The 144,179-nt window shown below is 37.3% G+C and overlaps 2 protein-coding genes and 1 long non-coding RNA gene across 23 annotated transcripts; 1 reads left to right on the forward strand and 2 right to left on the reverse strand.

Moving 5' to 3' along the window:
- The first annotated feature begins 21,377 nt into the window (after positions 1-21,377).
- LOC105420614 (uncharacterized) lies at positions 21,378-23,883 on the forward strand. The gene is made up of 3 exons (XR_966658.3): positions 21,378-21,550; positions 21,730-21,810; positions 23,520-23,883. It is a non-coding gene; the product is annotated as an uncharacterized LOC105420614 (long non-coding RNA).
- A 1,345-nt stretch (positions 23,884-25,228) lies between these two features.
- LOC148779067 (DExH-box ATP-dependent RNA helicase DExH7, chloroplastic-like) lies at positions 25,229-28,140 on the reverse strand. The gene is made up of 4 exons (XM_088855408.1): positions 27,780-28,140; positions 26,389-26,604; positions 25,506-25,568; positions 25,229-25,247 (listed from the first exon to the last, which is right to left on the reverse strand). The coding sequence occupies exons 1-4, from the start codon at positions 27,915-27,917 to the stop codon at positions 25,245-25,247; spliced, it is 420 nt and encodes a 139-aa protein (XP_088711534.1). The 5' UTR covers positions 27,918-28,140; the 3' UTR covers positions 25,229-25,244.
- A 34,915-nt stretch (positions 28,141-63,055) lies between these two features.
- On the reverse strand, positions 63,056-115,907 carry ORC4 (origin recognition complex subunit 4). Of its 21 annotated transcripts, none has more exons than XR_016047266.1 (19): positions 115,573-115,907; positions 115,371-115,461; positions 115,112-115,168; positions 114,647-114,694; positions 113,720-113,770; positions 113,554-113,597; positions 113,286-113,349; positions 112,977-113,063; positions 104,704-104,795; positions 104,474-104,558; positions 103,722-103,807; positions 103,504-103,613; positions 79,191-79,283; positions 79,045-79,109; positions 65,073-65,203; positions 64,563-64,690; positions 63,992-64,447; positions 63,468-63,614; positions 63,056-63,253 (listed from the first exon to the last, which is right to left on the reverse strand). XR_016047266.1 is itself a non-coding variant. In XM_020667029.2 (16 exons), exons 1-16 carry the CDS (start codon positions 115,674-115,676, stop codon positions 63,200-63,202), a joined length of 1,266 nt encoding a protein of 421 aa, XP_020522688.1. In that variant the 5' UTR covers positions 115,677-115,907; the 3' UTR covers positions 63,056-63,199. The 21 variants fall into 21 exon arrangements, 12 of the variants coding, with proteins under 12 accessions (XP_020522688.1, XP_006843984.1, XP_088711535.1 ...); XR_016047265.1 differs by having other exon boundaries at positions 64,034-64,447; positions 64,563-64,693; XR_016047267.1 differs by having other exon boundaries at positions 64,034-64,447; positions 64,563-65,203; positions 79,057-79,109.
- Positions 115,908-144,179: the final 28,272 nt, after the last annotated feature.

Here is a 144,179-nt window from a genome sequence, read left to right on the forward strand (position 1 = left end):
AGATATCCAATTTCTAATAAAAAAGATTTATTAGACAGACTTGTCAATGCAGTCATCTTTTTAAAATTTGATATGAAATAAGGTTTTTGGCAAATACAAATTAAAGAAGAAGATAAATATAAAACAGCATTTAATGTACCATTTGGCCAATTTGAATGGAATGTCATGCCTTTTGGTTTAAAAAATGCTCCATCTGAATTTCAAAAAATAATGAATGATGTATTCAATCCTTATCATAAATTTATGATAGTCTACATTGATGATGTCTTAATATTCTCTGATTCTATTGATCAATATTTTAAACATCTTAACACTTTTATCAATGCAGTAAACATGCTGGATTAGTAGTTTCTACTAAAAAAAATTAATTTTTTCTTAACAAAAATAAGATTTTTAGGACATAATATTAACCAAGGCACTATCATTCCCATTGATCGATCTATTCTATTCGCTGACAAATTTCCTGATAAAATCCTAGATAAAACCGAACTTCAACGATTTCTAGGATGTTTAAACTATATTAGTGATTTTTATAAAAATCTTGCTCTTGATGCTAAACCTTTATATGATAGACTCAAAAAGAAACCTCCACCTTGGACGGATCTTCATACTAAGGCAGTTCAACAACTCATACTAAAAGCAAAAGAATTACCTTGTTGAACTTTACCTAATCCTACTGCGTTAAAAATAATTGAATGTGATGCCTCTGAACTCGGTTTAGGAGGAATATTAAAACAACAAATTGATTCTCAAGAATAACTTATTCGCTTTACTTTTAAAGCTTGAAATTCTACTCAAGAGAATAGTAAGACATCATCAATGTAGACTATCATAAATTTATGATAAGGATTGAAAACATCATTCATTATTTTTTGAAATTCAGATGGAGCATTTTTTAGACAAAAAGGCATGACATTCCATTCAAATTGGCCAAATGGTACATTAAATGTTGTTTTATATTTATCTTCTTCTTTAATTTGTATTTGCCAAAAACCTGATTTCATATCAAATTTAGAAAAGATGACTGCATTGACAAGTCTGTCTAATAAATCTTTTTTATTAAGAATTATTTTGTTCAATTATATGAGGAAGTAAGTCAAATCTTGTGACATCTGAAGTAGTTAATTTATATGGGGTTGCTGTTGTTTCATATACAATTATTTGGGTAGAAGTACTTGATTCCTCTGTATCTTTTTCGGAGAGTTGTTTACTAACTCCTTTAATTGTTAGACTTTGTTCTGGAGGATGGATACAAGTGATTTCTTTGCCACTAGTAGTATTGAATTTTGTTAATTGAGAATCAAGAGTATTGACTTCAAAGTCAGGTATTTCAATATTTTTATCGCTACATATATTTCTTAACCAATCAAAGAAACATATTATTGTTTTCTCCTTTTCAATAAATTTATTAAAATTTTTATGGAATATTTCTACTAATTTAGGTTCGAATGTATTTAGATACCATTTACGTATAAGTAAATTTAAGGATGTAGTATCGTCTTCCTTGATTTTGACTCCTGAAGATTCAGGTTTATTTCTAAGATTATAAGTATGGACTAAATTATCAAATTCAATATCATCATTTTCAATTGCTGCATCTGAAACGTTATTTTGTAATTCTAGAATTTGTATCCTATTTTTTAATTGGGATACTTCAATTTTAATATTATTCACTTCTGCTTTGAGTTCAACAATAGTGGGTTCTTTATTAATAGCTTCATGTTGACTGATTTTTTTCATTATAGTAGAGAAGTTATATTCATCTGGAGGTTTGATCAACATAACTGGTTTAGGTTTTTTTTTAGTTAAATTAATAAATTGTGTGATAACCTGTCTTTTGTCATCGGGATCAGATATTTTTTCTATCAGATCTACAATAAAGTTATCTTCTTTTGTCAAGGTAAAGTTGGAATTTTACCAGAACAAGTTGGAGTTTTGCCAGAGCATTGTTTGCATAGATCATTATCAGATTCATTTGATGTGTCTGACCAAATAAGATTTTCATCTTGTATATTTCCTAGTAATGATATATTGCTACTGGATTGAGAATCCGTATCAGAACTAGTAGAGGAATTATATATTTGTACTAGGTCAAATAGATTATTTCTTAACGATTCATCTAATATAAGAGTTTCGATTTTCTTTTGATTTTTACATTGGCTTTTATAATGGCCAATTTTTCCAAATTTATAACTGACGGGTAATTTTCTTTTGCCTTTTTCTTAAAGGCAGAATATTTGGGAGCGAATCTTTTGATAAATTTATCTCTTTTTTCTCTATGTTTGTATTTCTTAGAATGATCTTTTTCTTTTTGGTTAGATCTATGCATTTTTTTATGACATTTATCTTTTCTATATGGTAACCAAATTGTTCACAAAAATCTCATAATTCTTTTCTACTAGTCATTTTTTGTTCATCAAGTTGTTTCTTTAGTTTCGGAAGATAAAGGGGAGCTAATTTATGTAGGTCAATATGAATGTGTTTGTCATCTATGGTAATATCAGCTAGGAAAGCATTATCTATGTAAAAAGATTTGGACACTGAGGAGGTTTGCTTATTTGGGTTTTGGGCTAGAGACAAAGCAGGACTTGGTGTATTATGTTTTGGACTTTATATAAAATATTCTGGGACATTGGTGGATCTTAGTGGAGACATTGGTTGTATTTGTAAAAAGGGTTGGCTGAGCATAGGAGACTCAGATGAATTAAAAGGAACTAAGTCCATTGGGGTTTTTTGTTTTGATTTGTGAGATGTATTAGTATTCTAGTGATTTTTATAAAGATCTTGCTCTTGATGCTAAACTTTTATATGATAGACTCAAAAATAATCCTCCACCTTGGACGGATCTTCATACTAAGGCAGTTCAACAACTCAAACTAAAAGCTAAAGAATTACCTTGTTTAACTTTACCTAATCCTACTGCGTTCAAAATAATTGAATGCGATGCCTCTGAACTCGGTTTTGGAGGAATATTAAAAGAACAAATTGATTCTCAAGAATAACTTATTCGCTTTACTTCTAAAGCTTGGAATCCTACTCAAAATAAAATTGAAGTATCCCAATTAAAAAATAGGATACAAATTCTAGAATTACAAAATAACCTTTCGGATGCAGCAATTTAAAATGATGATCTTGAATTTAATAATTTAGTCCATACTTATAATCTTAGAAATAAACCTAAATCTTCAGGAGTCAAAATCAAGGACGACGATACTACATCCTTAAATTTACTTAATAAAGTAATTACTCAAAAATGGTTTGTATTAGTTAAAATTGTAGTCAATAATGAGTATGACTTCCAATCTTTAGGCTTAATAGACTCTGGAGTAGATTTAAACTGTCTAAATGAAGGATTAGTACCTACTAAATATTTTGATAAAACAACCCAAATTTTAAACACTGCTGATGGAAGTAGATTATATATTAAATATAAATTATCAAATACTATGATCTGTAATAATGGGCATTGTTTTCCAACCCCTTTTATCATGGTTAAAGGATTAAGTCAAGCTGTTATCCTTGGTGTACCCTTTCTAACTTTATTTTATCCCATGACAATTACTCATACAGGAATAGAAACACAAATACACGGTACTACCATCCAATTTGAGTTCTTAGATAAACCTAAAATCAAAGAAATCAATACTGTCAAAACAATTATTAAACAAAAGGAACATTTTTTATGTTCTTTACAGACAGAAATCAAACATAAAATAATATGTGAAAAATTACAAAATTCTAAATTAATACAGAAAATACAATTCCTTAAAACATTAATTGAAAAGGAAATATGTAACGATTTACCTAATGCATTCTGGAATAAAAAACAACATATTATTAATTTATTAAGGATAAAACATTTAATATATTAGGATCTGTTAAAAACACAGAATAATTAGGGAAACAATTAAAATATATTGGTCCACTACAAAGACTGGATTCCACCATTCCAAGTAATGAATCAAAAAACCTATTGTGTCTTGTATCTCTTCGACATACAAGAACAGAATTGTTAAGTCCTAATCTTGTTAATGGTTTAATTGTTATTTGTATTAACCCAATATGTAGATATTTATAATTTTTATTTTTATGTTCTTGCAATATTTTATTCGATAAAAGTTGAAAGTCTTCCTAGTTACTAACAACAGACAAGGTCTGTTCTACAGGTTTTATAGCATAACCTATTTTTAATTTGAATGTTCCTTTTCTATATATATTAGATATAGGTACTTTTGGTATGTTCCAATTTTGTATTTGGTTTTCAATATCACTTATAATTATTTCTTTTTTATTCTTAATCCTTAGAGTATTATTAGTATGTCCAACAGCTTTATCAGTAAGATTTCTAATAAAATTTTCCATTAGTAAGTTGCAAATCAGTGTTATCTGGACAGTCCTCCTTGACTACCTCTTATGTCCGTTTCAACCTCAGCGGCTCTACTGGCCTAAACGGTCTTTTAGACTAGGTATCTGAGCGTCTCTAAACTCAACTCTCGGGCCAACTTTCTTTAATGGATAATTTTCTTAGATTTCTTATGATGAAGTTGTTTTTGAAACTAGTGATTCTCTACGACGATAGTGAACAGGTGTGAACAGAGTTGGCTCTGATACCATAAACGCGCCAAGATCTACCCTAATTAAATCTTATTATTATTATCTTAAAAACATGAATAAAGCATAATTATAGTCAATTAATTGTCGTAAAATTGCGATATAATAGAAGAATAAAAATATTATGAAGACAGTAGAAATAAAAGAAACTTCTAAGATAATCCAAGAGGTATGAGTTTAATTTCTAATTTTAATACTGAAAACTAATTTCAACTGCATTTCATAATTATAACATCAATACAAACATCAACACAATGGAATAGTAATGTTTACATGAAACTTACTGCTGACATATACAGTAGCTATTAAACAACTTCCATTCTGATGGACAGTAAGAAGGGAGAAAAGAGAAATTACAATCACACATGAAGAAAAGTAAGAATAAAAGTTACCGACTTTGTAGTAGACGGTGTATACAGGACTGTGAGAAAGCTAATCTACTGTAGTAGAAAAGAAAGAGAGAATAGCAGAGGAAAATAAGAGAGGAATGAAGAAGGACTTCTGATGTAGCTGTGAGGTTTCCCTGCTCTGCCTTTCAATGTTCGCGGAGATGGGGTTTTATAGACGGAGACGAATGTCGATGGTTGCCAGGTGGACGAAGATGCGCCTCTGAGAGGATGGTGATATGATGGAAGATGCCTTGTAGATAAGGAGGACTGTGTTTGTGGCTGAGGAATGTCGGTGATGAAGGCTTGGTAGAATGGGGTGCCATGTGTCAATAAAATAGCATCAGAACCGTAGCGGTCATGGAAGATTCTTGCTTTTTGTAAAACGACAACTATGGTACTATTTATACGACAACTATGATACTATTTATGAGGACACGTGGATGCTTTGGTGTTCGTCAAAGAAGGAAGTGATTTGACTAATACTTAGTCACACCAGAAAAAGGAATCTAATTACTGTGCTTGGAGTCACTTCAGCATGCTTTATACTGTGTAGGAGTGTTATCAAGTGAAGGAATCTGCTTTTTACTATTCAAAGGGTCATATCAGGTCTACTATATGGATAAGGAGAATCTTTTTACTATTCAAAGGGTCATATCAGGTCTGCTTATGGATAAGGAGAATATGTTTCTTGGATTTGATGGGCCTGGGCCTAAGAGTCGGATTTTTGACTGAAATCCTCCAGTAAGGGATTACCGGATTGGACCGTTTCTTCTGATGTCGTCGGTACTGTAGAAGGTTCAGCAAATATTCCAAAGAGTTGTTGTTTTAATTCAGCAAGAGTAGCATGAGGATAGGCTTGTTTCTTTTGCTTAATATAAGAAGAGAAAGTATGTAGGTCAACAGTATTGGGTGCAATATTATGAGCAGAAGTATTATATATCTCAGAGGATGGAGGAATCCTTTTGAGAGGAAACGAACGTGGGTCCGTACTAAATATATCCCACTATTTGATTTTAATAGATTTCTCAAGACGGGGAATATATGTATAATTATGAGAATTATTTTCGAAAATAGCATACTCCCATTTGCAGATCCAGGGTATTTGATATATAGACATGAAATAAAGATGGTACTCTATCAAATCTGTACATGTATTATGTTCAGAGAATTTATTTTGGAAGGCTTGAAAAGTGTCTGGTAGTATTTGGGTAGAAGATCCCCAAATAAAGAACCAATGGCGAAACCAGCTAGGAAATCTTTCAAGTATAGGCATTTTGAACTGTATATACCAGGAATGAGTATTATTAGGATTCTGGTATAAAAAGCCTGTATGTCAGGTTTCAATATATTCAGCATATCGAAAATATTTATATTGGTATTCAGTATTTAATAATTTTTTTCCTTGAGTAGTGTTGTTACCCCAATCCTCATAGGTAAGTAATTTTTTGATCTGTAGCTTAGAGTAAGCATACAGATTTGTATTTCCTTGAAAAAAGTGAACAATAGAGACTGATCATGTTTCCATCAAAACTGATTCATACCATTCACGGGTTTTGATACCTTTGATCGGGTTTAAATGGTTTTGAAGATAAAGGGGAGCTAATTTATATGGGTCAATATGAATGTATTTGTCATATATGGTAATATCAGCAAGGAAAGCATTATCTATGTAAACAGATTTGGACACTGAGGAGATTTGCTTATTTGGGTTTTGGGCTGGAGACAAAGCAGGACTTGGTGTATTATGTTTTGGACTTTGAATAAAATATTCTGGGACATTGGTGAATCTTAGTGGAGACATTGGTTGTATTTGTAAAAAGGGTTGGCTGAGCATAGGAGGCTCAGATGAATTAAAAGGAACTAAGTCCATTAGGGTTTTTTGTTTTGATTTGTGAGATGTATTAGTATTCATATTCATATTGAGATGAAAAAGTTGTAATCCGTAAGGGAGTGGCTCTTCAGGTGGAAGAGGTGGTAATGTACGGCCCGCCCTGTAAAAATTCACGGGTAAAAAAATCTGGTAAGGAGTTAGAGGTACTGTGAATATGTTCAATAGAAAAGTCAAAAGCAGATAAGATGGCTTGCCAGGGAGCAAAAATTTGTTTAGAAACAAGATTATGAACATCCTTTTGCAGAATATCTTTTGCAGCTTTGCAATCAGTGCATATTAAAAAATGTTGATTAAGAATATCACTTTGAAATTTAGTTACACAATATATAATAGCTAATAATTCTTTTTTGACAGTGGAATAATTCTTTTGAGTAGAATTCCAAGCTTTAGAAGTGAAGCGAATAAGTTGTTCTTTAGAATCAATTTGTTGTTTTAATATTCCTCCTAAATCGAGTTTAGAGGCATCGCATTCAATTATTTTGAACGTAGTAGGATTAGGTAAAGTTAAACAAGGTAATTCTTTTGCTTTTAGTTTGAGTTGTTGAACTGCCTTAGTATGAAGATCCGTTCAAGGTGGAGGATTCTTTTTTAGTGTATCATATAAGGTTTTAGCATCCAGAACAAGATCTCTATAAAAATCACTAATATAGTTTAAACATCCTAGAAATCCTTGAAGTTCGGTTTTATCTAGGATTTTATCAGGGAATTTGTCAGCGAATAGAATAGATCGATCAAGGGGAATGATAGTGCCTTGGTTAATATTATGTCCTAAAAATATTATTTTTGTTTGAAATAAATTAATTTTTTTAGCAGAAACTACTAACCCAAGTGAAGATCCGTCCAAGGTGGAGGATTCTTTTTGAGTCTATCATATAAAGGTTTAGCATCCAGAGCAAGATCTTTATAAAAATCACTAATATAGTTTAAATATCCTAGAAATCGTTGAAGTTCGATTTTATCTAGGATTTTATCAGGGAATTTGTCAGCGAATAGAATAGATCGATCAAGGGGAATGATAGTGCCTTGGTTAATATTATGCCCTAAAAATCTTATTTTTGTTTGAAATAAATTAATTTTTTTAGCAGAAACTACTAACCCAGCATGTTTTACTGTATTGATAAAAGTGTTAAGATGTTTAAAATGTTGATCAATAGAATCAAAGAATATTAAGACATCATCAATGTAGACTATCATAAATTTATGATAAGGATTGAATACATCATTCATTATTTTTTGAAATTCAGATGGAGTATTTTTTAGACCAAAGGCATGACATTCCATTCAAATTGGCTAAATGGTATATTAAATGTTGTTTTATATTTATCTTCTTCTTTAATTTGTATTTGCCAAAAACCTGATTTTATATAAAATTTAGAAAAGATAATTGCATTGACAAGTCTGTCTAATAAATCTTTTTTATTAGAAATTGGATAACTAATCCATTGTAAAATTTTATTAAGAGGTTTATAATTTATAACTAGTAGAGGAACTCCTCTTTCTTTTTCAGCATTCTTATTTACATAAGACACTGAGCAACTCCAAGGGGATTGACTAGGTCTTATTACTTGTTTCTGGATTAAGTCGTCTATTTCAGCTTTGCATGTTTGTAGTAATTCACTGTTCATTTGAATTGGTTAAGCTTTTGTGGGTATTTTCTTTTTATCAAAATCAGGCTCATAGGGTAAATTAATAATATGTTGTTTCCTATTCTAGAATGCATTAGGTAAATCGTTACATATTTCCTTTTCAATTAATGTTTTAAGAGATTTTTTTCTGTATTAATTCAGATATTCGTAATTTTTCACATATTATTTTATGTTTGATTTCTGTCTGTAAAGAACATAAAAAATGTTCCTTTTGTTTAATAATTGTTTTGACAGTATTGATTTCTTTGATTTTAGGTTTATCTAAGAATTCAAATTGGATTGTAGTACCGTGTATTTGTGTTTTTATTCCTGTATGAGTAATTGTCATGGGATAAAGTAAAGTTAGAAAGGGTACACCAAGGATAACAGCTTGACTTAATCCTTTAACCATGATAAAAGAGGTTGGAAAACAATGCCCATTATTGCAGATCATAGTATTTGATAATTTATATTTAATATATAATCTACTTCCATCAGCAGTGTTTAAAATTTGGGTTGTTTTATTAAAATATTTAGTAGGTACTAATCCTTCATTTAAACAGTTTAAATCTGCTCCAGAGTCTATTAAGACTAAAGATTGGAAGTCATACTCATTATTGACTACAATTTTGACTAATACAAACCATTTTTGAGTAATTACTTTATTAAGTAAATTTAAGGATGTAGTTTCGTCTTCCTTGATTTTGACTCCTGAAGATTCAAGTTTATTTTTAGGATTATAAGAATGGACTAAATTATCAAATTCAATATCATCATTTTCAAATGCTACATTTGAAACGTTATTTTGTAATTGTAGAATTTGTATCTAATTTTTTAATTGGAATACTTCAATTTTAATATTATTCACTTCTGTTTTGAGTTCAGCAATAGTGGGTTCTTTATGAATAGCTTCATGTTGACTGATTTTTTTCATTATAATAGAGAAATTATATTCATCTAGAGGTTTGATCAACGTAACTAGTTTAGGCTTTTCTTTAGTTAAATTAATAAATTGTGTGATAACCTGTCTTTTGTCATCGGGATCAGATATTTTTTCTCTCAGATCTAAAATAAAATTATCTTCTTTTGTCAGGGTATGAAGACTATAAGTTAGAATTTTACCAGAACAAGTTGGAGTTTTGCCAAAGCGTTGTTTGCATAGATCATTATCAGATTCATCTGATGTATCTGACCAAATAAGATTTTCATCTTGTATTTTTCCTAGTAATGACATATCGCTACTGGATTGAGAATCCGTATCAGAACTAGTAGAGGAATTATATATTTGTACTAGGTCAAATAGATTATTTCTTAAAGATTCATCTAATATAAGAGTTTCGATTTTCTTTTTGTTTTTATATTGGCTTTTATAATGGCCAATTTTACCACATTTATAACAGACGGGTAATTTTCTTTTGCCCTTTTTCTTAAAGACAGAATATTTGGAAGCGAATCTTTTGATAAATTTATCTCTTTTTTCTCTATGTTTGTATTTCTTAGAATGATATTTTTCTTTTTGGTTAGATCTATGCATTTTTTTATGAGATTTATGAATTTTATCTTTTTCTATATGGTCACCAAATTGTTCACAAAAATCTCCTAATTCTTTTCTACCGGTCATTTTTTGTTTATCAAGTTGTTTCTTTAGTTTCATATCTGTGCATAATGTTAATCCTTCAGCACATATTTTAGCAGATAATTCTCCTAACATATATTTAGAATAATTTATTATACCATTTTAAGACGTTCTTTTACCTTCTCAACCAATAAATAAGGTAATCCAGCTATGAATTTTTCTTTCCAGTGTTCAAGCTGGCTATCTTCTTGTAATAACAAACGGGAAAAGAATACATCTTTATACCATTTGTAATGGGATAGAGTCGGACATCTTAAATTAGATAAAAGATCTTCGGATCTAGATGCTAAGACAACAGTATTTCCTATAAAATGGAGAGTAATAGTATAAATTAGCGTATTGACTGCATCACTTTCTATATAAAGGACATCTTGGTTTTATTCATTTTTAGCAATCCATTATCTTGTATTATTTAATATTTGTTTTTTAATAGATTCTGGGAAATGGAAATCCCACCATCCACGTAACTATCCTATAAAACCACAAATTATGGCTTTTGTTATTTCTTGATCATGGGTTCCTACCATTTTGCATGCAGATGCATACATAGTCATATGTCTCATGGTATCTAAGATTTGATGTTCAGATATTCCATCTATATTCCAGTTTACTAAAGTTCTTCCCGAATAGGAAGAAGTATTGGATATGAAAGCTTCTTCAAATTGGATATCAACAAGTGTTGGTCTTCTATGATATGGTAAGGCTATTGCAGGTTTCCAATGTTTGGAATATGCAATTCTTTGGATTTCATCTATATGTGGGCTAGATGTCATAGATTGATTAAATGCTTATTCTCTATTTTCAATTGTATCATCCATAGATTAATCAACTTCTTCTTGAAGCATTGAGGTTTCATGTTCAGGAACCTTTTCTTTGGCTTTATTTATAATATCAAGTTTAGATAATTTTGATATTAATTGATCCATTAATGTTTTTTTATCATCTCCGATAAGAAATTTTTCTTTGTTTAGCTCAGGAGGAGGTTTAAATAGTAATTGTTTTGGTACAGGAATGGATGGAGCTGGAGATAAAAGATTTTCAATTCGTACTGTTTGTTTGCCTATTGTTTGTAGGTAAAGATTCGTATAATTATTTTGTTCATTTATATGAGGAAGTAAGTCAAATCTTGTGACATCTGAAGTAGTTAATTTATATGGGGTTGCTGTTGTTTCATATACAACTATTTGGGTAGAAGTACTTGATTCCTCTGTATCTTTTTCAGAAAGTTGTTTACTAACTCCTTTAATGGTTAGATTTTGTTCTGGAGGATGTATACAAGTGATTTCTTTGCTACTAATAGTATTGAATTTTGTGGATTGAGATTCAAGAGTATTGACTTCAAAGTCAGGTATTTCAATATTTTTATCGTTATATATATTTTTTAACCAATCAAAGAAACATATTTTTGTTTTCTCCTTTTAAATAAATTTATTAAACTTTTTATGGAATAATTCTACTAATCTAGGTTTGAACGTATTAAGATACCATTTACGTATACTTGCATTTTTCTCTGATAAATAGTCATTGGTAATATAACTTTTATCTAGTTTTCTTTCTTCTGTAAGGGTTAATATTTGAAATTCTAATTTATCATGCTCATTCTGGGCAGGTTTATATTTTGGAATGATTATAATTTCAAATGTTCTCAATAGCCCTTGAAGTTGTGGTTCAGGATGTTGGCTGTTTCTAGATGCGGGTCTTTGTGGTCTGTCATATGTTGTGACAAATTTTCTGGATGGTTCTAATTTCAAAGGTTCATTTCTTGGATTATCATATATTGATGATACTACTGAATCATCCTGATAAGAACGACTTATATGATTTGGAAATTGTATTTCGATGTTCCCATTAATATGTTCAACAATCCTGTCAGGAATGTTTTGAACTGGAATTTGTGATGGTTGGTTGTCATTGTGTATTAACCATGATTTTGGTAATCGTATATCAGACCAAGATATTGTTTTTGAAACTATAGTGTTGGATTTTTCTATATTAGTTTGGAATAGTATAGTTTGACCTCTTGTATCTACTTGAAGAACATTAGGACATAGGGTTGTCAACTTTATAATAAATACGATAAACTATTGCAATATTTTGGGATCCTTGCATCATATCAAATCCTTGTGTTTTAAGATTTAAGGATAAAACATTTAATATATTAGGATCTGTTAAAGATACAGAATAATTAGGGAAACAATTAAAATATATTGGTCCACTACAAAGACTGGATTCCACTATTCCAAGTAATGAATAAAAAAACCTATTGTGTCTTGTATCTCTTAGGCATACAAGAACAGAATTGTTAAGTCCTAATCTTGTTAATGGTTTAATTGCTATTTGTATTAACCCAATACGTAGATATTTATAATTTTTATTTTTATGTTCTTGTAATATTTTATTTGATAAAAGTTGAAAGTCTTCCTGGTTACTAGTAACAGACAAGGCCTGTTCTACAGTTTTTATAGCATAACCTATTTTTAAATTGAATGTTTCTTTTCTATATATATTAAATATAGGTACTTTTGGTATGTTCCAATTTTGTATTTGGTTTTCAATATCATTTATAATTATTTCTTCTTTATTCTTAATCCTTAGAGTATTACTAGTTTGTCCAACAGCTTTATCAGTAAGATTTCTAATAAAATTTTTCATTATTAGGTTGCAGATGAGTGTTATCTGGACAGTCCTCCTTGACTACCTCTTATGTCTGTTTTGACCTCAGCGTCTCTTCTGGCCTTAACGGTCTTTTAGACTGGGTGTCTTAGCGTCTCTAACTTCAACTCTCGGGCCAACTTTCTTTAGCCAACCCTTTTTACAAATACAACCAATGTCTCCACTAAGATCCACCAATGTCTCAGAATATTTTATTCAAAGTCCAAAACATAATACACCAAGTCCTGCTTTGTCTCTAGCCCAAAACCCAAATAAGCAAACCTCCTCAGTGTCCAAATCTGTTTACATAGATAATGCTTTCCTAGCTGATAATACCATAGATGACAAACACATTCATATTGACCCACGTAAATTAGCTCCCCTTTATCTTCAAAACCATTTAAACCCGATCAATGGTATCAAAACCCGTGAATGGTATGAATCAGTTTTGATGGAAACAGGATCAGTCTCTATTGTTCACTTTTTTCAAGGAAATACAAATATGTATGCTTACTCTAAGCTACAGATCAAAAAATTACTTACCTATGAGGATTGGGGTAACAACCCTACTCAAGGGAAAAAATTATTAAATACTGAATACCAATATAAATATTTTCGGTATGCTGAATATATTGAAGCCTGACATAAAGTCTTTTTATATCAGAATCCTAATAATACTCTTTTCTGGTATATATAGTTCAAAATGCCTATACTTGAAAGATTTCCTAACTGGTTTCGCCATTGGTTTCTTATTTGAGGATCTTCTACTCAAATACTACCAGACACTTTTCAAGCCTTCCAAAATAAATTCTCTGAACATAATACATGTACAGATTTGATAGACTACCATCTTTATTTCATGTCTATATATCAAATACCCTAGATCTGCAAATGGGAGTATGCTATTTTCGAAAATAATTCTAATAATTATACATATATTCCCCGTCTTTGGAAAACTATTAAAATCAAATGGTGGGATATATTTAGTACGGACCCACGTTCATTTCCTCCATCCTCTGAGATATATAATACTTCTGCTCATAATACTGCACCCAATACTATTGACCTACATACTTTCTCTTTTTATATTAAGCAAATGAAACAAGCTTATCCCCATGCTACTCTTGCTGAATTAGAACAACTCTTTGGAATATTTGCTAAACCTTCTACAATACCCGCGACATTAGAAGAAACGGTCCAATCCGGTAATCCCTTTATGAATTTTATCTTTTTCTATATGGTAACCAAATTGTTCACAAAAATCTCCTAATTCTTTTTTACTGATCATTTTTTTGTTATCAAGTTGTTTCTTTAGTTTCATATATGTGCATAATGCTAGTCCTTCAGCACATATTTCAGCAGATAATTCTCCTAACGTATATTTAGAATAATTTATTATACCACCATTTTTATTTATAAGACGTTCTTTTACCTTCTCAACCAATAAATAAGGTAATCCAGCTATGAATTTTTCTTTCTCGTATTCAAGCTGGCTATCTTCTATTAATAATAAATGGGAAAAGAGTACATCTTTATACCATTTGTAGTGGGATAGAGTCGGACATCTTAAGTTAGATAAAAGATCTTCGGATCTAGATGCTAAGACAGCTGTATTTCCTATAAAATGGAGAGTAATAGTATAAATTAGTGTATTGATTGCATCACTTTTTGTATAAAGGACATCTTGGTTTTGTTCATTCTTGACAGTCCATTGTCTTGTATTATTTAATATTTGTTTTTTAATAGATTCTGGGAGATGGATATCCCACCATCCACGTAACTATCATGTAAAACCACAGATTATGGCTTTTGCTATTTCTTGATTATGGGTTCCTACCATTTTGCATGCAGATGCATACATAGTCATATGCCTCATGGTATCTAAGATTTGATGTTCAGATATTCCATCTATATTCCAGTTTACTAAAGTTCTTCCCGAATATGAAGAAGTATTGGATATGAAAGCTTCTTCGATATCAACAGGTGTTGGTCTTCTATGATATGGTAAGGCTGTTGCAGGTTTCCAATTTTTGGAATATGCAATTCTTTGGATTTCATCTATATGTGGACTAGATGTCATAGACTGATTAAATGCTTGTTCTCTATTTTCAATTGTATCATCCATAGATTCATCAACTTCTTCTTGAAGCATTAAGGTTTCATGTTCACGAACCTTTTCTTTGGCTTTATTTGTAATATCAAGTGTAGATAATTTTGATATTAATTGTTCCGTTAATGTTTTATTATCATCTCCATATAAAGATGTATTCTTTTCCAGTTTGTTACTAAGAGAAGATAGCCAGCTTGAATACTGGAAAGAAAAATTCATAGCTGGATTACCTTATTTATTCGCTGAGAAGGTAAAAGAACGTCTTAAAAATAAAAATGGTGGTATAATAAATTATTCTAAATATACGTTAGGAGAATTATCTGCTGAAATATGTGAGATGTATTAGTATTCATATTCATATTGAGATGAAAAAGTTGAAATGCGTAAGGGAGTGGCTCTTCAGGTGGAAGAGGTGGTAATGTATATATATATATATATATATCTAGGTAAACCATACAGCAGCTGCCCAGCTATAATGAATAGTATATGGGTAGAATGAGAGCAGTTAGATCTACATCATGCGATTCAAAATGCACATCACTATTTGAATTTTAATGTTTTTCATATAAATCTGATTAATATGAAATTTTGGCGTATATACCTAACACTATTGCGCACCATATAAAAATATAAAAAAATTATTTTCAATAATTTAAAATGATCAAGCTACCCCCGTAATTTTTTAGGGATATTTTAGTTATTTTATATTTTGAGAAATATTTTTTTATATTTTTTATTTGTGCGCCCTATTTTTTAGTACACATGTCTAAAATTTCATTATGATTTGATTTATAGAAAATAAATAAAATTAAAATAGTTATATACATTCTGAATCGGATGATGCAGATCTGACAGCTCTCATTTCACCTATATTACTAGTCATTATAGCTGGCAACCTATATTACTATTTTTATTTATATATATATATATATATATATATATATATATATATGGAAAAACCTAACAATAGTTGCCCATCTATAATAAATAGTACTGTAGGTGGAATGAGAGCCGTCAGATCTTTATCATGCGGTTCAGAATGTACATCACTATTCTAATTATATTTCTATAAATCAGATCATAATGAAATTTTAGAAATGTCTGCTAAAAAATAGGGCGCACAAATAAAAAATATAAAAAAAATATTTCTCAAAATAAAAAATGATCGAAATACCTCTGAAAAATGACAAGGGTAGTTTGGTCATTTTAAATTATTGAAAACAAATTTTTTATATTTTTACATGCTGAGCTAGGGTTTGAAAAAACAGCGAGGCGAACCAGACTCGCTCGGTTCGACTAGAGAATCGGCAGTCCCCATGCCGGTTCCACCACAAAATCGGGAATCGCCCGTGTCTAGAGAGAACCGGGCGATTCCTAATAGTGAATCGTCGAGTCTCACCCAAGAACACGGGCTGCACAATGTTCTTCATGGATTTCATCTTTTTTTGTCATTTTCTTATCATTTTTCATCTTTTTCAGCCTTATAATCGAATCTTGCAGGCTTTAATTCAAATTTTTCAGCCATTTCAGTCAATAAAAGGTAGTAAAAATCACCAATTTTGATCGAAAAAATTTGGATTGAAGAGTGAGTTTTAGAGTTTCCGCCATTTCACTGAATTCAAGTGAAAAAGGGCATCATTTTTTGTAAAATTTTAGGGTGATTGATTGTAAGAGTGTTATTCAGAGGTTTTTGTTCATAATTTGTGATTCTTTTGGAGGAATACATATCAGTTTTGAATTTGAAGGCACGGGTGCACGAAAAAAAGGTAAGAACTGTGTTTTTTTTTTTTTTTCCGCCATTTTATCAAATTCACTCAATATTTTACAAATCATGTGTTAAATTTATAGGGTTTTGATTTGTTATCGTGTTGTTTATCATCACATGTATTCAATTTGATTTTATTTATTCAATTCGAGCTTGATTTTTGAGAAAAAAAGAGTGATGTCTGTGAAGAAAAAATGGACTGCTGTTTTTTTTTTTTTTCCACCATTATATCAATTTTAATCCATATTTTGCAAAGAATGTGTTAAATTTATAGGGTTTTGAATCCTTATAGTCTTGTTTACCATCACATCTATTCAATTTGATTTGATTTATTCAATTTGATTTGATTTATTCAATTTGAGCTTGATTTTTAAGATTGAATGACTAATGTCTGTGAAGAACTGCAGTTTTTTTTTTTTTCCTCAATTCAATAAATTTTATTTAATTTTTTAATAATAATGTGTTAATATTATAGGGTTCTGATTCCTTATAGTGTTGTTTATCAAAACATGTATTGAATTTGATGTAATTTATTTGATTTGAGGCGAATTTTTGAGTTGGAATGACTGATGTTAGGTGGGTCTATGAAGAACTGCCGTTTTTTTTTTTTTAATTCATGATCAATTTTTTTGAAAAATCGTGATTTTTTGAAAAATTGTGAAAATTGTGACCAGGTTTTGATTATCATGAGGAATTAAATAATATTTTTAATTTTTATTGTTAAATTTTTAGTTCAAAAAATTGCATGTTGATAGATTATTTATGCAAAAAAATACATGTTATTATATTTTTAATGCAAAACTGTATTTTTTAATTTGTTGTTAATGTAAAAAAATACATTAACAAATACATGCTGTTAAACTGTATTATACATTTAATGCAGTTTTGCATTAAAAATGTATTTTTAATTTTTTTAAATTTTAATGCAAAAAAATCATGTTGTTAAACTGTATTATCATGAGGAATTAAAGCGAATATCATTGTAAAAAAATCGTGGCACGTATGATAATTATATTATCTTGCATTTTTCAATTTTATTATTAAATTTTTAATGCAAAAAATGTATGTTCTTGATAATTGAGTTGTAGCCATGTTTGGAGCTTGCATTTTTTATTATATTATCTTGCATATTTGTAATTGGCATGTACGACTATTTGTGATTATTTCAATCGAGTTGGGATTGTGCCCACTATATCATTGTAAATTTTATTTGTGGCATTGTGAATGACTATATCATTGTAAATGTTTTTTGTGTCAAATATACGTGTAGTGGCATTATGGATGTCTATATTAATATAATTTTTTTCTTGATTCTAACTATGAGACAGACTTTTTTTTATCTATAATGTTGCATAAATATTTTTTTTTTCTCAGTATGAACTAATTCATGTTTGTCGAAGTGAAGATTTGTGACAAGTCCATATGTATTGGCATTGTGAATTACTATACCATTGTAAATATATTTTTTATTGATACTATATCAATGTAAATTTTTTGTTCTATATGTAGTGGCTGATATAGGCTATTTTTATTTATAATGTTGCATAAATAAATTATTTTTCCCAGTAGGAACTAAAATATTATTGTCAATAGAAGTATTTTGCATTAACAACAAACATAACTTCATGAACTACCCCTACATATGATCACTACACATGGTGATTATTTTTCATGTTGAACAGTCAGGTTAATTTTTAACCTTTTATATATTAAAGTTGAACCATGGCAAGATCTGCGGAAGACTCTGCATGGCAACATGGGGTCAGACTTAATCTCAACAAAAACGACAAAATTATTTATAATTACTGCCAAAGAGTGACAAGTAGTGGGGTACATAGGCTCAAGCAACACTTGACAGGGGTTAAAGGAGATGTTTCTACGTGCAATAGTATCCCTAATAATGTAAGAAAGTAGATAGCGGCATTTCTCAAGGCTATCGAAGGTAAAAATATTGTAAAGCAGAGGATGGATGAGGAGATAGATAGTTTACATCGGTCATCAAGCGGGAATGATCTACAAGAACAATATAATAATGACTTGGAGATGGCCACAAGAATGAGTTTACAGGAAACATACCAGAGGGATGCGGGTTTTGAATGCCTGGTGGTTATAACATGGGCATGCATGGTGGGCCTAGCTCAGACAAGCATGGCGGGCCCAGCTCAAGCACATATGGCGAGCCCAACTCAAATATGTATGGAGAAGTTGGTAGCAATATGTATCAAGAGGAATCAAACTCTGAAGAAATTGTTTTTAGCTTATCTAGGAGTGCTAGTATTGCAGGTCATAGTCGTATAGACCCATTTCTCTTAAAGCCTAAGTCAGAACAAATGACCCTCAAAGCATGGTGAAACGTACGAGAAACATGTTGGGCATATATGTTGGTAAATGGTTTTACGATAAAGGGATCCCCTTTGATGCAACCAATAGCCCATATTTTCCACATATGATCAATGCAATCCAGAGAGCCGGGCCCGAGGTAAAACCCCCGACGGCATATGAGCTCAGTGGGCCAATATTGAATGAAAAGGTGGAGGAAGTTAGAAAGTGGATTGAAGAATATAAATAGAGTTGGTCAAGAATAGGCATTACTCTCATGAGTGATGGTTGGTTGAATAAAGTTAGCAAAAGGGAGTTTGTAAACTTCTTGGCCTATTCCCCAAAAGGTACAACTTTTTTGTCTAGCAAAGATGTATCAGAGACGAAGAAGGATGCAAACTTCTACGTATGACTATATGATCAGATAGTGGAGGAGGTGGGAGATAAACATGTAGTCTAGTTTATTACGGACAATGCACCTACATGTGTTTCTGCGGGCAGCAAGTTGATGGATAAGTTAAAGCATCTAGTATGGACGCCGTGTGCTGCACACAACATCGATCTTATGTTAGAGGAGATCGGTGAGATCAAAATTGGGAAGGAGACTCTACAGGAAGCGAGGTTGGTGTCAAGCTATAGGATCCTTCGGAACTAGACTTGCCAGGAATTCTCGAACTAAGATGGATCCAGGTTATCCCCTAACTAATATTTTATTCATTCATATATTTAATATTGTGAATTGTTCTTGACCTTACAATGCTTTTTGCATTTTAATCCAGCTGAATGGTGGGAGATATATGGTAGAGATGCACCTCACCTAAAGAGGATAGCAATCAAGGTGCTCTCCCAGACATGTTTGCTACTGGCTGTGAGTGAAACTGGAGTATGTTCTAATGGTTGCACACTTCTAGGAGGAATCGACTCGCTTCGGAGAAGCTTCATAAACTAGTCTACATTCATTACAACTTAAACCTCCGAGAGCGACACATAAGAAGGAAGCTTGAAGACTATGGGTCAATAGACTTAGACATAATATTTGTCACAGACACAGCAGAACAAGAAGAAGATGAGCCAGTGTTGCACAAGAGAGTGTTCCTTGAGGCTATCGGTGAGGAAGATCTTGAAGAAGGTGATGAGCAGCCAAATTATTTACATATCAAGTCCCAACAACAAGATGGTATGGATGAGCACGATAGTGTAAGTGAACATGAAGGAAGGACAAGCTTCGGGATTTTGGATTAGGACCACAACAAAACACTAACACTCAGGGATTTGGGTATAGTCAGGTGCCCACTAATTTGGAAGATTCGTTTTTAGAACGAGTCACTGAATTGTCACGTGAATTCAATCAATGGCACCAGCGTGACCAAGATGAAGAACGACGTCGTCTGTCATTTTATTTTTAGATTGTATGTTACAAATTGTATGCTTTATTGTAGTCCATGTATGATGATATACTTAATCCATGATAATTCCATGTTTATCCTTTTGTGTGATGTAAATTAAATGGTAAATAGTAGTTCATGCGGGGAAAGAACATATCAATATTCCCATATTCATACAAAGAAATGAAAATTCTTAATGAAGTACCCTCATTTCTTATTGAATTCCTAAAAAATAACATTTATAATAAATTTTAATAATTTTTTCAGATTTTTTTTAAGGTTTAATCCTACCGATTTAGTCGATTCCCGATCCGGATCGCCGATTTACCGATCCGGATGGGTTTTTGAGATGCCCGATTCGGGTCACCGATCCGCTTTTTAAACCACTGTGCTGCGCAACAGTGTTAGGTATATACATCCAAAATTTCATATTAATCAGATTTATATAAAAAATTAAAATTAAAATTAAAATAGTGATATGCATTCTGAACTGTATGATGAAGATCTGACGACTCCCATTTCACTTATACATACTATTCATTATAACTATTTCATTCAACCGTTATATAATAATATGATGCAACAACCTTATAAAACCATCTTATGGCCTTTGATACAAATTTTGAAATATACACTCTTTTCTTTTTAATGAATAATCACAAAGAAAAGAAAAAATTGAAAACACAACTTTGAAAGTATTTTTTAGCCCAATGAATATAGGCCGTTCATTTTGGTGAGATGCTTAGAGCTAGATCTTAGAAGGATTTTTTCATTTCCAGTTTTTTTAGATGGCTTTATTATCATTAGATGAATAATGTTAAAAAAGAAAAAAAATGATTTTAAGTTTATAAAGGTCAAGATCTTGAAATTCATAAAATGAATGGTCTAGATTTATTTTTGAAAAGGACTAATTTTTTAACTTTGTTCCTTTGAGGATCAATTATTGAGAAGATGAAAATAGTATGTGCGTAAAATTTCGAGCCATACAAATACAATAAACAGGATTATCTACGATAGAACCGTTGCATTGGATCATTGCTCAAAATGCTTGTGTGCCCATTCGCGCATGGATACAGGAGCGCCCAACGTTAGTTTTTTCCATCTAAATGAATGGTGATGGAGAGCAAACAGAAGGAATGTCAGTCGCAGGGCTCTCCTCTCACGCAGGTAGGAACCTCTCTCTCTCTGCGATCGAACCTGTTTCCCCTCTCTCTCTCTGCCTGCATTTTTCCCTCTCTCTTTCTCTCTCTGCCTCCATTTTTCCCTCTCTCTTTCTCTCTCTCTCTCAGCTGGTCGAACCTCTCTCTCTACCTTCTGTTTCCCCTCTCTCTCTCTCTCTCTCTCAGCGAGATCTCTCTGAGGGCTCCCATCAGCGTAGAGCAACTTCGAGCAGCCCATTGAGTTTCGATTTGCCCTCATTTTTCAAGGTATTTTCCTTCTACTCATTGTTACTTCATTGTAGATTTCTCTATCAATGCCATGGGTAATTCCTTCAGCTTGTTTTATGCTATGCGAACTATTCTGGTTAGGGTTTTTTTTATAGAAACTGAAAATCGAATTGATAGAGAAATGTATACAGAGCTAGGGTTTCAATGTGATTTTCCCCTTTTCTTTCGACAACCAGATTGTTTATCTTTTCTTGTTGTTTTTTTTCCAGTATTTCGTGTAAAGAGATGGGAACAAATTCGTATGAAATCCTATTGTTTTTGTATACAGAGCTAGGGTTTCAATGTGATTTTCCCGTTCTCTCTTTGCAACCAGATTGTTATTTTTTTCCCCTTATTTCATTTAAAGAGATGGGAACAAATTTGTATGAAATCGAATTGATCTTTATATTTATATACAGAGCTAGGGTTTCAATGTGATTTTCCCCTTCTCTCTACAACCAGATTGTTTTTCTTTTCTTGTCGTTTTTATGAATACGAAATCGAATGTTGTACTTTTTGTATACAGATCTGTTTTCTACAACCATATTCGTTTCAATATGAAATCGAATGTTTTTTTTTTCTTTTCTTTTCTTTTTGTATACAGATCTGTTGTTATTTTTTTTTTTGATACTGAGATAAGTGTTATCCAGATGTTGTAATTTATTTGCTAGCTACTTGATATTGTTTTGGAGCAAGGAAAGTTTTCTGAAACTGGTTCTGTTCTAAAAAGTAGTTTAGGAGATTTAATTCAAAAAAGGAGTTTACAAGATTCAATTCATAAAACCAAGAGTGGGTTCTAAAATTTATCTGTAGTTTTACAATATTGGACTATTTCGTGATGTTTATGCTGAATGTTTTCAATCTAGCAAGTAAGAACTTGACTACATCTACATGGAATTGAGCATAGAACAACATTAATTGTTGAATTGCTACCAATTTCCAGTTCCTAGTGAGCATCATATCAGAAAAACCGATACAATCTTTTGTACTTGTTTTATGTTATTTTGTTCTACATCTTTTAATGGAAGCTGTTGTGGTTAAGAAAAACCAATACAATCTTTTGTATACAGAGGTAGCGTTTGAATGATATTTTCCCCTTATGGATTCGTGCATGTTGTTTGTATGTTGTTTTGGTTGGATATGTTATTTTGATCTACCTCTTTCTAAAGGAAATTGATGTGGTTAAGAAAATCGATACAATCTTTTGTATACAGAGTTAGGGTTTGAATGTCATTTTCCCTTGCTAGATTCTTGCATGATGTTTGTATGTTATTGTGGTCGGATATATTATTTTGATCTACCTCTTCTAATGGAAACTGTTGTGGTTAAGAAAATCAATACAATCTTTTGTATACAGAGTTAAATTTTCACTGTTATTTTCCCCTGCTCCTTACAACCATAATTATTTTTTTTTGGCACATATGCATATATGTTACTTACAGAAGCTGCTCTATAAATTAGGATTCGACTGTGATGATGAGGACCTATGGTGATTTTCTTTGCTGTATTTAAATTTCCATGGTTCTACTTGTTGACTGGTGTAATTCTTTTGCTTCTATTTCCATATTTAGCTTTGCATTCACAATTGGTCATGATCTTTGTATTTTCAATGTACTCTGTTCAATTACATATTTGCAATATGTCATGATGTGTTTGAAGTACATACTTATTGAGTCCTTCACAATGTGGTTTTGATGCGATTATTGTAGGCGATAACAATGTCATCTCATTCTACAAGTACTCAAGGATATACACCTCGACAATTCCCTACGTGCAGTATAGATACCCTCGACAATGCCCTACGTGCACGTATAGATTGTGCTGTGAAAGCATCGGCAAAGCTCAAATAACCCGAACAGGATGTACTATAAGTGTATACTATGCGGGTGTGATGAATGTGATGCTGTCATGCAAAATGTTAATTTAAGGCATCGCAAAAAACAACATTGGAATCCAATGAATTTTGTCCCTAACTTATCTAGAATGTGCATTATATATATTTGCTGCAGAATTCAGCACATACTACGTTGTATTGACTCTGCAAATATTATTGTTTCGTATTGGTACGTGAAACTAGACTTTTGACATGATGATAAGAGGATCTACTGAACTAGTTTTTTGATTTAATGATAGAAAGAAACAAAATACGTGGGCAGTTAGGCTCTGCATGACACAAAGTCACAATCGACGCCAAGACTTACTATACAAATATGAATTTTACATTTTGCAGTTAAATGTTAAAAAAAGAAGAAGAAAAGTTAAGGACCATCCCAAATGAAGAATTTACAGAGGAATGCATGTCCTTTCAATTGAAAACAAATTTTGGCTGATGCACTCATATGAATCTTATGAAGTCTTACAGCGTCCATTAATGGCACTCTTAGAGAGAGCCGTATCCAATGACAATGGCACTCTTCATTTCAAACCCTAGGTTTTTGGTTTGAGGTGACTACCGAATTCTTAAGTAACTGCTACCCCCTATAGGGACTAATGAAATTTGTTTCCAAATAGAGCTTATTCTATGGGCTTCTGTCTATCCTTGGTAAGTGGCTTTAAGGGAAAATATAGATGGAAGGAGGACTTATTTTGATCCTTTGTATTTTTATAATTTCGAATAATTCTTCCTTGTCATCATGTTATATGTGTCCTGTGATGTCTCCCTTGTGCTTAGATTTTGCGCATTGGTTTATGATCACACTTGGCATACTAGAATGTGTTAACTTGCAACAGGTGAAGCCTGAAACTTGATATCTGTTCATTTATTTATTTAATTAAATGAACATGAATGAGAACAGGTGATATAAATACTTCAATGGAAATGAAGCAATTCAACAATTAATGTTGTTCTATGCTTCCAAGCCAATGAACATGGAGCATGCCCATCTGTCACAGTAAGGAAAAGAGAACCCCTGTAATAAATGGAGCAATCCCATCTGCCATAAACTTATACAGAGAGAGAGAGAGGAGTCCATTTAGAAAGAGAGAGATTCCACATTAGGTGCCAATGAACATGATAGAGAACAGGTGATGTAAATACTTCAATGGAAATGAACAAAGGCAATGTCACAGTAAGGAAAAGAGAACCCTTGTAATACATGGAGCATACCCATCTGCCATTACCTTTATACAGTGCAAGCATATATTACAAAAAAAAAATTAAAAAAAGTAAAAAAGATGCTTGAAATTCTTTCTAGCGGTACTGTCGAACCATTAGGACAACTACTGCCTTCCCTTTTTGGAACTGCAAGAAGGCATTTGTATTGTTTTATATTCTCAGCCTTGGCAGGGGTTATCTCCATACATTTCCCATGGAACCACCTTTGACATACATCACAACCAATCCCGAACTCATCTGCGTTGTAGTTACCACCACAGCTGCCACAAAGAGTTTCACTATGCTCATCATCTTCTGTTGTTACCTGCCCTTCAACAGATCACTGCAAGAAACAGGAGTATAAAGCAAGCACATCTCATGCTATAATCGACGGTGAAAGGGACAGATCTCTTGAAGGAATACTGTCAATACTATGGATTTAAAAAGAAAAAGAGGAATCTTACCTTGGGTAGATAGTCTACTTTTGTAAAACAAAATGGCAAATCAATTGTCAATTAGAGAGAGAGAGAACAACACGAACAAACGACCAGCAATGAAAACCACAAGAACAAAACCTACTAACTCAGTTGTGTGAACTTACCTTACCGCACTGAACGAAGACATGCAGAGGCAATTGCTCCCATGGGATCTGCCAACAAGAAATCTATTTGACCTTTAAAAGAGAATTCATCAAATACAACAGCAATGATCCAAATCTCTTCAATCTATCTACTATCTACTGATGCATGAAGAAATATAAGGTTGACAACTTATATAAACTTTTTCCACTTAAAAAATATCCACAATGCAAGAGGAACAATGATCAAATTGTTCACTTAAAAAGAAACGAGTTAAAATGTTCGAGGCCAGCTTTATACAAGCACATGGTGTACCGATCGTCCCAGTATTACTGTTTCAGCTGAGATGTTGTCGCCTTTCAATCTCCATAGAGGCAACTTCTAAGGTTACCAATAAATCCCCACCCAAAAAGATGCAGCAGGGAAAAGGTTATGGCCTTCTATACTTGTAAAGGCACCACAAAGTGGCAACAAGAAATAACGAGGGGATCACTAGAAACCACGAGAATTTTTTTCTTTGTTCTTTCCCACTTGTGTAAGAAAGTAGTTTTCCTTCTTGTATGCCATAACAAATGAAAAGACAAAGAAAGCTACCAAGCATTAAATTTCCCATTGAAATAATACATACCACAATGTATTGGGATTGTATACTACGAAATTATTCATCTTTGTTACAAGGAAGTTACAATTACTCTTAGTCATTAGATATCAGATTGGATGGTTGGGGAGTGTAACGTAGTTTGAGTTGACTTTTGAGTCTCAATGATGCTCTTACAACCACCCAATTTGAAATCTGACATACAAAAGTGATAATGACCTCCTAGTACTAAAGCAAATGGTCTCTTTGTATACTTTCCTAATGTAATAACATCATCATCATATCTAAAAGGATAAAATAGCTAATACCTTTTCAAGATAAACCGAAAAAGGGTAGCAGAACTGTTTCACACTACTGTTGATAGAAGATGGATGGATGTAAACTTCTCTTCTTCCATCAAACCAGCGTGGGGGTTCCTGCATAGCAGAAGTGGCTGAATGAGTTTGGCTGCTACTCTGAGGAGCCCAATTGCTCCCTTCTTTTGTAGCAGCAACATTTGGGTAGAGACCTGCACATAACATTGACTGCAGGAACTGTAAAAAATTGAAGACGGTTGTTTTGACAACATGGCTCCAGAGAAACAGCAGATCATTGATTATTTACTTTGATGCCACTAATTGGCAAAATCAAGTAGTAGTAAAATTGCCTCTACATTAACATAAAGGAAAAAGTTAATATAATGTTGCAAACTTAAAATATAGAATTACAGATGCACCTCAAAAATCCATCGAAAAAGGTTGTTTTCATGTTGAAAGAAACTCTAATTCATCATCTCGACATCGACATCGAGATGTATGAATATGAAAAAAAAAAAGATTTTGAGTCCTAGAAATAGTGCATCTTGCAATACATTATCTAGAACGTCCATTTTCAAGATTTTCGTATGTTTATAGATCTACTTGATTTTAACCATTTTTGGAATTTAAAATTTTATAACTAGATATGAAAATAGATTTTGAGATAATCTTAAGAATTTTTTTAGCAAAATTACATGTTATGATAAAATTGGAGGTGCCCCTTAATTGGATTGTTTAAGGTTGCAACCTTATAGAAACCACACCCTAACATAAATTACTTAGGCTCCAATACAATAGGGAACCATCTCATAGTAGATATTCTCTACAGCTACTTGCATTCAAGAACAGAATGAAAACACAAGCATATATAGATGTTCCAAAAGTATATATATGTATCTTCCAAAAGTATAGAGATGTTCATTGTTCAGTACAGAATGAAAACAAAAAACTTGAACAGCAGGACATAAATAATAAATAATGGGGAAAACAAAAAATGAAAGATTTATTTTTCAAATAGCGACATAATAATTATCAAAATAAATAACACTGTAATTTTTAAATAAAGTTGTACTTCAATCTTATAGTCCAGAGAGCCAACTTGGTTGGTTTATTAGATTGCAGAAAAAATTCGAAATTTTTCTTAAGACTTGTCTGAGTCTTAATTTTTGTTTAGAAGCTCTGCGAGGGGATGAATAAATGGGGCAAGAGCCTTCTACACAAAGGGAAACATGTATGTCTGTCTGTTTTTTGCGCAGGTGCATGAATGTATGCAAGAATATGCAAATATGCACAAAAGTAGATATTAATGTGAAGGAACCATAGACAAATAAATGCACATACACATACAAAATTTATCTATCCTTGTAAATAAACTTGATCCATTGGGGAAGTGTCAACCATACCAGAATAATTGCAGAATGCTTGGAGTACATATTGAATGGGAGATTTATATCATCAAACTCAAACCAGCTGTCAAGCTTGTCCTTCGATTTTCCATCAACCTGTTTCATCATACTACATATGACCAACATACTAAACATAAAAAAGGAGAAACCGAGAAGACAGATATGACTAACATAGACATCACGAAAGGCATCATAAACCCCAATAAAGTCACAAGATAAAAATTAAAAGCCACAAATAAAAAAACATTAGAATAACACAAGACCAACTCGTAAGTGCAGGACCAGTGAGTAGAAACATATGCCAGGGGCATACATTAGGTAGATTTATGAACCCAATATCTGCCAACAATGTTCCAAGTTGTATCCGCATATCTCTGTCAGTTCAGATGATGAATTAGCAAGGGAAGAAATTGTGAACAATACAAATTAACGTCCTTGTCACCAAAAAGAGATTTCGTCAGTAATCGGCATGTGATTATTTGCAAGAGAACAAAATGTGAACAATGCAAATTAACATCCTTGGAACCAAAAAAGAGATGTTGGTCAGTAGTCCATGTGTGATTCAATAAAATATGAAAGAAGACATTTTATATTTAGCCGTGTGATACATCTTATGAAGCATGAATAAATTGGTATAGACAAACTTGTGTGGAAGTCTATAAAAGCAGTGCATAATAAAAAAGAGCCGCTACAAAAAGAAAGAGCAAACTGATGAAAAATAAGATGCATTTGTGAATATTTCCTTGGGGACAGAAAGGGAAAAATAGAAAAACGAGCATCAACCTTTTTGTTGGTAAAGTGTACAAAACCAGGTGAGGGAATCACACTGGTAAAACAGAGGTACAAAAAGCTTGAGTTCATAGCATTTCTACAATAAAAGGTAATGCTCTCTCTCTTTTGGGTAGATAAATGTAATGCTCTCTTATTAATGAAAGAAAGACCTATGTGATCTTTTACAGGAGAAATATAATTTTATTTTATTTTTTTAATAATAATCATCATCCCTTGTAATTTTGGCAACAAGATCACTCACAGATGATCTTATTATAAACAATAGAAATTCCAAAAATAAATAACACATCAAATAAATCTCAACTACTTGATGCCATTCGTATAACTTAATACTATGCTTGAGAATAATAAATAAAAGAACTAACAAATAGAAGAAAAGATGTCGGAGATTACCTCAACCGGGCTTTTTACACCCCACACCGAGTCATCCAATGGCGCGGGATCTGTAGTCTAGCTTCAATCTCGAACCGGGATAGCTGATTTCGGCCAAACTTGGTAACTACCCCTTAAAATCTCTACTAAAACTTTAACCTCCAAAATTAACTTAGGTCTAGAGAGGAGAGAGAGTACTACCTAAAATTTGGAGAGAGAAAATTAGAGAGAGAAAGATGGAGGAGAGAGAGTGGGACGTGCCCCTCTAGTAGAGAGAAAGGTGAGAGAGACGAGAGACTGTGTGTAGAGATTAGGAAAGAGCACCCCTATTTATAGTGTATATTTAGGTTTAAGGTTTTTTAGGGTTTTCCCATAGTTTGCCTCTTTCATGAGATTGAATCTAGACCGTAGATCAATGTGACTTGTGGGGTGAGAGATCTGAGTCATCATTTCCATAGATGGGCCATCAACATTATGAAAAGTACTTGAACTATTATCTCCCTTTCCTTAAACCATTTTCCCATCAATATATTTAAATAAAATAAATATCATACATTCCATAAAAGTGCATGATCCATGTCACATATTCCATAAGGATATGTCAAATATTATCAAGTAAATAAATACTAACAAATATAATTAAGATGAGGTTAATATTTACTATTTATGAAATTGATCATATCTCTTTAAAAAAAACTTGCTATAAAACAAATAAAGCCATGGTCAATATTTCCCTTCCAAGATTTGACCACATGCTACAAATCAAAGTTACCTTAACTTAAAAAGTTGAACATAAAGGAAACTAGAGAATCCAAAGAGGGTGGGGCATGGCACCCTTTTGTGGCACATGTGGGCCCCCACCCACATGCCACATGGTGGGCACATATGCACTTTGGGCCCCCATGAAATTTTATAAAAAGTATTAAAATTAAATTAAAATGAATTAATATATATTTGAAATTTTTTATAACTTTGTAAAATCAATAACTGTATTTTTATGAAATAAAAAATTAAAAATAAAATATTGAAAGATTAATAAATTAATATGATGGGAAAAAGATCCATATAGTTTTAGGAATTCAATCTGTAAATATGGGGTACTTCACCTCCAACTATGGATTACAGACTACACTAGCTTTATCGAATCGACCCAGTGTTTTTCATGACCCACAGTCCAAGCAGGGGTTCATTAGCGGGTCACCGAAGTCAGGTCAATGAATCAAGGAGTCGCAATCCCTGTCTGTGGATTACAGGTCCTCCCCTAGAGACGAGTCAAAGTCACCATGACCTGATGCAACCACAGCTCTATGGTGCATAGGGGTATCTCTCGCACATGCATATGCTTCATCCAAAGGTGGATATCTGGCTTTCCCGGACGATTTATCGATATGCATACCATGTGATGGAACATGGATGAGGTTTTGACCGTCGTCTCAGTAGGCCTACCATCACACATAAGGGTCACACAGTCCCTCGGCTCTCTCATCTAGGCATAAGCTCCGACCTCATCAAGAGCTAACCCAAAACCCTCCTCGGTTAATTCTTTATGCTCAGGTACCTTAGGTTTCCAACCATCTGGTCTAGATCGATAAGCACAATCCGCTATAAACAAACATCATTTGCTTAGTATGATCCTCGAGGGACCACACTCCTACTGGGTTTATGTTTCACTATAATAAAAGTATTTCAATATACACTCATAAGGCCTTTAAAAGCCACATAAACCCAACATCTCCCACTTGGCCTTTGAAGGCCTTACATTCTCTCTTCCACACTTTCTCTCATCCCCATCTCTCTTACATGTCTTACAAAAACATTAGGGACAACTCCCTTAGTCAGAGGGTCTGCAATCATCAAATTTGTAGATATGTAGCTGATCTCGATCTCTTTCAATCTTACCTCATTTCTCAGGTGATAAAAATAAGGTTTAATATGCTTGGAGTTCTTGGAAACCGAGGCTCCTTAGAGACACAAATAGCTGCAGTGTTCTCGCGAAAAATTCGTAGTGCCTCACAACGTACGGGATGAAAATTATGTTGATTAAGAAGCTTCTTAATCCACACGGCGTCCTTGACTACTAGACAACAGGCTACATACTCAGATTCTATGGTGGACAAGGCTACAATATCTTGTTTCTTTGACTTCCAAGAAACCACACCCCCTCCAAGCATAAACACATACCCAGATGTAGACTTCGCATCATCTGGATCCGGAAGATAGCTTGCATCTGTATATCCCTTTATTGTTATTTCAGTTCCCCCCTTATATAGGAGCGCATAGTTCGTGGTCCCTTTAAATATTTGAAAATTCTTTTTACAGCTTTCCAACGCTCGTCTCCTAGATTACTTTGGAAACGTCTCACCAGACTCATGGTGAAGGACAAGTTAGGCCTTGTTCCCATCATGACATATATAAGGGACCCAACTGCGTTCTTATATGACACTCTCTCTATGAATCTTATATCCATGTCTTTGGTAGGATACATCTTATTATTAAGCTTCATCTTTTTGTCAATTGGGTTAGACATGGGCTTACATATATTCATATCAAACTTTTCCAGAATCCTCTTATAGTAGGTTGCCTAAGAAAGTTGGATAGTTTTCTCTCTCCTATTTCTTATTATCTTGATGGCCAATACATATGAAGCTTATCCAAGATCCTTCATATCGAAGCGTTGAGCAAGGAAGTTTTTTGTCTCTACTACTAAGGCAATTAAGCTACTAACAATTAGCATTTCATCTACATATAATGATATAAAGACCACATCACTCCCACTGACCTTTTGATGTATGCAATAATTCTCATTATTTTTGGAGAACCGTGCAAGAGCAAGGGTCTCCTATAATTTTATATACCACTGTCGCGATGCTTGTTTCAAGCCATAAAGGGATTTATTTAATTTGCCTACTAAATTTTCTTTCCCTTTTTCTTCAAATCCCTCAGGTTGGGTCAAGTAAATTTCTTATTCTAAATCCTCATTTAAAAAGGCTATTTTGACATCCATTTGCTGAACCTCAAAGTCAAAATGGGTTGTTATAGCTATAAGGATTCAGATGGATGGAAATTTGGCAACAGGGGAAAAATTTTCCTCATAATCTATCCCTTCTTTCTGGGCCCTTTGCAACCATCCTAAATTTGTATTTTTCTATTTCCCTTTAGAGTTCAACTTTTTCTTGAAAATCCACTTACAACCAATGGCCTTATGTTTTTCAAGTAGGGATAATAATTCCCATACATGGTTTTGGTTAATGGAAGCATACTCATATTTTATGGCTTCTACCCGAAATTCCTTTTCAGAACAGGTTAAGGCTTCATGGTGAGTTCTAGGTTCTGAATTTGGATCTGCCCCAACCTTATCAAAATATTCTTCAAGGTAGATAAAATGTTCTAGGTAAAAAGATGGTCTACTAACTAGATTACTTTGTCATGGTTCAGGTAAATGTTCACTTTCTATAGGGAGTTCAGGATCAGGTTGGGTTGGTTTAGAAGTTTCAGGTTCAGGGTTTCGAACTACATCCTTGTTTTGGGCCTTCTTATAAAAGTCGGCTTGTTTTCTACTTACACTTGCTTCAAGGAACTCTTCCTCGAAGAAGTGAACATTACGACTTTCAATAACCTCACATGTTTTAAGGTTGTAGAATCGATACCCCTGACCATGATCTAGGTAACTAATAAAAATGGATTTGACAGTTTTGAGTTGCAATTTGGTTCTATTTTGATGTGGGATAAGGACACGGGCTAAGCAACCCCAAACTTTCAGGTGTTCAAGGAAGGGAGTACGACCTGTGAAAATTTCGTGAGTAAGTGAGGCAGCTTTTGGGGGATTCATGTTAAGGATGTAACATGCCGTCAATACGGCTTATCCCCAAAACTCTAATGAGAGATTTGCATGCCCCATCATACTCTTTACATGACGTCAATACGGCTTCTCCCCAAAACTCTAATGAGAGATTTGCATGGCCCATCATACTCTTTACCATTTCCACTAAGGTCATATTTCTTCTCCCTGCTACACCATTTTGTTCAGGAGTATAAGGCATAGTGTACTGATGGATGATCCAATTTTCAATGCACAATTCTTTGAAAATATCAGATGAATATTCCCCCCTTTATCGGTTCTAAGGAAGTTAATTTTCAAGTTGGTTTGATTATCTACCTGGGCCTTATACTCTATGAATTTTTCTAGGGCTTCTAAATTTGCATGAATAAGGTACACATGACCATATCGCGCGTGGTCATCTATAAAAGAGAAAATATCTTTTTCCACTTTTGGTGGTCACATTCATAGGTCCACATATGTCATTATGATTTCCATTACGCTAGTAGCTCTTTTTGCCTTGGTGGTATTTTTCCTTATTAGTTTTCCTTGCACACAAGACTCGCACAATTTCGATAAATCTCCCTTATAATTTTGAAGAATCATGTCCCTTTTTAATCTTTCCATTCGTTTGATATTAATGTGTCCTAACCTCATGTGCCATAGGGTAGCATCTAATTCATTAAGGGACAAGACATAAGCAATGTTCTCTTTTATTTCAATAGTAAATAGTCCGTCTATAAGTCGTCCAGTCATGATCACATCTTTTCCTTTCTTGACCACCACTTTCTCCCCAATGAAAGTGGTTATGAATCCAGCCATATATATCTTAGGAACTGAAACCAAACACTTCCTTATATCAAGAGCATAAAGTGCTTGCTTTAGGATCAATGTGCTCCCACTCTTCAGTTTCAGCTCAAAATCTCCAACTTCAAGTGCATCAGTCTTATGATTTCCTCCCATATAAATATGCTATTGTCTTGGCCCCATGAGAGTGAAAGAACGGTAACCTTCATTGGTGTTTGTGACATGGACTGTAGCCTCTGAGTCAAGACACTAAGAAGCTCCCTTGGGGTTAGCTAGCATGGACTTGAAAACCATACATGTCAATTCCTTCTTAGTTTCACTAGATTTGTTGAACCGACAACTATTGGCTATGTGGCCCACCTTCTTACAAATAAAACAAATTTGAGTCTCTTTCTTTGCTCCCTTATTTCCAAAATCTATTCTTTTGAAATATATTTTCCTCTCAAAAGTATTTCTTCTCTTTCTTTTATTAAGTTTAAAAGATGGTTGAGATTTTACCATATGCACAGCATCCCTTGGGGTTTGCCTTGAACTCCTCCTTCTTCAGATTTGATGGTCATGATGAGTTCCTCTAAGTTTGGTGTCTTTCTTCTAGCAGAGATGGAAGATATGAAAGTCTCCCATGAATTAGGAATAGAATTCATTAAATGAATCACTTGCATCGATTCATTGGGCTTCATGCCTGTATCTTCCAAATCTCTGACTAGTACACGAAACACGTGCACATGATCTGCAAACTTTGTACCTTCTACCATTTTTAAATCATTGTACATTCTCATAGCCATAGTTTGCTTCATGAGAGAGGGTTCAACATACTCTCTTTCAAATTTATCAAAAAATCTCACTTGCGGTATAAATTGACTCGTACTCAGAAGCATACAAGTCAGTCATGACACATAAAAGCATATGCTTACAAATCAAGTTCCTCATGTTCCAATTGGTGTACTCATCTTTGATTATTTGAGATGAGTCGTCAGTTGGATGACGAGGTCGGTCTTCAAAGAGTACCTCATGCAAGTTTTCTTCATAAACACAAATTTGATTTGTTTTTTCCATGAAGCAAAGTTGTTCCCATCAAACCTTTCGGTTTTAAGGATCTTAGAGATGAAGGTACGAGCAACCATTATATTCTCAAGCAAAAAAAAATACGAAAAGACTCCTAATGGCAATAAAGTAAAACTAGCTCTAATACCAATGAAAGAAAGACTTATGTGATCTTTTACCGGAGAAATACAATTTTTTTTTTTTCAAATAATAATCACCCCTTGTAATTTTGGCAACAAGATCACTCACAGATGGTCTTATTACAAACAACAGAAATTCCAAAAAAAAATAACACATCAAATAAATTTCAACTACTTGATGTTATTCATACAACCTAATATTGTGCTTGAGAATATAAAATAAAAGAACTAACAAACAAACAAAAAAGATGTCGGAGATTACCTCAACCGGGCTTTTTACACTCCACATCGAGTCACCACATCTAATGGCGTGGGATCTGTAGTCTAGCTTCAATCTCGAACCGGGATAGCTGATTTAGGCCAAACTGGGTAACCACCCTTTAAAATCTCTACTAAAACTTTAACCCCCAAAATTAACTTTGGTCTAGAGAGGAGAGAGAGTACTACCTAAAATTTAGAGAGAAAAAATTAGAGAGAGAAAGATGGAGGAGAGAGAGTGGGGTGTGCCCCTCTAGTAGAGAGAGAGGTGAGAGAGCGAGAAGAGAGGTTGTGTGTCTAGAGATTGGAGAAGAGCACCCCTATTTATAGTGTATATTTAGGTTTAGGTCTTAGGGTTTTTCCATAGTTTGTCTCTTTCATGATATTGAATCTAGATCGTTGATCAAGGTGATTTGTGGGGTGAGAGATCTGAGTCATCTATTCTATAGATGGGTCATCAACATTATGGAAGGTGTTTGAACCATTATCCCCCTTTCATTAAATCATTTTCCCATCAATATATTTAAATAAAATAAATATCATGCATTCCATAAAATTGCATGATCCATGTCACATATTCCATAAGGATATGTCAAATATTATCAAGTAAATAAATACTACCAAATGTAAATGAGAAGAGGTCAATATTTACTATCTATTCAAATTGACCATATCTCTTTAAAACAAACTTGCTATAAAACAAATAAAGCCATGGTCAATATTTCCCTTCTAAGATTTGGCCACATGCCACAAATCAAATTTACCTTAACTTAAAACCTTGAACATAAAACAAACAAGAGAATCCGAAGAGGGTGGGGCGTGCCACCCTTTTGTGGCACATGTGGGCCCCCACCCACATGCCGCATGGTGGGCCTCCACCCACATGCCACATGGTGGGCCCATGTGCACTTTGGGCCCCCATGGAATTTTATAATAAGTATTAAAATTAAATTAAAACGAATTAATATATATTTGAATTTTTTTATAATTTTGTAAAATTAATAACTGTATTTTTATAAAACAAAAAAATACAAATAAAATATTGAGAGATTCATAAAAATTCAAATAATAAAACTATATTCATTTCATAATAAAATGAACATAATTAAATTAATATGATGGGAAAAAGATCCATATAGTTTTAGGAATTCAATATGTTAATATGGGATACTCCACCTCCAACTGTGAACTACAGACCACACTAGCTTTATCGAACCGACCCAGAGCTTCTCATGACCCACAATCCATGCAGGGGCTCATTAGCGGGTCACCAAAGTCAGGTCGATGAATCAAGGGGTCACAATCCCAGTCTGTGGATTACAGGTCCTCCTCTAGACCTGATGCAACTACAGCTCTATGGTGCATAGGGGTATCTCTCGCACATGCATAAGCTTCACCCAAAGGTGGATATCTGGCTTTCCTAACAATCTATCGATATGCATGCCGTGTGATGGAACATGGATGAGGTTTTGGCCTCCGTCTCAGTAGGCCTACCATCACACACAAGGGTCACACAGTCCCTCGGCTCTCTCATCTAGGCATAAGCTCCGACCTCATCAAGGGCTAACCCAAAACCCTCCTCGGTTAATATTTTATGCTCAGGTACCTTGGGTTTTCCAACCGTCTAGCCTAGATTGATAAGCACAGTCTGGTATAAACAAACATCATTTGCTTAGTATGGTCCTCGAGGATCCACACTCCCACTGAATTTATGTTTCACTATAATGAAAGTATTTCAATACACACTCATAAGACCTTTAAAGGTCAACAGTTAATACAAAAGCTAGCACTCCTTAAAACATCAATTCCAACTCCCATAAACATTAAATAGTGAACCCCCATAAAAAGGAGCTAAATTAAGGTTTTATTCATGTGATGGATTTATGTTATTAGGACTCCGAGGATGCTTTGAGTATTTCATGGTATCGTAGTATCTTAGACATGAGGTAAAAGAAGAGGGATGATATGCCAATTTCAACGATCTCCTCAATGCCATAAAGTCACACCACACTCTAGTGAACCGACACCAAATTGCACAGAAAATTCAAGGAACTTCTTAGTAATATAATCCAGTTAATCATAGAAAATAAATGAGATCAACCGAGCATATCAAGGAATGAATACTGTTCAAAAAACCTTTATGACCTTAGGATGCCACTGAGAAAACAAAAGGATTAACTTTATTGTGTCCATCACTGAGCTGCTCAGAAAGTAAGACCTGCAAAAGTTTTGTGCTGCTCTTGTTCCTTTCTGTCATATGAGAAATGTCAAAATTAGCCACCATTAACCCCCACTCTTGTGGTCCTTTATCTGAATGATCTATGTGATGCTGCTCAATTAGTTGATAACAAGCATTGCCAATATTACGCTTGCTCATGTCCTCACATAGGCAACAGAGTTTTTGTTTCTTTTTTCCTTTTTTATTGGGCTAAGTAGGGTGTTCATTACCCACATTTTCCTTATGCTGGAAATCATTGTCCCACAGTTTCAAAACAAAATTTCCTCAAATTTATTTTCTTTCTTTGCTAAGTTGAGAAAAAGAAAAAAATGAAAAACAGGCATGGTGTATACCTGGATAAGGGAATGCCATGACTAAAAATGACAGATGAGCATGATCACGAAACCATAAGTAAGAGAGTTATGTGAATAAAAACTCGGGCACGGTGAAAACCTGAAAGGGCACCGTGAGTAAAAATGAAATATAAGGGTGGACATGGCCGAAAAGTCATGGGTAAAAAAGCCCCAAATAAAAGGAGGTTGGTGAAAATCGTTTCTATGGTGCCACTTCCCAAGTTCAAGTGAAAACCCTCCAAGGGCACCTGGACCAATAAGCAGGTTGATGCAGCGTTCGTCTCTCTAGGTGGCTTCAGCCCATATTCAAAAGAAAAATCCTTGGTATCAGAATACCCTGATATCAAGACCCAAAACGACGAGCAATAGGAAAAGATTCTGACAGCTTGAATCCATTTGCAAAAGGACTTGAAGGACAGAAGATTCACTAAGAAGGCAAGACAAGTCTTATGAAGAAGAGCACCATTCTCAGGAGGTCACTAACACACTCCAAGATGCTAAAGGTGCCCCAAGAAAGCTAAGTCAGCCAGACCTTGGACCTGTTATGCAGCAATAGGATTGAGCCCCTAGGGATCACCTCAAACGAAGAAGAGAGGTATTCTAATTCTCGAAATTGCTAGCAGTAAGTAGGGTTGCGCCCAAAGCCAGCCACCTCAAAAATGAGTACCCTGCTTGCCAAGGACGTTCTGGTGCACAAAGTAAACGGCTGCCAACAGAAGGCCCTTCAGCAGACCATCCGGAACAAATAACAAAACAAAGAAATCCAGACCAAATGGGAAGAATTGCCTTAAAGCATGGCACTTGGCCGCCAGATAGGCCTAATTCTGACCAACGAGGTCCGTAAAAATCCTCAGTTGTTAGAATCAAAAATAGTCCCTTAAGGGTAAGGACTTCGACATGATCCCTCAAAGTCTCTTCTCCCCCCAAAGTCTCCACAGATGGACCTACACATTGCATCCAAACGTCTGAGCATCCTAGTTGCAACATTGGGTGGATATCTCCTCGGCGTTCACGTGGTCCTATGGCTAAGAAGTCATATGGCCAAGAAGAAAAAAGTAATAAAGTTGAGGCAATTTTCTAAATGGTGTCCTTCTCACTTCTCTCTAAGCAAAACATTCGGCAGAGCAAGCTGTTCAAATACATTTTTAGCACCTTGGGTCTCCGATGCGAAATAAAAGAGAAGTCGGTTAATAAAGCCCTAACTTACAGTGGAATTTTTTATAGTATCATAATTATCCCAGAATGGATTAGAATCTTCTTAAGCACTTCAAAAAGCCACCTACTAAGTTTCATCACAATTCGACATGTCTAAGACAATGCAGATGGAGAAACAATTTCAGAAAAATCAGTCTCCAGCACCTTGAAACGGACCTCATAACTAGAACTCTATTTTTTGGTGCGTCACACAGTGATGGGACCATCACTATTGGATCTGGCACTGTCAAAGACCCATAAGGCTCAAGTTTTGGCTTAAACACATGCTCCATGACAAAGTTATGGGTGAAACATTAAAAAGGGGTAGGCCGCACACTATTCCCATGCGGCCTCCCTGCACCAATCTCCATTAAAGGAGATTGGTTTGCACAGTCACGAGCAACAAATTTGGAGACCCATATCTCACTCGTTTTGAGTCGGATTACTCTCAAACTTTTTTGTGCATGTTTGTCTTGTCAAGACGAGTGTTTGGATATGTGGTACATCTCGTGACGATGCCTGAGTAGGGATAAAAACTAGAGAGAAGTTGAAGATTCACGAAAAAAGTTGCAGAAAATTCAGCAACGATACGTACAACTTGAGAGGCCATATCATGGCACTCGCGCACCCAATCGACGTGAAACCAGTTTCATCACGTGCATAAGTTATGAGGCTACATCTGGTCCGAACCCCGTGTGTGATGAACAGATGGATTTGGCACATGAAGGCATCGAAGTCACTGCAGATTTCGGCCGCCAGATTCCAAGATTCGACAAAAAACCCAAGATGGCAAAATCTTCATTCGGGCACGAACTCGAACTGTGTTTTTTGCAACGCGATCGTGACGACATGCTCAGTGCGATCCAACGAAGAAATCAGAGAAATACATCAAGGAACAAGCACACTATCGATCAGAAGTTTTCAAGATTCACGCAAATTTCGAGTTGTGTGATTGTGGACTAAAAACACAATTCGTGGCTCAAAGTTGGTATCAAATCGATCGTCATGCCGAGCCCAACGAGAAAGCAATCATCTTTCGACTAAACAAGCTCTAGAGCAACCCCGAATCATCCATGGAAGATAACGCACGTTCTAGGGCACCAGCAGGGAGTGTTTTAGAATTTTGTGTATTGTTAGATAGAGGCGAAACCGTCATTTCTTACCCATTTTTAGATTATTTTTTTTAAGTCAAATAAACTGTAATTGTCATCAATTAGGCTAGATTTTGGGCATCTACCTATGTTTAGGCCCAATTCATTAAATACATGTTAAATCTAATTGTAAAAAGACTTTCATTTTGATTAATGAGAATTGAGATTTAGCTTTGGCTGAAGGTCGTGTCTAAGAGAGAGAGAGAGGAGAGAGAAGGAAAAATTATGTTACCCTTTTGGTGAAGGTAACCTTTTCTCTCCTCCTCTCATCTCTCTCTTTCTCTCTCCTCCTCTCATCTCTCTCTTTCTCTCTTCCTCTCTTCTCCTCTCGTATCTCTCTCTCTTCTCATCTCCCTCTCTTCTCCTCTCGTCTCTCTTTCTCTCTCCTCCTCTCATCTCTATGTTTCTTTCTCCTCCTCTCATCTCTCTATTTCTCTCTCCTCCTCTCGTCTCTTTCTTTCTCTCTCCTCCTCTCATCTCTCCATTTCTCTCTCCTCCTCTCGTCTCTCTCATTCCCCTTTCTTTTTTTATCCTTCTTCTACACTGGGCTTTCCCAGTGTCCCTTCACTGCGGGTGCTAACCGGCCGGCAAGAGCGAAGCGACAATTTAGAATGGGGGGGGGCTGTTCGCCTTTGGAAATTGAAGTTGGGGGGCTGCTTGCCTTTTGAAGCGCCAGTAGGCCACCTGTAAGTAACTTTCTTTCCTAATCTTCTTTTCTCCCTTTCCATTTCTCTCATCTTCCTTCCTTTCTTTCTCATTCATTTCCTAATCTCTCTTCTCCTTGTTATTCTCTCTGTTCTTTCCTTTCTCTCTTCTTGTCTTCTTTTTCCGTTGCCGAGCATGACCTTTCCGTCGTCGAGCACTCCCTTTCTGTCACCGAGCATGACCTTCTTTCTCTTCTCTTAATCTTCTAGAACATACACAGTAAACCGGGCCTTAACCCAAGTGCGGTCCGAGCCTCTGTACAAGTTCCCCTGTCTCCATGTCGCGCACGACAATTCTCATCGTCATGCATGATATTTTTCCCTCTGTTCTTTGACAAAGACATTGAATCAGGCCTTTTTCCAAAGTGGAAGGTCGGGTCGTGTCTGAGTCTCTTTTGTTATGCAAGGCGATGACTATCACAGCACGTGTCTTCTCTTTCATCTTCTCTTCTCTTTCCTTTGTCATGGACGGCGGAAGGTCATCACTGTCCATGTTCTCTTTTGTTCTTCTCTCTCTTCAGTCATAAGTGGCGAGACCTCATCACCGACCATATTCCTTTCTCTCTTCTCTCTCGTATGTCATGGACGGTGGAAGCCATCATCGTCCATGTTTCTCTCTTCTCTCTTCTCTGTCATGGACGACGAAAGCCCATCATCGTCGATGTTTCTTTCTCTCCTCTCTCTCATCTGTTATGGACGGCGGAAGCCTATCGCCATCCATGTTTCTTTCTTTCTTCTCTTTCCTGTCATGGACGGCGGAAGTCCATCACCGTCCATGTTTCTTTCTCTCTTCTCTCTCCTCTGTCATGGACAGCGGAAGCCCATCTCCGTCCATGTTTTTTTCTCTCCTCTATCATAGACGGCGGAAGCCCATTGCCATCCATGTTTTTTTCTTTCCTTTCTTTCCTGTCATGGACGGCGGAAGCCCATCGTCGTCCATGTTTCTTTCTTTCCTGTCATCGACGGTGGAAGCCCATCGCCGTCCATGTTTCTTTCTCTCTTCTCTCTCCTCTGTCATGGACGACGAAACGCCATCGCTGTCCATGTTTCTTTATTTCTTCTCTTTCCTGTCATGGATGGCAGAAGCCCATCTCCGTCCATGTTTCCTGCTCTCTTCTCTCTCCTCGGTCATGGACGACGGAAGCTCATCACCGTCCATGTTTCTTCCCTTCTCTCTCTTATTTGTTTCTCTTCCTTCAACTCTCTTCTCTCTCTTCTTTCTTTCTCTTTCTCTTCTTTCTCTCTCTTCTTTCCTATCCTGTCTCTTTCATCCTTTCTTCCTCTTCGTTCTTCTTCCTTTTTGTTTTTCTCTCTCCGTTTCTTATTCTTTCCTCTCTCTTCCCTCCTTCATTCTCTTCCAATCTTTTCTTCTTTTCACATCTCTTCTCTTTCATTCCCTTCTTCTCTTCTTTTTCTTTCTCTTCTCGTCTTCTTTTTCCTCTTCTTTCTTCTCTTATCTCTCCTTCCTTTCTTATCTCTTCTCTTCTCACTCTTTCTTTCCGTCTCGTTGGTAAGGGAGGTTAAGGCTAGCACTGCCATGGTAGTCTTGTCGTCGAGCAGTATTGCCGTTGTGCTAGTCTGTGTTACCGTGTCTGTCGTACTGCCACGATAGGATAGCCATTGTGTCAGGCTGGTTAGTGTTTGTTCTGTCATCAAGTAGTATTGCCGCCATGCCGATTTGAGTTACCTTGCCCGTCTTGCTACCATGCCGGGTCATCACTTACTGGTCTAGCCACTGTGTCAGACTAACCACTTGGTCAAATTATTCTCTTCCCTTTCCTCTATTCTATCTCTTATCACCCCAGTTTTCATCTTATTTCTTCCCTTTCTTCTTTCAAATGTGCACATCTATGTGCATTCGCCCAAAAGACAAGGTGGGGTTCCTTGACCCACTTGTCTTGTAAAATTAATCATGTGTGTGTGATTGCAGAAACAAAAGAGTACAGATCAAGGCAGGTGATTTCAAACCAGTTGTAAGACTGGGGAGCTTTCCATTGTGATCTAAGAGGGCACCCACGCAAGTCGGTCCGAGTGAGTCATGGACCCAGGTGAGGTGTGTTCCACCTCACATTAAATTCCTCTCTCATCGATTAGTATACCTTCCCTTGCTCCTTAGCAAGGTTCTCGAGAGAGCGGTCGCAAGTCCCAGGTTCTCCTGAAACCCGAGACACATGCCACCAGGTCATCCCGACTTGGAGAGCAAGATCGAGGCACCTAACCAGTATCACCCCAAATTTTGCATAAACACTCTCTTCATCTCAATAATCAATCCCCCCCCCCCCCCCCCCAAAAAAAAGTTCAATTTGAACCCTAGATATGGTCAAAATGAGTCCCCTCCAAAAACGAATCTAGACCATTCATTTTGTGAATTTCAAGATCTTAGCTTTTATAAACAAAAATTTTTTTCTTTTTTTTTTTTAAATATTATTCATCTAATTATAATAAAGTCATCCAAATAAATTAGAAATGAAAAAATCCTTCTAAGGCTTAGATCTAAGCATCTCACCAAAATGAATAGCCTATGTTAATTGGGCTAAAAAAATACTTTCCAGGTTATGTTTTCAATTTTTTCTTTGTTTTGTGATTGTTCATTGGAATGAAAAGAGTGTATATTTCAAAATTTGGATTAAACAATTAGCCATAAGATGGTTTTTAAGGTTGTTACATCATATTACTATACAACGGTTGCATGAAATCATTGCCCAATATATATATATATATATATATATATATATATATATATATATATATATATATATATATATATATATATATATATATATATATATATATATATATATATATATATATATGACCTTGTGAGACCCTCCCACACCCATGTGTGTAGGACCGCAAATGACCACCATTAAATTTGGCACAGATCTCTAGAAAAGTCAAGTCCCACACCCATGTGATAACTTTTTTAGATATCTATGCCAAATTTAATGGTGATCCTTTGAGGTCCTACAGGTCTCATAGGATCATTATTCATATATATATATATATATATATATATATATATATATATATATATATATATATATATATATATATATATATATATATATATATATATATATATATATATATATATATATATATATGGAAAAAGCTAACAATAGCTGGCAAGCTCTAATGAATAGTGTTATAGGTTGAATGGGAATCGTTAGATCTTGATCATACGGTTCAGAATGTTTAACATTATTTTCATTTTAATTATTTTTCTATGAATTGGATCATAATGAAATTTTGGACATGTGTACTAAATATAGGGCGCACAAATAAAAAATATTTCTCATATATAAAATGAACGAAATACCCCTGAAAAATGACGAGGTATTTTGGTCTTTTTAAATTATTGAAAATCTTTTTTTTGTATTTTTATATGGTGTGAAATAGTGTTAGGTATATACATCCAAAATTTCAAATTAATCAGATCTATATAAAAAAACTTAAAATAAAAATAGTGATGTGCATTCTGAATCGCATGATGAAGATCTGACAGCTGTCATTTCACATATACTATTCATTATAGCTGGGCCAGCTATTGTAAGGTTTACCCTATATATATATATATATATATATATGGGAGTCACTGTTGTACGCCTATACACGAATAGCCCAGATTAAATCGGGGCCATTCTATGGCCAATCGGACACTCACAGATATCTGAGAGTGTTTGAAATTTAATTATTTTTTAACATATCCAAATCACTTGAAAATTTGGGTATGTATTCTTCTCATCAAGGGGTACCTAATAAAAATATTTTAAAAATAATTCGCAAAACATAAATTGACCAAAATATCCCTGAAATATTTTAGGGGTATTTTGGTAAATTTATTTCTTACAAATTAGTTTTATGATATTTTTATTAGATTATCCTATTTTTGAAGAATACACGCCAAAAATTTCATATTGTTTGGATATGTAAAAAAATAATTTAAATTCAAATACGAAATAAAATCGTGGCTGTCTGATCGACCCAGATTCAATATGGGTCGTTGGACTCATATGAACACATATGTTCATATGAGCTAGTGGGCTAAACTCAGCATTTCCTTATATATAGGGAAACATTTGTATAAGGTTGCAACCTTAAAATGTAGAATTACAGATACACCTCAAAAATCTATCGAAAAGATTGTTTTAATGTTAAAAAACCCTCTATTTGATCATCTCAACATCGACATGTATGAATATAGAAAATAAAAAGTTTTTGAGTCTCAGAAATAGTGCATTTTGCAACACATTATCTAAGCCGTCCATTTTCAAATTTTTCATATGTTTATAGATCTCCTTGATTTTTAATATTTTTGGAGTTTAAAATTTTCTAATTAGATATGAAAATAGATTTTAAGATAATCCTAATAAGTTTTTACAACAAAATTACATGTTATGATAAAATTTGGAGGTGCGCCTTAATTGGATTGTTTAAGGTTATAACCTTATAGAAACCACACCCAAGTTCAAACACATGCTTAAAATTTCGAGTGATTTGGATTTGTAGAAAAAAATATTAAAATTCAAACACTATCGGGCATTCGTAATCATCATATCAGCCCAAATTCAATCTGAACCGTTGGACTCATTTTTACTAGTGAACCAACTGGCTCACAGGATCATTTCAGATATATATTATATATATATATATATATATATATATATATGTAGGAATGATTTCATGGAACAGGTATCGAGTAGTATAATGCAACCATCTTCAAAAACTACGTAAGAGACATTTGTTTGACACGAATTTTTAAATGCACACCCTTTTCATTCTGAAGGACAATAAAAAAAAAAAAAAAAATTTGAAAAAATGCTCTAGAAAGTTTTCATTCTAGCCCAATTAATATAAGCCGTCCATTTTATTGAGATGGTTAGACATAGGCCTCAAAAGCATTTTTTTATTCCCAAAATTTTTATTTATCGTTATCATCATTAGATTAATAATTCGAAAGAATAAAAAAGTGATTTTGAATTTGTTAAGGCCAAGATCTTGAAATTCACCAAATGGATGATCGAGATTCATTGTTAGATGGGTACTAATTTTGATCATATCTAGGGTGCAAATTATTATTTTTTTTTTTTGTAGGATTGATTATAAGGATGAAGAGAATATGTGTAAAATTTGAGGTCATACAAATGCCAAAAATATGGTTTTCTAGATGTGTGGTTTGTATTACACTACTATACAACACTTGCATTGGATAATTTCCCTATATATATATATATATATATATATATATATATATATATATATATATATATATATATATATATATATATATATATATATATATATATATATATATATATAAAGGAAAACACTACGCAACGCCTATAGGTGAAATGAACAGTGATTTCGCCTGCCCTCATCACCGTCCAAAGTTCATCGCGCGATCACGATTGTCCAGCAGTGTTTCATTTTTCATTGTTTTTTACAAATCAGAATGACCTGAAATTTGGAGCAACAAAAATAGGGGAATCATTGAAAAATTTTAAACAAATATTTTACATGAAAAACATTGACCAAAATACCCTCATAATTTTTTGGCTATTTTGGTCAATTATTTTTTCTTAGATAATTTTTTTATATTTTTATTAGATGCGCCTCAATAAGATGTATATACCCTCCAAATTTCAGGTCATTTCGATTTATAGAAAAAAATGAAAAATAAAACACTACCGGACAATCGTGACCGCACGATGAAACTTGGACGATGATGAGGGTAAGCGAAATCACTATTCATTTTGTCCTATAGACATTAGGAAGACTTTTCCACATATATATATATATAGGAAAACACTGCACAACTCACATAGGCGAAAATGAACAGTAATTTCGTCTACCTCCATCACCGTCTAAAGTTCATCGAGCGGTCACGATTGCCCAATAGTGTTTTATTTTTCATTTTGTTTTTACAAATTGGAATGACCTGAATTTGGAGAGTTTATTCATAAAAAATAGGGGAATCTTCAAAAAATATAAAAAAAATATTTTACATGAAAAACATTGACCAAAACACCCTAGAAACCTTTTCGGGTGTAGTTTGGTAAATTTTGTTTTCACATATAATTTGTTTTATATTTTTATTAGATGCACCTCAATAAGATGTATATACTCTCTAAATTTCAAGTAATTCCAATTTATAGAGAAAATAAATTAAAAAATACAATACTATCGGACAATCGTGACCGCGAGATGAAACTTGGACAGTGATGAGAGTATGCAAAATCACTATTCATTTTTTCCTATAGGTGTTAAGAAAACTTTTCTATATATATATATATAGGAAAAAACTACGCAACGCCTATAGGCGAAAATGAACAGTGATTTCCCCTATCACCGTCCAAAGTTCATCACGCGATTACGATTGTCTGGTAGTGTTTTATTTTTCATATTTTTCTAAAAATCGGAATGACCTAAAAATTAGAGCGTGTATTCATCAAAAATAGGAGAATCTTAGAAAAATATATATAAAAAATATTTTATATGAAAAATATTGGCCAAAATACCCCGAAAATGTTTTGGGGATATTTTGGTAAATTGTTTGCGGATACTTTTTTTTATATTTTTATTAGAGCGCCTCAGTAAGATGTACATACCCTCCAAATTTCAGGTCATTCTGATATATAGAAAAAACATGAAAAATAAAACACTACCGGACAATCTTGACCGCACAATGAAATTTGGACGGTAATGAAGGTAGACGAAATTACTATTCATTTTCGACTATAATCATTAGAAAGACTTTTCCTTTTATATATATATATATATCCCTTCCCTCTTACATGCTCATATTTTCTCTTCCTTTTTTTGTTGTTTTGAGTGATAAATGCTCCCCATTCCTCTATATATATATCCCTTCCCTCTTACATGCTCATATTTTCTCTTCCTCTTTTTGTTTTGTTTTGAGTGATAAATGCTCCCCATTCCTCTCATTAGGTTCTTCCCACCCATCCCCTCTTTCTATCATGCTCTCCCTTACCTCACGAGTTCTCTCTTCCTCCCTCTCTTTCTCCTTCTTACATCCTCCCCTTTGTTTCTTTTTCTTTTTTGTCCTTTTCGGAGCCTTGCCTGCTCATTCAACCGATGTTTGTTTCTTTTTCTTTTTTGTCCTTTTCGGAGCCTTGCCTGCTCATTCAACCGATGTTTGAAAAGTTGGCCAAGTCGAAACAACCCTGCCGAATAACTTGGGCTTGGGCCCTTGTCGAGCATGAGTTATCCCGAGTTGGATGTTTAACTTGGAGATTTAAAATAAATTTAAAAAATACCAAAAAATAAGATATATATTTTGTACATGTTTATTTAAGTTTTCTATCATTTTGGTAAAGATTGGAAGGTATTTTAGCCATAAATACATATTTTTTAAAAAAAAAAGAAAATTTAAATTTCAAAAATACTCCTAATTTACAAACTCATTTTTTAAAATCTATTTTTTTGCTATTTTTTAACCACAATTAGATGTGTTTTGTTAAATTTTACTTTGATCATATTTTTCTTATTTTTGAGATTTTTTGGTATTTTTTTTATTTTTTAATAGTGTTTAGATGCTATAGTATCAGCCCTACTCTGGCCAAATTACTCGGATTCAAGTGAGTACACGGCTGGGGCATGGGCCAAGTAGTCAGCTCAAGTCAGACTTTCGAACGTTGCCCCAACAAAATCATCAAATTACAGGGTTTCTCTCCCACAGGAGCCGCAAAACTAGAAGTTTGTGATCGCCTTTGAAAGGAATGGGTACCTCTTTAGGCATGCTATTTCGAGAAGATGGAACCTAAATGGAGCCCAACGTAAACTCCACGCGCCTTGGCTCAGCCCTCTCCAATTTTCAAACTATCAAAATGCACCAAAACCTAAGCATGGACATCTACTAACCAAATCCCGCAACATCGTCGAAAAGTTACGGCCACAAAATTGCAGCAAGTTGGTACCAAAAACTGGTAGGTCACTTGGGGGCTGTAATAGCCTGCATTAGGATAATAGTTGTCCTCTTATAGACTACAATTGTCTCCTTACCATCCATGAGTTTGCAAAATTGTGAAAAGTCCAAAAGGTTCTAAATGCCTAATAAAAATAAAAAATAAAAATAAATAAATAAATAATACTAAAATACCGATAAATGTTGGCTGAGGACGACCGCAAGAGACCTGAGCTTGAGACCTATAGGACATCTCATGCAACAAGGAGTTAACCGAAGGTGCCTGTGGGCCACATGTGGCTAACTCTAGGTCACATTTGGCAGAGTCATGGCCGCATGAGCCCAGTCATGAGGCCGCATGAACCCCAAAAGGGGAATGGTTTGACACGATTTTAGGCCCTCTAATCTCATATCTCTCGATAGGAACGGTCCATTTTTCAGCCCTAGGATCCTATATTTCAACATATAAATGCCCCCTTCAATCCCATGTCCAGTAAAATAGTATAAGACCCATAGAGAAACCCCCAACCCAGAATAACAACACTCAATCCTAACATAACTTAATCCTAGGAAACCTAGCTCAAAGGCCAGATTTTCAAAGCGTCCCTAACCCTATTGATGCAAATAAAAATTAGGATATTAAAATTTTTTATATATTTTTTTAAATTTTAGGAATAGGAAGTACATTGGGATAAGTTAGGTGGGACGTGAGTTTTTAGTAAGGGCATGAGCTATCACTCAGGAATGCCTATCTTTTGGTTTAAGAAATAGTTTATCTTTTAAGATAAGTAGAAATTATCTTTTAGAAAGAGAAGATAACATGAGATTTAGGGAGATAAATAGAAGTAAAGATAATGTGTCTAAGAGATAGAGAGAGGATTTACATGGAGAATAGAGAGAGCAATATTTCGTGGGTTTTTTACTTATTTGTTTCTTCTAAGTGTTTTTAAAGGGGAGATGACCCTTCTTTTGTACAAAGAGATAGAATTGAGTAAAGAGTTGATCTTTTGAAAAGATCTTTGGGATGGATTCCCTTGTAGATCTAGAGAGATATATTATCTCACCTTATATTATTATTTTATTTTAATTATTTCTTCCCTCATTCATCACCTACATAAGTTGTATCAGAGAATGAACACAGCCTTGGAGAGTATGAACACAGCTTTGGAGGGTATCTGATGAGGCATAGCGAAACTAATCAAGGTTTGTAACAGTTGAATCAAAAGTTGCAACGGTTGGAGGACACCATTCATCGAGATGTGAGCACTCGCATCTACGTGGATTTGAAACCAAACCTCATTGTAGAGGTGTATCGAGTTCCTTACTTAGGTTGTTAATTCAGAATGTCAAGAACAAATTTGCAGACAAGATCACATCATATATAACATCTACGAGATCTAACTCATGTATTGCAATCAGAGGAAGCAGAACATGAAGAGGCAAAAGATCAAGAATCAATGACCAATCCTAGCATTAATCACGCATAACAATTTGCTTCGGACGTTGAGTTGATTGAGACTCATGAAATATAAGTGGTGGAACATGCAAGAGATTTTGACATCACAATTGATTATTTTAGCATATCATGACTTTGTTTGCTTAGGATTACCAATCAAAAGTTCGACAAGACAAGGGTGAAACTTTCCAGTTAGAACAAAGTGGAAAAGATAATGAAGGAAAATTTTCAAATTTCATAAGCTCAAAGTCGAGCTTCTCCCAACCCCAGGAGAATTATGCAAACAAAAATTGTTGGCGTTATGTGGCCATTTAAGAGCCTTATGAGAGCACGTACTAAAAAACATAGTGAAATGTTGGCTCCATTGGGAGTGTGGTCCACATTGGACTATGAGGCATTTCTTATACCTTAACACACTTGAGCATTGAATAGCTATGGAACAATGTAATGCCTAAAAACATGTAGTCTTAGGCATTGTGTAAACACAATCGATAAGGATTTTTGATGTGGGGTTATCCCTCGATAAGGTCAGAAATGTGTTTAGGATAGTCGGCCAAGGGTCATGGATTTGACCCCCATGTGTGATGAATGATCTAAGAGGACAATGGCATAAATCCTGATATTACCATCACACGACATGTATATTAGATAACTGTCTAAGAAGCAGCCCTTTTGGATAAAGGTGTGTCGCGTGTACATATGTAAAAGAGATGATTCCCTGCAACACCAGACTGTGTTGGAAGAACCCATAGAGCGTATTGTTGAAATGGGGCCTGGACTTGTCCTCAGGTATAAATCTGTATTTCATAGTCTAGAATCGTAGCTCATTCACTTTATTAACGAACTTTGATAGTTCAATCAAAAACCCCTACGAGAATTGTGGGTCATGGGAATTTTTAGGTCAGTTTGAGAAGGTGCAGTGAGATACAGTCTCTAGAAATGATGGAGTCCTTAGTATATTTATCGGAATCCTAACTCTATGAATCTAATTCCCATCAATTTTTCTTAGATATGTTTTAGTTATTTTCAAATAATTAAATTAAATATTTAGATCTCTCTAGTTATTTTTTTTATTGAAAAATGATTTTTAAATAAGGAAAAATGAAGTTTTTGGATTTATTTTAATCAGAAAAAATAAAATATTTAGAGGTTTTATAAAATTAATTATTTGAAATTATTTTTAAAGTATTTGAGAGCCCATTGGGTACATTGGGCCCACCATATTATGGGGTGTAGGGCCCACATAGCCACCCTATGGGTGGTACGCCCCACCTCCTCTAAATTTTCTTAAATTGAAAGATGACAATTATGTCATTTGTTGAGTTGATATTTATGAAACCTTTTGTATAGAGATTTTGATTGATTTTAAAAGTGTTAAAAATTAATTGTGATTGATTTCAAAATAGGAAGGAGTAAGAAATTAATTATGATTGATTATTACTTTTTTTACACAATATTTAATGGGACTGGAGTTATGGAAACTAATGGATAATGATTCTATCTCATCCTTTTAATCATGCTGGTTGATCTAAAAGATGAATGGATAAGATCTCTTCATCTCATAGGTTTCTCTTAGTCTCTCTCAAAACTTTAAGGTATAGGAAGGAAAACTAAGCTAAGGTGTGGCACACCCAAGCCACATAGCCTAGCCCTTGGTCTTGGCCTTATTCTTATGTATTGAGTCTTAGTCAAGCATATCTTATGTTATGTTCTTTGTTAGTTTTTGCCTAAGCTTTCTAAATTTGTGACATAAGTTCTTGAACCTAGATCCTGTGTGCCATTGGTGGAGGGGACCCGGTATGCGGTGTGCTAAGTCCTTAGGTGTAACCTGAGGCAAGGTATAAAGTATTCTCTAAGTTTATATTTTTTTGATTCCATTGCATCTCTATTTCCAGATCTGCATCTTGCATGTATATTCATTTTAATAGCAAGTGAGTGAGAGTTTTTGGTAATTTTATTTGGTTCATATTGTATACAGACACTTGTGAGTGATTTAGGTGGCAACACAATAAGAACAAATAAAAAAAATTTAATTTGTATTGAATTAATGAAGTGAGATGTGATCTATTTATAGAATTTTCATGTGGGGCATTAAACTTAAATTAAACTTAGCCACATATTGAGTGATCCGAAAAGTTAAAGACCTAGCCTTTATCAATCATCATTGATAGCTATCATATAGATAGTGAAGATCAAGTGCACCCTTATCACCATGCCCAATAAGACCTCCAAAACTCTAACAATTGCATAAGTTCCCATAAACCCTAAGTTTTAAATTGAACTCATCTCAACCATTGATCTTTAAAACAACAAACCATCACCATTGATTGAACTTGAGATTTGAAAACATAATGAAGGTGGCATGCCATTCCCTTCTCTCATGTTAGTTGTTAAAACTTGCACCACACTTAATCTAATGAAGTGTCATTATTATGGGGGAAATATTATATCATCCTATTTGTGTGAGGATTGATGTCTTGTATTTTGAGGAAATAGATCTACCAAAATAGAGTCAAAAGGATGATTCCAGATTCAGGCATGAGGCTTGGAGGAGTGTTTGACTAAGTAGACTTAGCTGACTTGGGCAGTAGCCCTCGAGGAAAATTTCGGATATCCATACATGGGATTCAATATATCTGAGATTCGTATATATCTGTACATAGGGCATTTCAATAATTTGTACCATCTATCTTGGACTCGATAAATATTGTTGGGATGGGGGGATTAAGGGAAAACTGTAAATCTCTTTTGTAATCCGAGAGAACAGAGAGGCATGAGGAAGAGAGCTATTGTAACCCTATTCTTCATTGCCAAAAAAGAAGCTCTCATTTCCCGTGGACGTAGGCACGTTGCCGAACCACGTATATCTTTGTGTTGTGGTTGGTTGTCTCTTTCGTTTGTGTTTGTTTCTTCTTTCTTGTTTTCATGGATTTTTTTTTGTTTCTACAAATTGGTATCAGAGCCTACTAGGTTTTTCCGTGTTTTAGGGTTTGCTACCACAATGACAAGAAATGGCTCAAGCGTCAAGTATGACATTGAGAGGTTCAATGGAAAGAACAACTTCACTCTTTGACGACGAAGGATGAAGGATCTTCTGATACAGCAAGGTCTGGCGAAGGCTTTCTTAGGAAAATCAAAGAAACCAACAAAGATAGACAATGAAGAGTCGCAAGAGATGGAGGAAAAGGTGGAAAGCGAGCTTCATCTGAATCTATCAGATGAAGCCTTACGTTATGTGGTGGACCTCGAAACTGCTCCGAAAGTTTGGAAAAAACTCGAGAGTATGTACATGACGAAATCTTTGACGGACAAGTTGTTCTTGAAGAAGCAGTTGTATTATCTTTAGATGGAATTAGGCACAGATCTGCTTGAACATCTCAGCGAGTTCAACCAGATCATAAGCTAGTTAGCAAGCCTAAGGTCGAAATTGAGGATGAAGACAAGGCCCTACTTCTGTTGGTGTCGCTTCCAGGATCGTACGATCACTTGGTTACGACTCTACTGTACGGGAAGAAGACTCTTGAGACGGATGAAGTCACTACTACTCTTATGCCAAACAAGACAAGGAAAGACCAACAGTATTAAATCTCAAGGAGAAGGTTTCTTTGAAAAACACAAAGAGAGTCATGAAAAGGGCAGATCAAATCAAATAAGGTCTGGAAGCAGAAGTCGGTCAAAATCAAAGGGGAAGGGCAAGTTTATCGGCTATTACTACAAAAAGGAAGGTCATATGAAGAGAGACTACACAAAAAGAAAGAAGGATATAAAAAGGATATAAATAGGAAAATCATCTGATGAAGCTAGCGTGGCTGATAGCTCTGACAGAGATGATGGGGATCTTCTCTTTATATCTTCAGGTAAGAATCAATTTACTGATTCTTGGATTTTAGATTCTGGATGTTCTTTTCATATATGCCCAAATAGAAATTGGTTCGAAACCTACAAATTACTTGCAACGATTCTAGTTAAGGGCCCCCAATGATATTAAGTTTTTCTTTAATTGTGAGACATGCCTCACATCTGATAAGATTCACATTATCCCATCAATCATGATTTTGATAGTTCTTATTCCAATGGTCTTGTATACCGCATCATTCCCCATTAGAACAAACCCACCACTATATTATACAACAATAGGTGGAGTCCTCAAGGTTAGTAAGGGATCTATTGTTGTCATGAAAGGTCAGATGGCTGGGAACCTAAACAAGTTAATAGGGAATACAGGTGAAGCTTCTGTAACCATAGATATAGAGTCCAGCACATATGACACAAAATTGTGGCATATGCATTTAGGGCATATGAGTGAACAAAGTATGATGGAACTTCATAAAAGTAAATTACTGAAAGGTGTCAGATTCTGTAAACTAGATTTATATAAGTACTATGTTTTTGACAAACAATGCAAGATTAGATTCAGAATTGTAGTTCATATGAGCAAAGATATACTAGACTATGTGCACACTGATGTATGGGGGCCTTCACTAATCAAATCCAAGGGTGGGGCAGAATACTTCATTACCTTCATTGACGATTACTCAAGAAAGGTCTAGGTCTATTTCATGAAACACAAAAGTGAAGCATTCACGAAGTTTAAACAATGGAAAGCAAAGATAGAAAGGAAGACAGAAAAGATACTGAAATGCTTGAGATCAGATAATGAAGGGGAGTATAAGTCTAGAGAATTTCAAGAATTTTGTAAAGAAAAAGGGGATTGTACGTCATTTTACCACACCAGAAACTCCTCAACAAAATAATGTAACTGAGAGGATGAACATGACTCTTTTGAAAAATGCTCGCAGTATAATATTGAATGCAGATTTGAAGAAAAGTTTATGAGCAGAAGCAGTTAATATAGCATGTTTCATCATTAACAGGTCACCATCTACACCTATTGATTGCAAAATTTCAGAGGAGGTGTGGACAGGAAAGCCGATAGATTACTCTATCCTGAGGATCTTTGGATGTCCAGCCTATGTTTATGTGCAGAGTAAGCAATATTCCAAATTAGACTCTAAGTCTAAGCAGTGCATCTTTCTTGGTTTTGAGAAGGGAGTAAAAGGATTCAACCTTTGGGATCCTACTTCATATAAGGTTGTGCTTAGTAGGGATGTTGTGTTTGATGAATATCACATGGTGAAATCAATCAATATGCAAGTTGATATAGTGCAAGTAGATGAAAGTGATGGAGAAAGATCGATAGTTCAGGTGGAGCTAAAGGAGTCTGAAATACTAGAAAAATAAAAATCATCTAGCTGCATACTAGAACAACAGCAACCACATGGTGAACCTACAATCTGACAAAAGCTAAGAAAAAGCATGTTCACAAAGCCCTTGTGAGATACGGCTTTGAGGACAAGGTAGCTTTCGCTCTAACAGTTGGTATTGGGGAAATCGACTCTTTCTAAGATGCTCTAAGTGATGCACAGAATGATAAATGGATGACAGCCATAATGGAGGAGATGAAGTCTCTGAAAAAGAACAAGACTTAGGAGCTTGTCAAGAGGCCTAAGGAAAAGAAAGTGATTGAGTGCAAGTGAATCTTTCTGAAGAAAGAGACAGCAACAAAAAAAAATGTGAGAGATTCAAGGCTAGGCTCGTAGCAAAGGGCTACGCTCAGAAGGAGGGAGTGGATTACAATGAAATATTTTCTCCGGCTGTCAAGCGCACTTCAATAAAAGGTTATTGTCAAAAAAACTAAAATATTTTTGTCAAAAAAAAAATCGAAGGTAATACAACAAGTATTTATTGTCAAAAAAAAAAAAAAAACAGTTGGATTTGTTATTATTTGTATAATAAAATAATTATAAAATGTAAACCAACAATTTCAATTTTAGTATATAATATTATAGTTAGTTAAGAAAAAAAAAAAGGTAATATAACAAAATTCTTTTTTCTTGCCAAAAAAATAGAAGTATAAAAGTTTATTGTAAAAAAAATATATATAAGGCTCTTGTCGGAAAAAAAAAGGTAATACAACAAGTATTTCTTGTAAAAAAACAAAAAGTTCATGTTAAAAAAAAAAAAAAAGGTAATACGACAAGCATTTCTTGTCAAAAAAATAAATAAAAGGTTATTGTCAAAAAAATTAAAATATTTTTGTCAAAAAAAATTAAAGGTAATACAACAAGTATTTTTTGTCAAAAAAAAAAACAAACAGTTGGATTTGTTATTATTTGTATAATAAAATAATTATAAAATGTAAACCAATAATTTCAATTTTCGTATATAATATTATAGTTAGTTAGGTAGTACTAGTTTTTTGATATAGTTAGTTTTGTTGTAATATTATAGTTAGTTAGGTTGTAATATTTTTTGATATAGTTAGTTAGGTTGTAATATTATAGTTAGTTAGGTTGTAATATTATAGTTAGTTAGGTTGTAATATTTTTTGATATAGTTAGTTAGGTTGTAATATTATAGTTTTGTGGTAATAATATAGTTAGTTAGGTTGTAATATTTTTTGATATAGCTAGTTAGGTTGTAATATTATAGTTAGTTAGGTTGTAATATTTTTTGATATAGTTAGTTAGGTTGTAATATTTTTTGATATAGTTAGTTAGGTTGTAATATTTTTTGATATAGTTAGTTAGGTTGTAATATTATAATATTATAGTTAGTTAGGTTGTAATATTTTTTTATATAGTTAGTTTTGTCGTATGTAATATTAACGGATTAGGGTTCTCCGCTAATTCAAGATTTTGGTAGTCATTTTTCATTAATTTAAACCATACTTTATTGTAATTCATGTATGATTATATACTTCATCCATGATAATTCTATGATTTTTCTTTTTTGTGATGTAAATTTAATTATTAAAATAAGTTCATACAAGGAAAAAATATCTCAATATTCATATATTGATGAAAAAAATGAAAATTAATAATGTAATATCCCGATTTCTTATTGAATTCCTAAAAAACAAAATTCATAATGAATTTTAATAAATTTTTTGGATTTTTTTTAAGCTTAGTCCGACCGAGGTACCGATCCATTTTTTAAACCACTGGTTTACACCATAAAATACCTTTCATAGATAAGATAGTTCGGCCTAGATAAGATAGTTCGGTCCCTCCCTTGTTTCTGCCTATAAACTGAGAATGCCGATCCATTCTATATTTTGCCAACATAACGTGCCTCCAAAGTTGATCCTCACCTTGACAACCATCATTTGGCTAATAAGGGTTTATTCATAGTTTTACGTTTCCTAATGCCCAAACCCTTTCTTTTCTTTTTAAGGATTGCACACTCTATCCCTGTTTGCAAGAATCACCTCATCATAGGAACCCCGGAGGAAATTTCTCATCATCCAATCAGCTATCTTTTCAACCACTCGGCATCCATCCCCCTAAAGCCAACAACTTCATCTTCAATAGGTCAAGCTTTACCTAAAATCTCTGTATTATGAGGTCCCAAGCAGTTCCAAAATTGGCAGTCCCAAGTACACCATAGGAAAATTTTCCACCTTGCAGCCCATGCAAAAGTTCGTACCTATGTCTCTATCGATGTTACCCCAACCACAGCAATTTTCTCAAAACCAAAATTAACTGTGAAACTAGATGCCGTGTCACAATATCTCAAGAACCTCTTAATCTTAATGATACGATCTATCTTTGCATCACAAAAATTGAAGTGCCATCTGTATATTGAAGGTGGGATATAGTTGGACCTATGGAAGAAACCATGAAACTACAAAATCTACCTTTGTCCTCTACATTTCTCAACATAACAATAAAGCCCTTTGATATTAGAGTAAACAAAAAAGGGGAAATAAGATCACCATGTCTAACTCCTTTGATTGCATTGAAGAAACATTTTGGACTGCCATTGACTAAAATAGAGAAATGAGCATTAGAAAGGTACACATTGATCCACCTCCAATTATTGCCAAAAACCATGCACACTATAATCTCTTGAAGAATATCTCAGTCCACCCTATCACAGTCCATGTCCAACTTTATCAATATACCACGTTCACCAGTCAAAATTCTATTCCAGAATGGGTTCACTCTTAGGCTATAAGAACACCATCTGTGATTATTCTATTGTGAATGAAAGTTAAGTGTGGACCTGAGATCACCAAAGGAGCACCACCTTCGTCTGTCTAGAAGAATCTTTGAGAAGATTTTATAGGGACTTGTAAGCAAGTCGATTGGTCTTATATTATCATTCAAGCCAGAAATAGATGACTTCTTATAGATTAAAGAAGTACGTATATCCCTTTGTGCACCACACCCTCGCAAAAAATTCTTTCACCACAACAACAGCTCATCCTTGACCGTATTCCAAAACCTACGAAAAAACACCAATGGGAAACCATTAGGGTATGTTTGGTTCGCGCATAAATATTTTCCGAAAAATATTTACATATGCAAATACTTTACCTGTGTAAATATTTGCATATGCATTCTTTTTACCAAGTTTGGTAGCACATTTAAAAGGCATTGTGTAAACAGTTTCATATGATTGGTAGTACTTGGTCGGTGTGAAAATATTTACACAACCTCACAAGATACTTGTTCCTAGTGGAAAAGCAAGTAAATAGCAGAATTACCATAGAAGTTAACCAAGATATGAATTGCCCAAGGCAGGCATTTTGCAGCAGCCAAATGCCTAATTACCATCAGAAGCTACCCAATATATGAACTGCCCAAGGCAGGCATTTTGCAGCAGCGAAATGCCATAAGGCCATTGGCATATTGTTCTTCCCCCCACATAACGGCAGGGGAGACCTTGGGAGGGTATTGCAACCCCCATTTCTCCCTAATTTCTTTTTTTCATAATACCAAATGGAACCAACTTGGCCAAACTTTAATTTCAGCCATTACGAATTGATTTGCACTGAAAACAGTCGAAGTTGAAGTCTTCTACTCAAAAATTAGATCCATGATTGGGTTGAATCGCATTAGTTTCATCTTCAATTTTGAAATACGATCTACTCCTACGGTTTGATGAGCTTGGCAGTGTTTTTGTTCTTTCAAACTATTTAACCAAGAGTTACCTATCTCAAACCAAGTAAATTTCTGGCACATTCCAGAAGAGATTAGCAATTAGGGTGCGGTGCTGGTTTTCTCGCCTAGGGATGGGGCTTTTAGATAGAGAGAGAGAGAGACAAGGGACACAGGAGAGATAGAGGGCTCTGGTTTTCTCGCTGCAGAGGGATGGGGCTTTTAGAGAGAGAGAGAGAGAGAGAGGGGCCACAGGGGAGAGGGCTGTGGTTCTTTCGTAGGGGGATGGGGCTTTTAGATGGAGAGAGAGAGAGACAGAGGGCCACAGGAGAGAGAGAGAGGGCTCTGGTTTTCTCAGAGGGATGGGGCTTTTAGAGAGAGAAAAAGAGACGAGGGTCCTGGGGAGAGAGAGGGCTCTGGTTTCCCTGCGATGGGGCTTTTTAGAGAGAGAGAGACAAAGGTCATAGGGCTTTCGGATTTGCGAAATATTTCCACACCTCATGAGGTCTGGTTTCATTTTACCATGTATTGGGCTTTTCATGGTAAAATATTTTTCTATGGTAAAATATTTGCATATGCATTTGAAACGAACCAAAGGTGTGAAATGTAATTTATATATATAAATATTCCCCAAGAAATATTTATGCAAGAACGAAACGTACCATTAAGTCATGAGCACTTATCACCAAGTAAATAGATAATTGCTCACTTAAGCCCCTCAGTAACATCTGTCTCCAAAATTATGGCATGCTGAACTGATAACTTCCTAAAAGGGACTCTATTCATCTTAACACCAAAATGATGCTCGCATGAAAATGCTCTTTGAAAATAATTGAGAATTTCATCCTCCCATCCTACTTGATTACCTTCTTCAATACCATTAAGAAGCAGTCCAAAAATATCATTATGTCGTCTCCTTACACTTGCAATAGAATTAAAAAAATTACTACTTAAATCCTTGACCTCTACTTCCAATAAATTTCTTTCATCTTAAGGTGACCATGCAGCAAATTTAAACATTCCAATTTTTTAAACTCAACACTCTTTGGAAGGGCATACACTAAGAAGTTTCCCGTGAAGGTTAAAATCACACCATCCAAAATTAACAGTATTAGCCCAAGTTTGTTAATCAAGTTCGCAACTTCTTCGAACCACCCAACATCCAATCTGAAAGGCCTTGGTCCCATACTTTCTGTATTAGTTTGCAAACAATTGGGAACATGGTTAGAAGATAATTTAGGTAGTGCATTAACAGAAACCAAGGGAAAGCTATTCCCCAAGTCTATTCCACCAATGGGGAGAATCAACAAACCATGATGTAGAACAAAATCAAACAGTCTGATAGTGGAATTAAAAGGAATATTGGAAGATGATTCATTTGGCCATCAAATTAAACTAACGTCGCCTCCCACACACTACGGTAAATTGAGATAAAAATAACTGACACTTCATTCAAAAATTCACCTTTGAGAGACTGAGCAGTAGGCCCATACACATTCATCATGACCCCATCTAAAACTAGTTAGAGAACCTCCATAAACCACAAAAACCAATCTCTCCCCGTTTAAGACATGCAAATAGTACAAAATTGTGGATCCCACAAAATCTACATCCCCCCTGAAGCACCCATAACACCTATACCAATAAAGCTAACAAAATTAGGACCCCAAACTTCCCTAGCCTCCATAACCACAAGGCTAGGTAGCTTAGTTTCTTGTAACAACAAAACATCTGGTGTATACTTGCACTAACAATCAAACCTCCTTCCTCCTCACGTCCCTTAGACCCGGAACATTCTAACTCATAACTTTCATTGATTCTTGATATTGAACAAAGCCTGACGGTTCCCTCTTCTATGACAGACATGGAACTGGAGTCCTCATCAAAAATCTCATTAGCTATCATCATTGATGATTACAGTACTTCCCCTTTTGTTGGCCCTTCAAGCTGCCACTCTAGAAGAAGACCGAGTGGACTGCACACGAACTTTGGCTTTCCCCTTATTTTTGGTTGCCTCTGCCTTTTCTTTCCCTTTAAGGCTTGATGGATCTTCACCACCATTACCTGAAATTTCCTCCTTATCCTTATGTAAATTTTGTTTAATATTGTTCATCACTTTGATTAAGGGCTCATCAAAAGAAACTCACATATCGTCAAACATATTGATATAAGCCCACTATTCAATGTCATCTTGACTAGTTAGGTGTATAAATAGGCTCCCCTTGAAAGCAATTTTCCAGCATCATAGTTATAAGAGGAACGAATATTGCATTTAATTCCATCTTAACCATCATGAAAAATCAGATGCTGCGTCGTAAAACCCACCTTCTTGGTTCTAAAGTCCTATCTCACAATCCTCACCTTTATCTGGATCCAAATCCACAACAGTTGGCCCCTAACCATTGGAAGGAACCCTCTAGATCATCTGCCTTTTTTTTTGCAGCCAAATGCAAACTTAGAGACCCCTCTGGCATTTTGGATGAAAGAGTCAACAATAATAGAGATGGCCTTCTTGTCGAAGGACAAAAGAACCTTTCCAAATATGAACGCCAAGTCTTCAAAAAACGTTAAATCACCTTCTACAGAACCTGCCTCAATGTTTACAAGTTCTCCATATTTAGAAGGGATAACATCTATCCTTTTATTCCCTTCTAAAACACCCGCAGCCCTTTCCAATACTTTTCCATTAACCCCCAAAACCCCCATGCAGAACATCACTCCCCATCTCTTTCCCACTAAGGAAAAAGAAAAAGAGCCACTGTCCCCACATATTTTGCACATTAGTCTTCAGAAAAATTTCCCGACTCACCACCACCCTCTTAGGCCTTTCTAATAGGGTTCCCTATATTACCTGGATTACCCTTGTCACAGTCAATAAATCCCAATTTGAAATCACAATCAACCCCCATCAACAACTGCCAAAGAATTCCCTTTAAAATTCACCTTATTAGACTCCGCAAAAGAAGATTAGAAAGCTCCAAGAATTAAATTAAATATCCGACCTGCGGTATTTTTTTGAATTTAAAACAAAGATTTAGAAAATCTGACCTTGAAGAAAAACCTTTCCCCATTGGAGTACATGTCTGTCTTTGCCCGAGAATTTACATGTGAGCTTGCAGAGGTTTTAGAAGCCATGGCGCTACTAAAGCACCTCGGATAGAGACCAGATCTCAATGTTCTTCACTTACCCCACACCTCAATCCAACCGTTATCATCTCCATCAGTCTTGGTATTTTCACACTGGCTATTAATAGAAGGATCTATATTGGTCGGCCCCCCTTCCTAGTGATGTTGATTAAAAAATCATCCACCCCAACTTTCAGTCCGATCTTATTGGGCAAAGGTGACCGAGGTTTCTTCTCACTTTGACTCTAACAAAAGTTGGATTTGGTCCCACCACAGACTTCCCATCAATATCCACATATATTCTTGACTCTAATTTACAACGCTTTGGGAAACCCCAAGAGATTTTAACCATGAAAGAGAATACCTCATAATGTAAGCCAAACGGACTCCTTCGGAATGAAGGAAACATGAAAGTTCAGTTTCTACAGATCAAGAGTCAACAGTATATCTCTACCTCTCCAATGTCCTTGACCAATCACTCTACTAGCTTAAGAATAAAGATCATTCTATTCTCCCGTACCTATTCTCGCCCAGCCACTGAGGCCAAAAATGTCATTGGAGTGAGCCTACCACCATAGCTGAAGTACACTTTTAAGATCTCCCTAAGAACGCCAATCCCCGCAATAAGTACAGGATAAGCATCACCGTCATCTTCCCCCTTGTCTTCCATTCTTCTTCCCCAAGAGGGTATTAATTCATCATGCACACACATTGGATAAACATCCGTTAAAGTAATTACAAGACAAGTACAACCCTATTTCAGCTAGCTCTATCTCAGCTAAACTAAACCTCTAAAGTTATCCCGTAAAATTCCTCCCATACGAGGACTTTGTAGTAGTTATTCCAAAAAATGTAGATCTCGGTTATTTTATAAATCCTTTTCTGAAGTAGAGAAACGTTTTTTCCATTCGAAGGCTTCATCACATCATCAATTCTAATCTCTCTCTCTCTCGGAAAAATGAGCAGAAATACTTGAATGCAATTGTACATCTTTTTATGGTGCTTTCTGAAATGTACTTAACATGATGTCAAACAATGTACTTGTAAATACTGATCTAAAATTTCCTTATGAAAACTCAAAACTACACTTATGCAATGAATTGTACAAACTAACACTCAGTATGCATGTGATTTAGGATTCTCTCGGTCAAACCATTGCAGGAGAATATCCTGAAAGAAAAAAAAGACAAATCACTAGTTAAGGGTCATAAAAAGTAAAGAAATGCAAATTATTTTAAATCGTAGCGATTTAAGTGAGGAAATTTAAGACTTAAGTATGTCGTTCAGCTTTTGATTACTTGTGATACTCATAAGAGATGCAACCATTCAATATAGTTATCCAATAAATAAATCAACAAATATGATTGATTTGATTGCAACTTACAGGACAGTTACGACTTGATCTCAATCCCTGATAGAGCTCATGAGATGATATGAGTAGCACCACTGCACGGAATTCAATAGACAGACTTTGTCCTCTGTTGTTATCTGTAAAACCTACCAACTCACATTCTAAAAGGTGTTCAAAGGCCTGCGCATAAGCAAAAAATAAGAAATCATAGAAACTCTCAAAACACATGCACACGTGTGCATACACAAAAACTGGGAATTATATAAGTAAATTTACGTATGTGTGAACTGTAGATGGGTCTCTGAGACTATTGAGAGAGAGAGGAAGGGAGAGAGAGTTTACAAACATTTTAAGGCACAAGCAATAAATAAGAAACTAATAAATCATAGGGTGCATGTGGGTGTGTACATGCATGCAATTTTTTTTAATTAATGTATACATGCATGCGTCTGTGTATGTTTATAGTGTTCAATGTGTTTGGTTCCTTGTAGGTACTCATGTACGCAGTGACTTCTATATATCCATTATAAACAAAGGGAACATATTCAGCTGCTCACTTCTAAAATAATCCACCTATTGCTTCTAATTCTGCCACCCACCCAGCTAATGCTCAGAGAAGACTGATTTGGCCATTAATGGTGTCAAGTGGATTATTAGAAAAACGAGTGACTGAAAACGCCCCCCTAACAAATGCGTCGAATGTCTTGATGACTTGCATGCCATCACCACATTGTGAGTAGGTCGAGTGTCTCATTGAGAATTGCTCATGGGGTACCGAGATTGAACATGCCGAGTGTCTTCATGACTTGCTCTAGGTAATGGTCAATGGGGCGGCGTCAAGTGCCTGCATGACTTGCTCCTAGTTGCAGGAAATTAAGAGGATTCCGAGCGCCTCAATCCCGCTCTTGGACCCTTGAAATAGAGAGGTGTTTGTTGCAAGCGTTCTGAAAGGCTGCTGCATCAAAGATTGCTTTGCAGGGGCTAAGTGTCTATCCATGAATGAGGAATTGTACCTGCATTAGCTTTAGATGTTATCATGAAGACCAAATATTACGAAATCCATGCGATTTAAACTTAAAACGTTACCACCACATAAGTAAATCAGCGCCAGAAGTACTGAGGACAAACCGTTTTCCACATCTCCAAGCTAATGATCTCCATACACCATGCGCAAAAGCACATTGGAATAATAGATGGAAAAGGATGTCATCATGGTTGCTACAAAAGGGACATAAAGAGTCCAACTGCATGCCCCGCTGCTGCAATAAAAATGAGGTGGGCAGTCGATTATGCAAGTCCAACCATGAGAACAATTTCGCCTGTGGGTGGCATTTAGAAGACCAAAGTGCACGAAAAATAGGCAATAATGAACCTTAATGCCTAATAAAATCTCATGCCCCTTTAATAGAAAATAGGTCATCAACAGAGTGAATCCAGACCAGTGAATCCTTTTTGGGTTGTAGAGGAAGAGTATAATTCTCAACCTCCCTCCATATATATCTCAAAAAAACAAATGTGGGAGGTGGCAAAACCCAAGACTGAAGTGCACCTCCTATAAAGTCTGAAACCCTCATCCCTCCAACATCCCCCAAATCCTCCTCAATGCCATTACCATGCAAATCTGAAAGTGAAACTGACCTGCTAACCATGAATCCACCCAGAAATCTACCATCTGACCATTACCAATATTCCATTGTACATTGTCTTTCAAGTGTAAGCCAAGTAAAATCCCCTTCCATGCATGAGAACGTCCTCCTTCCTTCAGCATCCTATACAGAAGAATTTATAAAATATCGATGTTTGAAGAACCGTACCAACAAAGATGATGGATTTTCCAAAATCCTCCTTGCTAACTTCATCATTCCTAAGATAAATAAGTGCAAAATATGGAAGGGAAGCCAAAGCTCAAACCCTTAGTGCTTAGATCATGCAAGCAAATAGTTTAGGGACTTAATTTTGTCTCATAGATGATAACACATATGGCTCAAATCACAAGAGCTAATTTCACTCACATAAAGTGAAGGTTATGCACACTAATCACACTTAATTAGGCTCAAAATGAGAGAGAGAGAGAGAGAGAGAGAGAAAGAGAGAGAGAGAGAGATAAACTTTTAAAGTTCATAACAGTGGGATGAAGCAAATTGTAGACAGCTCACATAAAATGCATTTATATGGCCATGATGTGATCGAGGGGAGTGAGCTTGAGCATCGCCCAGACCCAACTTGGAACTCGGGGGGCTGCCGTCCTATATCGACATACTTTTTTCATGAGTCTCATCGCCTAGTCAAGGCAGTCATGAGCCTCTTCCAATTGTTCGACCCTCGTCTTAGCCAATCGCAATGTTGCTGAGCACCGGGACTAGCCCTACTGCATGGCCACATCATGTGGCGCTAAGGGTTGTCGGCTCGTGGCTAGCTCAAAAGCACTCTTCCTTGTTGAAGAGCTTCGATGCAAGTTATTGCAAAACTGAGCCCTAGTCAAACAGACTGATCCAGTTATGCTGGTTCGCCGTTACATAGTGTCGGAGGTACTCTTCTAGGATTGCATTCAACCTCAATTTGGCCATTCATCTAAGGGTGATTGCTGGTGGAGAAATTTAGCTTCATCCCCCTCAGCTCGAACAACTGCTACCAAAACCTTCTTGTCAAACGAGCATCGCGGTCACTCACAATATCCTTTGGGACACCCCACCACTTCACCACATGGTGCGGAACAGTTTTGACATAATCTCCGCACTATAGTGGTCAGGGGCTGCATTGAAGGTGGTGCACTTCGAGAACCGGTCCACCACGACCATGATTTGGCTTATCCCATGGACCTTGGGCAAGCTATTTATGTAGTCCATGGACAGGCTTAATCATGGAGCTTTAGGAATGAGTAGGGGCTCGAGTAGACCAGTTGGCCTCTGTCGGTCAGTCCTGTCTTGTTGGCATACTAGGCAGGTCTTCACATAGTGTTCGACCTCCTACTCCATCTAGCGCCAATATAAACTAAGAGACCAGAGGCCTAAGGTCGACTCTTAAGCAGGAGGGCCAGATGCCGGTATATCATGGAATTTCATCAGTAGTTCCTTCCTGAGCCACAGGCACTGGGCACATAGTTGTGCCTTCCTGTGGCATAGACGATGCCCCCCTCTAGCCAAAACAGTCTGGTATGTCCCTCGTGGACTTTCTATACCAACTTTTGGGTCATGGGATCTCTCTCGAGCTCACAGATTCGATCCAAGAGGTCCCCCTCAATCTGAGCAACAGGTGCAATCGCCATGAAACAGTCTGGCTTTCGAGCTAACGCATCAACCACTACATTGGCATTCCCTAGCTTGTATTCCAGGGTATAGTCGAACTTCGCCAAAACTTATTGCCATCGAACTTGGGTATGAGTCAGCTTCTTCTATGTGGTGAAATAGTTTGTGGCCACATTGTCAGCAAGCACCATGAACCTACTCCTCAGCAGGTAATGTCTCCATACCAGTGTACCGCCGTTGACATCTCCTTCTCATGGACTGAGTACTGCTGCTTAGTCTCTTTGAGCTTTTGGCTTTCGAAGTCCATAGGGTAGCTGTCCTGCATGAGAACCCCACCGATCGCATGATTTGAGGCATCGGTCTGCACCTCAAAGAGCTTATCAAAGTCAGGGAGGTGCAACACCGGCTTGCCGGTTATCGCCCTCTTTACTCTTGAAAGGACTGCTCACAGCCCACCATCCACTCCCACTTGACACCCTTCCTTAGAAAGCTAGTCAGAGCCACGATCCTTTGGAGTAACCCTCAATGAACTGCCGGTAATAGTTAGCTAGCCCTAAGAAGGAGAGTAGCTCGTGGATGTCCTTAGGCGGCAGCTAGTCTAAGATGGCTCGCACCTTTTGATCATCCAGCTCAATCTGCCCTCTACCCACCTTGTGCCCGAGGAACATAATCTCCTTTTTGGCAAAAGTACACTTCTCAAATTTTACATCCAGTTGGTTGGCCCTTAGCCTCTCTAGCATCTGGCTTAGATGCTTGACAGGAGCATCTAAGGTTTGTCTGTACACAACAATGTCATCTAACTACATCATGACAAACATGTCGACATACTCACTTAATACATTGTTCATTAAGCGACAAAAGGTTACCAGGGCATTGGTTAGCCCAGACGGCATTACAAGGAACTCAAAAGACTCGTAACAAGTCAGACATAGTTTTCTCTACACCTCCCTCCCTCCGCTATACGAACCTGTCAGTAGCCTGAGCGTAGGTCGCACTTGCTGAAGACCCTGGCCTTGGCAAGCCGATCAAACAAGTCTCTGATCATAGCAAGGGATTCTGGTTCTTGATGGTTAGCTTGTTGAGGGCGTGGTAGTCCACGCACATGCGCAACGTGTCATCTGACTTTCTTTGAAATAGCACCGGCGCACCATAGGGAGACTCGGAGGGCTCAATCAAGCCTACACTAAGTAGCTCATCCAACTGCAATCTAAGTTTCTCCAACTCAAAAGGGCCATTCGATAGGGTTTCTTGGCCAGGGGCTATGAACCATGCACCAACTTGATGAGGTGATCCACCTTGTGTCGTGCGTGCAGGGATACAAGCTATGGATTCCAGGTCTAACCAAGTGGAGTGCACCGATACATAATTCAACCTCCAAGGATCCTAATTTTCATTGTAATTTTTTTTAAACAATGTCAAAACGATTTATTTTGAGGGAAAATCATGAAAATCATTTTTGTGGGTTTTTGAATATTTTTTCAGAAGAACAAGAAAATAAATTTTCAGAATTGTTTACAAGAAATGACAAATAAGGACAGTCCCCCGAAACCCATAGGGGATACCCAAATGGACAATGAGTGTCCACGTGGAGGTTTAGGGGGTCCCATGTCACCCCACATGGAGGATGACGTGGGGTGACATCATTCCCCCAAAGGGACCTTCATGTCCGTTTGCATTTTGATTGATTAAGTGAAGGCCATCGAATTTTAGAATTTTATGGAATATTGTGATTTTGGAAAAGTTATTTTAATACATGTTTAAAGCTTAAAGCAAGGGGTTTGTGCACATGTATGGAGGTTTCTAGAATGGGTATAGGGTTTGTAATTTGAAGTCTAACCCTAAGGGTATATGGTAAATGTGCAATTAACCACCTAGCTTATGTGGCATGATTTCATTAGCCCCACATGCTCTAATAAAATGCAGATAACTTTTGAGATTTGCTTTTTGCTGAAATTTTATCAAATTACTATAAGGGTGTACCCTCCATCTTGGTTTTTGGTTTAATTAAATGTAACGAGCATGGGTATTTCAATAACAAGGGAATTGAAATGAATTAAAGGAAGATCAAGGTATTCAAATCCATACAACTTGATGGCATGATGGCGGATGGCGGGCTAGGATTAAGCTTCTCTTTATAGCCATTGGATAATAAGCATATAAATACACCTTTGAGCCTTCACGTTTCATATGAGTTCACATCTACTCTCTCTCTAAGTGGCATGCCACTCTCTCTCTCTCTTCACTCATAGAGTGGCACGCCCAAGTCAGTTCTCTTCTTTCTCTCACGAGAAAATTGCCTTCATGTAAAGGTGAGAGCAAGCTCCATTGAAGCTCCTTCACTACTCCATTAATGGTGATTCAAAGATCGAATTCAAATCATTGATGATCTAGTCTTGAAGCCCCCAACAATTGAGTAAGATCTCTTCCAACAATTGAGAACGATCTCTTCCATTTTCTTTGATTCTTATTGATTCTTCTTGCTGCAAATTCTCAATTGCAACAAATTATCTTCATCCTTTAATGATTAGACCATTGATCTTTTGAATCTAATTTGAGCTTGAATCTACTTTGAGCTTGAATCTACTTTGAGCCCTCTAAATCCATATAGTTGAAGGCATCATCCATGCATAATTTGATCAAGTTTCCAAGAGCCTTTCCCTTTGATTTTTTGAGTATTTTTTACTGATATTTCTCTAAATTTTTCATGACCAAATTAGTCAATTAGATCATCGTTTTGATTCATTGAATTGTTGATTTCATAAGAGGACACTATGTCGAATTTGTGTGGCTCAATTTGTAAACTCAATTTAACTGGTTTTGTGTTTTAAGAGCCCCTTCCTACGATTTTACCACTTGATTTGATTTTTAGATATTTGCAAATCCTTCCATGTTTTAAGAGTTAAGAGGACACTATGCCGAATTCATGTGGCTCGATTTGTGAACTCAATTGAACTAGTTTTGTGTTTTAAGAGCCCCATCTTACGATTTTCCCACTTGATTTGATTTTTAGATATTTGTAAATCCTTCCATGTGTTAAGTGTATATCAATAGATGCATGCCTTCCCACTCTTGAGATCATGAATTTGACCGGATTTTGAGTTATGCCATCACATGCCACCCAATGGCACATAGCTAAGACCCAAGACAGTAAATCAGGCACCCGAGACCTCCGATCAGCTTCTCGTGGTCATGATGCATTGCATATTTGAGTATATGTATGTTGTTATGTTGGAGATTATGTCGTGTTGAGTTTTATGGAGTTTATTGATGTACAATTTTATTTTGTAATTTTGAGTGTTGCAGAATTTTCAAAAGAACCCTATACATGTGTAAGTTGATGATCTCCTTGAGTAGTTTGTTTTGTTCATGAACAAGGGACCCTATACATGTGTAAGTTGATGATCTCCTTGAGTAGTTTGTTTTGTTCATGAACAAGGGACCCTAATTGAGTTGTATCCTCTAATTTGAGTATATTTTGAAGTCAAACATTCACTGTAGTCACAGTGACCTTGCTGTAATTTCATTTTGCAAATTGAATCTCAAGTGTATTGTATGAATTTCAAGGTGTATTGTCTTGTTTTTGTGTCTATTGTACTCCAAGTGCATGAGATTTGGTTTCTATACACTCACTGCAGAAAGGATCATGCCCTTCTCGATTCGCACCACCGACACCATGCAAGGGCTTGTTTCCTCCATAATGGAACCATGCCCAAGTGTAGTATGGCTGAAGTCTTGGCAACAATTAAAACCTCGAGTCCAAGGATGACCTCAAAATCATTCAAACGGGCAACCACAAGGTTCACCAACCCGCTCCAATTGCCAACTTTGAGAGCCACGTCACGAGCTACCCCCAACAAAGACTGTGGCGCTGAGTTCACTGCCTTAATCTTGCTGGCGTCCACAGTCAGTTTGAGGCCTAGCCGCTCAACACCTCGATCCGATATAGAGTTATGGGTGGCAGCAGTGTCCACCATTGCTCGGGCCTCCTGCCCATTCAGTGTGACCATCATATACATGTGGCCACCTTTTGATGGTGCCTCCTTCACCATCTTTTTCATCGCATGGAGCTGCATTTAAAGTGGCTTGGTCCTCGCGATCTCTGCCTCCTCCTCAGGGACTGATTGGACTGCATTAAGGAACTGCTTTTGTGGGCAATCCTTGGCTCAATGCGGCCCCTTGCAGATGAAGCAGTTGGAGAAGTCTTTGGACACGGCTTTTCCAGAAGACTCTCCCCCAGACCGTCCACTGGCATGTGGCTTGCGGTCCCCACCAGCGTTCTTTCCCTTACCACCCTTGTTTTTGCAGAGCCGGGTACCATCCCTCATGGCATTAAGCGTACAGTTGACAACAATATTCACCACAACCACCGCGCAAGGAGATCTTTCACCCCATGCCTCCTTAGCTACGCATGAGCTTGAGGCTGCATGAGCGCCATAAAGTTAAATAGCTTATCTTCCTCCAACATATCTTTGACGTCGAGCATGAGGCTTCAGAACTGCTTCACATACTCGCGCACAGTAGCATTGTGATTGAGATTTCTCAAAGCCTCACGAGCCGTCCAAGCTGCATTTTTGGGAAGGAACTGCTCCTTCAATTCCCGCTTGAGGTCCTCCCAACAAGTGAGAGGAGGCCTCAATCCATCAGCCGCGCACGTCCTCCACCAGAGCTTAGTGTCTCCGGTGAAATACAAGGTGGTTAGGGTCACCTCATCTTCCTCTTGTGCATGGGCAGCCTGGAACTACTGCCCCATGCCCCAGAGGTAATTCTCCAATTCTTTGGCACTTCGAGCCCCACCGAACGGTTTGGGTTCTGGCACTCAAACCCTGGCTGATTCGACTATGCTTGAGGGATTGGCTAGCGCCCTCTTAACCAAAGTAAGGTCGTCAATCACGGTCTTAAGATTGGAAATGAATGCATATGTGAGGGCAGCAACATCAGCCTCCAGGTCCCCCAAAAGGGTTTCCTAGGTGCCATTGCGCTCCTCATTAGCCGCCACCAGTCCCTCCAACTGGGTGGAGAGGGCCTCTGCTCTCTCCTCAAGGGTCCTGACTCGAGCCACAAACAGGTCGCTCAACTTGAATCGACTTTCCAGCTCTGTCACTCGTTCACTCCTTGTAGGGGCAATCACTTGAAGTGAGCCTCCACTCTGATACCAATTGTCATGGGTGCTAGACTGTTTTTTTTCAGCCAACCATTCAGCCCTGGCTCAAGTTCAGCCTCGCCCAACTCTACCAACACAACAAAAGTGCACCAACATAGAACTTAGCACACAAGCAAAGCATGCACAAGCCCAAGCACACACATGGGTCTAAGGGCAAAGGCCAAGATTTATTAGCTCTTTACAGTTACAAGGGTATACTGCCACAGATGCCCACTAAGGGTCTGGGCCAGGGGGTTATATAAACCCCAGTTAGTACATTTGAATTTCAAATTGCATGGGATACTTGGCAACCCAGCTTTGGCAATATTGCGTTTGGACTTGTTTCGGCATCATGATGGGCATTGCAAGCGACCTGCAGGCCACATGCACGCCTTTGACAAGCCATCAACAGCCTTTGCGTGCCTTGCACACCACATCCACAAGCGGTCGACCAGCTCCGCACGCCTCTGACGTGCCATCATTTTCCTGTTGCTACTTGAATTCAAACTTTGGAACCTGCCCAGCCAAAGAACTATGGGACCCATGTTCTAACACACTATCAAGTTGTACGTTGACCTGGTTGTGGGGCTTGAGCCCCTCTATTGCCATGCACCACTAACTCATTGTTAGGCATCCTTGGGTCACCCCCATGCACCACGGTCTCTGAGCCACGCATCGTCCATGTGCCTTGTCCACCCCGAACAGCCAGTCGACCCACCATCCTCTCAACTAAGAATGTATGTGTAAAGAACTGGACTGGTAGGAGCAACACCTCTTCCTGCCAAAGCAGCATATGTGCACTAGGAGTATCATGGGGTCTTCCCCTTAAGCTGGCTGGCTCGAGGGAGGTTTGCTGGCCCTTCCCCTCAACCAGCATGAGAGGTCAATGAAAGGTGGAGAGTTTATTTTTATAAATTATTAAATAACGAACACAATAGGAACATAACGGTAGAAGAACTGTTGGCATAAATAAGAGCAGAGGTTATAGATACCTTCATAGAATTAGGATATCATAAGTGAAAGAAGCTTTGAAGATGATGAAGGTAGGGAAGGTTTTAGGACCAAATGGTATCCCGATAGAGGTTCGGAAGTACATGGGGAGATTGGCATATTTTGGGTTGTGAGCAAATTGGCATATTGGCATATTCCGGTTTAGAAGTACTAGTCTGTGTGCAAAGTGACATAGTTTGTATCTCCATGCGCAAAGTGTTTGAATTAATAACTTGGGGACTCCATTGACTTGTAATTTTTGTTCTCAACTGATATTTGAGTCATTGTAACTTGAATTTGAGGGTGTAATAGTGAGCAAAGAGTGTTAGCACTTGTAGGTGCATGTGGTATATGTAGGTGCATGTGGTATGTGTAAAACTTTATCTAAATTCAAGTTCAAGAGTTGTATTAAGAGCACTCTAGACTCTATATCATATCACACAAATCCTCAAGCCTACCTCGCTTTGCTGCTGCTCCCATTCCCGGTAACTATGTGGCGGCCTATGCTCACTACCCAAGTTAGGCGGAGTGAAAGGATTAGGAGATCACCCAACTTCTTTACCTAGTTAGGAAAGGTTTATGAGAGAATTTGTGAGGAAGCCTATGATGAACAGCTATAACTTCTTAGGGGCCCTATCTTATCCCAAGAGTAAGCAATGACTCGAAGCCCGAGGACATGGGAGTTAGTACACCTACCTTTAGATACCCCCTCAAAATTCTGGCTAACGGAACTCTTAAAAACCTCGATTCCGATCATAAAGGACCACACAAACCCTAGTCGACCATAGGCAACCTAGACCCACTTTAATTGCTCCAAAACTATCAAATCTTACCCCAACTTGAGGTAGAGCCCGAGATCCTTCCAACGGTCCAAGTATCACTTGAATCGGCCTTACGGATAAAATTATATAACAAATGACAATTTAATCCCTATGAGACCCAAGTGTCGGGCCGCAAGCCGGGCTGTAACGCTGCCCGGAAAGCCCATACGCAGCTTGAAGACGCAAACCCGGCCTGATAATGCATTCAACGCGTTTTATGATGCAGTAAAGGCGTTTCTTAAATTAAATAAGGCTAAAACTTCAAGATAAATCCAAAACATTCGAAACTATTCCAAAAAAATCAAGAAAAATCACCAATTGAATCTTATAAATACCCCCTCTCCTTAACCCAAAAGGAGGACGAAAAAGGGACCAAAAAAGCAAAGAAATATCTTAAAAATTTCCGAAATTAGAAAAATTGCCCAAAAATACCCAAAAATAGGAAAAACCCTTAGAAAATTCTTAAAAATTAGGAAAATTCCCCAAAAATCAGAGAAAAACCCAGAATTCATATTCAACCTCTAAAGCTCTCAAAAAGCTTAGAAAATGACAGAAATTCTCTTCCAATCCTAAGAAAAGCCTAGGTAGACCCCACTTAAATTCTCAATTTTTCTCCCTGCCTTAGGAACCTTAGATCTAGGTCAAAAGAACCTTAGATCTACCAATTCCAGCAAACAAAGGCATCCAAAAAAGGAGATAGTAGTACAAATCGAAAAAGCGGCCTAATACAAGCCCGAAACTCTGGGTTTCGGGTCCTTAGATTTAAGTATCTCTTTTTTTTCTTAATTCAGTTTGTTTTTCTTCATTTAATTATTTGTTTTATTTTATTTTTTTCTAAAAATTAAATTATTATTAGATTTGATTAAATTTAGAAGCATTTTTAGGTTAAAATACGGATTTGGAGCTGGCGTTGCCAGTGGATTCAGAAAAAGATCGAATCTGTATAGATTGGGATTTTTCTCAACCCATAATTCAAGCAACCCCACTTTCTCTACCTTTTAAAAAATAACTTAGTTTTTGCTAAGATTTGAGCAGATCTCATCCCAGAGATCGGCACAAATCGAAGCGTAAACACTACCGCCCAACCGTACACCCGTAGGACGTGGGTGTACAAAAGGAAACTAAACTCCAAAGGGCCACTAGAGAAATATAATGCAAGACTTGTAGCCAAACCGTTAACTGAAAAGGAGGGCATTGACTACATGATACCTTTTCACCAATTGCCAAATTGGTCTCCAATAGAACCATCATGTCTATAGCCACCTACCTAGACCTCGAACACCATATGGATGTTGAAATGGCGTATCCCTAAATGGGGAATTAGCATAAGAGATCTATACGAACAACCCGAGGGTTTGAAGTCAAGGGCAAAGAAGACCTAGTTAACAAACTCCATAAATCCTTATATAGCCTAAAACAAGCTTCACAGAGGTGGCCTATCAAATATCATGAGATCCAAACAAAGCATGGATTCTATCCCAATGAGGAGGACCATTGCATATATTTGAAGGTCAATGGGAAGGGCATTGTGTTCATGACTCTTTACATGAATGGCATTCTAGTAGCTAGTAGCTCCCTAGGTTAGTGAAGGAAACAAAAGCCATGCTTACCAGACAATTTCGACGTGGAGGGCATGGGTAAGGCATCTTTTGCATTGGGGGTCAAGATCATAAGAGATAGGCATGTCGTTAACTATTTCACTTTCTCAAGCCCATTAACACACCCATATAAAAGAGGACCAAATTGAATTCATGCATCCAAGAAATGATGAGGATAGAAAATCCATGGAGAGAGTGCCATATAGAAGTGCAATAGGATCCCTAATGTATGTTACCCAAAGAACAAGACCGACCTAACATTTACCCAAAGCCTAATAGGTAGATTTCATAGCAACCCGGAAATGGAGTATTGGAAAACGGTTAGGAGAATATAGATATACTAAGGGAACCATGCATTATGCCCTCACCTATGGAGATGTTTCCGACTTAACAGTCCTTAGCTACTCAAATCCCGACTTTCAAGGTGCCGCAGATGAGCTCCAACCTACTTTGGGCTATCTCTTTGTTTTTGGAGGTGGGGCTACATCTTGGTGTTCTAAGAAGAAAAACATAATTGCATTATCCACCATGGAATCTGAATGTGGTATGTTGTCCAGCTTCGAAAGAGACAATTTGGATCAAGAAATTTTTTAATCAACTCTGTTATGAGCCATTGAGATGTGGAACCATGAGGATTATTTGTGACAATCTAACGGCTTTTCATGTAGCAAGAGAACCTAGGTTCTACAAAAAGTCCAACAACATAAGAGAAACTTTTCTACACATTTGTGAGATTGACTTGGCATATCCCTAGCAAGGCAATGCAATACGGATCCAATGACTATTCGTACGTTTGGTTTGCGCGTAAATATTCCCCAAGAAATATTTACATATGTAAATTGCATTTCATACGTTTGGTTCGTAGAAATGCATATGCAAATAAATACCATGGTAAAAACTTTTACCATGAAATGGTCTAATTCATGGTAAAATAAAACCACACCTATTGAGGTGGGGAAACATTCCCGATGCATTTGTTTTCACACGCGGACACACTATTCCCTATTCATTATTTTGTAAATAATATATTATTATAATATTTTATTTATACATAAATTACATATTTAATATATAAATTATATTTCAATAATAATTACATATTTAATATATAAATTATATTTCAATAATAATTATATATTTAATATATAAATTATATTTCAATAATAATTAATATATAATATATAAATAACATTTTATACAAATAATATATTATTTATATAATACATAGTACATATTATATAAGTATCTCTGCCAGATGTTATGCTCATGGCTTCCGATGGTTATTCATATTTGGCATATGCCTGCCCTGACAGAGATCTTTGGGGATGATTCCTGTATTACAATTTGACGAAGGAACTTTGGGACACCCTTGGGGAAATGCACCTGGAGCAATAGCTTATCGGGTGGCTTTAAAAGCATGCATACAAGCTCGAATGAGGGACGTGATCTTGCTCGTGAAGGTAATGAAGTTATCCGTAAAGCTAGCAAGTGGAGCCCAGAACTAGTTGTTGCTTGTGATGTATGGAAGGAGATCAAATTTGAATTCGAAGCAATGGATGTCTTGTAATCTAGTGATTCATGTTCGTTCCCCCAATAGCAATTAAATTCGGCCCAATCTTTTACTAAAAAGATTCAGCCGAATAAAGAATGGGATCCTTATCTATTTGCATCAATTTTAAATATGTATATTCCAACATCGAAGGATAAATCCATTTTCTTCTCTTTATATACTATTATTTATAAAATAATATATATTACATATTATATATTATATATTTATTATATTGTATGTGTAATATACACATCTATTCAAGGTTTTTTGTAAAGATTTTCACACCAACCAAGTGCTACCAAACATAGGAAAGTGATTACACAGTGCTTTTTAAATGCGTTACCAAACATGGTAAAAAGAATGCATATACAAATATTTTGCTGCAAATTGTTTACATATGTAAATACTTTGCTTGTGTAAATATTTACACACAAACCAAACATACTCTAAAGGCTTAGTTGCAAATATCTTTGCAAAATATGTACATGGGATGGGTTTTGAGGCTGCATTCATGAATGTATGTATGCATGAGCATGCCTGATTGTTATTCATGAGCATCTCTAATTATGAAGTATTTCTTATTACTTCCCATGCATGAGCATCTCTAGTTATCCAAGTGCATTAGCATTTCTAATTGTTTCTATGTTAGAATATTTCCGAATGTTTTTGCGGATGAGAGCGCTTATGTGATTATAAGGCCCCCAAAGGCCAAGTGGGAGAATGCTGAGATTATGACCTTTCAAGGCCTTGATTCATGGTCCTTGTTCACAGTGGGAGTGAACCTGAACAGCCTGACTAGCTAGATATTGCAAGATGGGATCCAGATTTCATCGTAAAATCCCGGATTTTGCGGCAAGTGAAAGGGATGATTAAATCAAGAGCATTAAAATTTACAAAAGATATCGATTCGGTAAATAATACTAATAGTATAAATCTAATAATGTAATTAATATATTATAATTACAAAAATAATTAAAAACATAATAATTTGTTCTATCAAATTTTTATGTATTGCTATAAAATAGAAAATAAGTAATTTACTTTTTTCACAAATCAATATCTACTATTTAATCACATCAGCACAATGAGATATATATATATATATATATATATATATATATATGGGAAAAGATGGGATTAGCCCACTAGCTCATATGAACCCAACATCCCAGATTGATTCTGAGCTGATCTGACGATCACGGATGTCCGGTAGTGTTTGAATTTTAGTTTTTTTACTACAAATCCAAATCACCTGAAATTTTAGACGTGTGTTCATCAAAAATAGGTGAATCTTCAAAAAATATCAAAAACATATTTTACATGAAATAATTTGACCAAAATACCCCTGAAAAGCTTTAGGGGGTATTTTGGTCATTTTATTCTTCGCGAATAAGTTTTTTTATATTTTTATTAGAAGAGCCTTGATGAGAAGAACACACCTAAAATTTAAAGTGATTTGGACTTATAGAAAAATAAATACAATTCAAGCACTACCGGACATCCGTGATAGTCAGATCGGCCCAGATTCAATCTGGGCCGTTAGGCTCATATGTTCATATGAGCTAGTGGGCTAATCCCATCTTTTCCCTATATATATATATATATATATACACGCATATATATATATATATATATATATATATATATATATATATATATATATATATATACATATATATATAGATATATATATATATAGAGAGAGAGTCATATTTTCTCATTCCGTATATTTTTTCTCATAAAGTTTATGTCAATAGCACAATATGTAGAACCTTTTTAATGAGACCTGCGAAGCAGGTGAATGCTACTAGTTATCATGAAGCAGTTGAACAAACACTTAGATCAAAGACAAGCATTCAAAGCTATGATTATATGCATGTTTGAGATATACATGAAACTCTTGGGAGGATTAATTCAAGAGATTGCATCAAATCCTAGCTGAACTGCCAAGTGATAATCATAGAGATGAAGGGAATTGTGCCTAGTATACTGTTCACATTACAGGTGTTTGAGATCTAATGCAATAAAGAACAAGAGTCGGAAGCACAAAATTACAACCCACAACTTTCATAATAAACTCTTTTGTAACATCAAACACCTCAAGGCAGTGCAGGGCATAAAATAATGTGTATTCTACAATAGACACCTAACTGGTGACCCAACATAATCAAAGAAACTGACAATAAGAAGCAGTAGATGAAAAAAAAGAATGTCAAATTCATGTCAGTAACATTTGAGCAAAATATTATCCGCCGTACTCTTACCCGAAGACAAACCTGCCGAGAATAATAGGCACCAGTTTGAGAAGCATCTTGCAAGCCTTTATACTCTGCAATGGCAATTGCGTCATCCTAGTGCTTCAGGATGTTAAGCTATACTGGAGAACTAAACCATGTTACAGAAGTCTAACCTTTCATTATGGAATTGAAGTTGTAGGATCCACAATCTTTAGCCTCCAATCTTTTCATACAAACCAGAATATAGAGTTCTAAGATAGACACATCTGTGCAGGAAAACCACAGAGGTAAGGAACAAAGTCAACATTCTTCAACAGAGGAGTCTTAATCGAATGAATCAATTTATTGCTGACTAGATGCATTCAAATATCATGAGCTTAAAATTTGCATACTTGCATTCAAAAGTGACTGACACTGCTCTATCCTAGGATGCAGAGAACCACAACTATAAGGGAAGTGACCAGCTTGGCTCTCTTGGGTCTATTCTAGCATGCGAGTGACCAGAAATCCAGAGGAAGCATCCAGCATGGCTCTCTATTTATGTTCTAGAACAGGAATGAAGTAACAAAAGAATAACATGTAAAAATGACTTGAATTCTGTCTTCCAGGCAACATCATCCTAGAATGTGTTTTCTTCACTGAAGAGCACTAGTGTTTTCTTCACTGAAGAACACTTCTGTTTGATTGAAACTTGTCGATATCCCGATGAAACTCTTAACAGTTTCTTACTAGTGCCTAGAATTTATGATAAGATCACATAATATTTACCACGAGATCCAACAGCCGGAACAATTCGTTCACTGTTAGATATGGCCCTTGCCCTCTACACAAACTTACCCAATACTGGTTTCTGATTAGAAAGAAGTTCCTAGAAGCTTGTTGAAGGGTCAAAGTTCTATAGGACAGCTATGAGACCAGCTTTACTTTAAGAGACGGAATATTGAGCGGTCAAGAAACAACATACCCATAGAATGAGTATAGCAGAGATGAGGATGTTCAAATGGATGAGTGGCAAGACAAGAAGGAATAGAATTTGAAATGAATATATTCGGGAGAACTTAGGTGTGGCAAGTTGAGAAAACGTAGACTTAGGTGGGCTGGCCATGTGCAGCGCAGACCTTGTACACACATGTTAGGAGGTGCGAGTTAGTTCAATTGGAAGGTTCAAAAAGGACAAGAGGTAGACTCAAAAGGATATGCTTGAAAATAGTGAGAAAAGATGAAGGGGCGTTATGGCCTCACTGAGGGTATGGCTCTTGATAGAGTAGAATGGAGGACGAGGATTAGTGTAGCCGATCCCAAATAGTTGGAAAAAGGTTTTTGATGATGATAATGTCAAAAAACCTCCAAGATCAAGCGGTAAGAATTTCCTTTAAAGGACCCATAAAAAGTTAGCACCAAACAACCAAGATCTTATGAACATCAGGTCTCTTAGAGTTTAGCCCCAGCAATAAAGCATTAATAACCTTGAGTCAATCGCCTGCATGGCAACAGAACAAAGAACTTGATGAAGAGATTCTTGTGTAACTGATTAAAGTGCAACATAGAACTTAATGGAACTTAATTAGGTTCTCTCAATGTGTATTCCATAATTTATCTAAACTTTTCTTTTTCCCTTCCTGCAAGGAAATGTATACCTGACTTGGAGCAGGTTCATACATGCCCATGAATCTAAAAGTGAATTAGTAGAAACCAGTCACTAGAACCAGCAGCCAGAATGAAACGTTGACGGAAAAAATGCGCAGTCATCAACTAAAATGAGGGATTGAACTCCCACGCAAAGAAAGTACTCATAAAAAAAAATAATGAAGTTGTCTTTATGTGGAAAAATACAGCAAGATACATGTAGAAGGCCGAAGCCCAAAACTACCCCACTGAGCATAATATATTTAGAATACATAAAATTAGCAGTACCTTCAACTTTGATATGACATTGTTATAACAAGAAGAGGATGTTTCTCACCAATCCCATAACACGCATTGTAACCTCCTTTGGTGAAAAATTTGCATCCAGCAGTAGGAATGTATATAAGGGAACAATGCATGCATAAATGCATCTCCCTCAAAAAGTCATTGTCCAATTTAATATGCTTTATTCATACTTCATAAAAAAACAGAAAAGAAGCAATTTGGATGGCTTTGGATTATGAAAATAAAAGGTAGCCTGTACCAAATTTCCAATATGAAGAATAAAAAGAACAGGGACCAGATAATAACATTACATGCATATGGCACTGGATTCCAATCCTACTAGATTTGGAGGCTATCACATGCCTTCTCCAAACATGAAAGATTTGCCAAGGAAATGCAGTAATTGGTTGCCTGCCTAGACAGAGATTGAGTACAAACGAAATCTAGTGAGGCACTGCCAAGAAAGATTGAACATGGCATAAAGCATACATAATGGACACTGCCACAGAAAGCAATGACAGATAAAACAGTCACACACAAGCATACATAATGGACACTGACATCGAAAGCAGTGACAAATAATAGAGTCACACACACACAAACATACATATATATCTTAAAAGCTCTAGAATCTAAAGGTTTCAAAATTTGCCAAACAAAGATAGAGTAAATTGAATTAAGTTTAGTAATAATAGGAGTAGAGACGAGGAAGTAGTTAAGATTGAAAGCCAATAAATACCAAAAAGAGCGCACTTTCAATATCTTGGGTAAAAAATCCAAGAAAATGGAGAGATTGAGGAAGATGTTGCACCTAGAATTAGAGCAAGGTGGAAGAAGTGGGCATGTGCAACCGAAGTTTTATGTGATCGCCGCATACCAATTAAGCTGAAGGAAAAATTCTATAGGTCAACTACGAGACCAGCTTGACTTCATGGGGTGGAATGTTGGACGGTCAAGAAACAACATACTCATAGAATGAGTGTAGCTAAGATGAAGATGTAGAGATGGATGAGTGGTAATACAAAAAGAGATAGAATTCAAAATGAATACAGAATATAGGTATGGCACCAATAGCTGATAAGATGAGATAAAATAGACTTAGGTTGGTGGGTCATGTGTAGCGCAGACTCAGTACAACACTTGTTAGGAAGTGCGAGTTAGTTCAAGTACAACACTTGCCCCGCCTAGACAAAGATTGAGCACAAACAAAATCTAGGGAGGCACAGCCAAGAAAGATTGAACATGGCATAAAGCATACATAATGGACACTGCCACAGAAAACAATGACAGATAAAACAGTCACACACACACACATACACAACACACATAATGGACACTGACATCGAAAGCAATGACAAACATACATATATACATATATGTATATATGTATGTTTGTGTATATTATATATATATATATATATATATATATATATCTTAAATGCTTTAGAATTTAAAAGTTTCAAACTTTGCCAAACAAAGATAGAGTAAATTGAATCAAGTTTAGTAATAATAGGAGTAGAGACGAGGAAGTAGTTAAGATTAAAAGCCAAGAAATACTAAAAAGAGCGCACTTTCAATATCTTGGGTCAATAGTCCAAGAAAATGGAGAGATTGAGGAAGATGCCACACCTAAAATTAGAGCAAGGTGGAAGACATGGGCATGTGCAACCGAAGTTTTATGTGATCGCCGCATACCAATTAAGCTGAAGGAAAAATTCTATAGGTCAACTATGAGACCAGCTTGACTATATGGGGTGGAATGTTGGACGGTCAAAAAACAACATACCCATAGAATAAATGTAGTTAAGATGGGGATGTAGAGATAGATGAGTGGCAATACAAGAAGAGATAGAATTCAAAATGAATACATCCGGTAGAATATAGGTATGGCACCAATAGCCGATAAGATGAGATAATGAAAACTTAGGTCGGCAGGCCATGTGTAGCGCAAACTCAGTACAACACTTGTTAGGAAGTACGTGTTAGTTCAAGTGGAAGGCTCAAAAAGGATAAGGGATAGGCCAAAAAGGATATGGTTGGAAATAGTGAGAAAAAATATGGGGACTTATAGCCTCACTGAGGGTATGGCCCTTAATAGAGCAAAATGACGGACAAAGATTCATGTAGCCGAATCCATTTAGTTGGAAAAAGACTTTGATGATTAAATGCATTAAGAAAAGATGAAAAAGATGTCATCATATAAGCAAAAATAAGAGAGAAAAAGTGTAGGGATCTAGACCATATTAAATGCATTAAGAGTGAGAAAAGATATGGCAAATTTTGACCTCGGGGTATAGCTCTTGATAGAGTAAAATGGCATACCAAAACTCATATTGCCAACCCCATATAGTTGAAAAAAGGCTTTGATGATGATGCTAACGATGATATATATATATACTTAAAAATATTTTTGAGTAAAGTTATATAGCATTTTACTCATTCCTCATCAACATCTAAAGTCTATCAAACGGTCATGATTTTCTGAGGGTATTTGAATTTTAATAATTTTTTATAACCTCAAATTTTGTAGATATAAGCGCCTTGGTGAGGCATACTAAAATGAAATATAAAAAATAATTGAAATAATAAGAATGACCATATTACCCTTATAAACATTTCAAAGAATATTTTTATCATTTTATTTTTGATAATTATTTTTGATATTTTGTTTAGGTGCAAGATGGTTAGATGAGTACACACATGCCAATTTTCAAATAAATCAGATTATTTAAAAAATATTTAAATTTAAATACTATTAGTCAATAATAGACATCTAATGGACTTTAGACAATGATAAGTCATAAGTGAAAGACAATAGAAATTAATTCATAGTTGTTTTATCCACAAACACACGCATACACATAAGAATATACATATGGCGATCATACATAGTCTTTGCTACAAATGGTGGCAAAAGATCATCTATGCTAGGAACAACAGCACTTCGGATCCTCCAATTTTACAGAATCTTAAGTCTTAAATTTCTATAATGACCTCTTTCAAATTGTGGTTAAGAAGTTAGAGGTAAATGCATAAGGAACACACCTGAACAACAGTGACGATCGAAAAGAAAAGCTAAGTAACAAGAAAAACCATTTGTGAGTTATGCCTCTGTTAATATATACATATATATATATATATATATATATATATATATATATATATATAACGCTCTTGTCAGTCCATGGGCGCATGGAACATTGTAAGCCCAACGGCCCAGATTGACTTTGGACCGATCCAATGATCACAATTGTATTTCATAATTGAATTTTAATTTTTTTCTACAAATTCAAATTACTTGAAATTTGGAGCGTCTATTCTCCAAGAATAGTAGAATATAATAAAAATAAAAAACAAATAATTTGCATAAATTAAATTGACTAAAATATCCCTAAAAAGTTCTAGAGGTATTTTGATGAATTTATTTTATGTGAATTATTTCCTTAATATTTTTATTAGGTGCGTCTTGATGAGAAGAGTTTATACTCCAAATTCCATACTATTTGGATTTATACAAAAAATATTAAAATTATATTACCGATATACAATCATGACTGTCAGATCGACCCAGATTCAATCTGGGCCATTGGACTTATACTGTTCCATCAGCTAGTGGGCTCACCCTAGCATCCTCCTATATATATATATATATATATATATATATATATAGCGAGAGAGAGAATTTGAAGTTAGCCCACTAACTAACAACTATAATTGAGGCCAAAATGGCCCAGATTGAATTTGGGCCAATCTAATAGTCACGATTGCATTTTGTATTTTAATTTTAATTTTTTTCTACAAATCCAAATCACTTCAAATTTTGATCACCTATTATTTAAAAATAGCAAAATCTATTAAAAATATCAAAAAATAATTTGCAAACCATAAATTAACCAAAATACCCTGAAACATTTCAAGGGTATTTCGCTCAATTTATTATTTACAAATTATTTTTTTAATATTTTCATTAGGTGCGTCTTGATGAGAAGAATGGACGCCTAAATTTTATGTAATTTGGATTTGGAAAAAAAATATTAAAATTATATTACGAAATGAGGTCATGTCCGTCAGATCGGTCAAGATTCAATATGGGTCGGTGGGCTAACACTGTAGCTATCAGCTAGTGGCTAACAACATCTTATGTGTGTATATATATATACATATATATAGGAAAACACTACAAAATGCCTATAGGTGGAGTTCTGGAGTGCTTCACCTACGGCTTTATCACCATTCAAAGTTTAACACACGGTCACAAATGTCTGATAGTGTTTGAATATTTATATGTTTTTTACAAATCATAATGATTTGAAATTTTGTAGCTATGCGCCCCTTAGTGAGATGCACATGAATAAAATATAAAACAAATAATTTGAATGATAAAAAATATGCAAAATACCCCTATAAAGTTTCAGGGGTAATTTTGTCATTTTTATTTTATAACCATTATCTTTTTTTTTTTATTTTGGTGCAACGTAGTCATATGTACACACGCCGCAAATTTAGATAAATCTGATTAGTGCAATAATTATAAAAATTCAAATACTATCAGACATCTCTGACTATGTGATAAACTTTGAACGGTGATAAAGCCGTAGGTGAAGTACTGTAGAACTTCACCTATAGGCGTTTTGTAGTGTTTTTCATATATATATTTATCAATAAATATCTATGGGGGAATGATTTCATGCAACGGTTATATAGTAGTATAATGCAACCATCTTGAAAAATCATGCTAGGGACATTTGTTTGACACGTATTTTTAAATGACATTTGTCTGACTCAAATTTTTAAATGTACCCTCTTTTCATTCTAAAGAACAACCACAAAGATTTCCCCCTTGCTCCTCAAGCGAGGTTTGACTCTCGTTCCTGAACTCGTCCCGTCTGGGATATCACACGTCTATTTTTCATACTAATCTTAGGCGGTTTCCGGTTGGTTACTCGGGTGCTTTCTTTCTCGTGTACCCATCGGACGGCAGCCCTTTCGGGGGTTCCCTAGGCAGTCCTTTCTTTCTGAACTTAGCTTGGAGCCTTAGAACTGGTCTGTTCACTACAACCAAAACAATTTGCGGATTCAGAGACTCACTTAGAAGTTCAAGAAGCTATGAAGAGTGGTAAACTCTGAAAGGAAAGATGGACACAGGGGAGTTATATGCGAAAGCCAACTATGAATATTTACTTCTTTACTTTCTTTTAAATACTTTTGGAAAAACACCCTAAAAAATGTTTTTCAAGCCCAATTAATATAAGTCGTCCAATTCAATGAGATTGTTAGATATACGCCTTAGAAGGATTTTTTTTTTCTAGCCCAATTAATATCAATCGTCCATTTTAGTGAGATTGTTAGATATAGGCCTCAAAAGGAATTTTTTCATTTCCAAAATTTTTACATAGCGTTATCATCATTAGATTAACAATGCTAAAAAAGAAAAAAGTGATTTTGAATGTGTTAAGGCCTAGATCTTGAAATTCACCAAATAAACGATCGAGATTCATTATTGGAGGGTACTAATTTTGACCATATCTAAAGTGCAAATTGATTTTTTTTTTCCATAGGAGTGATTATGAGGATAAAGAGAATGAATGTGCAAAATTTGATGTCATACAAATGCCAAAACATGGTTTTCTAGAGGTGTGGCTGCATTATAAAACTATTATATATATATATATATATATATATATATATATATATATATATAGCCCACTACCTCATATGAACATATGAGTCCAACATCCCAGATTGATTCTGGGCCGATCAGACAATCAACGATGTCCGGTAGTGTTTAAATTTTAGTTTTTTTTCTACAAATCCAAATCACTTTAAATTTTAGGCATGTGTTCGTCAAAAATAGGTGAATCTTCACATAATATAAAAAAAAAATATTTTGTATGAAATTAATTGACAAAAATACTCCCAAAACGTTTTTGGGGGTATTTTGGTCATTTTGTTTTTCGTGAATAATTTTTTTTATATTTTTATTAGATGCGCCTTGATGAGAATAACTATGGAGAAAAGATGGGATTAGCCCACTAGCTCATATAAACATGTGAGCCCAACGGCCCAGATTGAATCTAGGCCGATCTGACGATCACTGATGTCCGGTAGTGCTTGAATTTTATTTTATTTTCTACAGATCCAAATCACTTGAAATTTTCGACGTGTGTTCATCAAAAATAGGTGAATCTTCGAAAAATATCAAAAAACAATTTTACATGAAATAAATTGACCAAAATACACTCAAAAGTTTTGAGGGTATTTTGGTCAATTTATTTTTCCTAAATAATTTCCTTTATATTTTTATTAGGTGCGCCTTGATGAGAAGAACACACACCTAAAATTTCAAGTGATTTGGATCTGTAGAAAAAAAAAAATTCAAGCACTATCGGACATCTGTGATCGTCAGATTGGCCCAGATTCAATCTGGGTTGTTGAGCTCATATGTTCATATGAGCTAGTGGGCTAATCCTGTCTTTTATAGGATTAGCCCACTAGCTCATATGAACATATGAGCCGAACGACTCAGATTGAATCTAGGCCGATCTGACGATCACGGATGTCCGATAGTGCTTGAATTTGTTTTTTTCTACAGATCCAAATCACTTGAAATTTTAGACGTGTGTTCATAAAAAATAATTGAATCTTCAAAAATATCAAAAAATATTTTACATAAAATAAATTGCTTTAAATACCCCCGAAAATTTTTGGGGGGTATTTTTGTCATTTTATTTTTCTCGAATAATTTTTTTTTTATTTTTATTAGGTGAGCCTTGATGAGAAGAACACACACCTAAAATTTCAAGTGGTTTGGATTCGTAAAAAAAAAAAAATTTAAGCACTACTGAACATCTGTGATCGTCAGATCGGCTCAGATTCAATCTAGGCTATTGGGCTCATATGCTCATATGAACTAGTGGGCTAATCCCATCTTTTTCCTATATATATATATATATATATATACAATCTGGGTCGTTGGGTTAACACTATAGTTATCATCAGCTAGTGGGCTAACGTCTTTTATATATATATATATATATATATATATATATATATGGAAGCATCTACACAACGCCTATGGGCGAAATGCTACAGTGATTTAGCCCATAGGCCAATTGTCATCCGAAAAAATCAGACGGTATGTCTTTTTTGACTACCACAGAACTAGCATGTCCTTGGCGGGTACCGTCACGGACACACTAGGTCCGTGGCAGTCCAAAAATTCACGCGGAACTGCAACAAACAGCGCCATCCATTGTGGGTCCGTTCAATAAACCGCTACGGACATGACAAGTCCTTGACGGAGGCCACATATTGTAGCATTTCTCTTATAGGCATTTTTTAGGTTTCTATGTCATAACTAAGCAAATGGAATTGTCTTAACCAGTGTTTAAAAATCGATGACCCGATCTGCAATCGGGCGATCCGAATCAAGTATCAGCTGGACCGTTCCAGATCCGGCCATAAAATGGGATTTGCCGTTTTCCGATGCTGAGTCGTTGTGTTGATGTCATGACATGGCAATACGACGTCACGGGCAGGCGAGTCTCATGAAAAACTGGACACGTCACCAATTCGCTACAATAAATAGTAATTTTTTTTTGCAAGGGTACTCGTGAAATTCTTTTCAAAATTAAGGGCGCAGCTACCCATCTCTCCTTAACTTGTCACACTATCACCTGACGGAATGTCCCACTCAACGAGGAATTGTTAACGACACCAGCCTTAAGCCCTTTATAGAGATGAATTTTCTCTAAAAATGTCCATGTAGAACAATTCCCACTGCTTATGCGTGCAAACTGCAAAACTTTGAGCATGCAAATTGTTCACAATAAGAATAAAATTATTGTTCACAACTTTGAGCATGCAAGATTTATAAGATTGCAAATATATAAGATTTATGCGTGCAAACTGCAAAGGGACCAAGCGTCTCACTCAACCCAAATATAGTATATACTTAACTTTTTTTTGGACAAATGTTAATAAATTTTATTGATAAAATATAGTATATAGTTACTCGCTCAAATAGAAGATTAACTTGAGAAAAGTATATTTTGGGCAGCAAAATATATATGCAAGAGCATTGCTTGGTTTTTAAAGTATATTAGCAACCCACATATTGCTTAAAATATATACTAGCAATTTAAAGTATTTTTTAAACTAATTACATTTATTATAAAAAAATATACAAGCAATTCAAAATATACATGCAAGAGCCATCATGTTTTTTTAATCATGTTTAGTGTAATATTATAATTAATAATTATATTAATTACAATGATAACCAAATCTTATACATTATATAATTTAGAATCTATTTATATTCTAAATTATATAATGTATAATATTTTGTTATAGTTGTAAATTAGATTTTTAAATTAGAAAGTATTATAAGACAAAATTCGAATTTATTCTTATATGTATAGTAAAATGAATATAAAATATAAACCAATAAATTCAATTTCAATGTATAATATTATAGTTAGGTTGTGATAATTTTGGACAAACAAAGAGAATTAATAAATGTTTGATGTGATACTAATTTCACTTTATAAGAAAACTATTTTTTTAATTTTATAATATGGAAGCGTTTTCTAATATTTTAAATTATTTTGATGCAATATTATAATACTATCATAATTGATAATTATACAGACATCTAGACAGGAAAACAATGTCTCAATATTCACCAGTTTTACAAAAAAATAAAAGTACATAATGCATTACTCTTAATTTCTTTTAGAAACTAAAAGATTATTTTTAAAGATTTATAATGAATTTTTGAAAAAACTTTGGGACAAAAATTGTCTATTCGGTCAATCCATCGATCCGACAGGGGTATGGCATGATCGATTCGTGTCACCAATCCGTGTTTTTAAACACTGGTAATAACTAAGCAAGAAAAAAGAAATAGCACTTCACCCATCAGAATACACAAAAAGATTACTTATTTGAAGACTAAAACAATGTTCAGTTGCACACTCATCAAATCAAACAACTAATCTAAGGTTATGCACACCCAGTAGTTATAAAACCATATTGGTGGATAGAACAGTTCCAGCACGGGTTCCAAAGGGTTGCAATGGGTGAGACCTGCACCGGGTTAGGAATGGCCCGAGCCCAGCCCTGGCCTGCCCCAAGCCAAGGGACCTTGGCTCAAGCTAAGGCTCAGCCTTACTCTTGGGCTAAGTGGGCCTTCCCTAGTCTTGAGCGAAGCGCCCTCCCCCCCCCCCCCCCCCCCTCGATGTTGGGGTTAGGCCAAGCAAGTGAGGGTCAGCAAATATTAAAAAAGGGTAGGTTGGCCAAGACTGGTTTGGTCTAGGCCATGACCTGTACCGTAGGCCTAGTCTAACCGGGACACGGGGCCTAGAATTCAAGCCCGGGCCCAAACCTCGAAAGAAGTTTTATGGTTGGGGCCCTAGTTGTTTACGGATAGGCCGCTTGGCCATTGCTACCTACAATAGTTCAAACCAACTTGGAACTGCCCAAGGTGGATCTACGATTTTAGGGTTTTCTTATACAAAAAAAGACTATAAAATAGAAAACAATACAAAGAACCAATAGGAAGAGGGGAAAAGTTGGGGTCTTATACCCAATTCAGAACCCCATAGGTGTCGAGCTTACTTAGGCGGTTCCAATGTACACCATTTTTTGAAAGGAATGGTACACTATATGTGTGATTTTTTGTATGCTACGTGTCTCCACTATACATCTCAATGATTCGCATTGGGATATGAACCATTTTGCAGCTTTAGATGACAACAGTGGAGGAATTAGTTATCTCTGTCCTTTGCTCCACCTATACTATATGTGGTATGGTTGACTTTTCCTTTTTGAATGTTAATCATGATTTTCCATCGGTTTTATTAACTTTTGCACAAAAAAAATGGAGATTACCAATACTGATACCAAGCAAGTCATCTTTGAAAAGACACTCGATTTTATGATGATCTTGGAAGTTTATATAGGCCATCATGATATTCACGTCCAATAGTTCTTAACGAACGCCAATTGAGAGAACCTATATGGTCACACCATGCCACAGGTCAACAAGAATACGCAAATCAACCCATAAGTCTAGAACAATAGCCTTGATCCCTTCAGGAACACCACTGTGACCCTGGAGCTCCTTCACCTACACACCCACGTTCAAATGCCACCACTGACCTCCCAAAAGAGAAGGCCAAATTGCAAGCAACATTCAAGCACTTATTATTTAGTTGACAAGTTTTACAAATAAGGAAAGCTTTGATGCGAGAATGCAGCATTTGTTGAGTTTTGGGTCCTCAAAGCCTTTAAAAAAATCAAATCCTCTTTTAAGAATCAGGGACAGGTTTACCCTAGCCGCGGTCGAGTGTGGAATTTTTTTTTTTTTTTTTTTTGGGTAATTCAATGGAGAAGACAGACCCCCAACCCCTTTTTTTCAATAGATTAGGGAGTTACGTTTTTTGAAGGTGTTAATTGGGGGTGTCAACGATAGGAATGGATACCACGATATGATAACTGGGTGTGGGGATGCTACCACCACGATCCCAGTCCCTTTCCTAAAAGTGGTAAGTTAATGGGGATTTAGGCCCCTACCTTTTTGGTGAGAATGGAAAAAAGTGGTAAGTCAGTGGGGATTTGGGTCCCTACCTTTTGGTGAGAATGGAATCAGAAACCTCATCATGGAGCTCGGTAATACTACCGCCAAGGCCCCAAGCCATTCTCAAAAAAAAAGTGGCAAGTCAATGGGGATTTGAGCCCCTACCATTTGGTGAGAATGGAGCTAGAGATCTCACTATGGGGCTCGGCATTTCTACCACCAAGGCCCCTAGCCCTTCTCAAAAAAGTGATCAGTCAGTGGGGATTTGAGCCCCTACCCTGTGGTGAGAATGGAGTCAAAGACCTCACCATGGGGCTCGACAATACTACCGCCGATGTCGTAGGCCATTCTTACAGCCAAAAGTGGATAGCCATGGCCAATGTGCATAACAAAAGTGAAAATGCATAAGCAAGGTCGTAAGGAACCAAGGTCTAAAATGCATCACCAAGGCCAAAAACTATTTGACCAAGGGGGAAACAGTTATAATAAGTCTAAATCCCAAAAAAAACTTAGCCCTCCACTAGTTAGAGAAACCATGTTCCAAAAAGACAACTCGAACTTCACAAAGGCACAAAGGACACTTCACTAAGACCCAGAGGACACCAATATATCTTCAGCAGTTGAATCTGCAGGCACAAGATGCTCTCACTATCTTCAAGTATTGAATGTCCCAGACTTGGAAAATCCAAGATGCTATGGGTCAAAGTGAGAACCCCAAGATACAACCAAATCACTGAAGCATTGTATCTAAGTTGCATGCTCCATAAAAGCCTCTGAAGAACACAATCTCTTTGTTGATTTTCCCTTCGATAGATCCAGCTTGGGACAAGTTTCAATTTGGTTCAAGATTGAAAGAAATTGGTTGGATAAATCTCAAGATTAGAGTTAACCGTGGTGAAAAGACGTTGCATATTTGTTAGTTGTGCCAAAAGCAAAGCAAGGGAAAAGAAGTAGAAAAATGAGTTTGTATGGGGTGTATAGCGACGGAAGATGGATAGATGCGTCAAGAAATAATCTGCTGCTAAAACAAACATGTGGTAATCATGTGTCAACATGTGAAATGAGAAAGTGACGTGTAGGAAACATGGCAAAGTACTTCTGTGGCAAGGGGAGAGAGTAACCGCGGAGAGAAGTTGCTACGCGCTATTAACCCTGATGAAAATTCATGACAGCCACCAAAAGTTGGGTGTTTTTAGAAAAGCTCTAGGTAGGCATATAGAGACATAACCACTGTGAAAACTTCTACTCCTCCATCTTAACAACAATTAAAAGGTTGATCAAAAGGCCGGCTAGCAAATGCATAGAATTTGGCTTAAACATCAGCCACAACCTCAGCCTCAGTCCGGCCAGCCGCTTGTGTCTCTGTGTGCGTCTTAAGCACAAAAACAAATAGAAAGCATCCACATAGTCCCAAGTCTCTCTCTCTCTCTCTCTCTCTCTCTCTCTCTCTCTCTCTCTCTCTCTCTCTCTCTCTCTCTCTCTCTCTCTCTCTCTCTCTCGCTGGTGGGAACAGATCGGGTATATGCACCCGGACCTGGAATTGTACCCGACGAGTCCAATTTAAACCTACTCGTACCCGTACCCGTACCCGTACTGGACAGGTAATGTTGGACCCGGGACACGTACCCGTACCTGACACTAGCCAAAGAGGGGGTTTGGAAATAATAAAATGCCCCAATGCTTATGCTTTTATAGATCTTGATCCACTTATTTCTTTCTATTCCCATTGATGTAGGACTAATCTTCCTACAACCGCCTCTCTCTCTCTCTCTCTCTCTCTCTCTCTCTCTCTCTCTCTCTCTCTCTCTCTCTCGATTTTTTTTTTAATGCCCCATCGATGTGTGTAACACCTACCAGGGAAAATTTAATGCGTGGTAACGCCTCTTCCCCAAACATCTGCAGTCTATAACCTTTTCCCCATGCATTAAAAAACCCACCTAGCACGCTTGAGGAATAAGGTAACAAAAAAAGGCGTGCAGTTCAATTTCTTCCAAGAAAGCATAATCGGCATGATATCGAAAAGACCACATACCAACCATCAATAACCCTCCAAATGAACAACCACGATTAGCCCTCCTTACTGCCGGGAATTCAGAAATTTCGCTCCCCAACCACCGAGTACATTCTCATTACCATTTTCCCAACTATCTCAGTCCTTTTTTCTTTAACCTCATACATGGCAAGATATCCTTCACCAACAACATCAACATCTCTCTCTTTGGCATAGGATTAATTCCACATCGAAAAGGTGTAGAGAATCCCGAGTGTACACTCTATAAAAAGGAAATTGGTTTAAAATATTATAAATTATATAAAATAATAAAAGTGAAGTTAAATTATATATATTTAATATTGAATTATATATATTTAATATGGGTACGGGCACCCACAGGGTCCAAAACTTGGACCCATACCCGACTTGTGTCGGGTATACCCACGGGGTCTTGGATTGGGTCCGGGTCCATTGCCACCCCTTCTCTCTCTCTCCCTCTCTCTCTCTGTCTCTCTCTCTCTCTCTTCTAAGGCCCCATAGGGCCAAGGAAATTTCCCACTTAAAAAGCCATAAAGAAGCTTGTCGTAATGGAATATGGGAGTAAAAGCTTCACTGAACCCATACTTTGCCCTAAGTCCCTAACAGGTTGGAAAACTCCATTTGTTTGATTTGAAACATCCCTTTCCAATACTAACAATTCATGAACAAAATGCACAAAACTAAAATAACCAGAACCCAATGTAGGTAATTGTACTATACTTAGAAATGAAATGTGGGGTTTGGTCCCATCATGTCAAGGATAAAAAGTGTGGTTTGATTCAAAATGAGCTACAATATAAAATGAAATGGCTCTTAAGAACGAACACTATAATCCATGTTTATTATCATGAGAACGGCATCAACTACTACTAGACTTTTAGCTCCAACAGCCAAACAAAGAATCATCCTATTTATTCTAGACCTTGTTGCCACAAAGAATGAGTACCAACAGTAAATGGATGCAAAAAAATGCTTTCATGAGAACTCATACGAATTTGTGCACATGCAACAACCATCAGTTTTTAAAGAGGTATGAATTTAGATTTTTTAACAAATGAAGGTATAAGGAAATCAATAAATGGTCTTAAAGCAGATTATATCAGGGAATCATGCCAGAAAATCCAATCCAGGAAAATGGGTTGACCAAAACATTCAAAAGAAAACGAATTCAATCCGGTCAAACTGTTTGAACCTGTTAAAAAAGACTCAAATATCCCAGAAAAATGGAAACCATGCAAGTATGGAACATTCATTTTGCATTAGATCTCACTAGGATGATATTATGTCTTTATTGATCCACACACACTGAAGGTCTTCTTATTTTTTGGATTATTCTGATTTCTTCCCCAATTTTCAGAGTTTTTCTAAATTATCAGAATTTTCTATTTTTCTCAAATATTTTGTGTTTTAACGGAAATTCAACCCACCCAGTTTGATTGCCCTTTGAACAGGAATGGACGCCTTTAAAGTCTGTAACATTGAATTTAATTCTTACTTAAAAACAGTCAACAAGACATCAAAAGGGATACCACCAACTAAATGCCTTATGTCTCAGCATGTTTGGTAAATTTGGGATGATAAATTCTAAATTACACTACTGTAACAAACTAGAAGATTAGGAAGGTTAAAGACCACCTCTAATGAGCAATAACAAATCATAGAAGTTTTGGTCTAGTATCTTCAATATGTAACACTCATGCTTCCCAGCATCACACATGCCTGAAAATGATGTGCCAATATGAATAATCCTTCAAGGGAACTAACCTTAAAAGGAGCAAAGAGAATTCAAAGGTTTTTCAAAGCGATAACATGTGGTTTGCTCTTACTTCTTTTTTTATGATCTATCTGTTAGTATACTTTGCTGCTGCTTAGGCCAGTTTCTTAGATGCTTAAAGCTCAACAATGGGTCAACAAAAATTTTGAGGAAAATCTTGTGTCATGGGCCAAAAACAAAAGATAGTTCCCAAATCAATCACAGAAGCTAAGTTTGGTCAACAGACAACGGACAATGTCTAGGCACAAATATATCCCACAAGATACTGGTTTCAGTCTAAAGCAGCCATCAGTATTGTTCTGTCATAGTATGCCTTTAAAATTACTTTGAATCTATGTTCAATGTGAGAAAAAACAAAGTGCATTGAGATGGATCAGCACACTGTTCATGAAAGAAGGTGAATAGAGGATACTGTAACAGCCCATGTCCTTTCTGAGCTTGGATGTTTATGTACTTTTGAATGTTTCCCCTCAAAAATAGGTAAATGGATCGCTCTAGTCATGACAAGAAGAAGACATTTGTATCTTGCCTACTAGTTTCATATCCTATCATTCATAAAAAAACAAGGAAAAATTTCATATAGAACCCTAATTCCTCATATTATTTCATGGTAGACCCTCCTTCCTTTTTTCTTTTAAACGGCATAAGAAAACCCTTAAGGATTTCACCGCACCCCCTCATCTCTTGTCTCCCTCTTTAATTGACTTTTGACCATAAAAATTAACCCCAACATATCTTTTTATACCATTTCAACCCAAAAAAATTTTTAACTCTCTTTTTCCCTTTCCACCCATTAAAAAGTTTTTGGGTTGAAATGGTAGTAAAAAAAATTTTGAGGTTAATTTTTATAATCAAAAATCAATAAAAGATGGAGATAAGAAATGAGGGGGTATGGTGAAATCTTTAAGAGTTTCCTTATGCCGCTTGAAGAAAAACGGAAGGAGGGTCTAACATGAAATAATATGAGGAATTACGGTTCTATACGAAATTTTTTAAGACCAACAAGAAACGATCAAAGATACACTGCAACACCCAATCAGAGGAGGCCACAATCATCTAGAAGTAATAGCTAGGGAAGCAGGTATATCCTCCATGTGATGGCTGTCCACCCATAAATGGAAACATCTAGGTCCATGGTCCTAAATTCATACGGACTGCCTCTTGACTACATAACTTTTGAGTCACAGATACTCCTTGGGATTTCCCCATATACGCGATATTACAATACTAAAATAACTGTTGTTTCTAAAACCAGAGACACCTGAATAACCTCAAAGCTAGGTTTAAACACCAAACTACAAAATTTTGGAAAACTTTATTATGGTTCCGGTGACATAGCATGTAGGTTATTGATCACCATGACCCATTAGAGAGCGTTGTCACTAGAAGTATGTATTGGAGCAACTGACATTGAATGAAGTTAGCATGCGACGTTGACAACGAATTTCATCCACTCAAGATTTGTCCCTTTTCGGATTAATTAATAGGAAAGTTTCTGAAAGTGGCCTCGCAGTGAATCTTAGAAAATACAAATGAATCTAGACGTTGATAGACTTGAGAGAAAGTAAATTAAAAAGTTTGATGAGTAGCTTCCATTGGTATAGTTAAGATTGCGAGAGAAGAGAGAGAGAGAGAGAGAGAGAGAGAGAGAAAGAGAGAGAAAGTAATATTTAAGTACAAGATAAAGTAAATACAGATATACAGATACCTATAGGAGGTAAAATACAGGTAGGTCAACATGCATAAGAGTAAGAACCATTATGCATGAGTGTTACCACAAGAAAATCAATCTCAAATATGGTAACTATTACAACAAGAAAATCACCCAAATAGATAATTGTTATAGCAGGAAATCCGCTCAAATATGTAGGATAGTATACACATTATCACCGCACGCAAATTTCCATAATGGGCATGAGGCCCATAACAATTATTGTAGGTTTCGTTAATAGGCGTGGGGCCTATAACAATCACTACACTTCCCCTCAAGCTGGAGCATATATATCATAGATGCCCAGCTTGTCCAAAGTATCCTTAGTCGAACTCGATTAGAAGCCTTGGTAAGTATGTCTATCAATTGATTATGCGACTGCACAAATGGAGTATATTTGTCTTTGAAGCGATCTTTTCTCAGACAAAGTGACAGTTGACTTCAATATGCATTCATTCTTGCATGAAATACAGGATTTCAGCCAATATAAATTGGATTGATAATCAGACTATAGAGGAATAAGAGCTAATACATTAACTCCCATCTGTTGAAGAAGAGAACGGAGCCAAATTATTTAACATGTAGCACTTGCCATTGCTTGATACTTAGCTTCTGCTAAAGATCAAGCTAAAATACTCTACTTATTACTCTTCTACGTAACTAAATTACCACCCACTATGGATTGTCGATCAAGAGAACATCCAGTCCAATGCGCATCACAGAAATCTTGTACATTAAGGTGACCATGATTGGCATACAGAAGCCCTCTCCTTGAAGCAAATCTCAAATATCGTAAAATGTGATGAATAACCTCCAAGTGATGAGAGCATGGGCATGTAAAACTAACTTGCGACGCTTACAGCATATGCAATATCTAGTCGTGAAAGAATCAAAAAAATAAGTCTACCCACTAATCTTTGATATACACCAGGGTTACTTAAAGGCTCTGACTGCTAATCATATGATATGTGATTAACCTCTATGGGATATTCTATTGGTTTGGCTCCAAGCATTCCTATGTCACTAGGGAGATCAAGAGTATACTTTCTTTAAGACAAAAAAACCCTTGTTTAAATCTAGCCACTTTTATTCGAAAGAAGTATTTCAAAGGACCAAGATCCTTGATGTCAAAAACACTTCCAAGAAATCTTTCTTTTTTGAATCGTATAATCATTATTTCCTATGAGCACTATATCATCCACTGATCCACATATGGTATCAATATTGTGGTAGAACAATAATCTCTTTTAACAAATCGAATGATCTGAAACACTTCTCTAAAATCATTATTGATATATAATTGTATTGAATTTTTCGAACCAAGCCCTAGGTGATTGTTTGAGTCTATATATAGCTTTTCCCAACTTATAGATCTTCCCTTTCCCCACTGAAGATAAAACCCAAGTGGTAATACACATACACTTCTTCTTGCAGATCTCAATGAAGAAAGGGATTCTTCATGTCTAATTGGAGTGACCACTTCCTGCTTATTGCAATAGATAAAAGTAACTGTATTGATCTCAAGTTTGTTACAGGAGCAAAACTCTCCTTATAGTCAACCGAATATAATTATGCAAAACCCTTAGCCACCAAACGAGCTTTGTGTCTCTCAATCGAACCATCCGATTTGTGCTTCAGGGTATGCACCCACTTGCATCCTACCACATGTCCTCCTAGCCGATCAATTACATCCCAAGTTCACTGCTTCTTTAAGGCAATCATTTCCTCAATCATGGCTGCTTTTCATTGTCGATAAGCAATGCAACTACAAATTTGGAGGGAATAGGAGCAAAGGAAGTAGAGCAACAGTATGAACGAAAGGAAGGTGCAAGTGACGCATAAGAAATAAACTTACTGATTGGATGAGAAATACAAGTCCTTTTTCCTTTTCTTATGGCAATCAGTAAATTGAGTTGAGAAGATATAGGGGTAGAAGAAGAAGAAGTACCTGACAAATCGATGAGCTGGGGGTAGATCATTTACATCAAACTTTCCTTTGTTCTTTTCGGGATTATACATTCAGTTATTTCTCAATAGATTTCAGATGTTCCTTGATTGGATTACAAGTACTACCTATAATCATTGGAAAATGAATAGAACTGTCAGGTGGCATAGTGGCTATTAAATCTCTTTTAGGGAAAAAATTAGGGTATATACTCAAAGAAGGTAACATCCTTTGAGACATATTTCCTTTTAGTTTCCCGACAGCAACACTTGTATCCTTTCTGAGAGTCCAAGTATCCTAGCAACACACATCTCGTAGGTTGAGGTCCTATTTTATTCTTAGCTGGCCCCAGGGTATACACAAACCAAACACAACCAAAGGTTTTGGTAGAAGAGAAAATAGAAGAAGTCCATGGTTTAGAAGTTAAAAAAATAAGCATCATTGAGAGCATGTGTAGGCATTCTATTGATCATATAGGTAGCAGTAACAATTGCTTCATCCCAATGTCATAGGAACCGGAATTCCTAATAGTATGATTCTCACCACTTTTAACAAGTACATATTTTTCCGTTCTGCCACACCATATGATTTTTTTGGAGTAAATTTCATTGTATTGTATTTCAAGAGAATGAAAATTACAAAAGGAGTGGTGACACCTGAGGGCCACCATATACAATCCCTGTTAGGGGCAAAAAACCGAAAAGGTGTAAAGGGAAGAAGCTCTCAAAGGGGTGTAGAAGGGATGGTGGCCCTAAGTCCCCATTGGGGAGCTGGAGCTGGCCCTCCTTGGCCAACTGATCAACGTCTGAGTTGGCTTCTCTATACACATGGCACAAGATAATCGTGAAGGCACTGGTAAAGAGCAAAATTTCCTCGAAGATATCGTCGTGATGCTGCGGCCAAAATAATCAATTAGAAGCTCAAGATATAATGTTCTTGGCATCGCCCTCATAGGAACATGATGTTTTAGTTTCTATACCATGTTCAAGAAAAAAATCCTTTAATCCATTATATAGTTACCCTCATGCATTGTCAGAAGAGAAAAATTTTATTTGGGTCAAAACTGGGTCTGAACCATTTTATGAAATATTGTAACTATTGAAGGTACATCAGCGCTACTTTTCATAAGTTATATCTAAGTATAACGAAATTAAACATCAATGAATGAAATAAAATACTGATATCTAAATACAAAAATTTCTCAAGCAGGCGCTCAAACATCAGAATGAACAAGAGGAACGGCCTAAAACTTTTATTTTGAATAGAAGAAAAAGAGATTATGCAATGTTTAGACAATTGATAGGTCTCACATTGTAACTGAGGAACACTCAAAAAAACAATCTTTTATGGAAACAATAATTTTAAAGATTTTGGAGACATGTGGCCAAAGCAAGTGTGCCACAAGAGTACTTGCTCATGACTTCGAGACTTAGAGCTAAGAGTAGTAGAAGTTCATTCCATGTTGAACAGGTACAACCAATTGTCTTCACAACCACAACCAATGATCTTCCTTGTTTTTACGTCCTGAATAACACATGTGAGCGATCGAATGTGATACTGCAGTTCGTTGTTTTATTAGGCTGCTAATGAAAAGGAGATAAGAAGGAAGAGAAAGAACATGTATTACAGAGGGTAGGGGCAAGGATGATGAAAGTTTATATATTCCACTCCCACAAGCGTTGGTCATGGATCCATCAGCAATTTTAACTTCACCAGAAGCAGGAAAAAAAGACAAGAAACAAACTTTTTTACCAGTCATATGATCAATAGCCCTTAATTCAATCATCTAGGATGTAGAAGAGGTGGAATTAGAGGCATGGTTTGCAGTGGCATATGTACCTGGCTGCTCTATCGGTGTCTTAGAACTGAGTGAAGCCTTGAGGGCAGCAAACTGGTGCTATAAATCATTGATGGCCTAATCGCTTCGATCAAATATATTGGGTTGTAAGGCTAAGGTTTCCTCCCCCTCATTCAATACAATATAGGCATTTGCATTCCTTGGTTTCAGTCTCAAGTGTGATGCAAGTCCCCACGGTGCTCTCGGATGTGTCTCCTCTTACCATCATGAAAGTATCTAAGTTTCTCCTTTTCGACGAGAGAAGGGCACGATTTAGTCCTTTTGTACCTTCTTTTCCTTGCTTGAAGCTTAAAGGATGACCATTCAGAATGGATGCTTGAGTTTTGTCCTTCTATAATAGCCTTTCCACTGGCCTCCCCTTTTACATAATTGTAGACTAATTCAATAGAGGACAATTTGTCCTTTCTTAGACCTCATACTCGCTGAAGCCAAAGTCAAGATGTACGCCTACGAAGAACTCGACTACGAAGAACTCAAAGGTCCTTCATTGCTCAAGCTTCTTTTTAAATGCCATTAACGGTGGGATTAATAGGCTGATAGTGGTCTACTTATTCCCACTTATGCCTTTGTATCCGAAAGTACTCTTAAACAGTCGCTTCCCCTTGTTGCAAATTCATTATTTCACAATGAAACCGGTAAATCCTAGACATATCATCTTGTTGCGCATATGTCTTAGCTACTGCCTCTCATATATACTTTACAATCTTCAGAACAGCAGCCCTTTATTGATACTTGGTTGCATAGAAAGAAGAACATTGCCACCACTATCAAGTTCTCACTTTCCCATTCATGGAATGGATCATTTGTGGGAGGCTTTCCTGTGATATAAACCGACTTTCTCCAGCTTCCTATGAAAATTTTGGCAGATTGAAACCATTTCAAGTTGTTTATCTGATCTAGCTTAACCATAACAATCATGATCCTGGATGACCAGACTGGTTGGTTCCTAAGGACATATTATGCCCCATTGTAACATTTTTCTTCTCTCTCAAACTCGAAACCTAAGAGGTTGTTTCTTTTTCTCAAGGTACTAATTCCATTGTTTCAAAGTTTGCTAAGATCTCCTTTTTCTAGTTTCTTTGGGCAATAAAGGTACGGAATGTATTTATGTGATTTTTGTGTGTGGTAAAAACAAAAATCTATTTTGCTGGATATGGAAAGAGTTTAAGATAAAACTTACTTATTGGTAAAAGAAAAGTGAGATGGTACATGCTGGAAAGGTAGGTTGCTGGAAATATGAGCATGCCGGAAACATAATGTTTCTAGAATACGAGGTTGCTGAAAATCAAAGGAGTTTGGGATAAAAATTGGTAAAGGAAAACAAGATGATCTCGTTGGAAATACAAGGTTGCTGATATGCCATAGCTTCAAGCCCAAGAAAGAAGAAAAATCATGATTCTAGGGGCCCGGGGCCCAGAAGTAATGGATATCCCTAATGTTTATTAAGATTGAGAGAGATGAGAGAGAAAGTAATATTCAAGCACAAGATAAAAGTAAATATAGTTGTCATTTCCACTCAATACATATTGTTGGTTAATGTGTCATATATATATATATAAGAAAAAAGTTTATATAGAGCCGAGACTCTAAACAATCAAATTAGAGCCCACCTCAAAAATTTCACTAGAAGAGGTTGTTTTGACATCCAAATATCCTCAAATTGATCATCTCGACATTAAGATGCATGGACATGAGAAAAAAAATGGAGATCTACAATATTTTTTGATCTTTAAATTTTATAATTAAAGATGAAAATATATTTTAAGGCTATCACAAAGATTTCCAATATTGAAACCACATTTCTCGACACTATTTGAATGTGGGCTTTACTTTGATTGTTTAGAGCCTCAGCTCATACAAACCGTACCCATATATATATATATATATGGAAAACGTTTATATAAGGTTGCAACCTTAAAATGTAGAATTACATATGCACCTCAAAAATGAATCGGAAAAGGTTGTTTTAATGTTGAAAAAACCTCTAATTGGTCATCTTGACCTCGAGATGTATGACTATGAAAAAAAAAGATTTTGAGTGCCAAAAATAGTGCATCTTGCAATATATTATCTAGACCGTCCATTTTTCAACATTTTCATGTGTTTATAGATCTACTTGATTTTAACCATTTTTGTAGTTTAAAATTTTATAATTAGATATGAAAATAGATTTTGAGATAATCCTAACAATTTTTTCACCAAAATTACATGTTATAATACAATTTGGAGGTGCACCTGAATTGGATTGTTTAAGGTTGCAATCTTATAGAAACCACAGCCTATATATATATATATATATATATATATTTGGAAGTTACAATACAGGTAGGTCAACATGCATAAGAGTTACAATCATTATGTATGACTGTTACAGCGAAAAAACCACCCAAATATGCTATAAGTGTTACAGCAAGAAAATTATTGATATGATAACTGTTACAACAGGCAAATCACCGAAATATAATAGAATATTATACACAGTATCACCACATATAGGTTTCCACAATGAGCGTGAGGCCCATAATAACCATTGCATGTTTCTTTAATGGACATGGGGCCTCATAACAGTCACTACAAGTATCAATTCACCAGCACTCTATACAAATTCCTTACATAATGAGATTTGAGAACTTTGAGATATTGCACAGTGAAGCATGACGAAGCAAGACTTACCTTGAAGACTTTCAAGCTTGAGTTGTCTTTGGACTGATAACATCGCAGACTTGAAGCTCCCAAGGGAGAGAAATCCAGATCCAGAATCCATATTGCACACTGCACAGAATCTAAGACCAGAAACAGAGATTAGTTATTATTAGAGTCATGCCAAAACATCCATGTCTACTCCATAAAAGTTTAAAAAGATATTCCATCTCTAGAAATGTTGGACATACAGAAAGTTTAGCAGATGGCTGACACTGTTATCAACGCCAACTACAGAATTCAGAATGTCAATGAATCCCTCACCATTGAATATAACCTGTAAATGTCAAGGCCTGTACAGAAAAACCTATGCAGCATCCACTGATTTCAGATTTTATATCCGTTCCGAACATCGCAATTTCTGTATCGAATTGAACAAAATTCGTGGCAGTTTTTAAGTATTTAGTAGAAGCCTGGTTTGGATCGCGGATAAGTTGCTTCTAATCAGTACTTGGAGCAGGGACAAGAGTTACAGCATAACAACTCTGCCTGCTTATAAAATGCTGCTTAGATGGTCTGGTGTGCCCACCTATATCCCACACCCAAACTGCCCCTTAGATATCTTTCGAGTTTTGGGTAACTTTCACAAGTAGCAAGAAAACACAAGCCTAAAGTAAGCAATTGTGAGCCAATCATTTACTTTATACAGACAGCTGGAGACAAAACAGATTTGGAGCAAGAATTGAAGACCCATCAGTTAAAAATAACATTTGCTTTTCTTCATCGTGTGAAACACTTGGGAAGGAAGAAGCAAACTTCTTTCATCACAAGTCTCAAGCATGCACTTAATGCCTAGAAAAAGGCACGCTTGGTAGCATAACCACGAACAAGGTAAAATGTCAAATCCTTTACATGATATTTTTAAGCATCTTAAAAGAGCAACATTCCAATGACAGAACGAGAAAGTAGGATAAAGTAAGCTTTGCATGGAACAGGAGGATACGCTGAGCTTTGCGTTGAACTTAACTGCAAAGTCACTATGACGAAAACTCGAATCAGTTGGCAAAAACAATATTTGCCTCAGTAATCTGCACCAGTCCATTAGTCATAATCATCAAGACTGAATAAATTAGGATGGAATTTTTTTCTAATAATTGAACAAGTGCTGGATGAATAACCCTTCTTTGAAGGCTATAAGCTTCAGGCAATTCACAGAGGCTATATAAGTTATACCTTTGCAGATCTTCCATTGAGGGAGGCAAGAACAACAGCTTCCTGTGAGAGAAACGAGATCTCACCCTCTTTTCTAAGAGTTGATCTGCATCCTACAAAGGAAAATTGGATGTTACAGTCTGCATCTCTAAACTATAAAAGGAAAAGGCAAGGGTCGTTTGAGCTGCCCGATTTGCATCCAAGAAAGTTAGCCTCATGACATAAAAATGTCATGAACCATACATGGTTTGATACCCATACAGCCATACAATAATTTATAATGTTGAAATATCAATTCCTTTTATGAACCAATTTCTAAAACTTCACACCTATACACAATAAAGTTTAAGGCCACAGAAAAAACCAATTTACACTCCATCACATGCCTATGTTTTCTACAATTGCAGCTGAAATCACATTGAAATGCAAAATAAGATCTCTCTAATTTATAATTGAACAGGGTCGCTGACAATCTCATCTAGATTTCAAAAGCATGAAAAACCATGGAATACAAATTTTCTTCTTTTTGATCGGTGACATGGAATACAACATCAACCTAACCATACAGTGAGCAAATGCCTCCATGCTTGACTGCAGTAGCCAGTAGCAGAAGCCTCGATTCTAATGGTACCTCAATTGCATGAGAAAAACATTCATCTCCATAAAAAGCATTAAATGTTAATCATATGACCTAAGACAAAATAACCCAAAGAAAATAAAATCAAGTAGAGCAATTGATTGGTCTCATCGCCATGCTTCCACACCCTTCAACTCAGCAGTCACCCCAAGCTCTTAAGAGTGGAATGCCCATTTAGAGTTCAGGAAACCCTTTAAGCTGTGAGTTAACTTGAGGCACATTCCCCATGAGTGCTAAGAAATGAAGTTCAGGAGGGACATACTCCATATCCAAAGCTGTACACCATAAGGGAAAGATCTCCACCATTCAGTGAATGATTTTGCACCACCATCCTATTGATCTACAACTTACCAGATGTCAACCTGTTACTAGGTCCTATTTTGTACTTAATAATTCATTCATTAAATAAAATTAAAATTCTCTTATAAATTTTTAAAAATGCAAAAGAATGTTAAAAACAAATGCAAAATAGAAATTAGCGGCGATAAGGCAACGGGGAAGAGGATTTTGTCCTCTTGGGTCAACCAATTCTCCATTCCCATCTCTAAAGAGCAAAAGGTAAGAAATCTCAGGCAAGTAAGTGAATGACTTTCTCTATCAGAATCAGTTATTTCCTTCAAGGAAAATCGGCCTCAGAAGTGCTGAGCCAGTCTCTTGATGGTAAAGAAAAAGCAGTCTGAGATCAGTTAAGAGGGCAAACACTTCAAAAATAGACAACTCGCTAATCCCGACTGGTCCCGAGAGAACACAATATACATAAGTTTCGCCATGCATGCCCCAAGCTCCAAACCCCTTGGATTCCATACGGAACTAGAAATCAGAAATGAGCGCAAGGATCTCAAAATAAGGACACTACAGTGTGGGTGACTTGGTTGTCTTATCAATTATGGGGGAATTGAGAGTTATGGACTCATGATTGAGGGTACCAGTTCTGACCGTGCAAAATCCAGGAACTATACACTGACTTCCGTGAATTTTTCCACCAAGCAAATAATTTTATTTCTAGGTAATATTTGACTGTAGCTCATCAAATTGAGTCTAGTTTCACACAAATAATTTCATGGAAAAAACACTTTTTTTGAAAAATATGGTATTTTTATTAAAGGGTATGCAAGTGCTATTTTCTACAATAAAAATTGTTTATGTGACATGAAAGTAATGATTTTATTTTCATTCTTAACAAAATGTTTTAAGGCCAACACTAAGTTTTTAAGCTGGCATTTTGAGTATAGTTTCTAACAAAAATTATGTGAGAGAGAAAAATCCATGAAAAAAAAAATTATTTGAGAGGGGTCATCCTGAATTTTTGCAGTTTGATGTGTTTTATTGATATGTGAATATCTATATTTGTCACACCTACTTAACAGAGCGATATGAGGCCTGCAAAAAGATATTTGTTGCCATTTTTGTCTTTCAAATAAAAAGAATTAGAAAGGGAAACACCATGTGGTAGAAAGAAAAGATAATTTTACTACATAGTGTTCATCCTGGAATTCTATATTATGACATATTTTGTGATGTAAATGTTACTTATTTATTTTCTTGAAGAAAAATGTTATTTGTGATTCACACCATGATGTTGAGTTTTGGTTTTGAGTCTTTTTTTCAACATAAATGATTTCAAGAAGAAAATATTTGTGGATTGAGAGAAATAACTATTTTATTGAGGGGTGCGCAACCTGATTTTCTGCTGTGAAAACTGAATAGTGATGTGAATGTCATTAATTCTTAGACTCACTAAATGGTGTGATTTGGGGATGGCATTGCATTTCATGTTGTCGTTTTGAGCCTATTTTCACACTCAAAAGGTTCCAGAGATAAACTCTTTGTGATTTGAGAGATATCATAATTTTATCATGGTATGCTCACCTTCTATTCTGCAAGCACATCTTTGTACTCCTTATAATGGAAGCCTTCTCAAGCTCATTCAAAGTTTTATAGTGCATCATGAGTATGGTTTATAACAGTAAAACTTCGGAGAGAGGAAATACAATTTGAGGAGATATGACACTTTAGGTGATGGGTGCTCAATCTAGGAACTACAGAAAATATAAGGAACACAATACATGTAAAAACATCTTGGTTTCTCTTTGCAATAAAGGGATATGTAAAGAGACTTGGTGGCATCATAGAAACTCTAAAGATCAGTGGGAGAATCAAAATTGTAATCTTTAGAATGATGGTATGAAGAAGAGTATTTCGTCATGGTATGAGAAAGGGAGAATCCAAGGACCAAGGAGATGAACACTCCATTGACATGTAAAAACAACGACCAAGTGATTCTCCATCAGTTGTATGATCTTCCAAGTCTATAAAAGTTCGTCAGCAAGAAAAGCCAGGATATAGAAAAACCCCGGTACCACGCTACATGATTCAGAGGTATGAAATCTATCTCACATCACATGCTTAGGTTATATAGGGAAACAGGGTTCAATTTTTTTATTTATACTTTGTTGATTATATCTTGGTTGTTGTTTGTGCATATTTATGGAGAGTAAGGACATTAGTTTGTAGGCGTTAACAAGTTTGAAAAAGCCAGTTTTTTAATACCATGTGTTTTTGTGCCTCCTTGTGCCTGTGTGAACTACTTAAGTAAAACACATGAAGATGTGCTTTGATCGAGGTATAAAGACCTAAATATCAAACACAAGAGCTGGGTATGACTCATCCAAATATGTAGCACGAAGGGAGTGTTCCGATGGAACCTGGTCTTGGTGACTCCCGAAAATGTCCAGTGATATAGTGTGTTGCATGTGAAGAGGATCTTATGTTAAGGTCTCCAAACGTTGGCTAAGAAAATATGTGTATTCTGAATATTTGTCATTTTATTTATATAACCACCTTTTAGTCATGTTTTGTTTTGGATAAAATCATAAATGGATTTTAAGATTTGTTTTGTGGCTATAACATTACTTGGAAAGTAATTAAAGGTGAGTGCGGTAAAATGATTTTTAAAAGACTAAGCATGTTCTTTAGAAATTGGACTAGACCATTTATGTTGCAAAAACCTAGGTCTATGGATATGGTTTTGAGAAAACTCCATAGTCCTACAAGGTCCACTAAGTCTTTATGAAAAATCAATCTAAACCCCCATACTATATATATATATATATATATATATGTTACTTGTGAAAATATACCAAGTCAAGAGTTCTTTATAAAAAGGAAAAGGATTGAGTCTTAAAAGTATTTTATGTACATGGGAGAAAGTGTCATTTATATATATATATATATATGCTACTTGTGAAAATATACCAAGTCAAGAGTTCTTTATAAAAAGGAAAAGGATTGAGTCTTAAAAGTATTTTATGTACATGGGAGAAAGTGTCATTTATCTATCCACTAGTTTTTAATACCCATATCTCTTGACTTCATGTTTGATAGTACCGATTATGTGACCAGTTTTTGAGTTCTTTAGAGCCTCGATTACCTAAGACCATAAACCATAGGGAATGTCATAGCATGGCCATCTTGTTAGGCCTCCTTGACACATGTTGTGTGGATAAGATAACTTGATTTGTATGGACTTACAACCAAGAGACTAGTATAGTAGAACCTTTGTAGTTCAGAAAAGGGTTTTGAAATATTGCAAAAACAACATGCATTCAGTTGTTTTTGGCATGGGACTTGTTGTACTACCTCATGACATTGGCATGAGCATGCTAAGAAAGTACATTATATATGTTATGTTTCAGTGGGAGCTGCTACAATCCCACAATTGTTTTAGCTGCTTGGATATTCAGATATTCAGGTATTCTACTATGAAATATCAAGATAAATGCAACATTCCAGTGGGAGTACCTGCTTGTGTTTGACGGGCTAGCTAAAACAACAAACTATAATGTTGTCCACCATGGAACCTAGATAGTGTCATTGGTTGTCTGGTTACAAAAGGGAGCAACATGATTAGAGAACTCCCTTGAGCTGCTAAGATACAACCCCATGTGATGAGGGTACGTGATAATCTTCAGCGACAACAAGTCCGTAGGGCGAGAGGCGGTGGGAGGGTAAGGGGAAGGTGAGGTTAGAGAGGAGGGCAGATCGGGTTGGAGAACTGGGCCAGGCGAGAGAGAAGACGGAACGGGTTGAAAGGCTGGGCCAGAAGAGGTTGTAGAGAAAGACGGGCCGGGTTGATCTACAAGGGCAGGAACGAGAGGGTGGGGGGGGAGGGGGTAGAGTCCTCCCAAACTTCCTTTTTGGGTCGGAGGATCAGGGTGGGGAGGAGGTAGAGTCCTCCCTAACTTCTTTTCCGGGTCGGTGCGTCAGGGTGGGGGTGGCCTCAGCATGTGATACCAACAAAGCATCTTTGACACTAATCGGGTCGCAAGTCGAGTCCTCGACGGGCACCTGAATCGAGAGAGGCTCATGTTGAGGCAACCTCTGCTTGGACGTGCGTGGACGCCAGCACGACTGCTGCGTCTGTTGACTCGAGAAGTTCGCCTTCAACTGGGCTGAGTCGGGTGATCGCCGGCGGGGCCTCAAAGGGTGCCGCTTTTTCCTGGTCACCATTGTCCAGGACTGAGCAGTGATTTCTGGGTAAGGAACTGGGTCATCCTGTTGAAGGAAACTAGGAGAGGGGGGCGAAGCTGGAGACCAAGAAGTAGAGATTGGAAAGTAGAGTTCTTCTATTTCTAGCCAAACTATAAGTGGAATCATAGAAGGGTCGAGGACTTCCAGAAGAAGTTGGATAGAGCCCAAGGGAAGAGACTCCAAGGAAATCCAGTAAATAGAAATCAAAGATCCGTAGGCTTCCGCCACTCTCCGAAAGGTTTCAGGTGACCACGCATGAAGTGGGATGTGGCTTAGGGTAAGCCAAATATGTTGTTTCTTGAAGGAGCCTTCTTTAGGTGACCATGCCCAAAGCGAGCACGAGGCTCTTTTGAAAGAAGGGCTTTCGGATTCCTTTAAGGCCAGTTGTTCTTGAGAAGGTTAGGGAAAGGAGAAGAGAAAGTCTCCACTTGAAAGACATCTGCAAGTTACGTTCGGCTCCTTTCAGAGGCTTCTGGCCCAACTTTATATCCCTCTTTTATCATCCTGTCTAGGTTTAAAACTTCCAACTAAAGAAGCTTGAAGTTTTGAGCAGTGTATCGCGGTCTCCTCAGGAGGACAGGAGATACTGAACGGTAGGTAGGGAGATGGGACCGAGGAACAAGAGGAACTGATGGAAGGCACAGAGGTTGAAGGGGTAGCAGAGGAGGTTGGGGTAGCAGAGGAGGTTGGGGGAGCAGAGGTAGAGGGTTTGAAAGAAGCTGCAACTTGTGCAAAAGAGGCTTTATGGTTGCAGCACGGATGCGAATGAGGCTTAGAGGGGAGATGAAGGAGATGGGTCTTGGGATACAAGTCGTAGATCTTCTTCCAGGAGAAGGGGGGGACGGTGGCGAGATGCCATTGGATTTAATAAAGATTGAGAAATTCTGTTTTGTTTATTCATTCTAGAAACTCCAAGAAAGTCAACAAAGGGAGCACGAGCATGTTTTCATTAGCTATGGGGAGAGTTGTGTTTAAAGGCACTCGATAGACCTAGTCCATTGTTATGAGAGGGTGCCAAAGATATCGATCCGAATAATATGGGAGCCCCGATAATTGTACTAAATATATGGAGTCCATAATCGAGCTTGTAAATAATGTAAAAACTTAAAATCTTTTCTCGACTAAAACTTCTAAAATGGACCTAAGGGGATTGGTGTGCAACTCCCGAAAGGTAGGAATCTTGATTCCAAATCGATGGAACAAAGATTCTAACAATATAGAACTCACAATTCCAAATCAATGAACAAAGATTCCAATTTTACGAGATCACAATTATGGATGGCATCAATCAGTGTGGATCAATGTGCAATTCCAAAAAGGTAGGAAACTTGATTCCAAGATAATGGGATATCGATTCCAACAAAACAGTAAATATGATTTCCTATTTTATTGGATTGTGGTTCCGATATGGTGGAAAATCAAATTACAGATGATTTGCATTGTATGGACGACAATTCTGACAATAGGAATCATATGATACCCATGATTCTGCTATTTCGATTTCTGAAACAATTCAGAATCACAAGCATTTCCAGCAACTATAGTTTGGATACGTGAAGCAGCACGGTTTACGAATAGGTTTGTCTCACCAAAGTAGAGTGCTATCATGCCATTTGATTACGTGGATAAGTGCAAAAACACATATCATCTACTTTGACTATAGATGAAGGCTCGAACCTCCAAATCTGACCTCAATTCCCAAATTTAGACCAATCACTCACTTCTTTGATTTTTCTTCAGCCAAAACCTTGGGATAAGGGCCTTCAAATGAGCTTCTTGTTTAGTGCCTGCATCACTAGATATGGATAAATGGCTCATAATGGATATATAAACTACCTTAGAAATTAGATCATTGCCTTAGAAATAAGAACATTAGAGACAAAATTGAATTTGGGAACAAAGCTTGTCACTCACCAACAAAGGTAGCAACAAAGTATAGGGGTAAGATGTGTAGAGATTAATTAATAATTATGTACTTAACAAAAGGAAGTTATTATACGCAGCCCATGATGCATGGGAACTTGTATACACTTAATGTTGTAGCGATGTCATAATATATTACCACCCATATCACCTATAATTGGGAGTAGAAGATTATGGCCTGGACAATTCAGGATAGTAATGTTTTCAGTCATCAATGGTAAACCTATCATGCAAAACTGTTCCCCATAAATGTCCTTGCAGAAGGCCTCTCCCAGTGTAGCTACTACAATCATATGAGTGCCTCATGAAACCCTACCAAGACCCATAGCTTGCAAACTTAAGAAACCAGTTGCAAGAACCCTAAATTAAGACAAGGTGTGGATCTAGGGAATAGGCTTCAAATGACTTGTAGCGAATTAACGAACCATACCACAAAGGCTCCTATTTTTTCTCTTACTAATCCATTAGAACCATATTAGCACATAATTCAGGATTTTGGGGTGCAATTAATGGATATCAGACTTGTGCATCAAATAAAGCAAAGCTTTGACATATTAGGGCTTGAAACCTCTAGAGATCCCTCATATTTCAAATGGATTTGCTGAGGATATGTATTTTCTTTTCCTCATGGCTACAATGATGCCATCTCGAGCAGAAGATTGCATCATAAAAAATAAAATGACTAAATACTTTTCTGTAACCATTTGTGCACCAAAGGACTGAAACCACCTCACATGACGCACATTTGTAACATAGGGGAAGGCATAAATAGCCAAGGTATACATATAGATGAAAGTTATGTAGTACAAATACAATTCACTACTTATCAAAACTTTATGTGCCAATGAAGTGAAGTGTAAACAGGAATAAAACATAAAAAACACATGAGATGGTGCATGCATTTCCCAAATCTTCTGAATAGACAGAAAGAAGTTTAACAAATATATTGTTCATGCCTACCATCAGCTTCCAATTTTCAGTTTGCAATCTGATGGATATACAGCAATGTAATATAGGCAATGAGTTTCTTATGGTATGTATCTTTAATGTTTTATGGATGTAAATTAAAAGTAAAGATCAGGAACCTTTTGGCAAGTACAAATGTCAGCAACGTAAAACCAAAATATCAGTATCTTCACAATGCCATACAAAGAAGACGAAAAAATAGGTACGACATGATAAGGTGTAAGCTGCAAATGCATACCAAGCGGCAACTCACACCAACAACCACAGCTTGTGATTGCACAGATTGCATTGCATCCAGTAGGCTATAAAGTAAGCGCTGCTTCCCCTAAATAGAATAAGAAGAGACAATAATCATTGTGACTCCTGTGTTAAGCTCAGACAGAAAATAATGAAGGATGGTATAATTAAAAGAAATTTGATGTAATTTACTAGAGATGAAACCAATATTTGTTGTTAAAATATATTCACTAATTAATAAAGATCTCTACCCTTATGCGAAAACAACAGCCAAAATAACCATTGCAAGTAGAAATATAGTGAAGCATACCGGAGTAAATAGATCAAATTCATCAAGCACAAATATGATTGCTTTGTGAGCCAATGCGCACTCCCTGGTAGTAAAAAACAACTCAAATAAGAAGCAATGCAAACAAAAACAGTATCGACTTCCACAATCTTGTAATGTTGTAGTCAGTTATACTACGAATAAGAGCAATCATGGACAAAAATGGTAGTAGAACTGCAAAAATAGACTTAGTGAAAGGCAAAAAAAATGTACAAGATGAGTAGTATATATATAAGTATAGAACACCCACCGTAACATACTAAGCATAAATTGTGAATTGTCATCACATGAAGCCTGTTACATAAAACAACAGCGACAATCCGAAGCATATCCAAGAACAATCTTAAAACTAAACTAGAAACTTAAATAGCTTAAAAATTTATGCGAAGACAGGAAACTTTGCATGTGAATGCTACCATTTTTGAGAAAATCAATTGATGATCAGTGCATAATTGCCTCACAATTTCCTGGAAAAAGAACCCCAATCCATCAAATCGAAATTTTAGAATACCAGATAGAGTTCCTTTGGAGAAATAATGAAAATATAAGGCAACAAATACTTATAAGCAGAGCAAGACATATTCTGAAGAATATTCCATGTAAATTTTGACCCTTATAGAAACTGATAGATGCATGCAACCCTTTCTCATGTTATTCTGCACAAAATCAAAAGGCCAAAACTTTAGAGTATGATACAACTGTTCAATTGCTTTAGTCGTTTTGTGCTTTATTTAGCTCATTATAGACTAATTTGTGTTTTATTTAGCTCATTATAGGCTAGAAATTAGCTTAGATCATTCTCCACGACCATACTAATATACAAATATAAGCTAAGGGTTTCCATGGTATGGAATCATAATTCATCAAGGTTGTGTTTATTTGTCTCGATTTATGTTAATACTAAGATTTTTCATGTGGCAATTAAGGTGAGGTAGAAAACCCCCATAAATTGCCCATCAAACACAACCTTGATACTTGGGGGGAGTCGTAAAATAAGGTAAAAACAATATCTTTGTCTATTTATTAAACAAATGACCTAATTCCTCGGGTATCCCATTTGCATCATCTTTGCAGATCCCAAGCGAGTATAACAAGGTAAGAGCTTAGGACTCTAAAGTGAGTCAATTTTCAGCTTGAAACAACAGAAAGACAGTTGCTAATGATTCAATAAAGCTCCAAAAAAGAATATCAGGTAAAGGTCATGGAAACCAAATTCTGCATCGAATTCTAGACTACCAACAATAACAAGAAGCCATACACATATTGATGTGCATAAACTATTTAGTGCATGAAGAAAGGAGACAAAATATTCAATTGGGAAAGAGAAGTTCAGACAGCCTGACCTTAAGCGCACAACGGTCATCACTGTGCAGTAGTCCATTCAATCTAACCTGGAAATCATCATTCATCGAGCATCAAAACTAGCAATAATCAGAATTAAGTGAAACATGTTTGAGTCCAATTTTCCCCAAAAAAAAAAATCCAACAGGTCACCATGTGCTATATGGTAACCATTCTACATTCACCAAAACATAGACAAAAAATGAGAGCATTTTAAATGAAAGTCATGGCTTCAGCACATGTAAAAGATACGAATAGAAGTGGATCTAACAAAATACAGGAGCAGATTTTCATCAATTGGGTTTTCACCAACAGAAGCACATCAAATAGCCATATATGTGAAAAAAGACACTAGATGTACACATATGCTACACATCATAAGGATAGGTACTTCATCAGTAATAGGCAGCCATGGATCGTCAAAAAAGTCCTGAAAAAGAAGAGTGAGCATAACATCAAACACTTACAACAGATAATCTATCGGGATGATCAGTCTGCAACTTTCTGAGAACAAGCTCCAACACCTACTTTCACCAAAAACACTACATCATTCCCACAACAGATCAAAAAGACCAGAACCATTAAAGACTCATTCATCTATTCTCTGATAATCTCTCATTTGAAATCAACAATCGAAACAATCAAAGGCCAAATGCGCTAAGAGAACCACCATTTTCCAGAAACAAACAAAATACAGAAGCAGTATTAAAGAATAAAAATTCCTACCGTGGTCTTGCCACATCCTCTGGGGCCAAGAAGCAGGACAGAGTTGTTACATGACTCAAAGATGGAGTTGGAAAGGATGAACTTGAGCTTACTGAACATGAATTTGAGCAAAATGTTAGCTACATATTTTAGAGAGAGAGGGAGAGCGCCGATTGCTGGTAGGATATGTATTTTAGAGAGAGTGAGAGGAAGATGAGGAAACCTGTAATTGCTATCTGGCGATGGTGAAGGGGAGAGAGAGAAACGGGGGTCGGAGAGCCTGCATCGAAGGAGAGCTTGAGCATCCGCTGCCGCACCTGTTGACATGGCTCTGTTCCTTGTTATTCTTCACAAGCGAAGACGTGCATTTGATTGAGAAAAAGAACCCTTTGTTGGCCTCTTTGTTGTGTTCTTTGTGTCAGTAGATCTTGCATCAAAAGTAGATGGTCTTGCAACCATTCTCATTGGTGTATATTATCTATTGGGGAAAGTTTATATGGAGCAAGGTTCTAATCAATCAAATTTGAGCCTAACTAAAAAAAAATTTTGAGCCTAACTAAAAAATTTCAGTACAAGAGGTTGTTTTGATGCCCAAATATCCTCTAAGTCCTCTTGACATCATGCATGGACATTAGAAAAAAATGGATTTGAAGTTTTGAAAATATTGTATTTTATAATATATTTTTGGATCGTCAATTTTTAAAATTTTCAAGTTTTCATAGATTTGTCGATCTATGCTATTTTTTAAGCTTTAAATTTTATAAATAAAGATGAAAATATATTTTAAGGCTATCACAAAGATTTCTAGTATTGAAACCACATTTCTCAACATTATTTGAAAGTAGGCTCTAATTTGATTGTTTAGAAGCCTAGGCTCTATACAAACCGCACCCTTATCTATTATGATACTATTTTCAAATAGTCTCTAAACAATCAAATTATAGCCTACCTTCAAATAGCATTGAAAAATGTGGTTTCAATATTGAAAATCTTTGTGATAGCCTTAAAATATATTTTCATATTTATTTATAAAGTTTAAAGCTTCAAAAATAGTGTAAATCGACATATCTATGAAAACCTGAAATTCTTGAAAATTGAGGGTACAAAAATGCATTACAAAATACACTATTTCCAAAACTTGCAATACATTTTTTTCTCATGTCCATGCATCTTGATGTCAAAATGATCAATTTGAAGATATTTGGGCATCAAAATAACCTCTTCTAGTGAAATTTTTGAGTTAGGCTCAAATTTAATTGTTTAGAACCTCGGCTCTATATAAACTTTTCTTTTCATTTTTTAATACAAGGAGGTCTCAATCGTTTTTAGTTATTGAATGTAAAATCCAACAAATGAAAATATGTCACAACATTCAAAAAATTTTATTTTGGTTTGGGATTCTCTACAAAGAGACCATTTATCTCTTTTGTACATAGTGTTTACGATCATTCTCACTCATTAGATGTCAAATTGGATGGCTTGGGGCAACTCACGTAGTCTGAGAAAATTTTTTTGGAACTTCATGTTTATTAAATGTTACTCTTACAACCACCATTTTGAAATTTAAGGGACAATAATGATTGTGACCTCCATGCACAAAAGATAAATGATCTCTTTGCAGACAAATCCCTTTTGGACTTTGGGTCCAAACAATGACACATCCTCAGCTAACTGATCTCAAATATAGCAGTTATCAAGGATTGTGACCTCCTTATATCAAAAATAAATGGTTACATTTTATACATTTCTATTTATTGGGTTTGTATACTATGAGATTATTTATTTATGGTACACAGAGGTCACAATGGTTTTTAGCTATTGGATGTGAAATCCAATAGGTGAAAATGTGTTACAACAATTTTTTTTGGACTTTGTGTCCAAACAATGGCACATGCTCAACCACTCAATTTCAAATCTAATGGCCAACAATGATTGTGACCTCTTGATGTCAAAAGTAAATGGTCTCATTGTATATATTTCCATTTATTAGGTTTGTATACTATGAGGCTATTTATTTTTGGTACAAGGAGGTCACGATCGTTTTTAGCCATTGAATGTGAAATACAATAGATAAAAATGACACATCCTCAACCACCCGATTTCAAATCTAACGGTTAATGCTAATTTGTGACCTCCGAGGTGAATAAGAAGAGAGCCAATAATAATCTGGTCCTGTGGGTGCCCAAGACACCGTCGGACCACGAGGAACACTGTAGCAATAAGCCTAATATTGGGCAACCTCTGAAAAAGTATCAGAATGGCCTCAAATTATATGACAAGTAGTTTTGGATACCCTAAGGACACTCATAAAGTTTTATTATGTTCTATCAAGTTTTGAGCCGATCAGGACAAAACTCAGTTTTCAAATCCAATACCTCTCATGATGAAAATAGACATTGTAACTACAACCATGTTTTATGGGTCTCAAAAGAATATCAGACACTGCTATTAGATCCAGAACGTCGAAAAACCCTTAGGTGCCAAATTTTGGCTCAATCGGACCCTCCGAGACCATTCTAAGCCTAACTTACCAAAAAAGGTAGGTTTTATGTTATTGCAATGCAGTTTCGGTGAACCAGTTTTCATTTATAGAAAATGTGTTTTCTCAATTTGAGATGAATTTTAAATGCTCGTAACTCTCTCATTTTAGGTGCAATTAACCTCAAATTCGAAGCACGAGTTAGATCTCGATGATACGCTCGTTTTGACATATGACACGCATCATGGCGTTGCTCGAAAAGAGAGAATTATTAGAGAGAATAAGGGCTTGAAATATAAAAATTCATATTTTAAAAAGAGGAACATTTCATTCTTTAGGAGGATATAGCTCAAGATCCCGATGTCAAATAGTCGCAAGTATGGGTCTGTTGTGACCATGCGTTGACGAGCTTCAGTTTGATACAATTTTTTTTTACAATCGGAGGCCAGATGACACAAAATTTGCGGTAGAAGAAGACATACTTTTTCAGTAACCGAAATTCCATTTTTCGACGACCTTCCAAATTTGGAACGCGCTCAAACGGAGACCAAAATGAACGAAATTTATCACATATCCTCTTCGGTTTGTGATCAAAATAAAATCTCGAAATATCATGGATCGTGCCGATTCGGTGGTCGAAGAATTACAAAGTTTATGGACTTGGCCAGATTTTGGATTATTCCTTAAAACTCAGTTTCAAAAAGATCAATGGGTATCAAAAGGTGCATAACAAATCCAAGCATCAATTCTATGACATTTGATCACTCGAATTACTACCGTAAATGTTCCAAAAAGCTCTCGAGGTCTAGTAATGGCAAGAGGCCCCTCATGGAGAGATGGTTTTATCATTTGTTAAAAAGTGCGTTGGGGTATTTTGGTCATTAATTTCAAAAATGGGATTATTATTTTAATTCATTAAATGTGTATTTTTTGACAATCTAGTAGTTTTTGGGCAATCCACCCTTGTTTTGGGGTTGCTCTATATAAGGAACTTAAGTCATTTGTACTGATATCTTGGAGACTCTTGAGAATTTTGGAAATTGATGAGAAGAGCTTGAAAATTCTAAGATCTTAGGCTTGTTCTTTAGCTTTGCTTCAAAAATCAGTGCTCAAGGAGAGAGGAGAGAGAAACCATTTCTAAAGAGAGAAAATAAACCTACGAACCCTTCACTCCCTAGAACCCCAATATTCCAACTCCCTTAAGATTCCCAACTTCCAATCCTATTCCCTACACCTTACACCCTACCTTAGCTTTCCTACACTCTACCTTACTCCATACAGCATAATATCCCATACACCTTAGCTTTCCTAAACCCTACCCTACTTTATACACCATAGCCCCTATACACCCTAAACCTTCCATACATACCATTCTAGTCTATGTACCCTAGTTACCATCCACCATAGCTTACCTTAACCCACTTAAGCCGTACACCTAAACCTTAAACCTTAATCTTGACCAAGACCTCTATCTCTCAAGTGCATGCAAAGGGACCAATGAAGACGTACCTAGGCTCAAGCCCATTTTAGATCCACTCTCTTTCCTCTTCCTTCTATCTCTTCTCTCTCTTTTATCTCTTTCTCTCTCTTCTCTCTACTCTCCCTTCTCTGTACTCTCTCTCTTCTCTCTTCTCTCTCTTCCTCTCTCTTTCTCTCTCTTCCAGTCTGACCCAGTGAGGGTTTGAGTCCCCTCTCTATCTCTCTCTCTCTTTGTTCACTCCCTCTCTCTCTCATGTTTAAAAATTGCACAAACCCGCACATAGGGCGGGCCTGGCTCACCTTTCTCTCCTTTCCTCCCTCTCTCACCTTCTCTCTCGCCCAAAAGCATGGACCCACACCTAAGGCGGGCCTGGCTCACCTCTCTCATTTCCTTTCTTTATCACCCTCTCTATCGTCTAGATGCTCGGATCCGCACCATAGGTGTCCAGCTCTCACTTCCCCCCTCTCTTCCACTGTCTATCATTCTTCTCTCTCGCATGAAGCTCGGACCCACACCATAGGTAGTTCCCGCTCTCTTTCTCCTCTCTCTTTTATTTTCTCTCACTCTCCTACCTTACCCAAACCTCGGCCTCACCTAAGGTGTGTCCAACCCTCTTTCTTTATATCCTACCCTGCCCCACTTCAATTCACCACACAAAACATCTGGACCTGCACCATAGATGGGTCCATCTCCTTTTAGCCCCCTTTAACTCGTCTTTCTCTTGCTCTAATACTTACTCTCTCTTTAACTCATATCTTCATCTCTCATTTACTCATGTAATTTTAATTTTGTAATTACTTCTTCATAATCTCTCTTTTACTCATCTCTTCTCTCAACCTTGAGTAATCGAGTCAGGGTCTTCTTGAGATAGCGCCTTAGGGTTCTAACTCTTAGATTGCTACTCTAACAACAGTTCATATAGTGTTATTGAGTCGTAAGAGATGTTGATTTTCTTGCGATCCATCACTCGGGCTGAGTCATCTTGAGCTAGCTTTTCTTAGAGTTCTAACCCTTACACTACTCTATCCACCGAGTCAAACAGTGTTCAAGTTGTGAGGGACTTCTATCTCTTTCGCTCTCTTTCATTTTTTCTTCTCTCCCTCGATCACTTTTTAAGGGGCTCTTTTGGTTAGTGACATAGTTACAAGCCAAGTCTCGTGACTCCACTTTTTAAATCCTTCGAGTACTAAGGCTTTGAGCCTGGTGCTTTCTTTTCTCTTCGGTAATATCTCTTAGGAGAGTTTATGTCGGGAGGCTGCCCCGGGTCATTCCCCCACTTCTTTTATTTCATTTTCTTCTTCTTCTTCTTATCGTTAAACCAATCTCTCATCAACTTAGTCTTATTCTTCTCTTTATTTTCTTTCTTACCTATTTCTCTTATAGAACCACTAAACCATAAGAGCATCAATGAGGAGTTCTATCATAAATGAGTTTTATTAGCAGTTTTTTTGTGAGAGTATAGGTGATGTGTTGATTTCAGAGGGGGCCGAATTCAAACCGCATTGTTGGACAGTCAAAGGGCTTTCGTTATTGATCTAAGAGGGCAGTAGCCCGGGCATATCCTATGAACTCAATCATGGAAAAGTAAGTGTCTGAGTCTACCTCTTCATTGCTTTTAAAAATCCTCTCACCATTGGAAATACCTATCCACACATGACACGCAAAGCACACATGCGTGCGTGAGTCAAGTGGTTGTCCGAGAGGGGGTTCATCGAGCCCGGGTCCCTGAGGGAGTCTGAGCGAAGTAAATCCAGGCTCGACCAACTAACGACTCCACTAGGGATACGCCACCCTATAGTTGGTTCATTCTGCTCTCAAACCAACATCTCATCTCACTTTCACTTAAAAACTGTTATGGAGTCCAATTACTCCTCTCTCATCCAAATTGGGGATTTTCATCATCCCCACATTTTTTAATGATGTCGGTGGGGTCTTGGTTTCCTTCCGGTCAGGAGGCAGACTCTCTCAAACAACTACAGAGGTACGATGAGTGGCACGCGTGGGCCCTCCTACTTGCAGATAAGTGCCAGCGGTGAGAGAGATTTTGCATCTGGAGCGTGGACGCTCTTTACGCCACTTGGGGGGTTTGGGGACATGCTCGGGCTGATAGCCCTCTTAGAGCAATTACGAAGTCCTCCAGCTACTTGTCAGCACGGTTTGGATGGGGGCCATGTTCAAGCTCGCAACCTCTCTCTTCTCTCTACGTTATTGGAATGGGATCCGCATGTCTCTCCTCCTTGGTTGCTCTCCTGAGGGGACTGGCTGGCTGCTAAAGGGGGCATGAGAAAACCTGAGGGTTGAGACCCATGGGTTTACTCACATCCGCGGGCTTGTGGGCGGACACGGGCTGCCGTGCGGATGAGGTCACGCATGGAGGTGAGAGTGAGAGGGAGAGAGAAGGGGTGGCATAGCTTTGGAGAGAGGGAAGATGACCTGTGGGACAGGGGTGCCCGCAGAACTGCACACTCAGGGGTATCCTCTCTCTCTCTCTCTCAAAGTTTTCTCTCTCCCTTGGGGATTGGGAACTCACAAAGGTAAACGAACTAATGAGGCAAGCGCAATCTAGCCTTGATTCTTCCCAACCTTTGGGGGTATTAGAGCATAAAAAAGGGGCTTTTCTAGAGGTGGTTTTTTTCCTCGATACAAATGGGTTAAGCTTGCTTATATAGAGGATTCACCAAACGTGGGTGAATGCTCAAAAGCCAAGCTTAATTACAATTTAAGCAATTAGCAATAAATCTTGAAATTATGTGCAAATAACCAAAATGTCCCTGAGATATTTTGCATGAATGACGAAATAGTCTCTGCATGCAGGTTGCTCCGCCATGGCGAGACCTTGGAAGCTTATTCTGCAACTTGTGGCAATGGTTCAATTGTTTCAGCAACATCTCTTCAACGTCCTATCGATTGTGAGCATTTTAATGCCCTTGAATCATGTTGTGATGGCCTTTTCCATCGAGGTGAAAGTTCGGCCAGATTTGTGAACTTCGTTTGCCAATGCACCTTCGAGTCTTGGCTCTGCTTGCAAGTCAAAGAGGAGGTTGTCACAGTCGTTTTGCATCAAGTTTGGGCTGATTTTGTCTTGGTTCGGCATTGCCTAATTTGGGAGGTTACCGGAAAAAGGGATTCCAGCAACCGACAGGATTTACTTCTCTGGTTACCTAGGGACTTGCATTCATTAGACCTTGGATTGAATGCAGGAGTTGTATCAGTGTGTAGCTCCTCACGAAGTGGTTGCATTGAACTCGTCCTCGTGGTGATCTAAGGTTTGGATGTCGAGCTATGCTTCACGGAATCTGAGGCTTTTTTTCCTTGAACCCTGGTTCTCCCTCTGGTTCTGTGGACACCTTCTTCCTCGGAGCACTGCAATTCTCGGTCACACCACAGTGTGTGCCATAGGTCAAAATGACGGGGCGGACGTGATATAGAATCTATCAACTTTGGAGCTCTTTCCAGTTTCAGAGGAAGGCATTGTGGGTTGGTGAAGTTGCTATTGGAAAGTGTTGTTGCAGTCCCCATTTCCCGAGACTGGTTTGGTAAAGCCGCACAGCACTAGTGTGAACCCACCAATTGCGAGGCCACATAGGTGTAGACCCCTTCAGGGAGGTCCGATTGAGCCCAAATTTGGTCTTCAATGGTTTTTTGACATTCTGAGTGCAATGGCAGTGGCCTGGTACAGCTTTGCAGCCACTAGCATAGGGCTACAATTGAAGGGTTCTTCTTTGGTGCGATGACATCACACGTAGGTTAGGTGGCCCAAGGCTTTATTTTTCTGTACAACATTAGTCTACGGGTGTCTGGTGTACCTGCAAGACCAAGCTGTCATCAGCTCTCCCCATATTCGCATGGGCGATGAAGTACGTCAAAAATGACATACAACAACTTGCCTCGATGGATGTTGCGCTTTGAGAGAGGCAAGAAGTGCAACATTCAGAAAACTTTAACGTCGTAGCTCCTTTGGCAAATCCTTGTTAAGACGTGTTTATTGTCTCTCAAATATATATTTTTTCTTGATCACCGGCATTGGCGCAGTCCTTGAGGGGTAGACCTTGTTGAGCTATTCCCTTGACGGAGGGGCGACCAAAGTGGTTTCTAGTGGTCCGGTGTCTTGTTAGGGGCGTTCTCTTAGTTTCATTAGAATCCGTTTTATGGGAGATCGCGCTGATGGTCTGCCTTCAGTGGGCTTACGACTTTTGTATCAACGAGAACTGCTAATGCCCTAGCTGGTGGGGGCCTCTTTTTTTTGGGGGGCTTTATCCCATCCTGGCTAGGGAAGTCCTAGTGTTTCAGTTGGCGGAGGCCTTTTTGGTGGGCTTTATCCATATCCAAATAGAAACACCAGGTTGTGGTGAGCAAGCAAGGTACCTCTTCGGTCCACATCCTACTAGTTTAGTTGGGGATCTCTTGAATTACCCGGACGTGATAGAGAGGGAGCTTCTAAGGTGGTCTCATTTCAATAGGCGTCACCCTGGATACTGTCATTTGTTTTGAGAATGAGAGAAGGGCAGGTAGGGTACCTCTTCGGTCCACATCCTACTGGTCCAATTGGGGATCTCTCGAATTACCCGGATGTGATAGCGAGGTGGCCTTTGAGGCGGTCTCATTTTCGGAGACTTCACCCTGGATGCTGGAATTTAGTATGGAGGAGAGGAAGTTGGCATTTTTGTGGCACTGGGGTCGGATAATATTTTGTGTCAATGGAGTCCGAAATTGACGTTGGCTCTGAGGCCAGAAAGATTTTTTTTATGGAACTGGGGCATGAGGTTTTTTTTCTTACTGGCACTGGGGCCGAAGATTGAAGTTTAGCTCTGGGGCCAGAAAGATTTTTTTTGAGGCACTAGGGCCTGAGGGTTTTTTTTAATGGAATTAGGGGCGAAGATTTGTTTGGATAGCACTGGGGCCGGAAATTTAAGTTGATTCAAGTGCCCTTACGGGTTTTCACTTGCATCAAGTGGAAATGGCGTCAACAGAGTGGTTTTCACCAAATACTTTTACTGGGGCATTTTTACTCGTGACTTTGAGGTCATGTCCACCCTTTTGGTTTTCGCTTTTACTTGTAGCGCCCTTGCGGGTTTTCTCCATGCCCGGATTTTTCTCAGGATAATTTACTCATGGCTTCGTGGCCATGCATGTCTGTCATTTTTACTCATGGTGTCCTTGCGGGTTTTCACCAAGCTCTTTTTTTATTTGAGCGATTTTACCCATAGCCTTGTTGGCGATGTCTGCCTGAAGCTCTCTTTCTTTTACTCATGGTGGATGCCACCAAGCCTGGCTTCTTTTTTTTTTTTTTTTTAAGGGGAGAGGGAGGTCACTAGCATAGTGAGCCTTGACAGTGGAGTCCAATTGGCATGGTTCTGTCTCTGGTTGATGTAGCGGCAAGTGGTCGAGGCGGAGTGAGCCCGCGTAGGACAGGGTGTTGCCCCAAAGAGGGTGGCTTGTTGAGACCGAGGCATGATGTGCCCACGCAGGGCCGATGATGGTGGAGTCTGCAGTAAATGTGTTGTTGACGGCACCCATGGGGGGTGAGGCATTGAGGGCACCCGCGGGGGGTGGAGTGTTGAAGGTACCCGAGAGGCATGAAATATTGAAGGCACCCATTGAGGGGTGGAGTATTGACCCATTGAGGGGTGGAGTATTGAGAGTGTAAGGACCCGCCATGAGTGACGAGGATGCCGCTGTGTGTGACGAGGATGTCGCTGTGTGTGACGAGGATGCCTTCATGCGCGTCACCGCCATGCGCATCACTGCCATGAGCGTTATTGCCAAGGAGGAAGTCACCGTGCGTGAGGAGGAAGCCACCGTACGCATTGCCACCATGTACATCACTATCGTGCATGACAACTCCGTGCGCATCACCACCGTACGCGATACTACCATGTGCATCACTACCGTGCGCATCACCACCATGCGCGACACCACCATGCCCGTCACTGTCGTGCGCGACACTGCCTAGAGTAATGTATAGGGTCGTCTAGGGAACTTCTATGAGTGTCATGTGGCACATGTGTGCCACTTGTATGCCACTGAATGCCACATGTCTGCCACTGTATGCCACTTGTGTGCCCCTTACATGCCACTTGCCTACTGCCTCCCCTCTTTGCTTATATGTACCTCCCTTCACACCCCTCTCAAGAATTTTTGCTCTCTTTCGCCCATGATCCCCCTTTTCTAATACTTAGAACCTCAAGTTTGTAATCTTTCCTGGATGCTTGAGTCTAAGAGCCCATGTTTTATGCTTTGTTTGATGCATATTCAACTTATTTTTTAAAGCATGAAAATTGAGTAAGGATATGGATGTGATTGTGGAAAGAGGCTTCTGAAACTTTTTTAAGTATGCACTCTATTTTTCCAAGATTGAGACTACCCTTTGAGTAATTGTTTGAGCACTGAAATTAATTCTGTTGATTATGAAATTTTGTGGCGAAGTACCCCTTTGAGTCTATTTTAAGAGGAAAAAGACTCCATATCAATATCTCTTTTGATTGAAAAGTTATGAGTTATTTGCTAGAATATGCCAAAATTGTGAAAAGAAATTCCAGAAACTTTACATGTTTTTGTATTAAATGGTTTACTGACCAAATTATGTCAGAATGAGCCCAAACTACTTTTGAATGAAGGATGAATAAGTCTAATTTAAATATAGTCCTGGAATCAAAATGAAATTCTCTGTGTTTTAGAAATTATACCCCTTTTTCTATGTAGTGATAACAAGAAATTTTCCAGAAACTTTACATATTTTTGTAATGAATGGTTTTTTTGCCAAATTTTTTTAGAATAGGCTCAAATCACTTCTAAAGAAAATATGTATCAATATATTTTTAAAATGGTTCTGAAAGCATGATCAAATTCTCTGTGATTCGAAAATTATGTTCATTTTTCTACAAGGATACCACACTTGAATTTCTACTGAATTTTCTAGAACTATCACATGTTTTGTGTAGCATTGTTCACTGAACAAAATGTCACAGAATGAGACCAAACCATGTTCTAAAGGAAATATGAATGAGTCTATTTTCAAAATGGTTTTGGAACCATGACGAAATTTCCTATAGATTGGAAGTCATGCCCATTTTTCGATGAGATGGTCACACTTGAATTTCTGCTCTATTATGAAATAGTGAATGCCTTTGAATTATTGAAGGTGTCTGGTTGTAATAAGACATGCCTATGAATTATTGAATGTGCATGGTTGTAATATAACATGCTTATGAAATGATGAAAGTGGATGGTTGTAATAAGACATGCCTATGAATTATTGATTGTGCATGGTTGTAATAAGACATGCTTTGAATTATTGAAGGTTTCTTGTTATAATAAAACATGCTTTGAAATATTGAATGTCCATGGTTATAATAATACATGCTGATAAAATGATGAATGAGCATGGTTGTAATAAGACATGCCACATATGTGATATGAAGCACTATGTAATGGGTCATCCATTGATAGTGTGATATGATATGATATGAAACTTATGCTGCCAGTTGAGATTTTTCCTTGACTCCCGATGATAGGAACAGAATTAGGATGTGAGTCATATGGGTGGGTCACGCCCTCCAATATATGTATAATTTACACTACGCAATGGGTCATCCATTGGTGGTGTAACGCCCTCCAGTTAGAAAGTAAATGAGGGTCGTGTCTTTCAAGGTCACTGTCTATCAAAAGCCCCAAAGTGTGTTGTAGATTGTGTGTGTGTGTGAATATATTACGAAATGGGTCATCTATTTATTATTGTCTTCCCTCCTGAGTAATAGTAGAAGTCTTAAGTAAAGGGATTGGCTTGACCAGATTGATAGGGCTTCTAGGATTGCCTGCAATTATTATATGTTTGCTTGAATTATTGATCTATTATTTCAATAGAAAGGTTTGATAGACTGTTAGCTCATGTGATAGCTGATATCTGATTTGTGCTTGCTCCATCATGAAAGAAATTACGCACGACACATTGCTAATAAAAAGAACTATGATGCATGATCCCCATGTTGTAAAGCCTGCATAATTCTTGGGGACGGTTATGAAATAATTGTATATAGGCAGGAATGCATAGTGCTTTGATCTACTTTCTGGGCTTCATAGCTCATTCCTTTGACTTGCTCCATTATAAAGTGATAACTCGAGATTTGAGGCCGGCCGGTGGGTGATTGCGGCCACGGTTGGAGCCCCGAACTTGACGAGGAAGCTTATGTATGATTGTAGGTTTCAGATGGCAGTTTAGCCATATAATTTTTTTGTTTAAGTGATATGTAATTTTGTTGGGCCTCTAATGCCCTTCACATATTTGTAATAATTTTGGAGCTCTTGTACATATTTTGGTTTTAGTTTGACCCACTTTTAATGGTTGTGTTTGGAGTTTTGTTTTCTTCGTGGTTTGCTTTTATTCGTTCTTTTCAAAAGCGTTGAGCGCACTCCCACCTGAGTAACATTCGTTATCTTTGGTCGCGGTTCTGCACCTTGTTGCCTTTCGTCATATACGGTAAGGGTGCAGGAGACGAGGCTGTGGCAATTTATGGTATCAGAGCAGCCATGATAGGATTCTTGACCTAGAGAGTCTTAGAAGTGTCCTTAGGGTGTTTTTGGATAAGCTAGTAACTGAGTGTTCCTGTTATAGGTTGAGGTGACATAGACTCGTGCCAATAACTCGAGTTGGAGTAATGGGAACACAGAGGCCTTTAGAGAATTCTCAAGACGCTCGGGGCCATGACTCAAATGATGAAGGACTATATGCAGGCCCTGGCTGCTTCAGCCTCAGACCAGTCAGATAGTGGTTTGATTGAGAGGTTTAGGAGACTTGCACCTTCGACATTCTCGGGACACGGAGGAGTGAAAAAGGCTGAGAAATTAAGGAGGCAAGTAGAAAACATTTCGAAGTGTTGCATTGTTCTGATGAGCAGAAAGTGAGACTGGGGACCTTTATGTTAGAAGGGGATGCCGATACTGGTGGAGTTTGGTGAGGCAATCCTGGGAGGAGACAGGAACTGTGGCAAACTGAGGAAGTTTTCTAGTAGCATTTAATGAAAAGTACTTCTCGGATTCAATTCGAGAAAGAAAAGAAGTGGAATTCATTGAGCTGCAGCAAGGAGGACTGTCAATGGAGCAGTATGCAGCTAAATTTGCAAAGCTCTCCCGCTACACACCACATATCATCAATACAAAGGGGCATAAGGCGAGCAAGTTTGAGAGGAGCCTCAGGCTAGATATCCGAGGGAGAATATTGTCAACCAATCTTAAGACATTCTCCCTGTTAGTAGACTTAACCATGAAGATTGAGAGAGATTGTGAAGAGTTCTAACTGAGGAAGGAAGGGAAAGTAAGGTCCACTCCATCCAGAGGTTTTGGGAGGAAGACTCAGCCTCCTCCTAGAAGAGACTTTAGAGGAAGGCCTATGTGAAAATCCAAAAGACCTTCTCGGGTGATATGAAGGATAACCGGCATCCGGCTTGTTCATACTGTGGATTGAATAACCACTCCTCGGTTGAGTGCTACAAGAAGTCAGGAACATGTTAGCCTGGCCACCTGATCAAGAACTGCCCTATGATGAAGCCTGAGGATAGACCGAAGACTCGGGGTCGGGTGTTTGCTTTGATGGAACAGGAGGCAAAGGCTTCTACCTCAATGATCCGAGGTAAGCTCTCTATTTGTGGTAGAGAAGTTAAAATTTTAATTGACCCCTAGTTCCTATCATTCTTTTGTTGCACCTCATTTTGCATGTTATCTAAATGTTGAACCTTCACTTCTTGACTGAACTTTAGTAGTGTGTACACTTATGGGGGATTTTATGGAAATTGACATGATACAAAAATAATGTGGGGTTTACTTGAGGGGTGTGTCCTTCCCATAGCTTGATACTTCTTGATTTTTGGGACTTTGATGTTATTTTGGGCATGGATTAGTTGTCCACAGACCATGCCACTGTTGACTGTTATGATAAGATTGTGTACCCTAAACAACCTGAGTTACACTTTGTTGGTATTAAGGCGGTCGTCCTCCTACATTTTATTTGGCCCTTCGGTGTTACTAACTTTTGGCTAAAAGATGTGTTAGATACTTAGCCTATGTGGTAGAGAATCGGGACGTCCAGTTCAAGTTAAAGAGATACCAGTGGTATGAGAATACCCAAAGGACTTTCCCAAGGAATTGTCATCATCATCTCCAGTAAGGGAGATAGAGTTTGAGATAGATGTGGTTCCTAGCACTTCTCACATTTTTAAAGCCCCTTATAGGATGGCCCCAGTAGAATTGAAGGAGCTGAAGGAGCAATTGCAGGAATTGTTGAGAAAGGGATTCATCCAAACCATTATATCACCTTAGGGTGCACCGGTTTTGTTTGTAAAAAAGAAGGATGGATCCATGAGACTTTGCATAGACTATAGGCAGTTGAATCAAGTAACAATGAAGAACAAGTACCCCATGCTTAAGATTGAAGACCACTTAGACCTGCTTCAAGGGACCCAATTGTTCTCTAAGATTGATCTCCGATCGGGTTATCATCAACTGCGGGTCCAGGAGGGGAATGTTCCAATACCACATTTAGAACCCGATATGGCCATTATGAGTTTTCAATAATGCTGTTCAGATTAACTAATGTCCCAGCTATTTTCATGGATCTAATGAATAGAATTTTAGACCCTTTTTGGATGATTTTGTTATGGTCTTTATTGATGATATTTTGGTGCATTCGAAGAGCGTAGATAAGCATGAGCAGGACCTGAGAGTGGTCCTTCAGGCTTTAAGGTCGGAGAAGTTATATGCCCAGTTGAGCAAGAGTGAGCTCTAGCTTCTTATTGTGGCCTTCCTTGGGCACATTATTTCTAAGGATGGGGTTGCGGTTGACCCTTCTAAAATTGAAGTCATACTCAAGTGGGGAAGGCCAACAAATGTGTCAAAGGTCTGTAGTTTTCTGGGGTTAGCAGGTTATTATAGACGCTTTGTAGAAGGATTTTAAAAAATAGTCTCTGACTCGTCTAACTCAGAACAATGTAAAATTTGCATGGTCAGATGACTGTGAGAAAAATTTTCAAGAGCTAACGAAGAGACTGACTACGGCTCCGATACTGATTTTACTAGAGGGAAATGAGGACTTTGCAGTCCACACCGATGCCTCTCATAAAGGGCTCGAATGTATGCTTATGCCGCGAGGGAAGGTCATTGCAAATGCCTCTAGATAGTTAATGTTGTATGAATAGAAATACCCAACCCATGATTTAGAGCTTGCAGCTATAGTATTCGCCTTAAAACTTGGGGAGCACTACCTCTATTGTGCCAAATTTAAGGTATTCATGAACCATAAGAGCGTCAAGTACCTGTTTTCCCATAATGAGTTGAGCATGAGGCAAAGAAGATTGATGGACCTATTGAACGACTATGATTGTGCCATCCAATATCACCAGGGCAAAACTAACGTGGTAGTAGATGCATTAAGCAGGAAGCCCGTAATATCTGTAGCTCATCTAATGGTCCGAGAAATGAAATTGTTAGAGGATGTAGTGGGATGACACCCAGCTCTGCTCCTTGGTGGTGGGTAAGTATGACAGCTTACATAAGAATAGAGCCTCAACTTCTTCAACAGATACGGCTGACACAAAAGAAAGATCCCTAGCTCATGAAAATTTTGGAAGAGATGAAGCTAGAAAGGAAAGACGATTTCTCTATGAGCAGTGATGTCTTGTTAAGATTCAAAAATTGGGCCTGTATCCCGAATGATGAGGATGTAAAGAGAGCTATTTTGGAGGAAGCTCACCTCTCTCGTTATACTATATATCCAGGGAGTACTAAGATGTATCAGGACCTGAAGAAAACTTTGTAGTGGAATGACATGAAACATGAAGTAGCACTATTTGTTTCTAAGTGCTTGACATGCTAACAAGTGAAAGTTGAGCATCAGAGACCCGTCTGATTGTTATAACCCTTACCTGTGCCAGATTGGAAATGGAAACACATTCATGTGGACTTTGTCTCTGGTTTGCCTATAATAAGTTCTGAGCATGATAGTATATGGGTCGCTGTGGACCAGCTGACCAAAACTGCCCACTTCTTACCAATTCTCAAGACCTACACCTTGAATAAATTGGCCCAATTATATATCAAGGATATAGTGAAGTTACATGGAATACCAGTCAGCATCGTTTCCGACAGGGACATTAGATTTACCTCTAGGTTTTGGGCTAGTCTGCAATCAACCTTGGGGACGAGACTTACTTTTAGCACTGCCTTCTACCCCCAGACTGATGGACAATTAGAGAGGACCATTTAGACCTTGATAGATATGTTAATGGCTTGTGTCTTTGATTTTAAGGGAAGCTGAGATGACCGTTTACCCCCGATTGAGTTCGCCTATAACAACAACTTCTAAGCCAGTATTCAGATGGCGCCTTTTGAGGCCATGTATGGAAGAAAGTGCAGGTCACCTATTTGTTGGGATGAAATTCGTGACAGAAGGCTTTTAGGACTATAAATAGTCCAGATGACCTAAGAAAATATTTATTTGATTCGAGAGAGGCTTAGGATAGCTCAGAGTCGGCAGAAGAGTTACGTCAATAACCAAAGAAGAAACCTCGAGTTTGAGATGGGTGATCGGGTTTTCTTGAAGGTATCGCCAACTAAAGGCATTATGAGGTTTCGACAAGAAAGGGAAGTTGAACCCGCGTTATATTGGACCTTTTGAAAGTGTGGGAGGCATGGCATATCGACTTGCCCTACAGCCCAAGTTGGTGAACGTCCACAGTGTCTTTCATGTATCTATGTTAAGGAAGTACTAACCCGACCTATCTCTGATTATGAGGTATGAATCGATTTCGATCAGAGAGGACCTAACCTTCGTCGAGCAGCTAGTGAGGATACTAGATAGAAGGGTGCAAGTGTTGCGCAATAAGGAGATCCCTCTGGTCCGTGTTTTGTGGCAATACCATTCAATGGAAGGGTCAACTTGGGAGAAGGAAGATGAGATCCAGGATAAGTACCCCCAGTTGTTCGATTAGCAGAAGTATGATTTTGGGGACAAAATAGTTTTTAAGGGGGGGATGATGTAAGACCCACCGTGCATGACGAGGATGCCTCCATGCGTGACGAGAATGCCACCATGTGTGACGAGGATGCCGTCGTGCGCATCACCGTCGTGCGCGTTACTGCCGTGAGCATTGTTGCCAAGGAGGAAGTCGTCATGTGTGAGGAGGAAGCCGCCGTGCACGTCACTACCTATGCGACACCACCGTACGCATCACCGCCGTGCGCGACACTATCGAGGGTGAATGTATAGGGTCGTTTAAAGAACTTCTATGAGTGCCATGTGGCACATGTGTGCCACTTGTATGCCACATAATGCCACATGTTTGCCACTGTATGCCACTTGTGTGCCCCTTGCAAGCCATCTGCCTGCTGCCTCCTGTTCTTTGGTTATAAGTACCTTCCTTCACACCCCTCTCAAGAAGTTTTGCTCTCTTTCACCCACGAACCCTATTTTCTAACACTTAGAACCACAAGCTTGTAACCTTTCCTAGAAGCTTGACCTCTGTGGGGAGAATTTGGAGTCTTTTGGTGCAAGTAAGTGGATTTAAGATTCCATATTTTATGCCTTGTTTGATGCATATTCAACTTAATTTTTAAATCATGAAAATTGAGTAGGGATACGGATGTGATTGTGGAAAGAGTCTTCGGAAATTTTGTTAAGTATGCACTCGATTTTTTCAGGATTGTGACTTTCCTTTGAGTAATTGTTTGAGCACTGAAGTTAATTCTATTGATTAGGAAATTTTGTGGGAAGTACCCATTTGAGTCTATTTTAAGAGGGAAAATACTCCATATCAATAACTCTTTTCATTGAAACGTTATGAGTCATTTGCAAGAACATGCCAGAATTGTGAAACGAAATTCCAGAAATTTTACGTGTTTTTGTATTGAATAGTTTACTGACCAAATTATGCCATAATGAGCTAAGACCAATTTTGAATGAAATATGAGTGAGTCTACTTTAGATATGGTCCGGGAATCGAATCGGGGCAAGCAAAAGCTCACCCCTGTTACCTCACTTGCTTTAGGTTTATTGGGACCCGGACCCATTAAAAGTAGTTCTCAAGCCACTTGTGCATTGCATAATACTTACCCAGCTCGGGGCAACTCAAATGTTGCAACTCAAAGAGCACATGACCACGACTTAGTCGTTGGTCCCAAATAACTATGCACATCCTTGTAAACCAAAGTGGTCCTAAGACCTCAAAGGTCGGCATTTCAAATGTCAGAGCACTCGCTTCACTAAGCATTGGCTCCCAAGCCACCCCCAACACTTGTATGGATTGCACACACACAAGCATGTTCTATGCTATTTTTTGCTTCAAGGGGAAGGTCCAGCAATACATGCTTCCTTCTACCCCAAAACCCATGAAAACATGGTACTTGAAGAAGTTTCCTTTGAGTACACACTTGTCAATTCCTTCTACTTCACATGTACGATCTGCCCTTGAGGTTGGACTCGGGGCAAAATTATGCCCCCGAAGCCAATGGAGCAGTCCTTCCCTTCTTCAGACAAAACTAAACTGCTAAGGATGACCCCGTGCTCCCTACTACCCAGGCACCATGCCTTACCTGAATTGATTGACTTTGCTTTAGTCTCCTTGAGACATGCCAATCAAGCAGAATGCCACATGCAATTCCAGTTTTGGGAGCGCATTTACTGACGTTTAAGAATCAGGCAGTAAAAAGGCATGAAAGTGTCGCTCGTAAGAAAGAAGTTAGAGTCTTCAACTTCATAAGACTTATTGAAGAAAACCCCGTTTTACCCATTGTGAATTGCAAAGGAACCTAAAATGAGTGGCCTTGTTTAGTGCTCAGTTGTTGAGGTGCAAGAAGAGGAATCTGATTAGACTGAACTGTGGCTCCTATGCCGTTTTGAGACACAACAAACGAAAATGGCCCCAAGGCCATCACAAGCTCATTCGAATTGAGCCATGGCCCCAAGGTCGTTTTGCGCCATATTTACCTAAACTACAGAACCAAGGCTGTCAAGAGCCAGTAATCACCTGATCTTCAAGGCAATCTCAGATCCAGTTGGGGCAGCCTTAACCCCTGTTACCTAGATTGAAGCAAACCAAGACTACTCATACCCTTGCGTCACACAGCTCTAAAGAACGACCTGATATGATGGTAGTCAATCAAGACGGTGATGGTCGCAAAGAACTGATGGTTCATGTTAATGAAACCCTGAACCATATCTTGAACAGGCTCAACGAACTAGAAAATGCTCAACGAATCGGGGTATCTTCGCATCATGGAACAAATTCCCTCTTTGAACCTCAGTTGGAAGAAGAAGAGCAAAGACCTCCACCTCCTCCTATAGCTCAAACTTCACGATCTAACATTCCCCCTGTCTTCCTTGATGGTCAACCCAATGTAGCCTCTCAAACTATTTCCCTAGTGGTTACACAGGAAGACATTCAAAACATGATCAATCAAAGTATTCAGGGTTTACAAGTCTCAAAGGCCCATAAAAATGCTCATTACAAGAAGCCTTACCACCCTTCATTGATCAAGTCCCTTTTCCCCTAGGCTACCAAAAAGGAAGACTATCTGTCTTTGACGTTACCGACTCACCTGAACAGCATATGGAACACTTGTGTCAGCATGTCAGGAGTTAGCTTCCGATCCCAAACTGATTCTTCAACATTTTGTGGAGACACTAGCTGTGCCTGCCTTTAAATGGAATGCGCGTTTACTTCCTAATTCTGTTCACTCTTGGGAAGAGATGGAGCAACTATTATACAAATGCTTTTATGAAGTCGAGTGAGAAGTTCAAGCTATAGAACTTCTCTCTATGACTCAAGGGGTGAATGAACCAGTAAACAAATACATCCAGAGATGGAGGGATCTCGTGGTATACTAAAGCAACCCCATGCTCAAGATCGATGCTTTGCAAAACATGCATTAGGAACATGCAGAAGGAAATCTTCCTTCATGCCGAAGCTTCTAATCCTACCACTTTCTCAGGCATGATATCAAAGGCAGTAAAGATTGAAAGCTTACTTAAGCATCATGGTGGGACTCAGGCTCAGACCTCGGGGTGAGGTCAAGGTCGGACCTTCACTAATAACAGGTCTAACCGTCGCACTGGCCAGCAAACAAGTACTGTCAGTGTAGTAGTTATCGCCACACCCATTCTTCCCAGATTACCTACCACCAATGCTCCTCTCAAGACATTCGATACCTATCAGGGAATAGCACAATTCAGAGGTCAAGGGGAACCCCAACAATAACAACAACAATCCCAGGCTTATAATAGGGTGCCTCCACCACCAAACTTGTACCAACCCAATTAGTTTGAGCAGAGGCTGAACAAGCAGTATAACTTTAACAAAACTTGGGTACCAATCCTTTTGAAAATGTTGTTATAATGAGGTATGACAGTTCTTCCTAAGACAAAGACACCGGATCAGGTGGGGCTCACTAATAATAAGAGTTATTGTACTTATCATCGGATGCTGAGTCATCTTGTTCAAGACTACTTCCATCTTATGGACCATATCGAAGCCCTTATTTAGAAAGGATAGAATCACTTAGACAGTTTCATAAAATCTTTCAAGATTGCAGAAGCTTCGCATGTGGTCACAGTTAAAGAAGAATGAGTGCAGACCTTACAATCAGAAGAAGTACCATATGACCTTCTTCCATACCTCTTTGCAATGATGGCATTACAAGGGTTGATTACCCCGCTCTCATCAAGACAATCCAAGCATTTGATTTAGGGGATTGGAAATCTTTGGTGCCCCTTCCATCAAGTCTGGGGCCATGAGATATCTTAGTGTTCGTGTTTCAGGACATTCATACAAGAGTCCATAGCTGAAGGATGAATTATTGTAAATATACCAATCCAAAATCGTGAACCACCCAATTCAGTAACCCCTGAAAATTCCCCCAAGGCACCTTTTACTTCTTACTGTGAAAAGGAATAAGAGAAAGTTCAATCATGTGGGTCTAAAAAGATGGGTGAAATAATTGAAGCTTCGCATATGATTAGAATTCAATAGGGACAACCTCATAGTGTCCTCTGACATGTTTCCCATCATTTTCGATATGCTTGTACAATAAGAGATGATTTGGCCTTGCTTGCCTAAGAAGCCGAAGTACTTGAAGGAGAGGTGTAAGGATTTGTGGTGCCAGTATCATCAAATGAAGGGACATGACTAATTCTACTGTTGGGGATTCTAAGCCATCTTAGATGAGTGTATAAGAAATGGTGAAGTGTTAATCGATAACACACCACCTCATTTGAAGCCTTGTTACATACGTTGGTTGAGCAAGTTCATGTTCTTGGTGGTGAACCTCGGAAGTTCATGTTCCCCAAACCCCTGTCAAAGTACTCGAGTCATGACAGGAGCACTATGGTCATGCTAAAATGAAAATCCTCAAGAGAGAGGCAATTCGACAAGCAAACGTGGTACCTGTACCACAAACTCATAAGACCGTACCTGTTAAGAAAAAGAAGAAAAGTAAAAGGTCTTCAAAAGCTCAACATCGAAAAGTGAAACTGCCCCAATTGCCAATTGAAACAGCATTCCTTCATCCTATTCCCCCTCTTCCCACTTTGTATGATTTCATCCCAAGGCAAGTCCTTTTTGATGAGGGTGGGCAATACATAACAATGCAAGCAATTCAAAACCCGTCCAATATGAGTGAGGACATTAAAAGCACCCCAGAACAATCTAACAAAGGTGAAGACTCTAAAAACACCCCTCAACGGTCCATGTAGGGTAAAGACCTTAAAGATCCCCTGCAATCGTCAAACAAAGGTTACAACATTAAAAGATCCTCGATCACGTCCAATGAGAGTGAAGACGTTAAAAGCCTCGTTGAATCTAATTTAGGTGATGACCTCAAAAGCTACTTGGTTCGGTTCAATTTAAGTAATGACCCCAAAAGCTGTGTCCCTTCTTCTACACCCGATTCTTCAAACCCTTCTTCTCTCTCAATGTCTCTCTCTGAACTCACTTTGGAGTGTTCGAATTTTGAGGCTCTTAGTGAAGAGCTCAAACTACTAAGAGCCTAAACTCTGCAATACCAGTAAATGACATAGCAAGCAGTTAAGGTAGATAGTCACTCAAGAGGCCGAATTCTTGAATGTTGGAGATGCTATGGCCTTTGTCGCTAAAAAGAACAAGCCTTATCCTACTCTAGAAGAGGTGTACAATCGACTTCTAAACCCGAAGCCTGAGAAAAAGCCTCAATGGCCAGCAGAGCCTGACATGGGGGAATTATGGAAGATCTCAAAAGGAGAAAGTTTTTCAAATTATGAAGCATACCACATACTGGTCTTTCATGAGGGAAGCACGTTAGATGCAGCTGCGGTCAGGAAAGAGACTTAAACTAATTCAAATACCAGCTCCACCTAAACTCCTAAAATACCCCAGACCACAATTGGTTCCATATCCAAATTCACCTATTCCCATTCAAGAACCACCTGGGACCACTCTTAGTCCCTTACCTAAATCCTTCACCCTCATTCCTCAAAATCCTAAACCATCACAACCTTCATATTGTCATGTCATACCGACACATACTCCGATTGTGCAACCTATCCAGCCCTCTCTTCCTCCTCCCACCATTAGAACGGACCCTTCCTTAGAAGGTGTAGCAAATCCTTCCCCTTCAAAAACCACTTCATTACCACCTGTCCCTCCAAAACCAATGGTGAACTAAGGAGTCATCTTTCCTGAAGTTGATAAAGTCAAATACGATGTGATTGGGCACTTGAGGAGACTCCCTTCTCTTTTGAGTGTCTATGATTCTCTCATGTTATCAAATGAATTTTGTATGACCATAGTGTAGGCTCTCTCATATATGAGGCTGAGATTGAGCTTATTGAGGTAGGCCCTACAATCATTAACAGTTGCAAGGCTATCACTTTCTCTGATGACCTTTAGTTGGATGAGAGGTTTCATAACCAACCTCTCCTCATAACTGGTGAGATGCATGGTTGCCCTATCAATGGAATCACGTTGGATGGAGGATCCACAATGAACCTTATGCCTAAGAGAATACTTTTTGGGATTGGGATGCATGTTGAGCTGCTCGAGTCGACAAGCCTAACTGTTCAAGGATTCAATCAATCAGGGGAGAAACCAGCTAGTGTTTATTATATGTCATTTTTGATGTATTTGTAATCCCTGGGGCGAATAAAGAGAGAGCCAGTAGTAACCTGATGCTACTGGCGCCCAAGAGGTCGCTAAACCACAGGAACATTCTAGCAATAAGTCTAATATTAGGTGACCTTTGAAGAAGTGTCAAAATGGCCTTAAATTGCCTGAGAGGGTAGTTGTTGATATCCTAAGGGCTCCTGTAACTTGGCTTTCGACAAGTTTTGAGATGATCAAGACGAAATTTGGCTTTCAAATCCAATTACTTTCATGCTGAAAATGAACCCTCTATAACCCTATTTTTTGGGTCTCAAAACAATATCAGGTCACCGCCATTGGATCCAGAATGTCAAAAAACCCCTAGGTACCAAATTTAGGCTAAATCAGACACTCCAGGATCATTATGGGCCTAACTTATCATAAAAGGGTAGTTTCACACTTGCGGTGCAGCCTCGACGAACCAGGTTCTATTTATGGATATTGTGTTTTCTCATTTCAGGATGATTTTCAAATGCTTATAACTTGCTCGTTTTAAGTCCAATTAAGCTCAAATTCGAACACGAGCTAATTCTCGACGACCACTCATTTTGACATATGGCTTGCATCATGGCGTTGCCCAAAATGAGAGAATTTCTAGAAAGAATGTGGGATCGAAACATGAAAATTCATACTTTTAAAAGAAGAACATCCAATTCTTTGAGAGGCCATATCAAGATCTCGATGTCAAATCGTGGCAATTATGGGTCCATTATGGCCATGCATCGAAGAGCTACAATTTGATATAGTTTTTATGAATAATTGGAGGTTGGATGACACGAATTTTGAGGTTGATGATGGTATACTTTTTCGGTCACCAAAATCCCATTTTCTGATGACTTCCCAAAATTGGAACGTGCTCAAACAAAGACCAAAATGGATGAAATTTAGCACAAAATGATCGTGATAGTATCATCTTCAATTTGTGATCACAATCAAGGCTTGGAACATCATCGATCATGCTGGATTGGTTGTTGAAAAATCACAAGTTTATGGAACTTGGCCGGAGTTTGGGTTATTCCTTAAAAATATGTTTCAAGATGATAAAAGGGTATCAAAACATGCGCAATAGTTCAAGCATCGATTATACGATAATTGATCGTCGGAATTACCACCGTAAGCATCAGAAAAAGCTCTCGAGGCCTAACAATGACAAGAGGCCCCTCATGGATGGATGGTTTTGTCGTTTGTTGAAAAGTGCCTTGGGGTATTTTTGTCATTTGGTCCAAAAACGAGATTGATATTTTAATTCATAAATGTGTATTTTTTGACAATTTTGGTAGTTTTTTTAACATTCCACCCTTGTTTTGTGATTTTTTTATTTAAGGAACTTAAGTCATTTATAATACTCTCTCTTGATCTCTCTTGAAAGTGTTGAAAATTAATGAGAAAGGCTTGAGAATTACAAGGCTTAGGTTTTCTTTTTTTGCTTTGCTTTCAAGTTCAAGACTCAAGATGGGAGGAGAGAGAAACATTTCCTAGAGAGAGAAAATACTGCTAGGAACCCTACACTCCCTAGAACCTCAAAATTCGAATTCCCTTAGGATTCCCAACCCCAAATCCCAAATCCCAAACTCCTTAGGATTCTTAGCTTTCATACACCTTAGAACCTATACCTTCCAATCATAATCCATACACCCTATACCTTACCTTAGCTATACTACACCCTACTCTACACTATACACCATAGTGCATGATACACCATAGCATCATATACCTTACCTTAGCTAGCCTACACCTACTTACCCCATACACCATGGTGTCCCATGCATCATAGCATCCCATACACCTTAGTTATCATATACCTTACCCAATTCAATACACCCTAGTTTCTGAACACCATAGCTCAACCCAACCCACCTTAGCTAGGTACTTAGACCTCTAGACCCTAACCTTGACCCGAAGCTTAAACCTCTCTTTCATATGCGCGTACAAAGGGACTAACAAAGGTGCATCTAGGCTCAAGCCTATTCTAAGTCCACTCTCTATCTCCTCTCTCCCTTCTCTCTCTCTTCCTTCTCTTTTTCTCTCTCTTCATTCTCTTTCTTCTCTCTTCTTTCTCTTTCTCTCTTCTTCTCTTTCAAATCTCTTCTGTCTCTCTCTTCTCTTCTCTTCTCTCTATTCTTGCTATTTCTCTTTATATTCTTTCTCTCTCCTCTCTTTCTCTCACATATCTTTCTTTTATCTCCCTCTTTCTCTTTCTCTTCTTTCTATCTCATCTCTCTTTCTTTCTCTCTCCTTTCTCTTTCTCTTCTTTCTCTCTCCTTTCTCTTTCTCTTCTTTCTCTTTCCTCTATCTTTCTCTCACTTCTCTCTCCTTCTTTACTCTAACCCAAGAGGGGTCCGAGCCTCACCCTCTTCTTCTTTCCTCTCTCTCTCTCTCTCTCTCTCTCTCTCGTCCAAACCTGGACCCGTACCTAGTGCGGGTCAGCTCCTTCCTCTCTCTCCTACTCTCTCTTTCCCTCTTGTCAAGTGATGGAGCCGCGCCTTAAGCGCGTCTACCCCACTCTCTCTTTTTCTCTTGACTCTCTCAATCTCTCTCACGTCTGCCCCTCTTTCATCTCTTTACATCCTAAATGCCCCTCTCTCATCTAACCCCTATCCGCCCCTCTCTCATCTAACACCCTATCCCCCCCTCTCTCGGTCTCTCTCCTATTCACCCCTCTCTCATCTCTTTACTCCTGCCTGCCCCTCTCTCATTTCTTTAACCTTATGCACCCCTCTCTCATCTAACCCTTATCTATCCTTCTCTCATTTAACACCCTATTCGCCTCTCTCTTGTCTCACACCCTATCCACCCCTCTTTCGTCTCACTGCTCAGACCTGGTTCTTGGGGGTCAGGAGATAACCCTCTATTGGACAATCGTGGTGTCGTTCATGCACGGACGAGGGGGTGCACATCGGTGTGGGGTGCATGCGGGTGCAGGGGCTCTTGTGGGAGAATAGCTACTAACAACGAGAGAGATTTTCGACATTGGGGGAGCTTTAGGATGTTAGCCTCGTCGCTTGGGGTTAGAGGGACACGTCTGAGCGGTCAACCCTCTTAGAACAATCACAAAGCCCTCCGGCTATGCGCCAGCATGGTTTAGACAAGGACTCTCTTCAAACTCGCAACCTCTCTACTCTCTTTATGTCTCTTAGGACTAGTATGCGATCCGACTGTCCCTCCTTGTGATTATCCTCTAGTGGGGGCTAGCTGGCCGATGGAGGGGTGTGAGAGAACCCTAGGGTTGGAGCTCATGGGTTAGCTTGTGTCCGTGCTTCTATTGTGGACGTTAGTTGTTGTACGGGGCAGATGATGTGTCGCGTAAGGGATAGAGAGAGAGAGAGGTTTGGGTGTGACCAGGATTAGGAGAGAGGGAGGATGGGTCCTCGCACTCGAAGGTGTTTGTAGACCCTTACACTTAGGAGTATTTTCTCTCCCTCAAAGTTTTCTCCCTCCTCTCGACGGAATTAAGGACTCAGAAGCAAACGATGAGAGGAACAAACGTAATGCCTCTATTTTATAATGGGTAAATACTTCGCCCAAGAACGTCCCACTAAAAGTCCATTCCGTTTACAAGTGACTTAATCTTGGGTGAACGCTAAAAAACAAAGCTTAATTACAATTTAAGAAATTAGGGCTAAATCCTGAAATTAGGCACAATGGCCAAAATGTTCTTAAGATATTTTCTGCTAATGACGAAGCCATCCCTGCATGGAGATCATTCCACCATGGCCAGTTCTTGGAAGCTTTTTCTGCAACTTGTGGCGATGGTCCAAATGATTTTTCAGCATATCTTCAATGGCCTTAGGATTCTGAGCATTTTGATGCTCTTTAATCATGCCAAGGTGGCCTTTTTCCCTTGGGGTGGAAGTCCAGCTAGATTCATGAACTTTGTTTGCCAATGCAGTTTGACTTATGATGTTCTGGCTCTTAGCTCTCCTTGTAAATGAGAGAGGAGACAGTCGCAGTCATTTTGCACTACGTTTTGGCTGATTTGGTTCTAGTTTGTGTTTTCGCTTAATTTGGGAGGTCGCCGAAAAGAGGGATTCTAGCAACCGAGCGAATTTACTTCTTCATTAACTTGAGACTTGCATTCATCGGACCTTGGATTGAATGCGAGAGTTATACCAGTTTGCAGCTCTTTGCGAGGTGGTTGCATTGAACTCATCCCCAGGGTGATCTGATGCATGGATGTTAAGTTGTGCTTCACTGAATTCGAGGCTTCTTCTTCCTAAACCCTGGTTTTGAAGGCACCTTCTTTCCATGGGAAATTTGACTCTAGGTCGCGCCACAGTGCACGCCTTAGGTCAAAATGACAAGGCTGGCGTGATCTAGAACATATTTTGATCTGATCTTTTCCTAGTTCTAGCTGAAGGTGCCATGGGTCCTCGAAACTGCTCCTGAAACACAATGGCGCAGTCTCCATGCTTGGGTACTGGTTTGGTGAAGCCACACCGTGCTAGTGTGAAACTCACATGTTGCGAGGCCACAATGGTGTAGACCTCTTTTGAGTGGTCTGATTGAGCCCAAATTTGGTCTCCAGGGGTTTTTCGTCATTCTGAATGTGATAGTTGTGGTTTAGTATAGTTTTGAAGTCGCTAGCATAGGGCTACAGTTGTAATGTCCTTCTTTGGTGCGATGGCATCGTACCCATGTCGTATAGCTCGAGGCTTTATTTTACGGCACAACTTTGGCTTGCCGGTGTCTTATGTACCCACCGGACCAGGTAGTTTCTGGCTCTCTCCTTGTTTGCATGGGAGGTGCAAGTACATAAAAAATGACGTGTAACAACTTGCCTCGATGGATGTTATGCTTCGAGAGAAGAGAGAAGTGTAACATTCGGAATGAAAAATTTATCGTCGAAGTTCATCTGATGAATCCTCACTAAGACGTGTTTATTTCCTCTCAGTAAATAGTTTTTTTTCTTGACTGACATTGGTGCAGTCCATGAGAAGTAGACCTTGTTGAGTGTTTCCCTTGACCAGGGGGTGATCAAAGTGGTTTCTAGCAGACCGGTGCCTTGTTGAGGGTTGTTCTCCGAGTTATGCCATAATTTGTTTTCTAGGAGATAGCGCTGATAGATTTCCTTGTGGGGGGGCTTACGACTCCGTATCAACGAGAACTTTTGATGCTCTAGCTGGCGGATGCCTTTTTTTGTGGGCATTCTCCCAACCTGGCTGGTAAAAAAGGGGAGCTGGCGATACCTCTTGAGGGCGTTATCACAACCTGGCTAAAAAAGAAAAGGGAGCCGGCGAGTGCCTTTTGAGGGAGTTGTCCCTACCTAGCTAAAAAGATTTGGTGATGCAGTTGATGGGTGCCTTTTTTTGTGGGTGTTATCCCTGACCAACGGAAACTCCTGGTGGTGGGTTTGTTTTGACAAGCAAGGAACCTCTTTGATTCCCATCCTATTTGCCTAGTCGGGGGCGTTTAGTTGGCCTGTCCTGAAAAGTTTGGGCTTAATATGGAGGGGCTCTGAGGTGGTCTCTTTTTTGAGGAGACTTTGCCCTGAATGTTGGTGATTGATGTTGGAGCCAGAATTTTAAAAGGTGGCACAGGGCCCAGAAATTTTAGAGGTGGAAGAGGGGCCAAAATTTAGAGGTGGCACAGGGGCCGGAGAACTTAGAGTTGACATAGGGGCCGGAGTTTGGAGGTGGCATATGGGCCAGAGAATTTAGAGTTGACATAGAGGTTAGAATTTAGAGTTGGCATAGGGGCAAAAGAATTTTAGAGGT

Source organism: Amborella trichopoda, chromosome 13 (genome assembly GCF_054954075.1).
Source record: "Amborella trichopoda isolate Santa Cruz 75 chromosome 13, AtrichopodaSantaCruz75HAP2 v2.0, whole genome shotgun sequence".
In the NCBI taxonomy this organism is placed as follows: Eukaryota; Viridiplantae; Streptophyta; class Magnoliopsida; order Amborellales; family Amborellaceae; genus Amborella; species Amborella trichopoda.

Excerpts from the sequence above, each read along its gene's own strand:
- LOC148779067 (XM_088855408.1), bottom strand. The coding sequence starts at position 27,917 with ATGTTTAGTATGTTGGTCATATGTAGTATGATGAAACAGGTTGATGGA. Across the intron at positions 26,605-27,779 it reads AGCATTCTGCAATTATTCTG|TCAATGTTATGTGCAGGTCT; the intron begins GTATGGTTGACA and ends CAGTTCCTGCAG. Across the intron at positions 25,569-26,388 it reads TTTCGGTTTATCTTGAAAAG|ATTTCTTGTTGGCAGATCCC; the intron begins GTATTAGCTATT and ends AAGGTCAAATAG.
- ORC4 (XM_006843921.4), bottom strand. The coding sequence starts at position 115,676 with ATGTCAACAGGTGCGGCAGCGGATGCTCAAGCTCTCCTTCGATGCAGG. Across the intron at positions 63,615-79,044 it reads CTCGGCAGGTTTGTCTTCGG|GCCTTTGAACACCTTTTAGA; the intron begins GTAAGAGTACGG and ends GCTTATGCGCAG. Across the intron at positions 63,254-63,467 it reads GATCAAGTCGTAACTGTCCT|GATATTCTCCTGCAATGGTT; the intron begins GTAAGTTGCAAT and ends TTTTTCTTTCAG.